This window comes from Fundulus heteroclitus, chromosome 13, assembly GCF_011125445.2.
Source record: "Fundulus heteroclitus isolate FHET01 chromosome 13, MU-UCD_Fhet_4.1, whole genome shotgun sequence".
Taxonomy (NCBI): Eukaryota; Metazoa; Chordata; class Actinopteri; order Cyprinodontiformes; family Fundulidae; genus Fundulus; species Fundulus heteroclitus.
This window is the reverse complement of record NC_046373.1, coordinates 13,209,537-13,326,311: the sequence shown is the minus strand read 5'-3', so window position 1 is coordinate 13,326,311 and position 116,775 is coordinate 13,209,537. Positions and strand designations below refer to the sequence as shown.

At 40.0% G+C, this 116,775-nt stretch overlaps 3 protein-coding genes across 7 annotated transcripts in view; 1 reads left to right on the top strand and 2 right to left on the bottom strand.

The window, feature by feature from the left end:
• The window catches only part of cfap300 (cilia and flagella associated protein 300), a 3,725-nt gene extending 3,639 nt beyond the window's left edge, over positions 1-86 (top strand). The window contains exon 7 of the mRNA XM_021319532.2: positions 1-86. This exon is cut by the window's left edge and continues 401 nt beyond it. The gene's annotated coding sequence lies outside the window, so the exon portion shown is untranslated.
• A 1,087-nt stretch (positions 87-1,173) lies between these two features.
• LOC105930440 (potassium voltage-gated channel subfamily KQT member 4) lies at positions 1,174-79,710 on the bottom strand. 2 transcript variants are annotated; one of them, XM_036145138.1, is made up of 15 exons: positions 78,456-79,710; positions 34,069-34,159; positions 29,905-30,031; positions 29,591-29,766; positions 28,954-29,079; positions 27,533-27,643; positions 27,331-27,426; positions 27,152-27,240; positions 23,648-23,773; positions 21,895-21,951; positions 18,298-18,527; positions 18,122-18,221; positions 7,323-7,454; positions 5,924-6,062; positions 1,174-5,793 (listed from the first exon to the last, which is right to left on the bottom strand). In XM_036145138.1, exons 1-15 carry the CDS (start codon positions 78,755-78,757, stop codon positions 5,590-5,592), a joined length of 2,106 nt encoding a protein of 701 aa, XP_036001031.1. In that variant the 5' UTR covers positions 78,758-79,710; the 3' UTR covers positions 1,174-5,589. The 2 variants fall into 2 exon arrangements, with proteins under 2 accessions (XP_036001031.1, XP_012724113.2); XM_012868659.3 differs by lacking the exon at positions 21,895-21,951 and having other exon boundaries at positions 78,456-79,707.
• A 14,975-nt stretch (positions 79,711-94,685) lies between these two features.
• nfyc (nuclear transcription factor Y, gamma) lies at positions 94,686-113,472 on the bottom strand. Of its 4 annotated transcripts, none has more exons than XM_036145134.1 (10): positions 113,326-113,472; positions 113,160-113,231; positions 110,685-110,798; positions 107,270-107,365; positions 104,139-104,315; positions 99,819-99,887; positions 99,347-99,505; positions 98,459-98,563; positions 96,496-96,555; positions 94,686-96,006 (listed from the first exon to the last, which is right to left on the bottom strand). In XM_036145134.1, the coding sequence occupies exons 1-10, from the start codon at positions 113,422-113,424 to the stop codon at positions 95,887-95,889; spliced, it is 1,071 nt and encodes a 356-aa protein (XP_036001027.1). In that variant the 5' UTR covers positions 113,425-113,472; the 3' UTR covers positions 94,686-95,886. The 4 variants fall into 4 exon arrangements, with proteins under 4 accessions (XP_036001027.1, XP_036001028.1, XP_036001029.1 ...); XM_036145135.1 differs by having other exon boundaries at positions 113,160-113,228; XM_036145136.1 differs by lacking the exon at positions 99,819-99,887.
• Between the last annotated feature and the right edge of the window lie 3,303 nt (positions 113,473-116,775).

Below are 116,775 nucleotides of genomic sequence, written 5' to 3'. Positions count from 1 at the left end.
GTATTAAGATTGTGTTGCACTATTTCTGGCAATGCTTATATATATGAATATCAGTTCACATACAAAAACAACTTCTGTAAAAAAAAAACAAAAAAAAAAAAAAAACATTACAACTTGTAACAGTACAACATGTGGGACATTTTGGAAGGTAGAGTAGCAACTGATGGTAAGGACAAAAGTAGTTTGTTCTTGCGAATTAAACCATAGTTTAATGTGGCATAATATAAAGAAGAGACCTAGGGCAACAAACAGTCCAAAGAGCTTTATTGAAACAAATAAATTAATAAGTTAGTTTTCTAAAAAAAAAAAAAAAAAAAAATTCTCAGCAGAAACACATTTTTGTACCTCTTTAAAAGATCAAATATAGGTTAGATTAGAAAACAAACCAACGTTGTATTTTATTCAGCCAACGGTCCCATCATTTGGACTTGGAAGACTTCGTGTCGAGTTAGCATTTCGCTTATTGCTTGTTTAGTTCGTGCTTTTTTTCTAACAGCCGCTCCAAAACGTACAGAAGGAAAGCAGCTAAAAGAGTAATGAGGTGGAATGTCAAATGGCAGCAAGTCAGTGAAAAGATGGACGGATGGTAGGACGTCACAAATAGATAAGAGAACGTGCAGATTGGTTCATGCATAGCATTCAGTCAGTTGGAGAAGCACTAACCGTTTCTCCTAATTGGTTTTCTAAACTAGCGCCGCCTAGTGGCCTCAGAGGTAGTTTTGTGGAAGCCAATCTTATCTGATGTGACATGCTTATGACAGCACACATGCCTGCAGAGATTCCTGTGTTGACACGAATGTCCGTGCCTCCAGCCTCCACATTTTAAGGGTGTTAAGATACCGTCTGGGTGTCTATGGAGGTATGATGATATGCTGACAATACAGTAATATTCTTGGAAAATGTCTCTGACAAAAATTACAGCAGTTGTAAAAGATTAAATCTTCACAACAACGTTTTTCTTTATAGGTTGTGCAAAAAAAAATGTTAACAAAGCATTCGTGTGTGTGTTATTTATACGAAACAAACCTCTCCAAAGCATTTCCAATGTTTTAAGTAGGAGATAGAAAGCCGCACCACACCATTTATAGAATAAAGGGAAAGAAGGCACAGGTTATTTGCTTTTATCTTCTTTTTAGAAGATATTATTATGTGTGTGTGTGTGTGTGTGTGTAGTTTTTTTTTTTCCTGATACCGGGCCACATAAGGAACAACATGCAATAAAGTGATATTTCATTAATCACTACGAAGCTCGACATTCTAGGTAGCAATGAAACAACATTGCTGCTTATGGTAACACTGGCTCTAACAAACAGGCATCTCTGCAGTAATTCAGTCCCTAGAAATAAATCTATCCAAGTATTTTCCCTTGAAATGGGCAGATAGCTTGGACGGGTCTCACAGCGAGCTCTAGCACGGAGAGCTATCAACACCGAGGAGCCGAAACAGATCTAAACAGGCTGAGCGATAAAGTACATTCACTGTTTAAAAAGTCTCACTTAAATGGAAAAGTGGAGCACCTGAGTCAGCTGGACCTGACTGGGGATAAAACAATTTCTCACTGGATAAAAACAGCAAGATGTAGGGTTGTTGTTGTTGTTGTTGTTGTTGTTTTAGCTGTTGCAGGCAGGAAATATGCACTAAACATTAAACACAACATCAATGTTCAGGACAGACGAGTGCAGGAACCAGATCAGCTGTGGGTCCTTATAGTTCTGTAAAAAAAAAACGCTGCATTTATGCCTAAGAAAAAATATCAACAAAATATCCTACACTTATACCACCCACAACAGAACTTAAAAAGAAAAGTTTCATAAAAAGCATGGGAATAATTACAGGAAGGAGATTAGCAAAGAAAGGCTAAATTGAGCAGAACAAAATGGTATTTAATTTATCAAATGCCTAAATAGATTAAGTTAAAGAATTGCTTTTGTTGTTCATATGTTTATCAGCATTTGTGTGTGTTTCCAGTCTCTCCAGTTGTCTATCAACATGGAGAATTTTACTGAGCAAACGTCGCCATAACGTCTTAACTAACGTCTTGACGGCTCACCCTTTGTTCTGAAGCATCTTAATGGCACGTGCATTAATGAGATTAACGATCTAGAATTCATGCATAAGACCTGGATTTCTTAAGCATCATTCATTGTTTAAAACTGCACCCAACTGGGCTTAAAGTTTCTGCAAGTGCATGTGACATCTGATGAAGGAAGGAGAATAAAAACTACCCTTTTTTTTTTTTTTGCAGACTTGAGGTCAGACGTAAGTCCCGAAAAGCAATGCAGAAAAGGTTTCTCTCTGTGTCCAAATTCCTATAGAGAATGTGAGTTTTGTTTAAAATGGATAGGTCAGGATCTTTCTACTTGAGGTTCTGTAACAAGGACTAAGGAGGGAATTACCTTACTTGTATCAATATATTATTTTCTTGTGTTTTCATTTAGTATAAACCGAGATTTATTGGACCCAGAGGCTGAAGCTAGAGGTATTTTGAAAGGAAAAAGAAAAGCAAAACTTCTACTGTCTTAAAACAACTCCATTCATGAAAGCATGAAAGTACTTTGGAGTTGGTTTCAGACTTGCAGTGCGCAAACGATTCTTCAGATTTGACCTCAGACCCATAAGAACTGTTTTTTTCCCAGGTCACTTCAAAATGTCCTTGCCGAAATTTAGATCTAGTAAAAATAATCCTTAAGAAATCCCAAAACACAAAACATAGGTAGAATGTGATCTCGCAGGTTGTTATGTCTAAAAAGTGAATACCAGCCAGAATCTGTCACGATTTCTTAAAAATGGTACTCAAAACAAAGATTTCATTAAAGTTGATTACTTAATTTAACAAATTTAGAAGCTTATAGTAAATTATATGTCATAACTTTAAATGTGGATTGTTGGCTGTGTTAAACTCCCAATATAAATGCTGTGTTTCATTCAATACGGTTAAACTTTTAAAATTGTTATTTGGAAACAGTCATAAGATTCTTTTTATAACTAGACTAAAAAGCAAATGCAATTTTATTATTGGCTGTCTAACTTGTCCTAAATCTGCTTCTGATGGATTGATCAGTTGCTTGGGACCTCTCCTCCTCTGGCTCCCTGACAAGCTGGGTAAGAGGAGGAAAGAACCAATACTCTTGCTCAACTAGGTTAGAAAGGACTGATCCAAATGACTGTTTCTGTTGCAAAAAGGTTTCTGTTTGCATTATTCTACGCTCCATTTGTCTATTTCTGTGTTAAGCTATACAAAATTCTTATTTTCCCACCAAAAACACTTGAGGAATGTGCCCAATGTCACTTAAAGTTCTGCCCACATTTATTTATACCCCAATCAGATTTATTTTAAAGAAATAATCTTAAATTTTACCAATATGTGTCTTCTGATTGGGAATAATATTAACGTTTTATAGTGGCCCAGCCAAATCCTGGTCTTGAATCTGATCGAGAATCTGTGGAGGGACCTCAACTCATCAGCAATTATGAGAAGGGTTTTGATCGATGTAGTGCCAATTAAGGTCTTAGCACTGATTTTTCAGAAGGGTGCAACTCATTTTCACATAAACCTTTTTTAAAATAAAAGGTAAATCTAGATTTTGGGCTTAACTGTAGTAAGTAGGGAACCTCTGAGCCATCCAACAAACTGTGCCAGAACTGACGGGCCTTCTGGTTGAAACAACAGCTGAGAGAACGGGGTGAGAACCGCACACCTGCAGAGGTCCAAACGCTCCCAGGAATGAAACAACAGCCTGGTTTAGAACCAAGTAATAGCTACAGTCATCACAGAATGGAAAACTATGTTCTCACCCCAAAGTTATTAGCAAATAATTCAAAGTTGATTTGAGTGCACAAGAAAACTTTTTGTAAGGAAGACATGATTTCTCCAGGTAAGGTACTCATATGTTTAGCATGGTGGTTCTAGTGCTGAAAGCTAACAGATAAGAGCTAGCTCTAAATCTGGATTTCATTCTTTCTGTTTTTTACTCTACTTTTTTCAGATTAAAGATAGGTTTACAACTCAGAATTTGCTCATTTAGGGGCAGCAGAGACAGATAAATCCTTAACGTTTAATTAGAATGATGTGTCTTATTTTGAACTTTCATTTCATTGGCTTAAATTTTCCCTGAGAATACAGATTATTTCACACTGTTTGTTTATTAGTCCTTATAACTGCAAGTTTTATTTCATTTTGTTAATCATTTCTCCATAGCTCTGATATTGTTTAAAAGTAAATGTAATTCCTTATTCAGCTGGTTAGTATCTCTTCATCTTTAATTCTGCCTTAATTTAAAAAAACAAACAAACAATGTATTCTGTTTTTGCTGTCAAACCACTTATAACTAAAGTAGAATTTATTTGAACATACAATCGATATGAATTTAGGCATTTAGTAGGAAAATTGGCTAAATTATAGATGCTTTACTTTAGCACCTGGGTCCAATCATCTAGATTTCTACCAAACAGATTTGTATACAGCAGATATATTAACATTTTATGACGTTTTAACAGGACTTCACTTCAAAAGGTCTGAACTATCCCTTTAAAGGCAAGTCCCAATGCATAAATATGGCAGGAGTGTGGGCTGCAAGACAGGGACGTTTAAAGTTTCTATTTAAAACAAACAGAAATTTAGGGCACCAAAATGCTCATAGTTTGCACAGCAGTGTGGAAAAACTGCAAAAGAGAGATTTGGGAATTATAATGAAACAATGTGGCTCTAATCCTATACAATCCTCACTACAATGCCAACTTTTTTTTGCCATTGGGCTTGTTGGAAACCAGACTTCTTAAAGAGGAGATAGAAGTGAAAAACACACAATTTACACTAAAGTATAGTCCAAATCCACAGTCAAGCCAGCATATTATTTTCGCTCCTTTGTCACGTGAAAAGTTTTGGGTGATTAACGTAGGTTTTTGGAAAACAGATTTTCCCGTGTTTGGGTGGGACCCTGTGCCGGTGCGGCTGATCCCGGCCAAACTGTGCACTTTCTTCAGGTGTGGGTGGCTCTTGTTCTCGTTTCCGCGGTTTCTCTCGCACTAGGAACAGCTACATTCAATCACAGCACGAAGAACTGTGTTGTCACCCTAATGTCGGAATGGCAACGTTGTTAACAAACGGCTTTTCAGTAGATTCAAGTGCCCAAGAGAGGGGGAAAAAAATAAAACAGGATAATAAAGAGGAAAAAGAAGATCCCTCCAAATGTTTGCTAAATCTTTTTTTTCCACAGTCCGTCTGCTGTTAAAGTTTAAAGTGGGTCTAGGTGTACAGCATGATGTGAGTGGGTGAGACTGCTTCAGTAGTCAAGTACTTTCCTCATCCAGTGAGTTGAGAGGCGTGTGCGGTGAGCAGCTTTGGCTGAGGCTCCTCGTCAGCTGGAGCCACCTGGTGGCCACTGTCTGCCCGGCTCAAGAAACGCTGACCCCAGGAGAAATGGCTGAGGGTTGAGATTTGGGGCGGCAGATGGGAGGGGGCAATCATAACAGACAAGATCTGAATTAAAAGGGGCCGACCTGCAAGTCAGGCTGTTCAGAAGGAGGACTCAGCCTAAAGAGGACGTTGTGTAAAGGGTTAGGGTCTGTGTCCTGACACTCGGCTAATTGTCATTCCAAGTTCCCGCTGTCAGACTGAGAGATGTTGAGTGTGTTGGCGGATGGGAAGAGGTCTCTTTGGTCCGTGGGGCTGTGGTAGTCGGATGTGAGGTCGGGGTCCAGGAGGGAGGACAGCGTGACGTGGGAGGAGCCTTTCTTCAAGCACTGGGAGTAGAAGTTGAGCATGAGGTCCAGCTTGTTCTCTATAGACTGTACCTAAACAAAGACACACCAACACAGGGAGGTGAGATAACATCAGCCGCGTTGTAACGTTTACGCCTTTTTATTTGCCCAACCCATTCACACAGCTTCACAGATTCTTCAAATATCATTCTTCCTCTGGCACCTGCTTCTCCACTTTGACCACGCGGCCCATCATGCTGAGCTCATCCAGCGGGTCCAGCTCTGGTGGCGTCTTCTCTCCTTTTTCAGGGCGCGATTTCTTATCAGGCTGGACAGCTCCTCGTCCGATTATCTGGTCCACCCTTTTACACACGGACAGAAGAGGGTTCAGGGGATACTAAAAAGAATAAACACTTCATATCATGCTTCTTTGACATTTACACAACTTTATCTTACCTGTTGTTTCCCACAAAAGCTACAACTTCTAAGGTCCAACCATAGGTGAGTTATTCCTTCCTATGTATGATGGTAGGTCTTGTGTGTCCAGTATTGTTGTGGTCAAGACCAAGACCAGAAAAGACCAAGACATTAAAAAATCTGGTCTAAACCTAAAGCTTATCTTGATTTTAACAAGACAACAAATCCTTTGTTTTCAAATGTATTTTTTAAGCTGTTTTAATGAAGTCTTTAACTGAAATTGCAGCTTTTTTTGTAAGGCATGGTTTTATTTATTTGTTTTTCTATATGGAGTTAGGGTGAATACAATGTGTTTCAGGCCCAAATTTCTCTCAAAGGCAACAAATAAAGATGCCATGACTTGACTTTGAGTAACATTTTCCAGTGTAAGAGCATTTTAACTTGCTGACAGTAATTTTTGCACTAATTAAAAATAAATATCTGCATTGGCATTATCCCCCTAATTGAACAGCAGTCAGGGGCCATTTCCAGGTGCTGGAAATGGCCACCAGGCTACATTTAATTTGGACTCTCCTGTTTTGGGCGATATGCAATGTCAGCACTCCCGCCAAAACACTGCCAAACGCGTTTTGAACAAAGACCAAGTAGTTATATTTGGGTCTGAATTAATCTGAGCACCTCCATGTTTGGTGTCCCCCCCCACACACACACACACACACACACACCTTAACCCAGAAAACTGCAAGCTGGACTTCCTGTGTCTTTTTATTTCCATGTCACATTTATTTGATGGTATCGGAGTAAAAAGGTCTGATTCCCTACGCAAATACCACTTTTTAGATTTTTAGTTGTGTTGGATTATAAGATCTTAATGAAATGTATTTAAATTTGTAATGTCACAAAATGGTAAAAAAGCTTAAGGGGCATAAATACTTTTGCAAGTTGCTGTAAGTAAGCATTTTGGCTTCCTTTTTGATACATACAAGATTTTAGTAGAATAATTGATTTGTTATATTTCATTCGGCTGTTGTTTTTACGTAATTTAGCACCTTGTAAAGAACAAATGATTAATGTCCAGGCATGTAAAACATAAGAAATCCAGTATGTATATTTTACAGAAAATGTAACATGAGATTAATTTTCTTATTTATTTCCTGCTCAGATGTAAAGAAGTAGACGTGTTTGTCGTATGTAGATTAATGTACCTCATCTGTAAGCTCTTGATGCGGCCCAGCATGTCCAGGTGTCCCGCTGAGTACTGCTCTATGACGTCCTTCACGTCATACGGACGCAGAGTCTCCTTAAACTTCCTCTTGGCCACAAGGAACTTCAGGATCCTGCACACACACACAAACACAACACCCCTCCTTTTTATTACCTTTCCGGATGGATTTGAAACCGCGCAGGAAAGCACACAGAAGCGCACAGAAGCACCGTAAACCTTTGGAAAAATGCATAAGCAGGAGGCTATCAAACAAAGCAGCCCACCCTGAGAATAACAAGATTAATTAAAGTCAGCATGACCTTATCATTCACAAACAGGCCCATAAAGAAAGCAGTCACAAACCTACTAAACCATGTGGATATATTGAGACGATCAGCACCTCTCCCGGAGACATTTTCTTATCGGGATTTGCTGTTTCAGCAATTAGCACAGTTCCGCCGATAGGATAACACACACACACCTCTATTCTACCCCCGGTTTCTGCTCTTTTGTCATTGTGACAGCTGTGTCGGAGCCACTGGTGGACCACAGCTGCTCCCGCTTCCCGGTGCACACAGCTCATAATCACCACCCAGACCCTAGTGTGGGGGAGTCACACCCAGGATTGTTAACCCTACACCACTGTACCAGGTGAACACATCGCCGACAACATCCTCTGGCAGCAGGGTTCTGCTAAAAGGTCATGCAGGAGGGAGTAAAGCCTATAAAAAAAGATAAAAACCGAGAAGAAGTGAAGAAAAGTTTAAGGATGCCTGCACCTGGCTACATGTAATGCCTAATACCTTATCTCCTTTTTATTCTCTTTGCCAGAAAGGCTGGCTGCCCAACACAACGTGCTAAAATAAGCATTAGACGTACGCCTGACACATACGAACACACTAAGCCGTGGTCTCTGCCGCCAGTGAATATTTTTTCTGTAAGTGATGGAGAGAGAATGAAGGCGGAAGAGCAGGAGAAAAGAAATCCGTTATTTTCAGTGGTCAGTAGGAACTACTGTCTTTTGGTTGCAACATCAAGCAATAAGAAAACAACAAAAAAATCATGGAATGCATGCAGTCGTACAACAGTGCTAGCAAATGTCTAAAACAAATACAAGCAGTACATTTCAAATTTTCACATTTTGTCCCAATACAGCCACAAACTGCAATTTACTTTACGGGGTGCATTATTTTACGGGGTGCATTATTTTTGCAGCTAAAGGAAAAATTGTTGCAAATCTAATTAGACCCGGCTGTCCACCTAAAGCGAGGGAGCAGTCAAGGTCCCCATGGAAACTCTAGAGGATCTGCAGTGATCAACAGCTCATGTGGGAAAATATGTTGACAGGACAGCTGTTTGCAGTGCACTCGACATATCTGACCTTTCCAGCAGCAAAGAAAAAGAAGAGAGCCCCATAAAAGAACATAAAGAGGAGTCCCGTTTACAGTTTGCCACAAACCATGTAAGAAACGTGTAGAAGGATGCACTCTGGTCTGCTGAGACCAAAATTAAATATACTGCCCTACATGCAAAAATGACATTTCCTTCCCTTTCAAAAACGATGTACTTCTTTGTGTTTGTCTATCATATTAAAAATTTATAAAACTACATTGAAGGTTGTGAATGTAACGCTCTTAAATGAGTTATGATTAAATACTTTCACAGCCTCGTGTATCCATCTTATTTTAAAATCCGGAAGTAACTATGGGCCCAACTTACGTTTCTTTGTGCGGCACTTCCGTTTCAGCGCTTCCCTCGGCCAAATAACATTAGCTTGACTGAAATGATAAACTGTCGCGGCAACATTTCCAAAAACTGCAGAGCGATCGAAGTGGCAGGTCAGTGCCAGAGCCACAACCCATGACTGAGAGGAAGACATGAAGAAGTGTCCATGTTTAACCATTTTGTGTCGTCACTTGGTGCGGACGGCCCTGCTATGCGACTTTACCGAGGTGAACCTCCACAGTGGAAAAGTCGGCTCGGTGTTAATAAATATCAACATTGATGACCTGGTATCTGTGGAGGCTGATGTCTGTTCAAGCCAAAGCAAGTCCGACATTCACTCTGCTGGATCCTGACTACATCAAATGGCTCTACTGAGACGGCCGGAGCGCTTTTGTGCTGCGACTCCAGGGGAAGTCCTTCTGTCATGCAGCGGCGATCTTATGGAAGGTAGGCTAATGAATCGTCTGATTCAAAAACATCCTGGCTGTTGCCTCGTTGTGATTAGATTGCTGGTCAGTTAATTTTACAAAGATAGCAGTGCTAAATGTTTGGGATTGAACTGATGTAAAAGGATATCAAAACGTTCTGCCTACTTCATGTTTAGGCTTGAAGGTTGACATTGTACCAATCTGATGCGTGGTCTCAAAACTCTTGATGCAAGCTTGTCACGTTAAAATGTAAGTTAGCTTTAGAAAGAAGCTGTAACTTTATTTCTAGTTTATTTTTTAGAGTATCAGGATTAAAGGAAGTAGGGCGCCTCATATCCACAGCTCTTGTACACGGTCGATGAATAAAACACTCCTGCTCCACATTAATCTTTCTTTTACACCCGATATTATGACAGCCTCTAACTGTACAAATGATCCAGGTCTTGCTCAAAGTCATAATGACGTGTAATTTGTTACAAAGTAGCTGCATGAATCCCTTTTTAGCCAGCTAAACAGTGACAGGAAGTGACCGACCGGAAGTCTCGCACAAAAAAACGTCAACTCGCTGTCTCCGTATTTCCGTTGAAAATAAGGTGGATAGATGCATTAAAAACATGAATCTTTAATCAAATGCCAATTCTGTTAAAGCAGAACCGTGTAACCTTTGGCCACTAGGAGGCGCTGCCATGCTAGACCTGCCACTTCCAGGTTTAGCGCCCCTGTGGCCTTCAGGGGCGCTATTTGTATTGTCCCAAAATAAACAGTCTCCCTTCGTGTTTTGAAATCTGATAGCAGACCATGTTGGACCAGCAGATTGAGAAGTTATGGCGTTACTTTTAAGTCAAGGAAACCAAAAATATGTCTAATCAGGTAAGTGTCATATCTGTTTTGCTTTGTTGTTACGGCAGTCTGAGCTCAGACAGCTGTAACCTAAAACAGGTCATGTGATCTACTGTATAGCGGGGATCTAGATCACATGACCCATTCAGCGACAGATCCGACCTTCTGCAGTTACATAGTTTTTGAGAGAGGCAGCCCGCACGCAGCATCCAAATACGGCAAGTGCTGTAATTTGACCTGACAAAGCATTTAATATATCTCATATTAAGCTAAAACTTACACGGTGCTGCTTTAAAATGGGTTGCGGTTGTAGGTTGTAACACAAAATCACAAATTATGAAAATGTTTTAAGTGTATGAATCATATTGCAAAGCTCTGTAGCTGATGGGAAAAAAATTGAGAGATAAGAGGAATTATTTTACCCCGACAAGTCTTTCTTGAGGCAGCACCAGGATGACCAGTAAAGGTTTGACTGAACCAGGAAAGTGAGAGGAAAAGAGCAGGCGCTGATGGTGACCTGGTGCCATTACGGTCCTCAGCGCAGTCCTCCTTTTCCTCACGCAGCACTTGGATTCTTGATGACTTATGCGCTTGGAGTATTTTTGCAAGCAGTCTTTTCTTAATTTGCAAGTGGGCACAGATTTCTTTCTTTCTTTTTTGCCAGGGCGGGTCTCAGGTGTGGGTTAAGGAAAAGGTTGAAAGGGAATCAGGGGTTTTGTATCCTCCGAGGGCTTCCTCAAAATGCTGACTCTCCTTCCCGATCACTAAAATGGCTTTAATAACACGGAGTCAGGTTTCAACGCCTCCACCCCTTTCCCAGACAATTTCCAGTCACCGTGCAGCACAGTTGGCACGGCCAACTAAAAGATATTATCGTTTCTCAGTGCTAGGAAGTTGAAATGTAAAAACACGGTGATGACTGGGGAATGAAGAAGCGTGAGGAAGTGCCCAAAATGCTTGCAAAGCCGCTGCAAACATTTCTGCAATTCAGCAAAGGTGATACCTAGATAGTCTCCACTGGCAGGTTTTATCTGGGAATTAAAAATGACTGTTTTGCTGACATGAACCCAAGGTGGGCCAAGACGGATGAGCCACTGCAGGAGCAGGTTTGAGTCTCACTAGATATAACTATGTGCCCGCTAAGTGACAAAACCAAGTCCACGAGCTGAAGTCCATGCATAACAGATTAATTTAAAACATAAAATATTATAGCTGAAAGCCACACACATAAAAAAAAATGACATCAGATCACTATAAATGGAAACCATGTCCAAATCATTTATCTATTAAAGCAGGCACTTCATCAAAGGCTGCAAGCTTGCAAGATTTTTGTTGTGCAGTATCACATTTTTGCACGTGGGGAGTTACAGCAGAGGCGCACGCAGGCTTTGTTTTCTTCTCTCCTTCTCTCTCCGTACATAAACACGGCACCATACGCATTTATTCAGGCAGCCCGGCACTGATAAACCACATGCATCTAAAGTGAAGTCTCAGCACTAAAGCCTTTCTGTGTTTCCCCGACATCAATCATGAGCCGTGCTGAGATGTTGCACACGTACCCGTGTGTTAACACGGTGAAAACACCTGCTGTTTACACACCTGCACTATCTATAGGAACTCCCTCCCTTCCATTGTCTGCAGCACAGAGCAGCTGAGGTCAGAGTTATCTGCTGAGTCAAGCACAAACCTGAGAAGATGGTACCATGCCCTACCAGTGGCATTAGACTGTCACACAGTAATACATGGGGGGGACACCTGTAATAGCAAACGGACGTCCAGCTTTGCTGGTAGTGGTACTCAATCCCAGTGTTTAGACTCTCATTTGAATCTGGTCTCAGTAAAGTCAAATCAGGCATGGTGTGAGCAATTCTTCCACATTTTGTCACATGACAACCAGAAATCTGAGTGATTGGGATTTTATGTGATGAACCAATACAACGTAGCGCATGTTCGTGAAGTGCCATGAAATAGATGCATTATGTCTCGCAGACAATGGGCGAGACGCAAGGTATACCCTTGACAGGTCAGCGGCCCATCAAGGGACAAGGCCGCGTAAAAAAACATATTTATTCATATGTTAATTTCCAGATTACATATATAGTAATATAATAAGAATCTGAACGGTGTGCTGTGTGTTTATATTGAGTCTCCAGCTCTTGAATCGGTTAAAGCTGCAAGTCTTTTGGGGTATGCCTTGACCGGTTTTGACCACCGGAAGACAATAAATAGCTTAGCCATTTCTTCTTTGCAAAACAGCTCAGGCTCAGTGAGATTGCACGGATAGCCTCTGCAATCCTCAGGTTTTTTTTTAACCCTTGCCAAAGATCCAAAAACTGATTTAGATCTTTACTTTGGACCAGACTAACATGTGGATGTTTGATGTGTTTCCCTCCACTGTAGCACTAGTTCATGAAGACATTTGTTCACTAATGTTATCTAACACACCTCTGGGGCCTTCACAGCTTTATACTGAGATAAAATTACACACGGGATGACTATATTAGCCAAGTATACGACTTCTGAAATGTTTAGCAAGTTGTTACTCTGGATTTTATTGACACTATTGGAATAAATGGGGCTAAATACACTGATACTGAACGCATGCCATACATTTGGAGAAAAAAAATTGGGAAAAAATGGATCTCTGTTTGTTAATGGACCATCAACCTGTCCAGAGCGTACCATGCTTCTTGAGCATAGACAGCAAGAGATGCAACATGTCTATTCCACTCCACATCACAAACATATTGGACCATTACATAAAATCCCAATAAAATACATTTACATTGATGGTTATAACATGACAAAATATGAAAACATGTAGATGTGTAAAAAAGTGTTTGCAAGGTGTTGTATGTATTGCTCAATTTGAAGCAAAGCGGTGCAAAACTGTTTTAAATGTGAAAAGCATTCTGGCACAATTTAAGAAACTACCTTACTAATAATGTTAATGCACAAGGTCATTTCTTCCAAGGGCATCATGTTGCAAATATAGAACTCCATAGACAGCATCATACTACCTTGAGAAATGCAATCAGGCTCCAGTGCTGACATCAGGGACCAGGAAACAGAGGTATTATAAACTGCTTTCATCAACCCCCCCAGGAGTATAGCCCAGTCCCAGCACCAGATGTTTGCTAGCAATTGTAGCTTTTCTGCCACCATCAGTGAAAAAACTTCATACAGGTAAGCTGAGTGAGTGTGTATGTGTGTGGGTGGAGGAATGGATGGTGCGCCCACAATCCTGCTTGTGATATTCTTGTAATTTTCTGTTTCACAGACAAATGTGAACTAAAAAACACTCATATCAGTCAAAAATTTGAAAAACATAAGGTTATGCATATTTTTCTGGAAAAACACGAGTCGTTTGGATTGGCAGATTAATAAAATGTAAAATTATATCAACTATGAGTGGGTGCAAACTTTCTTTTAAAGAACGTGTAAAAATCTGAGCAAGGCATTTAATAAAAAAAGGAAAAGAAAAAAAATCTAACCCATAATGTAAGATTGTTGACTGAAATACTCCACAATCAGAGAATATACGAGGGCAAAACATGATTCAGAAAGTTAAATTTCGAAACTACAGAGCTTAATCTGTTACACTTTATTAGAACAAGGCTATTTTTCTGTTAATATCAACAACATGATTATTGTTGGGAAGAAAAGGGCCCTACAGGTTAGCAGAGGAGAGTATGGAACTGCTCTTATGATCATTTACATCCATCATTCACATGTTGGTGCACATTCTGAGTTTCAGCTCTTTCTTATCAGCCAGACGACCCTTGAATTTTTGCAAAAAGTCAAAATCTGAATGCTGTCTCCACTGGCTTTCTATGCAGCCTCTTTGAAAACTTTTCCAAATATTTCACTGTCAGAAGTGGCTTAATTATAAACCTTAATTGAAGTTTAAACATCCATGAACAACAGCTAAAGCTAAAGAACATCAAAATATGAGCACATTCACAACAGAAATTACTGAAAAATTTAGATTTGCCCCCAAAATAGCTAAAATAAAAAGTTTTGTTCTGTAAATAAATAATCAATCCAGATAGGTTTAAAGGGCACAAATCATCATACAGTGTTGTGAGTCAACCATAGAGATTTCTTCTGTTTAGTTTTTACACATTTCCGGTAATTTTTTCATACCAAAGACAAACCTAGCATATACAAAACGTGATACAAAATGCATATAAAATGATGATTTCATTCAAAGAAAGAAAGCTATCTAAACTAATCTGGCCTTATGTTAAAAAAAAAAAAAGTGATCAACTCTTTTTCTGAATTTTGAACCAACTTTGATTCACTAAATGTTTTGGGAAACTGAGTACAATTTTAATAGCCACACCCTGACCTGATTACAACCAGACCTGTAAAAGTAAGAAATCCATTAAATATACCCTGTTTGACAAAATTATATAAAATAAGTTTCAAAAGAAATCCATGCCATGATCTAAATAAAGTTAAAAACAGATGAGAAACAAAGTCATTGACATACATTAATCTAGAAAGGATTCCAAAGTTATTTTCTCAGTTGTTATAATGAGAGTCATCATTAACAAATGGAGATAATATGACACAATTGTGGCCATTCTACCAAATTTACACCCAGAGCACATCAAAAACTCATGCAGAGGTTCGCTAAACACCAAAGATTAACATCTAAATCACTGCAGGCCCCACTTGTCTCAGCTAATGCCAGTGTTCATAACAACTAGACAAAACTAAGAAACTAGAAAAAAGTGGGATCTATGGGAGAGGCCAAGATCACCGCTTTTCAAAAATAACACAAACATCAGGCTCACAGTTGCCAAAAAAACATCTTGATGATTCCCAAAACTTTGGGGGGGAAATATGCGGACTGATAAGAAAAAGTTGGAGCTTTTTGGAAACTGAGGTTTCCGTTATATCTGGTGAAACTATCTTAGCCTTTCAGAAAAAAAGACGTAATTTCGGCAAACATTTTGGTGGTAGCTTGATAATGTGGGTCTGCTTCATTGCTTCAAGACCTGAAAGATTTGTTGTGATTGATGGAACCAGAATTTACACTTTCTGCCACAGAATCCTGGAGATTATCCAGAGAATGTTTGGCTATTGGTTGCACAACTTGGGCTGTGCAGTAGGACCAAACAAACCAGCAACTCCACCTCTGAATTACTAAAGAAAGCCCATATAAATAAATAACATTATAGACAGGTTAAAGGTCAAGATTAAATCCTGTTGAGATGCTGTGGCATGACTTTAAAGAAGTCCTTCAAGTTTAAAATCCTTCCAATGTGACTGAATAAACAAATTCAGCAAAGACGAGTGGGTCAAAATGCCTCCTCAGTGATACAAACGATCATTATCACAATTGTCACAAACGCTTGATCGCAGTTGTTGCTAAAAAGGGTGGCACAACCTGTCATAAAGTTTACTTTTACACATAATACCAGGTTGGTTTGGGTAACTTCCTTCACTATAGTCATCATTTATATCAGCATTCACTAATGATGTGTTTTTCTAGTTAATTTCATACTCAAGTTCATACGAATGGGAGGATAACTACTGTTTATTTATATTAATTTACTTTTTTGCACAGCTGTATAATGATGTACTGTCATGGAAAGCTTTGCTGTGAAATATGAATACATTTCAGCTTAGAGAGTTGTACATTTCCCATATAAGGTAGTTTTACATTTTGCTGGCTATGATGTCTAATTTGTTAAAAGAAATAAATATGCATTTCTCGATATAAGGCACATGTTATTTAAAGACATCCTCCAGTGAAAAAATATTCCTGCTGAACATTAAAGTTGGTCCAGTTGCACTATCATTACAGGAAGAGATAACACAATGTCAGAAACCGACTTAAATATCACAAAAGCCCGTAATCACATCTCATTACACTTGTCCTTGTCAGAACTGTACAAAAACCTTTGCCTGTTTGGTCGTATTGTATTGTGATCCATCTAGGAATTGTTTTTACCTGTGTCTCTGTGTGTTTATGTATATTTCCTGTAAGGCCACCCCATCACACCACCTCACACATGACCAGCCAAGCTAGCTGGGCTCGCTGAGTGACAAGGTCACATGGGGGAACTAACCGTGCCTGCAGTAAGGCTCAGTTACCTCCCCAAAGTGGATATTTCTGCTTGATCAGCTGAATCTGCAAGAAATAACGGCACAGGTACCTCGCCTTTTAATGTCGACTACAGCATGTACCGTGCTCTTCTGGCATGTATGCACATGCGCATGTTGTTTAATGTTAGTGGCCTTATTCTTTCCGGTGACAAAAAAACCACACTAACACTTGCTGTGGATGCAGCCAGCTCTCATTTTGGAAAGTGGTTCCACTCTGTTTTTTTCTCTGTGTAGTACCCTTAATTGCATCAACACCTCTTCCCCCAAACTTTCTATAATATACGCATTTCTCTTGATTTTAGAATACATGGTACAATGACCTGTGGAAGATAACATACTGCTTGTTATGGAGGAAAAACTGCATGGAGGCAGCCAGCTCACTGAGAATGGATGCAAGTAACAAGGTGTGCTCTGAGATGGAGGCTGGACAACACAAGCATGGTTTGGAGATCAGGTCAAGGCAAACAACAATAAAGATGTCTGCCAGGAAACAGCTACACCGTTGTTTTTTCCCCATTAAATGTTATCCACTGGAAAATACCATGGGTTATCTATAGTAGCGAGTAGGTGCGCCAGCATTTAGACCCATAATCGCACCTAAAAGACAACTGTGTTCTTGTTTTGACCGTTTCCATAATAATGTCTCTGAACCGGGTAGATCTACAATCAGGCTGTAAACTTACATCCTTGTTACTAGACTATAAAGTACTTGGTCTATGAACTTCTGATTTAAAACCTAAAGGCTGGTTTATACAGCAAGATTTTTAGCCCGATCTGCCCCTTAAGACAATCTTAAGAGATATGCCTGCCATGTGTGGTGTGTTAAGAGTGATCGGGTCCACTCGGTGGAACGTCCGGATCGCTCCAACCTCAAATCGGGGATATTCAATATGTTAGAATTCTCTTGCCCCAAGCATGTGTGGTGTCTTCTGAGAACAAACGAGCAGGCAGCCTGTTGAATGTGACATGTAGCCAATCAGAAAGCGAGGTAAGGGATTCCCCGAGACAGTAAAAAAAAAAAATAAAACTTGTCTCCAATTCATAGTGCAGCAAGCGTAGTGCCGGTCGCGTTGTCTCCGTTTCTTTAACTAACCCCATTTCTTTTTATGTTTTTTTCTCTGTTAAAATTAGTCCACAGACTATCGCTATTATTCTTCCTGGTCGTCTAGGTTTATTTACTCTGATTTCACGTTTGATCTTGAGAGGATTTGCGAGATTTCCCGTCTGACATCTGAATCCTCTTAAGCGAAATCTGTTCATGTGTGGTGTGTCAGGCTTGCCGTCGGACCGGACACCGCACACTGTTTTATCTAGGATTTTTTTTTATTTTAACATGTGGTGTCCCCCAGGCTGTCAAAATCGTCCAACTATTTTAAAATCCTGCAGTGTGAACCAGCCTTAATGTTTAAAGGTTGACTACCATGGAAACTGGACACAGGCCATTAAAGACCCACACTAACTATTTAGACACCTCTTTCTGCTGCATTGGTGTTAAGAAATATGACAGGTGCTGCTCCCCTCCTAGGTGCTTTTTATGACTTCAGAGGTCTTCCTCTATGTTTTTACCTCTGTGATATATATTGAGACTTGTCTAAACTACTCTAACTCTCACCCTGAACATGACCATTGGCGTACAGACGGCAGACTAATGGTGGCACAAGATCGTCCCACTGGTGAAAGGACCCACCTGACAGCTCGTATAAGCGTCTTCACTGCTGGAATCACCTCATCCATGGCCACGTCGCAATACGACTTGTCTTCCATGCTTTCCTCTCCAAGCCCCTCCACTAAAGTCCAAGAAGCGAAGAAGACCATTAGCAACGTTCTTGCAAGCGCTAAAGGAAATGTGTAATGTCTGCTTACCGTCAACAGGTGGGCGGGGCTTGAGGCGAAGCGAGGTGCGGAAACGTGTGCGGTCGTTAAAGCTCCAGCTCTTTTGGACCTTGCCAGGGCTGGTGGCTTCAGGGATGTTCTCCTGGCTGGGGGTGCGGCGAACACTGGAGCCAGGGGGCAGCGGAGAGGCCTTGTTCCGGATGGTTTGGGATGAACGGGAGTTGTTCATCCGGATCCGATCCCGGAAGCCCATTTTACTGCTGACAGTGAGGTTAAAATGGTTAAATATATGGAGACACACTAGCATTCTTGGAAAACTACAGGCATCGCATTTTTTTTTCTTTTTGGTTGTCCAGGACATGGTGGTTCTTAGTGCTTGAAAAGAAGACAACTGTTTTTTTTTTTTAAAGATGTTTTACTGCTCACCTTAAATGCTTCTACATTTCTGATTGTTGACAGGAAATGTCAAACCTATCAGTCACTGTTTGGACAATCTGAAAAGTTTGGATTGTTTATCCATGATGAGAACTAAAGAAACATTTGGATGAGAGGTGAAATGTCTTTAAGAAACAAGAAAGGCAGTTCAAATTCTCTTTTTGGTTGCATTGCCACAACATACCTTTGGATTTAGAGTAATATTATATCATGTTATAGGGAGGCATTCGGAAAACAGCAGAATGGCAACCTAATTTTGTTAGAATAGAGTCAGTTAGTAGAAGCGAGGTAACAGAAAAACTCGGGCTCCTGTTGTACCAGCCATCACATAAAGCAAAAGACAAAACAAGTACACACCAAAGATCTACAAGGAAGGACAGAGTAGCTGAAATACAGAGGAACTTTGTGCAGCATTAACTGATTCTGCCCTAAGAAGTGGCCTAATACGCCTGTCTTTGCACCTGAATCAGCAAAATAAGACTAAAGACTTGCTACAGTGCTGGAACAGCAAAAGACTGGCCCTGCAAAAAATAAAAAAAATAAAAAAATCACAGAAACCACCTTAATCCCTTCAGCAGACTGCATGGGCATCAAAACATTGGCTTCAAAGGGCAGCAATAGAAAAGGAATTTCACTGAGCTCTCGGTACCACTCACCACAAGCCAAGTCAGGCAGCTATGTGAGGTCAACTGTTTACAGGAGAAAAGCCATTTGGCAGGCAGGCTGTACAAAAGATTGAGTCCTAATGCTGCTGGTAGAGCATGCTCTTGTGGAGATCCCCCACTCTGCAGCCACTTAGAGGTTACATACTGTCACGGATCCATAGGCAGCGCAACTGTCATGCACCGCAGAGCAGGTCCAGCCAAGTCGTTCACATTCACATCTTTTCAGATGGTATACTCTTTGTCTTGTGTGTGATACACCCAAGCTAGCTATTTAAATGAATATTTAAATAGCTAGAGTATGCTTAGGAGTGATAGCAATTCATACAAGCGATATGAAAAGCTTTAGGTAGGAAATGGGGGGTGATGGAGTGAAAGACCTTTGCATGCTATAGTGAAAGGAAGTAAATGCTATGGGTGCATTCAGAACCATATACCGTATGCTCTTTCCAGAACATGGAGAGAACAGTGCATGCAAAAAGAAGCACTTTAAAGTCCGTAAAATACAACACAAACATGTTGATTTGGTGCAGAAATTTTGCTGGTTTGAAACAAAAGAGCAAGCACAAAGCTGTGAACCTTTTTATATAAAAAAAATAAATAAATAGAAAAAAAGAAAACAATGAATTAACAAAAAAAAGAAAGCTTGTTTTTTTCCAATGAATATTTTTCCATATTATCTAAACCTTTGATGTGAGGAAAATTCATGTTTTTACTGCAGCCGTGTAAACTGCTCAGCTACAGTGTAAATAATCCGACTTGTTGTTATATTACAACTGTAAACTTCAATGTATTTCATTTATATTTTTTTTCTTTTTTTTTTTATGATAGACCAAAAGTAGGTAGTGCATATTCGGACTGGAAGTTTGGAGTGCATTTTGAATTGCTGTATTTAAAGCATGGTGGGATTATAAAATATCCCAAACTCTAGATTTCTCAGAGAACTCTTTTTTGTGACATACTTCTTACATTTTATTCCAAAACCCAACAGCATCACTACAAGACTTGGCCTACCACCTAAACCTACAAACAGGGCATGGAGAGTCTTAATTGGGGCAACCCAGATGCCTATGGTAACCCTGGAAGACCTTCAGAGATCCACAGCTCAGGTGACCTGGTTCTGTTGACAGGACAGCTATTAGCCATGCACTCCACAAATCATGTCGTTTTGGAAAAGTGGCACTAAGAAAGACGCAGTAAAAAGAAAGACAAGAACTTCTGCTCGCAGTCTGGCCTAAGCCATATAGGGGGCACAAAACCACTGTGACATATGGAGGTGGCACCATCATGATGTGGAAATGTTTTTTCTTCTGCAGGGACAGAAAAGATTGTTGGCTTGACGGGAAGATGAAGGCAGCTAAATAAAATGCTGTTCTTTATAAAGAACTGTTAGAGGCTACATAAGGCACCTAACATTCAGAGCCATATTGATGTGTGTAAGGCGAGAATGTGAAAAGCTTTGAGCATTTAGATGTGCAAAGCTGGCAGAGACCCACCCCATAAAGACTTAAAGCTGAGAAACACCGCTTGGTCCAAACCTCCACACTCCACACAGGTTTTTTTTCCTGACATAGTGTCTGTGTAGAAGGTCCCTCTATGGACCACCAGACTCGCAGTATTGACTATTCACTCGAGGAAATGTACCAGACGTTCCGCCAGCACAAACAAGCCGGGCAGTAAACATTAAAGCCGCGGTTGCGGCTCGAACAAGCTCAAAGAACACCTTTTTATCCGTTTTCTGTACTTCTATGCTCCTACCATGTTTAAGTACACTGTTTATTGAAATGTGTTATGGACTTTTTATTGAGCTGTGTGTTTCCGGGATAAACCTCCATGGGAATGAACCTGACCAGACATGTGTACAGGTTTGTTTCAGAGATTATTTACATTATTCCTAAAGCGGATGTGTTTTACTTTGCCAACGAGTCTCTCTTCCTGTTTGACTCATGACTTTCTCGTCAAATTGTTGCACTGTTCTGACAATAATTATGCTGAATCCTAATGCACCATACACTTTGAGGATTTGTTTTTAAAAATGATTTAAAACTATACACTATTTTCCTTTCAGTTTAGTAACACACCACTTACATTTGGTCTATCATGTAAAATTCCAATACAATACATTGGGGTTTGTAGTTGTAATGCAACAAAGTCTGGAGGTCTTTTGACATGAATTTAGCAACCAAAATCAGTCCTAGTTTTTCAAGCATTTACAAAAAAGACAAACCTTAAAGGACTATTTGTGGACCAGAATACAGTGTCTGTTTAAGGCCATTAATTTGCAGCTATGGTTGCACACAAAAATATAATTGCACCTTATATGCAATATTAATGCAACATCTTTCTGGAACTCACATGCTGCGTTTACATTAATTGTAAGAAAACATTTAGAAAGCCACTGCACCCAGTCCACAAATCTTTGAGTGCCTCAGGCAAGTTATGCAGGATGTGTTGCTGAAGAAGTAAGAGCCGTGTTATCGATCTGCGACGTTTTAGCGTGCCCCGTGCACAGGATCGTTGCTGTGGGTACCTCTGCTTGCGGCCAACATGAATCCGGAAGAGACCTCGCTTTTTAGAAAGGAGCTGACTGGGGAGACACACAAGGCAGAGGGAGAGAGGGTGAGGGGGAGGAAAGGGAGTGGGGGAGGTGAGGGTGGATGCAACCTGGGTACGCAGTGAACCCATGGGGATAAGGTGTAGCGAAGAGAAAATATAGAGATAGGGATGGAGAGCGGAAGGTGTGAAGCTAGAGATGCACCGTGAAGTCAGATAGTGACCCGAATCAGCAGATATTTAGCTTCGTTAGTGCGTTAACTGATCGTAAAAAAAAATATTTTTTCAGTGTCCAATCAATGCACTAACAGCTATCATTTCAAAGATGACGCCATTTTCAGTATCGATGTGTAAATACGAAGTTGAAAAATTTTAAGAAGGCATTTAGAAGAAAACTGTTTTTCTTGACATGTTGGCATAGCTGCATATATTGACATGACAATGAGAGCTAGAGTTTTAGCAGATAACGGCAGGTTGAGCCAACGTCGAAGTCGATCTTTCCGATCCTTTCGGTCTTTCTACATTTGTCTATTATGCAACATGCTGGTTCTGGAAAACTTACAAACTTTTCATAAATTACGTTAAGATAAGGGTGTGCATTCTGTGAAAAATACACATGGAGACTGCTGTTTTAGTAATGCAAGGATTCCATCCATGCTAATCGTTAATATAAGACGCCAAAATATTCCATGATTTTAATTTGCTAAAAAAATTTTTGTTACTGGTCTATTAGACCCACAATATGATCTCAGATCTGCCCCAATAAAAATCATTATTGACTTCGCACTGATATGTACATAGTGAAGGTGGTCTTTATTCTCATCTCAAATTATAGTTCTTTTTTTTTTTTTTAAATGACCAAAATTCACATGGCAGGTTCTTTACAAAAACCACAGATTGAAAATCGGGCACTAAACTGTGATCAGTGCATGTCTAGGTGAAGTGTTACTTCTCAAAGGTCCAAACAGCCAAAAGTCATTTAACAGTACATTAAAGCAGATCCTACTATCCTGGAGGCAATTTTAGATTATTGAGATACACTCACTTAGAAAGGGGACGATTAGTGTTATTTTGTTTTACAAAGGTAGTGCCATTTAGCAGAGAATGGTTTCACCTCAGTATAACCATCATGATGTGACTCAAAATCAACAGAAATATTCCCGAAACGTTCATTATTCAAGTAACTTGCCGTGCTTCTTTCATCCAGTGCATGCATAAGGTCTGCAAATAACCAATTACAGTAAATAAACAACCCTTTGTTTGTACTCATTATTTCAGGTTTGCAATAAAATGATCCCAACCAATATGCTTCAACTAATACCACCCTAATAGGTTTCAAGCACAGGTCATGACGTGAAGAACAAACCTGCATGGAACGTCTGCCTTCCTGAGAACAGATGGAGGATGGATGCCATGAAAGGGACAGGATGGAGATAAAGGAAAGGACGAGAGGAAGAGGAAACTGATGAGTGAGGAGCGAGAGATGGCAGAGATGGCTGGGGCATGAGCTTTGCTGACAAAGATGGCAAGAAGCAGGAGGGGCCTGCAACACATGTGAGTGAGGTTAGTATAGGACGGTTAGAGGAACCACACCTCCATGCATTTGGCTTTGTGTCAGTCAGTCCTGATTCAACATGTGTCTAATGATCAGTGTGTGTGTGTGTGACGGATTTCCTTTGGCCACCTATTTGGATGAAGAGTAGGGCTGGAAGAGGTGGCGAGTTGCCTACCTGTCCCCCGACAGGTAAGGGGAGCTGTAGGGCCGGAGCCCAGACAGCAGCGTGTGGTAGGAGTTCTGCAGAACCTTCTTGGTGTTACGCTGTCGCTGGAGGTGACTGAACAGTAGCGTCAGTTCTCTGACACCCACGTGCACAAATGAACAAAACAAAAACAAAACACATGACAAATGAACAAAAACAAACAAACAAAAAAAACACCAAACAATGGAGAGCCACCAAAAGGCCAATTAAGTGGTCCAAACGCTTAAAAGAAGAGGGATACATGACAGGAATGATATGTATGCAGGGTCCAAAACCTAACATGGTTTGACTCATCAAAAAGGTAAACTTAAGACGGTTTACTGGGAAGTCGTTTCTTTTGTGACTGGACGCTTTTATTTTGTGAATGATCAACTTTCATTTGTGATGAATGATTTTCTTGTGTGAATCCACGTTTTAGTTTGTGGTTGGGCAACTTACATTTGCATTTGGATGGTTTCAATTTGTAGTTGGGTGACTTTCTTTAATGGTCCACCTGTTTGGTATTGCAGTTGGATGGCTTGTATTTGCTGTTTAAGACATTTTCCTGTGGTTGGACCTTCCTTAGGCTGCAGTGAGATGACTTGTTTTCGACTGGTCAACTTTCTTTTGCGGTTGAATGACTTTTGCTTGTGGTCAGATGTTTTGTTTGCAGCTTTTGCTTGCAGTTGGCTATCTTTCCTATGCGGTCTGCATGCTTTATCGCATGTTTTTACACTGTGTTGGCCAACTTTCATCTGTGCTTGTATGACTGCAAAAATAACCCATAAAATTGGACAGTCCAGAATTTCTTTTTCTAAAGTGACTGTCTCCAAACTGATAACTCATTTAAGAAGTGGTACTTTGAAAATAACTCACAGCTATCACATTATACTGCTACAATTATACAGCTATACGTTTCTTCAAGAAGTGGACAGGTACGGTTCAATTCCTTAAGACCATACTGTATAATACTGTCAGAGAAAAAAATGTCTTCAATAAATCAGGTGGTGTATTTAATTATCCATTAGCTTCCACACTAAAGTATCTATTTCTGTTGGGCCTGGCTTTTGAGGACATTTATTTTGAACCCTGAACACACGTGCTAGATTGAGGTTCTGTCAGGGGGAAATTCCCCTTAATGTGTTTGGATTTATGTTTCTCATGTTCCCCTCCTTTTAAGGAAATAAAAATTAGTCAAATTAATACATGAAAATGACTTTACATATAAATTTCAAAGGAGTATTAGGGTCACTTTGAAAACACACATTTTACTATTACTTAAAGAAAGAATAAAGTCAAAATCTTAAGAATAAACTTGAAAAATATATTTTTTATTAATTTTTTTTTATCAAACTTGGAGGTTGATTGGTGGGCTGCCGCCATCAGCAGAGCTAATTCAGTGATGTTCACCATTATGGACGGAAAGTGGAAACGCCAGACGGGAGCACATCGATTGTTTTTATTCCGCCATCAGAAACCGTTAAGGAGCAACAACTACTTTCTTGGGATCTTTCTGGATATACTCGACATCTGTCCAAACCTAGAAACAGTTTAAGTCTTTGACAGTTAGGAGCGCTGATGTCAAATGTCCTTGCTACCCTGAATTCACAGGGGGAACTCACATTGCCTACTAAATGTGTAATATATTTAGAAAGTTCTCTAGATGTATTTGGTAACTCTGAATGTGTGAATGGGAAAGGCCTGCACAATCTGCCATCAAAGTTATTCAAAGAAATTCAGGCCAGTGTCCTAAAGCTCATCTGCCAGAAGAAATGTGTTGGTAGAATTAAAAATATTTATTTCAGTTTCAATCAACCAGGAGTGTAAAATAGCCCTAAGTAATTTTCGAGTGGTGCTCCCCCTACAGGACCTTTTGAAAATAGCACTGATGTAAACGCAGAAGATATTTCTGATATTTTGTTTTAGCACTGCTTCCTGAAACTAAAGTACTTATAGATATTACTTCAGTTTCTGACTCAAAAAGGAAATAATTGTTTTGTTTCTAAAACCTATTCTGAAGTATTTCAATAATATTCTTAAGAGGTTGACATCCTCATTGACATTTATACTTTCTTTTCAAAGGCTATAAAAATAAAAATATTTAATCAAGCAACCCTAATACTCCATCGCAAATTTCACGCAGGCTTCCCACCAAAATTTTTTGACTTTATCAAAAAATAGGTTAAGTAAGAGTAATTCCCTCTCGGTTATTTAACTTTTGTGTTGCTTTATTGGACAAGGGTACCAAAAATGAATCAACATGCAGTCTAAAAAGTGGCTTTCCATGTGCGTATTTATTTAGTCGGCAAGTAATTTCTGTTACTAAATGGTAAACTTTCAGATTATTAACTTTACAACTGCCTGGCATTATGAGTGAGGAGAGTACAACTGGATCATTGTAGAACGACTGCCTCCAATAAATTTCATCAAATAGGTAGCACCCTCATCAGTATATTTTAAATGATCATAAACCATTCTGTGTTAGATCATTAACATTTATCCAAACAATACAAAATTACCACTATGTTTTTGTGCTGATATCTTCTTAGCTGCTACTTTTTAACTCATGCATTTTAAATCAAGCCCATTTTCATCAGTTAGTTTTGGTTACTGGAACTCCTCATATAAGACACTCTGAATATAAGGAACAAACTAAATAGTTACATTATTCACCTGTAGTGTCTCCTCTTATCTTCATTTTCTTCCTCCCTACATTTAGAAGACAACAGCTACTGGACATCAACAGCGGAGGATTTCGGTTCCCTGGGATTTACAGCGTTTAGCAGGAATGTTTTGTTGCTAGATGCTAATCACCTTCGAAACTCAATTTGAAATAACTGTTACATCTTATATTGTGGTACAGTACATCGCTCTGGATATATATATGTATATCAAAAGTGATCCAGATAAATTTAGGCAAACTGACCCATAAACATGTCTCTTTCTCAAAACTGATAAATATACATGTAGGGTCACATTTGTTGAACTTGTTCTGTAATTACGGAAAGAATCCAACTTAGATTACTACCTCATGCAATTGGCTTTAATGTAAAAATTTAGTTTACTAATAGCCTAACACAATATATATATAGTCCATTAAAAGAAAAGAAAAAATCAAAAACTTTAGGTGGGAATTTTATTAAAATTGCTACAATAAACATAGAGTACAAATGCAAAATCAAATAAAGAAAAATGTAAATGAAAATAATGTATAGAAATAGATAGTCCAGGTAGCTACATAACGGTGGTAAAAAAAAATTGCAACTAATTCTGCATTGTGTAACATTGATCCCATATTAGCTGAAGAGTGAGTGTGTCAAAATGCTGCTTTATAGCAGTGAAATTACTTAATAAAGATAATTAAAATTAAATACGACTTTTGTGGGTTTGTGAATCTCTTCATGTCCACATTTTAAATATGAAGTGCCACCACAGGTTTCTGGTTCTTGCTGCATCAGCTCAACGCAGACCAGGAGGAACGATGGCAACACCTACCTGAATGAAGGTAACATGCTGTCGTAGAAATACCATGTCGCTGTTAGATATGAGTGCTTCGCATCTGTAGAATAGAGACGCCATGCAGCCTAGAGGCAGGAAATAATCCCCAAGTTAACACTGCCTAGACAATTATGAATGTGTAAAAAGAGCATTTTATGTCAGCGTGTGTCTATTACCTGTATGAGATTTGCAGCAGGCATCCTCCTCTTTTCAAAGTGCTTCTGTCGGTGCTGCTCTTGAACTTTCAAGGCAAAGCCTGAACCTAAGATTCCCTAAAGATAGAAATTTCACAACAAAAATTAAGATGGCATTTTTTTGTCTTTTGGCAAAAAAAAGGTCACAGATTACGATAAATATAAATGAAAACAGAGAACTTACAGCAGGTAATGCAAAAAAGGAGACACCCAGAAGGGCAAAGCCAGCAGCCAGAAGTCGCCCCTGCCACGTACGGGGGGTCTTGTCACCGTAACCAATTGTGGTCAAAGTTATCTGAATGTGTGAAGAAATTCAGGTCTCAAACACAAGCTATGATCCCTACAACAGCATGTAAACAGCATGGAGCTGGACTACCCTGTGCACAGTGCATTTCCCCATGAAAACTCAGTGTTTGATATTATAGATACAAACTATTTTTTGTTTGTTTTTTGTTTTATTCAAATGGATATCTAAAAAGTGTGCATGCTTTTGTATTCAGCTTTGTTTACTCTCATACCCCTGAATAAAATCCCATATAACCTGTAGAAGACACCTAATTGGTAAATAGTCTATCTGTGTAATTTCATCTAAGTATGAATCCATCTGTTCTGTGAAGCCATCAGAGCTTTATTTGAGAACAACAGTGTGCTGCAAGATGAAGTCCAAGGAACACAGCAGACAGGTCAGGAACAAAGATGTGGATTTCATTGTGAGGATAAGCTATGAAGCTATATGTTAATAGCTTTGAACACATCACACCATATCCACTGTGAAACATGGTGGTTGCAGCATATTGCTGTTGGGATGCTGGTCAAGGTAGCCCTGAAAAAAAGGTTGATGCTTCATTAAATGTTCACCTGCCAACAGGGCAACAACCAGACCTAAACTTGACTCAGAATTCTGTGACTCCGAGATTTCAAAATTCCTGTTCATGGATTAACCTTATTTAACCTAAATGAGCTTGGACTTTTGCAAATCAATATCGGCAAAAATGCACAGTTGTGCAAAGATTGTAGAAACATCAACACCAAAATCCTGAAGCTTCTACTGAGTATTCACACAGAGGGGCAGAATACAAATGCAAGTCAAACCTTTCAGATGCATATTTGTGGAAAATTTTTTGCTACTTTTGTGTTGGTGTAATATGTAAAATGCCAATAAATAATAGTCAAATGTTTGTGGTTGGAACATGACAAACTGTGACCAAGTAAAAGGGATATTATTACTTTTGAAAAGCACTATACTCTAAAAAAAAAACATAAAAATGTGGATTTGAAAACAAAGCACAGCAACAAGAAATAATTCCATATCCTAAGTTCAGCTACATTGTATAAACAGTCAAAATGAAGCTATAACCCTTTTACACCTCAATGTGGTTTGAAATCAGTAGGATTTAATCACCTCTTTTAGAGTTTTTAAAGTTTTTATTTTACTTTTTCAAGTTTTACAGCTGAAAATTTTTTTTTTTTTTTTAAAGATTAGATTGTTCTCATCACGACCCCTTACATGCATCCCAGATATAAAAACATGCTGTTACCACCATTAGTCCAAAAGATAATGACAGGGAAAGAGCCTGTGAGGTTGGGGCATTGTGCAGTACTCACAGTTCCCCACCAGAGGGAATCTGCATAGGTGCCAAAATCTGAGTTGATGTCTTTCTCAGCCAAGTAGACAAGGAAGGAGGCAAAGATGAGCACCAGGAAACCTATGTACCAGGCTGTAATCAGCTCCTGTCAGACAGAAAATGGACATTGATCAAACTAGTCAGCAGCATCTTTAACATCCAAATCCGTGCTGTCATTACTATAAAACTACTGGCATTATTGGCCAGGTTCGCCTCGTAATTGCATTACGCTTGCACCTTTACTGGGTTTCCTTATTGCACTTAGAGAGCTTTTTACATCAATTCATCATCATGAACATCATCATTGTCATTCTAGCTTGCCACATAATGCTGACCGTAGGCAAAAAGAAGCACCACAAAGCAAGCAGCTCAATGTGAGATCTATGTTTCAAGGCAGGAAGCTTTCATTGCCAGCTGATCATCAATTAGTTTCAATGCATTTCCTTTCACGTCGCCGGTTAATAATCCATTCATCCGATTAGTAACCATCATGGACAATGGCCGTCATGCCGCCCAAGTATAAGCATGCTTAAAACACAACCATATATTCCTCAAATGTAAATGTAAAGGGTCAGGGTTTGTATAGCAGAACGAGTGTAGCAGTTTGTCATTTCCACCTTGCTGTGAGCATAAACCACGGAGCCAAGTAGTTTCCAGGTGCCTCCCCGTCGGTCCATACGAACCATACGCAGGATCTGCAGGAATCGCATGCTGCGCAGGGCTGACGTGGCGAAGATGTTGCCCTGCGTCCCCGCAGCGATCACCGCTAGCGACGCCACGAACACGATGAAGTCTGCGGCAAAAGAAGGTTTGAACAAGTGTTAGGGCAACAGTGAGGGAAAGGTCATGGTGAGATGATGTTTACAAATGTTGTCCACAGGAACACACAGAACTGTTCGGTTTGATTAACCGTTCACAGACGGAGTCTGACCTATGACACAGAAGGGCTTCCTGGCAAATCTCAGGCGTCCCTGCCATCCTCGGTATCTGCAACAACAGCCAGCTGCCCAGATCCTGATGAAGTACTCCAAGCCAAACACCACGATCATTACAAATTCCTGCAAACCACACACAAAAAATTATTTCCATCTTGATCCATGTGTCATAAACGTACTTCTTCTTCTTTTTTTTCTTTTAACATCTTCTAGGTTCTTGAATGCACCTTACAATATGTTACTAATTGACCTATTGACTCAGCTTTTTCTGTATTTGCATTCTCAACGCTTTTCGTTCTGACATCGCAGACGAGTCGATGTATTTATGGTAACTGAAGGCTCAGCAGTTTACGTAGTGGAGCCGGGGACTGGATTGCCATCCTTCCAACTGAAAGGGAGCTCAACCTTTTCCCATATCCGATAAATTAAAATTCCAGAAAAGATCGTCAGATTACAATAATGTGTAGGGATCCTGGCTGCTGCTGGTGAAGATGACCAATCAGAGCAAAATGGGCCTTTTAGAGAGAACGCTGACTCCTCATGATTTGTATAGTAACTTACAATTTTCAATAAAACAATTTGATTTCCAGAGCAGAAACAGTAAAGCATTGGTGCTGTAAAATTGTACAATGTTCAATGACTAACAGGAAGAGGACATCTGTGGTTCCATATAGTGGTTTTCCCTTATATAATGATCACTTGACCATATTGTGCAAAAGGCTCAGTGCTCGACACATAGTCTATGACTGCCCCGAAGCAGTCACATTATTAATAGCAGAAATAATTAAGAAATATATCAAACTCCAAGCATTCTGCATGCTGGGGTGAGTCAATCTTCATTAGTGCAGACAGAGTAAATGCATGTCATAGCATAATATTAAGCAATATTAATAAAAGCCAATGTATTGCATTTATGTAAATTACGCAGCAATGGCACCTATGTGCAATCAATATGGCGTCTTAAATTTGTCTCACTTGTGCTATGGAATTGTTCATGGAAAAGTCACATTGGAGCATAAGTGGTGATAGGCAAGGCTGTGAAACTTTACTCACTGCCAAAAAGTGTAGTGGAACTATCAGTGATCATCTTTCATTAAGTTACCTTTATCAGCAAAATCATGATCTATTTTCCATTATAGGATGACTGACAGTATCAATTAATGTAAATTAAACCGCAAAAAGGGTTCCCATAGAGCAGAGCTACCCGGCAAGCTGCTAAATAATTTGATTTTTTAAGTCCCAATCATGTGTATTATTTATAATGTATGTTAAAAAAAAGAAATTCACAAGCACACGAGCACAGACATTTTTGGGGGCCGGAGCTCAAACTAGAAAAAAACAAATGTAGTCAAAATACATTTTTTTAAACCATAATGAGATATATTTAATTTACATATCGACTTTTGATAACAAAATCAATGCCTGTCTAATCAAATAGGGCAGCTCAAATTATTTTATTGAATAAATAAATAAATGGCAGGCATAAAATCGTGTTTTATAACACCCTAACAATATGTCAAATAATCGTCAAACAATATTATAACATAAGACATATCTAAACTCAGCTCAGAATAAATGAAAAAAAAAATAGTGAAGGGAGCAGGATTGTTCAAGTAGCTACTTCACAGGAAGACCCTTCCTCTGTGCCATCCCTGACAAACATCAGTAAACAGCTGGACAGGCCTTAAAATTATGGATGTCATTAGTAACAAAAAGTGCAGGCTATGCGTTATGCATCGATGGTGTTTGTATGAAAATGTAAGTGTTTTCAGCAACTGTGAAGTTTAAATGCCTCCACACCCACCCTTTTTTATTTTTAGGAACCGCCAGAAACCACATAATGTTTTCAGTAGCGGTATAATTTGAAGTATTGTGATTAATTTGGCATCAGACAGCGTTGGGGATTCCACAAACACTGACATTACCTGTCTGTCTTGACGCTACGGGTCAGAAAAGTGTGGCTGCTGCTGCGGTTTGGCCTGGCGCTCAGCACTGCATGAAGGCTGGGTGTAGGAAGGAGGGGCAAGGCGGGGGCTTGTGCTGAATTCTCACAAATACTCAAATAAATTCCCGTCAAATATTTAAAAAACATTTGGGGAGAATTGATAGCACAAAGGGTAATTTCTATATTTAAGTAAAATGAACCCTTGCTATAACGTGGTACACCTTCCGTGGCTGCCCTGTTATGCAAATTTTTATGATTTTTTTTGTTTTACAGTGTATGAATGCATTGTGTTCTGTGTCCTGATTGGCTAAAGGACTGTAGACCAATGTCAATCAATCTCCTCCGTATCTGGTCTCTGTCCAGCACAGAATGAGTTTGGCTTGCCAAATTTACGTTTGCAAATTTTCTCCACGACAAAACTCACAATATCGACAAAACCTTCTGAAACACGTTGGTCTTAAAAATGTTTCTCTGCATGGATAGGTCGCCTCTAGAAATACTGCTGGAGCAGATGCATACGTGAACAACAAATTTAAAGCAATCATTGAGGTATAGGGGGATATAAGCCTGAAGAAGTTTCTAATATGGATGAGACAGGCTTGTTTTGGAAACGAATGCCCTCTCTCATCTCTATCATGCAGGAAGAAGCCAAAGCCCCAGGATTTAAGGCCAAAAAAAGACCGTTTGACACTGGTTATGTGTGGAAATGCTGTAACTGTAAATAATAAAGCTGACTACTTTGTGGAGTTCGCCTATCGCGGGTTCTTTTTGGAACGTAACCCCCGCAATAAGCAAGGGTTCACTGTATTGATGAATCAAGAACAACATTGAGCACCAGGAGAAGGGAAACTTTTTTCACTTAGGGCAAAAGGACAAGGTCTTGAGCACCACTAGGGGTCTATCTGCACGTGCCTGATGAGGAGTATAGCTCTTCCTCCCTCACCTGTCGCTGTGCACAGTGTGTCAGCTGGCTGAAACAAGAATCTCATAATTGCCTCATGTTTACAATATAGGTCAATGTGGCTGTTTGGAAATATTTCAAGTGAGTACATTCCTTCACACAACAGTTATCTAAAACTAAAGGTGGCATGATACAAGCAGCAAATCTGCTGAGCAGTGACTGTAGGCTGGCTACCCGTGGAGACAGCCTGACTTTTACCATACTAATATCTGTTTGAAATACTTCGGTCACTTTATAAAGAGCAGAAAAGTTATAATATTCTGCATGGTTTGAAAGCTTACTTGAATACTACTGCTAAATTTAGCGAGTGATCGCTCTAGATTTATGCAAAACTCAGCATAGAAATATCAAAATAATAGTCAAAAACTTTGATCTGCAACGGTCATTGTACTAATTCACTAGCAGAAGGAATAATAGGAGCTTTTCATCTCTAAATAAAATAAATTTAATCATTCTTTATACACTTTTCACCAATATTTTCTGTAAATGCCATCAATTGGGAAGTAAAGATATATTTTACTCAAGACAATGCTTTTTATGCTCATGCACTGTTATTCGGTTTTTTGCCTTTTGTCACTTGATGAATTCAAGACAGCCTATCAACAACTTGCAACACACAAACTTATAAACTCCTAAATGTTATAAAAAATTATTGAATTAAAGGGATGGAAAAAAAATAATTATTTATAATAGATGAGAACAAAATGTGAGCCATAGCTTTGTGTTTGTTTACATTTAATTTAGCAGACTTCTGGACTGCACAGAACCCAAATGTCATCCGAACAAATGATGTCGTAAGTGAAGTCCACTGATGGCCAATTGACTGCTAATGGCCAGGCGATTGATGGACAGAGTAAACTGACCGAATGTGAAAGTCAGGAACATTGCTGTTAAAATACACATAATGATGAGTAAGGAGGGAAAGGAGAAAGGGAGGAGGTGGATGAGTCAGGTTTGGAGGGAAAAGCGAGTATCCATTAGTTTTCACTAAAGCAGCCAAAGCACACAAGAAGAGAGGCGATTAAGGGATGGCTTTTAGGATTAGTGCATCATGTCTGTGATTTCCAGCAAAGTCAACATCACCTGAATCCTCTCAACTGCTTACACAAGTGCCTCTCTGATCAAGCCAAACAGCACACGTATACAAGCACATACATCTACAGAGGAGTAAGTGAGACTCCAAAACTGTGTGCTAACAAATGTCCCCTATATATGTCAGAAGAGATGAGGATGAGGAAGAGGAGGAGGTCTTACCAGGATGAAGAGGCCTTGGTTGGCCATCTTTTGGTGATCTGGGATGGTCGAGAACACAGACAACACCAAGCAGCTGAACACCAGCAGAAAACTGAAACACACATTTTTTTTCACTCATTAAGTTACTTCTGATTTTAGACTTCATGAATCACTTTGGTCAACTATTGCCACAGAAATAAAGCTTCACACATTCCCACATAATGATGCTCAAGCTCCACGGGCTGAATAAAACTCGTTAAAATGTACGGGCTTCACTCCCTGTGTGAGCAGCAGAAAAATACCGCATTGTAAATTAGTAGGAAATAAATTATTGATCCATAACGTTACACAAACACAGCGTAGTTAACAGTGACAAAGTACAAAAAAGCGTAAAAACACAGAAACAAAACATAATTCGTAGTTCGTATGATGATTTTACAGAGCAAAATGTTCCAAAACGCAAAAAGCATTTATCTAAAAAAGCATTTGGAGGCTTAACTAACAATGAGAACATCAACATTAAATAGATATGTCAGATTGTATAACCTTTGAAACATCAATCCATCCATTCACTGCTTTTATTTCCTTTTCGACAAGCGTTCCAATTCAAAATCAATTCTATGTCCTGTCTAGCCAAGATGGTGCATGTTTATCAATAATGCTGATTAATACATATGCCCTCTTTTCTAAGGATCAAGTTTTTCCACTATCTTGTGGTCAGAGAGTGAAACTCATCTGGGTCATGAACAGAGGTGGCTAATAACAAGTTACATTACTTGAGTAACTTTACTCAAGTAAAAACTTTAATTTAGGAGTACTTTTACTGCACTGTATTTTTACCTCAACTTGAGTAATATTATTTGGAAGCAACGCTACTCTTACTTGAGTGGGTACTCTACGCACATCAGTTCTTGAAAGTGGAGGTGCTTATTTGGCAGACAACATGAATTCCTGAAGATAAATTGAGTAAATTGTCTGAATCTGAGCAGCAAACCAAACGGCTTTTAAGATTATTTTAGTTAGTGCTCTGCAGAAGTATGACATGGTGATTTTGTATCTTAAAATAAACCAATAAAAATTTCTATCAATGTGAAACTGTCTTCTTTAAGAAGGTGACAACTTCAGCTTGAAATACAAAAAACACTGTTCCACTTCAGCTTCAGTGCTACAGTGAAGTAAAACAACATAAACTGTGAATAACTGGGCCTTGTGTTAAAGCTGCTCTCCAGCTGGTATAAACAGTTCATTTTTCCAGAGGCTTTCAGATGTAGGAAGTCACAGTTCGACAGATATTTCATTCAACAAAGCATGACTGCTGAGGAAAAAGTTAAGAATAAGTTATAAAAGACTTGTGAAAAGCAAAATATCTATTCTGATTTATTTTTTTTAAATGGCAAGACTGTGTTCAAATGAACAGGCGGAAAAGCTTTCCAGTTGCATTTTAGTGACAGTGTCTACAAATTTGGTTTAAAAAAGGTATAATATTATGAAAATATGAACAGAAAAGGCAAATTTCTCATTAAAATAAAAAAACTATATTTGTGTTGCACCGTTAACCTTTAATCTGAATATATTAATATTTAAAGAGAAAAAATCCCACTTTATAGTGTTACCCTGAAAAAATGTTTTCCTGCAGATAGACTGTGTAAACTGGGCGTAAGGGTGCTACTTTATTGTTACTGTACAATTTTTTTTTAAAATTTCAGGTGAGCTTGTTTAGTTCTGCAATCTTTGTCTTAAAACAATGTTAGTGGGTGCGCTTGTGGCGTAGTGGGTAGCGCGACCCATGTTTGGAGGCCATTAGTCCTCGACGTGGACTACCTGGGTTCGAATCCGACCTGCGGTCCTTTGCCGCATGTTTCTCCCCTTCTTCCACCCCTTTCCTGCCAGTCTACTGTCAATAAAAGCGAGCCGCAAAAATAACAAAAAAAATAAATCTTAGTGCTGCCCTCTTAGGGTTGAACAGTGGCTGTTGAAGTTTCCTATTGGTTAAAACGGTAAATGCTTTCGTCATCATAGCCCATTTCCAGATTTAAAAACATCTCAGTCAGACACGCCAGCCCCGCCCACAACAAGTCACACTCAGGAGTTGGAATCGAGCACTGATAGCGCTGATTGATAGTGTTTAGCATTGATTAATGCTTTGAATGTTAGTCCATCTTAGCAATAATGCTGCTAACATCACTTTACCATTTAGAAACTGAACCCATTCTGTCCTCCAGTGCCAAGCAGGGCCGGCTTCAGGCATCACTGAGTCAAAGCCTCAGGCCAGCGGTTAGAACTGAGTGCCGCTGGGCTCTCCTAGCCTCCGGTGACGAGGGCGGAGAAAAATCCTCCACCTCAAAAGACCGATCTGTGGTGAAACCAGCAGATGTCGCCCTTGTCACTCCATGTGCCGACATTTCATGTTCCACCGCTCATCCCCACACTTAGCCCTGTTTCTTGGAACCGCCCACTTGGGTGGCATTTTCTAAAATGTGTCTGTGGGCGGGGTTATGCTTTTATATCATGGTGAGTTACACTTTAAGAATTTTTTTTTTTTTTTTTTAGAATCCCTGTGCCACAATCATTGATTATAAAAATTATTTAGTGTGAGATTATATCGCTGGAGTGTCAACAATTGTAGCACCATTGATTTAGCAAAAAACAATTTCTTAAAGAAAGAATTTCTTCTCTTCAATAAATGTCTTCAAAGTAAAAATATGATTTTTCAGAAGTTTTCTGAGAGATCACGTTGGTACTTCTGTGGTGCCAATAAATGTAAAAGGAGCTGTATGTCATCCTTCCATCCATATTCATTATCTAACACTCTTATCCCAATTGGGTTGTGAGGGATGCTGGTGCCTACCTCCAGCTGTCAATGAGTGAGAGGCGGGGTTCACCCTAGACAGGTCGCCAGTCTTTCGCAGGACAACACAGAGACAAACAGGACAAACAACCATTCACACCTAAGGACTATTTATAGAGGCCAATTGACCTAACAGTCATGTTTTTGGACTGTGGGAGGAAGCCGGAGTACCCGGAGAGATCCCAGGCATGCACAGGGAGAACATGCAAACTCCATGCAGAAAGACCCAGGGCAAGGGTCGGACTCAAACCCAGGACCTTCTTGCTGCATGGCAACAGTGCTACCCACTGCAAGACAAAGAAATTTAAAATAAATATAAACAGCATTATTTTTATCAGCCATAAACAGGCAAGACAAATAAACTCAGAACACACACAAAAAAACACAATGCATCTGTAACATCTGTAATGTAAGAATAAATAGAAATCGGATGAGATAGACACAGCATTCTGTTTTTCTTTCATTTGAGAAAGAAAGTTGTAGCTTTTCAGTTATTTACTTTAAATTGGTCATTTTCGGCATATTTCGATGACTCTAAGAGTGAGTGAATATGGAGAATTTCAATGAATGTTAAAATGGAAACTAGTAAAAACTTTATTTTTCACATCCTCTACTAATCACCCCTTTGTCATCATAAACAGGGGGATGAGGACTTGGCACACAACTTCTCAGGCTGTTGGGCTGTCTGCATGGTCACAGTTTGCAGCTGATGAGAAGCCTGCGTCAAATAGAAAGACAAAGTGGACCCTCGACAGCTAGGAGGACATCGGACACCAGGCGTGAAAAAACAGACACCCCAAATTACCACAGTATATTTTCTCCGTCTGGCGAAGCATACACTGTGGAAAGTTTATCCTTCATAAATGCAATAATTAGTTTAAAACAAAAATAAAACTACTCCGAAGACTCTGTAAACAATGCATTTCGATCATTCATCAGCTGAGTAATGTGCTGACTAAACTGTCTGACTTTTTCCCCCTTCAATTAACTCAAAGCGCAACGTATGCACGTCCACGACGAGTAGATTAGGTGGTGTGTGTTGTGCAATCAGCCATGAAGGACTGCGAGTTGAAAGCCACATGAAACATGAGACTTTTACAGGGCATCAAAGAACTGCCCTTCACAGCTGGGGGGGCCCAATGTATAAAGCCTCCCAGGTTTATCTCTCTCTTTCACACGCTGTTCATCAACAGCTACACCAGGGAGACAGCCACCATGGTCCAAATAGGTTCGGACACTCACGAACATTTTCAGTGCGGGCCAGGCTAAGTAAAGTCTAAAGCCAGTAGGGTCGATGTATGGCGGCCTCGCCTCTGTCAGTCTGCCCCAGGGCAGCTGTGGCTACTGAAAAAGCTCCTCACCGTCAGGGTGTGAATGGGTGAATGACTGACTGTAGTGTGAAGCGCTTTGGGGTCGTCCGACTAGTTAAAGCGCTATAAGAGTACAAGCCATTTGCCATTTTACTATTCAGTGAAGCCAACATCGGAAATCAAACAGCCGACTGCCATGGAAACAGGCTTCTTGTAACATTTACTCAGCTTTTGCAGGAGAAAAGCTGATCTGAAAATCGTCCCTTCAAGCTGTGCAGAGAGCCTAAGAACACAGCCACGTCAGGAAGGCTGTTCCCGTGTCGTGGGATATTCAGGAAGGTCCCTTTTGATCCCAGGCTGGGATGCACAGACCAACCAGCCCAAACTGCTTTCATCCCGGCTGCCTTGTCGCTGTCGAAGGACCAGCTTAACTCTGCTTCAACTGCTCCCAACTGGATGCCCAAAGTCAACCGAACAGACAAAAAGGCTGAGGTTTGGCAGAGTTTGGCAGAGAACTTTTAAAATGGTTTACTTTTAATGTGTTTTACCAGGGTTTTTTTAAGGTTTGACCAAGGTAACAGACCTGGAGCTTATAGGCTAGCTCCCGCCAGCATTCTCCAAACCATACTTTGCTAATAAGGTATGAGTGTGTTTTTACGGTTATAACAAACGTTATATCCATAAAGGTTTGATACACCGATGGGACATTAATGTTTGTGTTGTCCGGTCCGCTCATTACGACCAAATAGAGCTTAAAAGATTTTAAATTAGCGCCAAATATCCGCTAGCATAACGCTAGTTAGCCTCTCTTAATAGCTTATGGCTACCATTGAGTAAACATATTTTCGGTTTGCTTTAAATAAAATGTTTGTCCCGCTTAGCTCCACCATTGTTCGATAGAACTACAAACATTATTACAGCATTAGTAGGGAACATTAATGTTGATTTAATGGTGTTTTGTATAACTTTAAAGGTAAACTCAAGCTAGTGTAAACAATGGCCACAGGAAGTGTCTCGACACATGTCATTTCCAGTCATCGTCTGTTTCACCCTCTAGCTTCCTAAGTTACCGAATTGAGTCTTAATTATTTCCTGGAGAAATAATCGCATTAATAAAAATCAAGTGTCCTAAAAGGTTATAGCTTTTTACTGAGCAAATCATTCTTTAAATGTTATTTACTCAAATAATGTTTGGTCTAACTCAGGATTTGCACTGTGAATGGGGTGAAACACATACCAAATGTTGTAAATTAGTTAAGCTAATTTGATTTCATTCCACATTATTTAAAATGAACTTTGGTTCTCTAATCTACAGTGAACCAGGATTCACTGAATCATTCTGATGATGGTTTTCAACTATTTTATTGGTCTTTTTGTTTCTTTTGTGTTGTCATAGTTCCTTAGCTTCTTTAATCTTAAGTTTGCTTAGTATTGTTATGGTGGTGGTAGTTATGTTTCACTAGCCTAGTAGAGAGGATTTGTTTATTGAAATATAGTGTTAATTCAGATAAACAGCATTCTATAGTGATGTTCTCTGGATGTTCATTTAATTTCTATTAATACATTCTTATTCTTGAAGAGACGTTGTCACTCATTTATTCTATATGTGTGCAGAGTTTGTTATTAAAAGAACGCTAGTGCTCGAATCATTCCTTTCAATTATTGTCCTAATATCAACTGTTAGGGCTGATATTCACTGGACAATACCTAACAGACTGAGAGTTATTTATTAAACATTAAATAACTTAAAACCGTGCGTAATGGCACAACATGTAGCATCTCAGATGTTTTATTTTACTAACTCCTTCTTTATGACAGGAACCGGGGTACAACATAGTTGGATCAATGACTTGGCTTTTATTAAACAAAATAGACAAAAGGTTCCCTGAGTTAAAAGTTATGAACAAATGTATTTTGCAAATAAATAAATAAATGCATGTGTTCATTTTTGCATTTTTTATATAAAGACTTTGAATCAGCAGTGCTTGCTTTCCTAAAAATCATTCATGTTACAAAATATTTTTTCTCATTTGAAGTTTCCAAGACATATACACATTTAAAAAGATTTAACATTTTGGTAACTTTGGTACCGTGAAAAGCTCTTCCTTAGCCAGTAAATGTTCTGCTGTTTCCATTAAACTCTGAGGGAACTCCTATTTAATATGTGAAAACTCACTGTTACTCTATTTAGAAGAATTTAAGTTAATAAAGCAATGGTAAAGGCTGCAATGACCAGGCAGGAGAAATATGAGATTTTGTAGAAAAGGCAGATTCATCTTTAGCAAGCCCTTAGGGTGTCTCTGAGGACCTATAAAAAAGACCTTGCCTTCTCGGGATGCTTTGCCTGCAGTAGCTGCTGGAACACTGCTGATGGATATGCTCTTGGATATTTCATCTTATATTAACACATTAAGATTTAAAAGATCTGATTTAGAGACTCCATTTTTGGACAAGTATGGTCTGCTGTCTTTGCACAGACAGGTCTGGTTTGTTCCTCTAGAAATGTATACAGCAGACTTCTGAGTAAAAGTAATCCATTTTGGCCATAGATATTAGATGGGAGTGCCTTAATCTTTATTTGAGCCACACAAGTCAATGTTCAGATAAACAGTAAAGAAAATCTTCCCCTCCTTTGCAGGCAAACATTAGTTGTACTGGTGCTACAGCTTCATTCTTGGGTATGTGTTTTAATTGTCAGAATCAATCAAAAGCAGCCTTCATCTTCTAAACCAATCCAATCCCAATTTATTTGTAGAGCACTTTAAAGGGGCCTAGTCACATATTTTGACCATCAAAAGAAACATATATTCATCTTCAAATAAAACAATGTACTCCAAGCATTCATCTTGATAATGATTACTTATTCTATTTGAGCCTGAACAGAACTGTGCACCGGGCGCAATCAGCAGTCATAAACATGGTGGTGCCATCTTGCAGAAGTACCAAGCAATTATCCAAAAACAAATGGCAGCAATTGATGCAGCTGCTGTAGGAGCCAGTAGACCATCCTCCAATGCCCCACAGTAAAGTGAGAACTCGGCATGGTCAAAGACCAACGCGATCTACAGAGTTAGGGTTACTTAATCTCACAACTGAGCAGGGCGTTGCTCACTCGATCGTTCTATCACAGACTTATATACGTGGACGCCTCGATGAGTGCTGAATCGCACGTTGACGGCGCCGCCATATTGGATGTGGCATAGTGGAGCAATTCGGAGTAGATGCCTCATTCATATGCTGCATGGAGTTATATGAACCGATTCACAGTACATACCAAATCCACTGGTTTTAACTTTTACAGGTAGTAATAAACATATACTTATGATCGTATTTATTCACTATAGCATTATTATAGCGTCGTATGTATGTCTGTGGGCTTGTTTACTCATTGCACGCATGTGTAATATTGTTAAATAAAAATAAACTAATATATAACAAACTATATATTAAACCAGGGTTTCCCCCAGCAAATTATATCAATTTTTTTTTTTTTGTCAGTTTAAAAGGTTTATTAAATAAAACGTGTTGCAGGATCGGAAAACAGGCTGGAGCACCCTCAGGAACCACTTCTCAGAAACCGGGAAACCAGGTTCCCGCCTGGGAGGAAAAACTCCCAGTGTAAATAAGCTAACACGCTAGGTGTTATTAGCTCAAGGCACTCTATGTTCACGGTGCACCCCTGCTTCGAGCTGCATGACGTAACTCACGGAAAGGCAACGTAAAGCTTGTAATGCGAACAGCATATCATTAGTGCCATTTGCTTCGAATCAAAGGGTGAAAACGAGCAGAAAGTAGGTGCAAAAATTGAGGTAAGGCTACAAGTAGGGCCGTGGTAATGAATGGGAGACTGAGGCCTCTGTGCAGAAATGTGTGGTCCTTTGAACCTAACACCAAAAATAAACCTTCATTATATAAGCAAATACAGTAAATTAATAAATATATAAACACAAAAAAATTGATGAGACATTAAATCCATGTGTGATGCATATGAAGAGGGAGTCATATTTCTGCTGAGGAAACATTTCCTATCCACAACCCAGTACCACCATCCACCATCAATCCCTCCCTTTCAAGGAAACGTCAATTAGGACCAAAGGATCCGTTCCACCAGATCAGCAGGAATGGTCTTCACTGCACATTAGAGGGAAATCTACTTGGCCTTGACAACATCTCGCTACGTTAAAAGATTCTTGAAAAGTAATGAGACTCATTTAAAATTTTCAAAACAGCTACTGTAAACATGAAAAACAATTAAATATATTTAAAAATAATTATTTACAAATATACTAATTTGTATGTATGCTGAACTGCAGTACAGCGTCCTTGGGTGTATTATTATAATTATTAACACATTACGAACGGGTTTAGCCGTAAAACATTCCACATTGATCAAGATCATTTTGCTCATGTTTTAGAATAAGATCTTATAAATTATATCTGTTTGTGTTGATATAAGACATAGCCATATAAGATGTTTGCGTTTAAAACAGCACTTTTAATTGTTTGTTTAGATGTCCAGTGTTATATCATTGAAGCTGGTTATAGCTGGACCCGCTGTTATTTATTAGGCTAAAATGTTTTTGGGGAATCAAGAGTTAACTTTACTGTTATCCTGGGAAAAGATTTAAATAATCTTGTTTTTAAAAAAGACATCACAAGATGGTGAAAGCAAGAAAATTAGTCTGAGATATTGTCTTTATTTTAGACCCAGTTGCATTGTTCAGGATCTTAAAGGGCTTGTTAAAAATGTAACTGTGGAATCATCTATTTAGACTACGATTTAAGCAGAATTGCTTTATTTGTGTTTTTACATGATTGTATTTTAACTTGTATGACATATTTTATTTAAATTTCATTTAATAAATTTTTTATCTTAGATTATTCTGCCATTATTAATTTTTCTCTTGAAAGAAGCGACATAATTAATATTTCCCAACTTACCTACATACTTACTATATTAGGGGAGGAAAGACAAATAATATCTGTTGTTTTTTTTCCCAATTGTTGAATTAATAATCAACAAAACTACTGACAGGTTTCCTTGTTGTATGACGATTAATGAAATCCTTATACAAGAGTAAACTACTTGGAAAAGTATCCATTTATTGTTTAGGACACTTTGTAAAATTGTGTGGACTTTCAGATCAAAACAGATAAAAAAATAAAACATTTTTGTTTCCCTTTCTTATTTATTTATATATATATATATATATATATATATATATATATATATATATATATATATATATATATATATATATATATATATATATATGTTCCTAACTTGCAGCCTTCAGTGAAAGCAGGGAGTTCTGCTTAGTTTTGCATTTGCTTTTTATAGTTGCATAGTGACATATAGTGCAAGTGTGGAACCAAAGCATGCAGTTGCATGCTTTGGTTCCACACTTACACATTACACACAGCAGGTGTGCAAGTTAGAATTAAAGGTTTATTAGTTTAATACACTAGTGTGCTGAACCAAAAGCCCTATATCAAAAATTCGATATAGGAATGTGTATACCAGTACAACCCCCGCTCCTACAGGTTTGTTATTACAAATTCTATACTTCTCCCGACTCAAATTTGTAGATTTTTCTCCTGTATTTCTTTTACATCATTATGCGTATTTAAGTACAAAGTTTTAAACTTGAACCCAACATAAAGAATACATGGGTTTAATTATCTGTAGATACCACAGTTAATGCATTTTCTTTGAACTACAGTTTGTAAACTTTGAAGCCTTTGCCATTCTAAAAAATAGCCGTTTTAACGCTTAGAGCCTCAAATAGACCAATTAGTGGTCCACATTCAATTCAAAGTCATCTCAAAACCAAATATGAATTATTTGTATTCTTTACAAATAAGTATAGATCAAGTTACTAAGTCAAAGCCCAAAATACTGATGGATAAAAAGCTAAAACTAATATTTGATTTGGCAAGATGAAGAGAAAGCATGTGAAATTAGGGAATACATTTTTAATACCACTGCATTTATTCAGTATTACTATTTTTTTCTTTCAGAAAGTGGAAGTGGTGGGGGGAAAAAATTCAGAAAAATGTAACATTTTTGCATACTCAATTTTCTCCACACTCCACGAAAGAGGATCTTCATGTGATTGTGTCTTATTTGCTAAAAGCAACATGGAAAGGAAAGCAGAGTGAAGATTTAATATAGAAAACTAAATTAAAAATCTTTGCCATGCAGACAAAATTTGCCGCAATGTCCTGGTTGAAATAACTAATAATACTGAGACACTGAGGTGGTTTCCTTTTTTTGTATATAAAAAAAGAGAATAATGCATGCAATAGCTGATTTTCTCCTAGATCTAGCCAAGAGTAATATATATATATATATATAGATAGATAGATAGATAGATAGATAGATAGATAGATAGATAGATAGATAGATAGATAGATAGATAGATAGATAGATAGATAGATAGATAGATAGATAGATAGATAGATAGATAGATAGATAGATAGATAGATAGATAGATAGATAGATAGATAGATAGATAGATAGATAGATAGATAGATAGATAGATAGAATCCAAAAAAATGCAAGTCCTGTGAAACAGGTAAGAGAGAGAACAATTATGAAAGAAATGTTTAAAAAACACAGCATTCCTGTCCGCTAGAACTTAAAACTGAATGCTGTTATGCGCTACAAGCCTCTGCACAAACATATATTTAAAGTGTTTGCGGTTTTAATTCAGGGCTGTATAACTCCTGGGGGACGTCGGACGGCTGCAGCAGCAGACAACAAATAAATGTTCAGCAGCCTACATGGCAACCAGACTGCTTTTAATGGATACAAGGCAAGGTGCTCTCACTGCTGTTTTCCTGTAACCATATACAAGCGAAGACTGAGATCTCAAGTTACTTTGACTGCCTCTGAGAATACTGACAAGGCAAAGCTCTAATAAACACACATGTCAGTGTGTGCTGCTAGTTTACACTGTGGCGTGTTTGTGTTTGTTAGCGCTTGCTGCTGCATACCAGCAGACCCGGCGGGTTGTGAGAAAATGCAGCCTTGATTCAATCACCTCGGTAAAACGGCTATCAGTTACGTACAAAAAAGCAGATGCAGGGAGAGGAAGGACGCTGAGGCAGACTGAGCGGGGTTATACAGGGGAAGAGGACAAACTGGAGGCAGTTAGACGTGAAGATGAAAGGATTAACATGTCGAAATAAAATAAGTAGAAAAAAACAAACAAGCCCAACTGGAAACACAAATAACCCTAAAGTCCTGTCATCGAACATGCATGTGCTGGAGAAATCTACTCAGATCTCATGTTTTTTATCAACCCACTCTATTGTAGCTCTGACTGTATGTTGACGGTCGTTGTAATGGTGGAAACTAAAGCTCTGCCCTTGTCCTATTTCTCATCATCTCTGACCAGCTTCCCTGTCCCTGCTGTAGAAAGCACTCTCCACAGCATGATGCTGCCACCTGCATGCTTCACCTTGGTCATGGTACCATGCAGTGTTCATTGTCCCACCACATATAGCATTTTGCATGTAGGCCAAAAGTTCAATCTGGGTCCCACCTAATGAGACCATCTTTTTCCACACATTTGCTTTCGATGCAAAAAAGACTTCTTACGACAGTGGCTTTGTGCTTGCTACCTTTTCATAAATACCAGATTTGTGGAGTGCACCACTAATATTTTTTCAATTGATTCTCCCACTTGAGTAGCAAACCTCTGCAGCTCATCCAGAGTTACAATTAGATTTTTTCAGATTTTTATTGTTTAAAAAAAGGGAAAGCCATTTACCTTTGTCCTTAAGCTTCACAAACACATGCTTTGTGTTTCTCTAACTCATAAAATCTCAACAAAGTACACTGAAGTTTGAATACATTTGCAAGACACTGTGCAGATCTAGATTACAACATGCACTTAAACTCCTCTAGGACAACATTTATATATGGGATCTGTGTCTCAGTTATGTTAGTACTAGTTACAATCCTGCACTTCAAGTACACAATTACATGCAGCTCTCCAAAATTTGACAGCTGGGTTAAGGAACAAGCAATAAGTAGCTGAACAACAATATTTTGCACCTGAAGGTGGGGGAAAGTGGAAGAGCAGTGAGTGAGAAAGAGGAGGGCAACTGTCGTCAGCAGGTGACGAGAAGTGGGGGGGCGGGGGGGAAGCAGAGAAAGGTGGAAACGGTAGAAAGATATTAATAGCATTTTAGTTCCTTTAAATAGTGACTGCAGACGAAATGTGCTCCGGTAGGCTGAAGAGTACAAGCGCAGCACAGCACCAGAATGGGCCAGGCTGCAGGCGTCAGAGCAAGCCCCTCCTCGTCCTCTTTCTGGGACAGCAAACTTTTCAAGGCAACAAAAAAAAAAAAGAAAACACGCACACACATGCGATAAAATAAGAGATGAAATGTGCATTTCCTGAAAGAAAGAAAAAAAAAAGCTGACTGAGCAATTCATCGGCTTTAGTGATGGTGCATGCTCCACTAAGAAGTGCCTGTGCGTGTGTGTCTGGCTACCTGACATGAAAGCGTTGCACACACAAAAAAAAAAAAAAAACAGAGACCTGTTTGTTTTCCTTTGAAGGCCACGACCTTCAGAATATAACATGATGAGATCAATTATTCACATCTTTGGAGGTCATGAGAGAAAACAGTGCCCTGAAAGCTGGGCCGCTGACATCAAGTGCGGCCCTCCCAGACACTTCAGCGTAGATTATTTGTTTTACATACAACGGCCTTCGCAAGCCGTGCGTCGTGGAACCAACCTGCTGCTCGGCTGGAGGATCAAAGATGATCTCAAACAGCCCCTGGCTGCTGCTGCTGTCACCTGGCCGCTCACAGATGACGCTTTTATAACGACGCCAATTAAATTGACAATTTTCTCCTGCTGTAGATCATCGCCCCTGGTTGCAGAACCCTGCAAAACGGTCCACAGAGCCACACAAAGAGCATCCACAGTCCCACTGAGACGAGATCTGTTTTATCCTAAATATTCCTCTAGATTTGTTGGTCGCTTAGTTTCTGACTCCGATACAGAGATCGTGACACTGCGCATGTAGAGCTTTGCTGAAATGTTCATAGCTCTCAAACTTTTTCACAATTTGTGACTGAACAACCACAAGCCCCAATGTTTTTTTTTTTAGAATATGAGATATACAAACACAAAGTGATTATTTTTTTGTGAAGTTAAAGGAAAGCGATACATGGTTTTAAAGCATGTCCAGCCCCTTTAATTTTATTTTATTTTTTACCTCTAAATAAAATCCAGTGAAGCCACATGCCTTCAGTAGACACCTAATTAATCATTGTAGCCCCCTCTGTGTTATTACTCTGTGACAGAGGTTATCGCCATTGAGCGAAGTTTAAAGCAGAGTTAAGTTGATCGATCCATCATCTATATGGCACAAATGCACGCCTAACAAGACATGGACGTCCATACACTGGGAGGCCAGGTAAAGCGCACATCAATCAGATAATCAGCCTAGAGGCTCTGGAGGAGCTGTAGAGATCCACAGTTCAAGTATTAAAATCCATTGACACGACAACTATTATTCGTGTACGCCCCAAATCAGGAAAAGTATCAAGATTGTTGAATTATCGAAAGAAAACAACAACAAGAGGCCTCATTTCTGTTTGTTTGACAAGCTATGAGACAACACAGAAAACATGTGGAAGAAGGTGCTTTTCTTAAATTTTTGAACTTTTTTTAGCATGCATGCAAAATGATATGTAGGGTAGAAACTAACAGTATACATCCCATAACCCACTATCCCTAATTTGAACCATTCATCATGCCAGAGAGATGATTATCTTCAGCGCAATTAGGAATGATGGTCAAGATGGTTTATGGGAAGACGGATGAAGTTTCATAAAGGGCTAGGTTGTAAGAAAACCTTTAAGAAGGTGCATGAGACTGGGGAGGAGGTCGGCCTATCACATTAGAATCTTGAAATGCACTAACGTTTGTAGTTGAAATGAGACAAAACAGTTCAAAAGGTGAGAATAATATTGCAAAGTACTATTAAGGTAAAGAGAAGATATATTTTAGTAGAAGAGATTACTCCAAACAGGGTTGCAAGGCTATATGTTATAAGCTCCCCCCTCCCCAGTTTTATGTGTTATCCACTAAAAGCAACATTATTGTCTGTGTTTGCTGAAGCATGAGGCTTAATTTAGTAGAAACAATCACAAAATTTCAAGTGACATTTTAGTGTTTTCGGCTGTTTCTTTTTCTAATTGTTTCCAGACCACATTCCCAAAGGCTATCACTGAAAAACAGACAGCTCTTACATTTACTTATTTAATCCATTCCTGTAGTTAATCATTACACTTTCCCAGCTATTCTCCAAATTCCTGAGTTTAAAAAAAACATAGTCACATAATGTATTTATTTAAAACAAAAGTGTTATACCTTAAAATCTATTTGGAAAAACACCTCCCCTCTGCACACTTGTTCCCATGCGCAGGCATGTGCATTTACACGGTACTACAGCAATCAATCCAAATAGTTTTACCTAAAAACTGCAGCTATCTGTTCAGTTATGGTTACAACTTCGCTGTCAGGGCCATTTCCAGGCTGCATGTGATAAAAAGGGAGGACGCACCTGGACACTCACAAACCTTGTAATGCTTTCCCAGAGACCTTTGTTTCTTCAAGGGGAAATTGTGACCTTGGCTCTGGTTCTCATGTGTCAAAACATGGCGGACAAGTATCGTTTCGAACTGGAATGCAAAAAATATCCTTAGAAGTGTATCAAAAAAAGCTGATGTGTTAGGCAAACCAGAGAAATAGTCTCTCACCAGCTCTGATAAAAGAAAACCAATGGGCACCAATCACAGCCAAAAATGTTCAGTTTGGAATCCAGCTTTATAACGTTGCACATTAAAGTGCTTCAACATTTAAGGTTTACACAAATGCATAAAATATTTCCAATTATGATTTAGTGCTGCATACCTGCAAAAAGAATTTTATCTGCCATAAGTGCAGCATTTCTGATTCAGATTTATGCATTTTGTGTTCATCGATTACAGAAATAAAGCAGAAATCTACATAAATACCTTGGCTACCTTGTGGACGTACGTGCCTCTTGAGATCAAATCTTTACACTTCAAGCTGATTGGACAGAGACAAATCAAACTGCCCAATCAAAATAGGAGCTGTAACACGTGGGCCGGGAAGTGCAAACCAACAATCCAAAATCTGAAACACTTTGACAAAGCTTGAAACAAATTAAAATTTCAGAAAACAATTTGACAACACACAAAACACTTTTAAAAGTTCCGTAACTAACATAATTTTTGAAAACAAATTTACATTTCAGAAAACAGATTTACAACATGCGAAACAATCGGAAATAAAGGGTCGGTACCCCACAGTGACAGTGAGGGTCTTGGGACTCACAGTGGTTCATGGTGACCCAAGATGGAGAGCAAGCGAGTGGCGATTTGCCCGTTTTGTAGCAAACACATGAGCAAATTGACGTTTTTTGTTTTTCTTTTTTCTCGTGTGTTCAGTTCTTGGAGTTTATAAATGGCATAGAACAGACGGACGGACCAGAAGCACAGGTGACATCTCAACAACCAGATAATGCTTGTGAATTTGTTTCGAGAATTGTAAAGGTGTTTCGTATGTTGTGAATTTGTTTTAAAAATTATGATTCTTACAGACCTTTCAAAAGTGTTTTGTACGTTGTTAAAATGTTTTCGGAAATCTGAATTTGTTTCAAGCTTTTGTAAAACTGTTTCAGATTTTGTATTGTTGCTTTGCACTTCCCGGCCACTGTACTGTAACACTATAGTAGTTTACCTTACAATCTCAGTCACGCGTCATTGTGTAATTTGATAATCTGAGCAAACAAAACAAACAAATTACAGGAGGGGTGCCGCAAGGCTCCATCCTTGGGCCTCTTTTTCAGCATCTATATTTTTCCCTTAGTTCAGAATATGTGGTATAACAACTTCTCCTACCACATAGTATGCCGAGCACACTATATTTCATATTTCTGTGTCACCACTTTACCAGTGGATTACAGGAACTAAGTAAGTGTGTCTATCATGTCAGTGAGTGAATGGGAAATAATTTATCTCAGCTTGATGGTTTGTAGACAGAATTTGTTTTTGATTCTGAAAATACAAGAAAATCCACAATTAACTAGATACAATGATGCCAGAAACCACAAAGCAAGAAACATTGGGTCATGATTACAGACCAGTTCCCCTAACATCATAAAATCCTTTGAGTGACTTGTTGTTGAAGCACCTGAAAGTCATCACAGACTCCCTGCTCTCCCATTCCCTCTACTATCTGTACACACCTGATGTATGTCAGCGGATAGGCCTGAGAAACTCCTGAAGCTTGCAATGACATCACTGTCATAGGTCTGATCCAGGATGGTTACAAGTCTGCATACAGACAGGAGGTCGATTGGCTGGTGGTCAGAACCTCCTGGAGCTAAACCCAGAGGTCCACTATCATCAGTGGACTTCCTGAGAACAACCCCACACTACCGTAGTTTGGGAAGGTCCAAACTACGACGAACAACTGGGTCTGCAGGTCTATTGTCTGACAAAGGGCAGCTAACATGTCTGCAGAGCCCACACATCCTGGACACAAACTGTTCAGACTCTTTATGTTCAGATCGGCGCTACAGAGCACTATTTGCCGTAGTCAGCCGCCACAGAGACATTTCTTCCCTCAGGCCGTCTCTCTGATGGACACAATGAACACCTTACAGCCAGGGTAGTCAGCTACTCTACTGTGAATCAAACTAAGCACATCGGCACCACAGCGTGCCTTCCTTTCTTTTCTTTTTCTTCATATACACAAATGGCTACACATACTGTTGCTTTTATCCCTTAATTCTCCTCCCCTAAAATATATATTATATATATTTCTTGCTTTATGCTGTGAACTTGTGAAACTGAAGTGAAATTAATTGTTTGTGTGAAGCTGATTCTTATTCTGATTCTACTGACAACTCAAAATGACAGTAAAGGGTAAAGTATTTCCTGTCAAAACTGAACATAAAAACAAGTGCATGTCTATACATTTAATAGGTTAGAATAATCTCTATTAAAAAAAAAAAATCGTGCAGCTAATGAACACCAAAATAACTGCTCATATTACACTAATGCCTGAGTTACTGCACTGCTTCCTTTGTATGTAAAGGAATTAAATTAAAAATCTCATTGATGGTCTATAAGGCCCATATGTTGCCGCTAAGGTATGAAACTTGTAGGCTCCTTAGGTTAAGAGAGATGTCTTCATCCACTGAAGAGACTCTAAATGCAACAAAACAGCACTTTCTTGTGTTTTGCACTATTGCAAGTGTGGTAAATTCTAACCAATTCCAACCATTCTGACTATTTTTTTTCTTTAGCATGGTTAAATTTTATAAACGTGAGAGCATGCACTTTTTTTGCATTTAAAACTGGTGGTATCTAATTGCTGTGGTGCACGGCTGGTGCACCATATTTGTGCACCAGCTGTGCACAAATATGTTGCACGGCTGGTTGGAGACTGAAGAAAAATGTGCAGAATGGCCACACATTTAACTAGGAAATGGGGTGAAATTAAAACGTAATTGCAGAGGGAGGATAAATTTGTGACGTGAGAACGGTTTCATTAGGACCTGCTTGCACAAGTTTGAGAGTTTGCTTCTGTGTCTTATCTAATGGGATGTTGATTAACAGTGTTTTCTTGGTAATTGGTGGCGCTTTGACCAGCAGGAAAATCAGATGAGTGTATATTTTACAACATAAGACAATTCAGTGTGAAATCGCTCTCCTAAATTTTTATAATTTATGTGGCTGTGGAAAAATAAGAGACTTTATCCACGTTATAAAAATCAGTTGCCCACAAAGGTGGAATAATGGGGACCATCATGAAATCTCAATGAGCTGATAATGAGGTGGGCTTGTGGATTTATCAGCACTCAAAACAGCCTCCAACGATAGCCCAACTCAGGGTGCCCATTGTATGTGATATCCTCGGCTTTAGTTCTGTATTCTGTAAAAAATACAATAGAGACTGGGAGATTCAGCTGTACTGTGATGGCTCTGACATTTAAAGTTACCTGTAGCCTGCCAATTAGTTTGTATACCTTTTTATTTGCACCACTGACAGCTTATGCACACAACTTCTAAAGACGCTTGTATGATGTTCCTTAATTGTAGTTCAAACTTCTCACAGATGATGTTGCCTTTAGTGAGTTCTAGGAAAGCAGCAGAGATTTCTAACAAGGAAATAAAAGAGGAGACACCAACAGAGCATCTGGATCATGTTCTGAGGGTTTTCGCTCAAGCTTTAAAATGATTTATGTGGGTGTAGGAAGAATAGTTGCATTCACTTCACCTTCTAAAATTATTCAAAGATCTTTATTGTCTTTTGGGTTTTCTTTTTTGTTTTGTTTGTTTTTGGCCAGACTTAAAAGAGAATATATCATAATTGTTCAAAAACGCAATTGAAAGCAGAAAAAACTGTATAGATTGGAAAAAAATGACCCAAAAAGAATAGAAAGATATCTTCACAGCACCTGGACAGAATACATTCAAATGTTCTGCATTCCTACAGACTCCAAGTGCACAATAAAATGCATTCAAGGACTATAAAAGTGGATTTTGCATGATACGTCCCCTTTAAAATGTTTCTGATCATCAATCAATCTTTTATATTAGACAAATATAACCATATAACCAATAATGATTTCATTCAAGGGGGAAAAGAGTAATTACCTTGTGAACTTTACAGCTGGTATTGCCACCCTCTGTGGCAACAGCTGCCTATAGATGTTTGCAAAGCCAAGTTCACTCAAAAAACCTTCGTTTTGGATGTTTTGAGGTGTTCAAAGGTGGACTGGCTGGTGTGCTTCAGATTGTCCCATTGCATACTTCAAGTGTGCCTGAGTTTAAGGTCCTGAACTGATGATTGGACATTCCCTTTGAGGATTCTCTGGTAGAGAGCAGAAGTCATTGTTCCACCAATTATGGCAAGTCACCCAAGTCCTCAAATAAAGCAGCCCCAGACAATCATACTACCACCACCATGTTTTACTGTAAGTATGACGCTCTTTTCCTGAAATGCTCTGTTACGATGCCAAATTTATTGCAGCGCACACCTTCAAAAGAGTTTCTCTTAATGACATCAGTTCACAGAATATTTTCTGAAAAGCCTTCGGGATCTCTTATTATTAAGAAGGAAAGACTGTGGTAGAAGGAAGAGCTTGCAATGTTTTAGACTTATAACTTGTAACCATGTAACTTCACAGAGGTTTAGGGGAAATTAACCCCACCCCATGACCCACAACATATGTACACCATACACTACGATTACCCCCCCTCCTACACACACCTTTCCTCTACTGAGGCTATGACTGGATTTCAAGCCAATCATCATTACTCTGTGACATGTCTAATCTTGTTCCGATGGCAGCAGGGATCTCCGTTGATGTATTACGCAGGGTCGCAGGCAGCTCTTACGGATTGAGAAGCAAAACAAAAGAAAGTGTTGACGTTAACATCTGAACTTACTAATGGGATTGGCCCACAATTGTGAGGTTATACAGGTGTGAGAAAGTAAGCAGAAGCCACCACCAACGTTGATGGTCAGCAGTTATAAAGGAGACACTGACAGGATGCCCAAAGAACAAAATTACTGCAAAAAAAGTGCTTTCACATTGTTTCACATCTTGCCATGTATGTTGGCATATCTAAAAATGGACCTTACATGGGATCTAAACATGAGGATTTTGTAGAACATCCCCATCCTCCGCATCTATGAATCATCTGCGATGCTTTTGACGATTGGGATGAAGGGTCAGATTTTCACAGTGTTCTACTAGGTCAGGACAACAGACTTTTTTCATGGCACCACCGGCAAGATATTAGAGTCTCACACTGCCTCCTAGTGGTCAATCAATTATTACCTAAATTAATCAGAAAGTCTACCTCAGATGAAGCCGCTCTGACTATTCAACATTCTAAGGTGAGGTGAATCTTCATCAGTGTAGACTGAGAATCTGCATAAATTAGGTAGTTACTGCTGGTTCATTGATGTGACATTTCAGTAGCACTTGCATTAATTATTGTACATGATGTATATGTAGAATAGAATAGAAAAATAACTTTACTGTCCCACAAAGGGGAAATTTAGGCATGACAGTGGCAAAAACAAGTAGACAAAAGACACCAGACTTTCAAGATTAATTAAGATGAAAAAAGCTAAATTAATGTGCATTATGCATGGAGTCTCAGAGTTATGACCCTTATCCCAATGATTTTTAAGGTGTAAATCTGTTGCAGCCTGGCTTAGCAAGTGATTAAATTTTGCATGGTACAAAGTCAAATACACAGAAGGCAATGCTGAATGGTTATTTACTTAGAGCAGCACATCCTTCCTATCCCGTTGACACACAACACAGACATGCAATAATGTGGTGGGGTATGAGATTCCACAGTTAACATAATCTGGTCTCAACTCACTCTGTGTTTTACACTGAACTATACAAAACTATTGGGCTTTGTGATCTGTAACCAGTTAAACCGGGTCTATAGGTATGTTCACACCATTGAGCTGTTGTACGGCTTTCCATATTAAATACAGCATCTTGACTCGCTTGGTAAAATTTATCTCTGCCATTGTGAGTTGAACAGACAAGATGAACTGGCAAGCAGATAGACGCTCCTCCAATTTGATGAGACAGTGAAGAGATCTGGGGCAAATTGGCTGAGTTGTCACAATGGATTGTTTGCGAGAGAGAGAGGCAAAATGTCAAGCGACCAACGGCATGCAATCTATGCAAAATATTCGCCTTTTCGTGTTTGGTGTGAACGTACCTTAATATTGGCAGCTGCTACCAAGAATTAGTAAAATTTTTCTACCTAAGACTTAATAGTCTGCATTTGTACTCAGATGCACTTAGATTTTATAGACTTTTTTTTTTTCATTTTTTGATAATTTCAGTGCCAAAACCCAGGAATTGAAACAGGGTGTTCCTTCTTTTCCCATGACTGTACATCCATCATTCCATGACTATAGCCGCTTATCTGTGCAGGGGACTGGTGCCTATCTCTAGCGGTGATTGTTTTAATTTTCTCTTGACCAAACCAGCCTGTTTTAACTCTATACTTTCTTTTAACTTGTGTATGATTTAGAGATGAGAGTGAGATAGAAAAGCGATAGAACTATGAAGAAGAATGGAAAACACAAGGCATTATTTGAGGAATTGATCCCTGGCTTAGAAATGGAATGCAATGATACATTTTTGTCGAAATCAATAAAGTAGACTGTGGATATTATGCTGTGGCTGTCAGTGAAATGACTCTGCGTTGCATTTAACTAACACCAAAACAAAATTTGTGTTATTTCTCCATAGGCAATAGAAACAAGCCTAGACCAAAAACTTGACCAATAATACTCCCATCCCGGAATTAAAGTCCTGAAATTAGTTTAAAATGAACGATAACCTAATCTTTTACGTATCTTGAGGAAGATATTAGCCTATAAAGTGAAAATTTAAATTAATGAGCCATTTACACAGACGTAATTAAGGGTCACCCTGTGAAAGAACCAGAAGTCTTTAGAGCAGAGGTGCCGAAACACAGTGCTATGGGCTAATGCCCCGCAACTTTTAGATGAATCCTTTCTGCAACCCACCTGATTTAAACGGCCAAATTCCCTCATCAACATGTCCGTCAGCCCTCCAAAGGCCTGGTAGCGAGTCATTAATTTGATTCAGTTGAAGTGGAGTAAGGAAGCATCTATAAGTTGCAGTATAGCACCTCTCAAGGACTTAGGGCATCCCTGCTTTAGAGGGGAAATGGATGAAACTATTATAGATCACAAAATTTGTGGTCCTTTGGAGACCATAGATGTCATGGCTGCTCAGATTATTCCAGTATATTACCTAAGCTGCCACAAACAATGTCAGAAGAAATATTTTTCTATGGAAATACCAAAAACAAATAGGGTGCCTAAGTAAAAAAAAAAGTATTGTTTATTTATGACAGGAAAAGTAAAACATTTATAGGAATTAAAAGTAATGGAAGCAACACATGATACAAGCCAGCCAGAAGGAGGACCCCCACTCTTCTGCTGTGTCTCATGACATAATTTATTCTAAAACAACCTTGCATGTTGGCTTTGGACGGCTGCGCAGAACACCAATCCACCAGTGCGTGTGACAAGGTGTGACAAGATCCACGGAGAAAACACGTGCAATCTAACTCTATCTGGGCTTTAATTAGGGTTCAGCACCATAAGCCAGGTCACACCACACGCAGAGGTAGTGCCGTGTTCCTCGTCGCTCCCAGTGTCAACACCGTTGGACCGAACGCCTCTTTGTCTGTCTCTTCCTGTCTCCATGTATCTGTCAGTGTCAGAGTGTGAGACACTTTCCAGAACTGGGTGAAAAAAGGCTTACATCACCTCCCGCCTCCTAGCGAAGACACTTTTCATGACAACATGCAACACATTTGTTGCCGCTCTGCCTGTTTTTTTTTAAACAACTACTTCTAGGGTTTAGCCTCTTACCCACAAGCATTTTGGGGGGGGGGGGGGGCATTTAATTTGTTGTCATTTTATTCACTTGTACCAAGACTAATAAACACAAACCAAAAGAACGTGTAAAAGAGCAGAGGCAGAGTCGGACGCTGTTTGGTGGGACAAGGAGCACTGCTCGTCACGTGCTTTTGTATCTACTTACAGTAAACACTAGTTCAATAAATATTTTTTCTGGCTGAAATCCATTGAAAACAAAAGGTCAGGAAACAATACTGCAAGCTGCAATGCTCTCCGAGCCCCGACCAAGCAGTTCTGTGCAGAAAGCATTACAATGTGCAGAAACGGCCCTCTGGTTCTCCTAATTTTGGGGTCGACAAAAATCACTTCCATTTAAGGCATAGTGTCATTTTTTCCCCTCTGACAAACATCCCCCTAAGGGCAAACCAAAAACATCAAGCCGGACGGGGAGATTTTATCAAGTTTACTCTCCTATTCCACAAGCCGAGTACCTACACCATCATTATTATTTTTATTATTGCTTCAGCAATAATAAAGTAGAATACACAGTGCCAAGAAAAAGTTTGCCTTTTATCATGCAAAAACTTAAGACTTCAAAGGATTCCATTTATGCTATAGACCAACACAAAGTAGTGCACATTTTAGAAGTATAGGGAAAATGTTTTACATGTTTTTACATTTTGTTAACGAGTAAAAATGGTAGTGTGTTACGTGGACTTGTATTCAGCAAACCATGCTCCACTGAAGTTACAACAAACAACTGGACTTAGACGGAGTTTAAATTACTGACTACATAATAATTAGGTGACCTCTATATTTTAGGGTAGCAGAGTAAGATCAGAAACTGTCAAAAAATGCATGCAACCTGTTTAGTGCAACAAAATCTTTAATAACACGTAATTTTGTCCTTCAGCTCCTCGTTTTCCCCTCTTCCATGTGCTCCTTGCTATAACTCACACATTGTACTCTTTTTAACTCACTTCAGCCAATTAGGTGATTGGCCAGGGAGAGGAAGGGCAGCTGAATTATTTATGCCATAACTAATGCTCCTCCTATAGTCCATTCCAAGTTAAGACCTCTGAGATCTTCCTCTTGTTTCCATTCTTTCCCTTACCGTGTCTTTACAAAGCCTCGGCAGATTTCTGTGTAGGACATCTGGGTCAGAGCCTAAAATTTTGTTGGATACCTGTTTACTAGTGAATATTAATCAGGAGAACTGAAACTGTCAAATTTTAAAGAATGATAATTTGACAAAATCTAAACCGTACTTCATCTTGAGCCTAAAACTGAGCATGGTCCAGGAGATGGAAATAATTCAAGAGAATATCAAGTCAATCTTGTCGCCTTTTGGTTCCACTTCGGTCTTAAACCTGAACCTCCTGAGAGCTAATCCAGTAAGAAGACCATTCATTGCTCTCCACCATCTGGCCTTCTAAATTCTGCCTTCCTGTAATTTATGCACGCAAACATCTCTAAAAGACAATAATTTTCACTTAGGTTGTGCACATAATTCATTTTATCATGACACGTGTATTACAGGAAACACTATATTTGCATTTCAGTCTTTTAAACCTAGAGCTAATAGAAATATTTTTCCCCATAATTCCATTATGTCCATTAGACTTGGTATTTAGATTTGTTTTAGCTGGCGTACCGGGTGCATGCACTCTGGTAGTGAAAATGCTATCCTGCACCTTGGCCAACCTCGCTGAGGATGGATGGATGGATGGATGGATGGATGGATGGATGGATGGATGGATGGATGGATGGATGGATGGATGGATGGATGGATGGATGGATGGATGGATGGATGGATGGATGGATGGGTTTGTTTTCCAGTGCTCTGTTTTTGTTTGACAGTACTGAAATGCCAGGTTAGGTGTGTACACAAAGTTATGAAAATCAACTCTAAATGTCTTTAAATCAGAGCTGAGATGGAAAAGGAAACAGGAAAAAAGGCAAAAAAATATATGAGCAATCGTTTCGAAAGTACACGACTCCCCTTCCCTTATAGTCCCAGACACGGCCTGGACATTACAGGTTCTAGCAGCTGGGGGCTAAAATGATTGATTGAGAGAAAGAGAGAGAGAGAGAGAGAGAGAGAGAGAGAGAGAGAGAGAGAGGGGGGGGGTAGAACATATATAGTACAGTAATATATATTCAGATAGGAACAGGCAGGGTGGGGGGCAGTGATGACCACAAAGAGTTAGTATCAGTCTGGGAGAGATAATGAGGAAAAAATAGTGGACAAGAGACAGAAAGAGGTGGTTGAATAATGGATTGGACAGACGACAGACAGCGGGACAAGGAGAGCCAGAATGGAAAAGAAAGAAGTATCGTCTGTGAGGTCTCATCACACACTCGCTGACATTGCTTTAATCTTGGGGCCAAGAGGAGCGCAGCGGGTCCACGCACGCACTCAGACACACGCGGTCACCGGGTGAACACGGCCGCCGGCATGTAGGGCCAGATTTACACCGTGTATTTCTGTATGTGTTTGTGCGGAGCAGCATCAGCAGCTGTTTTTTGTAAAGGGAGAGATGAAAACAGAATTAGGCAGAACCCCTGCATGAAATCATAACATCCAAAAATGAGGACAGTTTCATTTGGCAGGTTTATGTCCGTATTTTATGCTTCACAAATAGCACGTTTCTGCGCTTTCAATGTGAAAACATGTTTTGACGTTAAATGAAACTTTGCGTTCATTGACGACCATTCATTATATCCGGGCGGTGTTGTGAAACAGAGGTGTTTGTGCTGGATGCCTGAGTAGCAGAAGATGTGCAGAGTCTTGTGAAAGTGTTCACACCACTTGGACTTTTTCCCATTTTTTTTCACAAAGCAAACACAAGATTTAATGTTTTATGTGAAAGACCAAGCCAAAGCGTCGCAAATCAAAACAAAAGTTAGTCACGATTTTCAACATTCTTACAAATAATAATCTGAAAACTGCCACTTGCATTTATATTCACTGTATTTGCAGGGGCAGGCGTATGTCTTTACCGGCTCTGCGCATCTGGACGCTAAAAAAATAAATAAATCCACAATCATCTTTGCAAAATAGCTCAAGGTGACTAAGTTTGAACTGAGAGCCTCTGGGAACTTTTAAGTCTGGACTTTAACGGAGCCGTTCTAACACATAAATGTGCTGCATGTTTAGAGTCCTGCTGGAAGGTGAACTTCTCAGGTGTTTCTGCAACTCTAACGGCTCTTCCTCCAGCATGGACCTGTATTTAGCTCCACCCATCTTCCCCTGAACTCTGAACAGCGTCTTTCCCCATGCTAAAAAAAAAAAACAGCATCAACATAGCATCATGCTGCCACCACCATGTTTCACTAAGGAGAATTTGATTGGGAATTTGATTTCCTCAGACCAAAGTGCCTACTTTCACACGTTTGCTGCATCCTCTACACCTGTATGGTAGCAAACCCTACAGCACGATGCTGTCTTTTGTATGGAGATCAACAAGTTTGATTTTGGTCTCCTCTAACCCGAGTACCGCCCTCCACATGTTATTTCCACATGATGTGTCACCTAGGTGGCTTGTGACAGACTTTGCAACAATGGCTCTGTTTTTTTTTTTTTTCTCTTGCCACTTTTCCATTAGACCCAGTTTTGCGAACTGAAGTTGCCATGTCGCTGTGGATCTCTGCAGCTCCTCCAGATTTGACTTTCAGAGGAAGAGTGCAAACAGCTCAAAGCTTGGGATGCTGTTGACCTGTCGGCTGTGTTTAATGCTCTACAAGATGCTGTTTGTGCTCTAAGTTTCACTAACAAATCTCAGAGGCATCCATTAAGTTACTGGTTTTACCCAAAGATTACATTTATATTTGCTTGCAAGGTCTTTTACTATTTAAAGTACAAAAAAAAAAAAAAAAAAAAAAAAAAACCCATTCAAATATTCTGCTCCTCTAGCCTGGAACCACCTCTATCGCTGACTACATTTCTCAGAATTCTGTTTGCAAAACATTTTGAACACCATGCATCATTCTTCTTCCGTTTCACTACTATAGGCTACTTGTGTTGGTTTATCCCAATAAAATACATAGAGATTTGTGGCTGCGTTGTAACAAAAGTGTACGTAATGATGTGAATACTTTTGCAAGGTACTGAAAAAGCTGGAAGAGAGAGGCAGTGTGGCCTATGGAGAAAGAAAATCCTTAAAAAAAATATTTGACTGAAACAATAAGTGAGACGCAAACAAATGGGTTTGAAAGGAAAAAAGCTGAAGCGGTGTGATAAAAAAAAAGTTCAGCACAAGAACAGGAACTGAGAAAGCAACCGACACGGAAAAAGAAGAAACGATACTGCAAGCAAGCGAAGCATTTTGCAGCGGCGGGAGATGTAACGCAAGACGAAAAACAATCTCAGGAGACTGACAGGCAGCCTGCGTAATTAAGGCTTCCTCGTTAGCATTTGATTATTGTTTATGGTCTGCCTGCAAAGCCACAAGCAAGGCGTTTACACACACACACACACACAAATATGACCACTCAGTCCATTAATAACCATGTGCATGAATGCTCACTCATTTTGCAATTCTGCCCCCGCCAATCAAGACCGTTTCTGACAGCAAGCGCACTCAACCCCAAAAAGCAATGACACACACACACACTCAGATACATTAAGTATTAGTGCTCGCTGCGAAGCGCCCTCTGCATGCGAGGCAGACCTTTTAAACACTCGCCACGTTGTGATTTTGTTTGAGCTCCATCTCCATGGCGCTGCTTCCTCAAATGTTTATAGAGGCTGCCATTATAAATTAAGACGATCTTAACAACACTTAAGATGGGCCGTGCGTGCTGGTGTGGCCAGGCAGCGACAGCAGGAGAGACACACGGAGGCCTGCGATGTCCCGGGTGGTAGAGAAACACGAGGCAGAAGAACTGTTGAGGAAGACGGGGATAAAATAGGGCTTGTCCGTTGTAAAAAAAAATAAAAAATTTAAATAAAAGCCCTAAACAAAAGAAAAAGTTGCTGTCATGAAGCTGGTAACATCATTGCTGCTGCTATATTCTGTCTCCATCATTTAACTTTTATCTACCTAGATAAAGCAATAGAAAACCGATTGACTGACAGGGTCAGAGGATTAATCATGGTGTGAAAATCAGAAAAAGGATGTGGTTCATCTCCTTGTCAGTGTTTTTGTTTTTTTTTCTTGTTATGGTTCATTGGTGTCATTTTAAAAGTTTCGGTTCAAACGCATGAGCTTAAATGACACCCTTGCAGCTAAGAACAACTAATAAAGTGGCCTTGACTCCCGTAAGTGCTAACAACCGCTGTCATGCATTTGCAGTTGTAGTCTTTTTCAGTTCTGTGGAGGAATTTTGTCCCACTCTTTGCATAAGATTTTATTTCAACCACGTCGTTTTTTTCGAACATGCACGTATTGTCTGAGGTCAAAACCACAGTATCACAATCCAATTTAGTCCTTTTGACTGTGCCACTCCAAAACCTTCATTTAGTTTTTTTGAGCCACTTAGAGATGCACTTAACGGGGATGTTTTGGATCACTGCCCAGCTGCACACCCAAGCACACTTGAGCTTAAGGTCCCAATCTGATGTTTGAACACCCTGCGTCAGCAGAAGGCAGAATTCATGCTTCCACCAACGACAGCAAGTTGTCCAGATCCTGATGCTGCAAAGCAGCCCTAGACTATCAACCCACTAACACCATGTTTGACGGTCAGAACGACGTTCTTTTTCTGAAATGCTGTGTTTTATGCCAACATAATCTCGCCAGTCCACAGTATGTGTCCAAAAGGCAACCGTTTGGGTTATTTTTGGTGGGCATTAGTTTTTGCTTTGAAACTCTACCATGGATGCAATGTTTGCCCAGTCTCTTCTTTACTGACCTTAACTGAGGCCAAGTCAGGCCTGCAGGGCTTTAGATGTTGTCCTGTGTTCTTTCTCCATTTTTGGACACTGTCTCACACTGTAGTTCTGTGTCCAAACGTCTTAGAAAAGGCTCTGTAATCCAGATCAATAGATTCCTATGACTTTGTTTCTCATTTGGACCTAATTTTCATCAGACCAGTGCATGATCTGTTGGTTTTTTTAGATCTTTCAGCCTTCTTCATGTTGTTAAACAGGTTTAAGGGATTTCTTAATTGTGCAAGTCTGTTAGTAATAAGGCTGGGCGTGGCGAGGAAATATGGGGTCAATCACACATGTGTGTTTATTTGTTGTTGTTTTTTTACCCTTATAGCTGCTGACAAAAAAATGTATATCCAAAGACTATGAGGATGACAACGAAGATTTGTGTTTTCTGTCAAAGTGATCCAACATGAGGTTCAAAGCAAGTTATTCAGTCACTGGGCGCTACCCTGTGTTTAGCAGCGGCCAACAGGCAAATCTGTTAGTCACAAACTATTCTGCATTTCTGTGGAAGTTTGAATGATTTAAAAAAAAGAAGAGGAGAAACTGAGGTGATTAAAGATAACTTTAAAGAACAGAACACTGGTCAGCACCGGTGCTTCAAAGTCAAAAGTAAATTGCATGTTTGGCTAAACTATGGGTAGACCTGCAAGTCACTCTTCAGCAGAGAAAGTTTCATCAGCAGCATTGCACCAAAGCAAAAACAATAAAAATAAAGCCTCTAATTCTATTTCTTGATGTGAGTATAAAATAAAGTGAGGTCAGTGCTATTTTGGTGTTTTCCACTAAGTTGGACTACATGTGAGTGGCTCCAGTTTCCATAAATGAATGAAGAAGGCTTGGCTCAACACTTTCTGACGCTCAGAGCTGAAGCTGTTTTAAAATAGTTTGCTGCCTCCAGACTTTTTTTTTTATTAGAACCGGCAACGTTTTTTTTTTTTATCTATTCCTTGTTTGCACATTACTTCAGTAAAGCTTAAAATGTGGGTCAGAGTTTTACAAATGAAAGATACACGCAGAGCAAACTGTAGAGACCAGTTTCTACGGCTTTGCTTAATTCAGGAGATGGTTTTGTCAGAAAAGCTTTAACTTTAATGTTTGCGTAAATTACAAGTACAAGAAATGCGGTTTGTTTTCAGAATAAACAGATACCAACTGAACAGTAACATATACTTGATACAATGTAATCCTTTTTTTTCTTTCTTTTTTTTCTCGATGATGCGCCCCTGCTAAATCTTATGGCATATCTTTTTGAAACACCAGTTTGGAAAGACTGACTTCAAGAATCATTCCCACCAAGCTCATCAGCTGGAGCTGGCTGCCCATCATTCGACACCTGAGGGCCCAGTGGTGTAACCTGACTATGCCAGATGGATTTGTTCTGCATATCCATCTGGAAACCTTCCGTTGAAGAAATTTTAGCAAAATTACTGGTTAGCTGATTGGCCTATGTTGGTGATAGACGGGCCAAATAAACCAATCAGATCAACGAAGCATATGACATACTAACACGACAAGAGGAGCCAATTGATATATCAAACCCTTGCCGAAACCAGTCGGGAGAAGAGCAAAAACATCTTTTCCTCTGAGAAAAGCCTCCAGAGCAGTGTTTTGCTCTTCTTTCAGTGAAGAAATACTCTGTAATTCCGATAAAACTTGCTCGATATCCAGGCTAACGCTAGTTTCATCGGCTGAAGCCGCCATGTTCTTTAGACTGAACAGTCGCGCTTCTTGTTGCGTCACACCTCAACCCGCCTCAAAGCCAACGCTGATTGGACGTTCGTTTGGTGAACGGCTCCAAATTTTCTTTAACGGAAAGTAGCCAGACTGATCTGCGAGTGAAACCTTGAAAGCTCGCGAGATCAGGATGGTCTCACGAAGCTACCAGTGGTGTCCAAAGTCAGTCCTCAAGGGCCGGTCTCCTGCATGTTTTAACCGTTGTCCTGGTTCAATACAGCTGAACCGGACTGAAAAGGTAAATCCGTCATTTGAATCAGATCTAAAACAGACAGGAGACCGGCCCTAGAGGACAGGAGTTGGACTGGCCTGCAGCCATCCGGGATATTTCATGTGTTTGATCCACTAGTTGTTTTCCTGGCTTTACGCTATCCACGCTCTCTATTTTCCTTAGGTTACCTGCAGAGTTTCCCCCCCCCGGATCAGCTGCTCAGTGAAGCTTCCTCAAACCCCCTCGACCCACATCTTCCTTCTCCAACCAGCAACCTTCAGCTCCCACTCCTTGGAACCTCCGAGCCTTATCCTGTCCGACCCGGCTCACCACACGGACCAACGCCTCCCTGACTGGAGCCATCAACTCCCATCGTTAAGACACACTTCCAGATTCTCAGCTCTCCACATTCTCCCATCATTTCACCGCTGTCATCTCTCACAGTTTTCCTCGCGGTGAACCCCCTGCCCATGTTCAAGGAAGCCCCTGGAGCCGGACGTCACCCTTTACGTCGTAATGCAATAAATTGGTTAAATACGATCGCTGTCTCCTGAGTATTTCCCGCACGTGGGTCAGAGGCTTACCACAAAATGTTACAAGTTGTACATCTACGGATTTTTACTTTGGGAAAAAAAAACTGAATATTTTGGTTTGGAAGTTCTAAAACTATTTAGATCGGCTGTGTCGTTCAGCAGCGCCCCACGCTGCAGCAGAGGTTTTTCTGTGTGGAGACTCTGTGGTTTTCACCTTACACAACCAAATACATGCATGTTAAGTTCTTAGGCCGTTCTGTGTGAGCACGCCTGGCTGTTTGCATTCCCCTGTGAGCGTTTGGATGCCTCGCTGTCCCTCAAAGATGGAAAACATCTCTCTACACGGATATAATTTACTGATTAACAATAAAACAAGTGTCTGAGCAGCCTGTGGTTGGTTATGAGGGGCTGTCGCAAGTTTACAGCAGTGTACAGCAAAAAGGGAACTAAAATTAAGTGAATTTTTTTTTTAAATCAATGTATTTTTCCTTGATTAGAGCAGGTAAATAAGACTATTTGCCAATGGAATGAGATTTTTGCACTTAAAATAGAAACAATTCATCTCCATCATCTTATTTCAAGCGCAGGATATCTAATCATCTTATTTTAGGGGTAAAAATACTCATTCCATTGGCAAATAGTCTTATTTAGCTCCTCAAATCAAGGAAAAATATACTAATTTCAAGAAATTTTTACTTACGTTTAGTTCCCTTTTTACTTTGTAACTAGAAGATTCCTTCTAAATCTCTTTGGGTGAAATTGTCTACCGGATTAATTTAATGTACAAATTAACATGTTAAATTACTTTCAGCAGTTAGCTCCTGTACACCGTTTATCTCTACATTATCCAGCATGTGAAGATGATCTGTGTGCTAAGGTGCAGACACCAATTACGATAAGCCTGAAGTGGGCTGCAGAGAGATAATGGCTAAAACTATTGATTTATTTTCTAGTTGCTTTATGGTCTCAGCCGCTGCTGGCCACACACATGCCTTGGTTCCTAAGCCTGCTAAGCTTCCTGAACTATCAGACTCTCACACACCACCTGCAAATCATGAACACTTAAGGAAATCATCAAAACTTGGCGTCAGAATTCAGACGCTCAGCATCTGGACGTGGTTACTGTACTATGGGCCCGAACAGAGGACAGCGCTAAGTCTTTGTATGCAAACACAATATACAGTTTGCATTGTGAAAAAGAAAACAAATGTGCTACATTTACAGAAGATGATGCCACGGCAGCTTTGGCATGGCTACCGATACATTTCCAGTCCAACAAAAGCCACATGTTACAGGAAGGGCTGCAAGCTGACGGCTGCTCTGTTTCACTCACAGTTAAACTGCTGGGTTGCAACGTTTTGACTGTACGGGGTAATCCGAGAACCAAAACCCGGCGACAGGCAAAACAAACGTACCGAGAGGAGAGTGGGCAGAGAGGGTGGAGGTGAAATTTTGCAGTTTTACAGAAGGAAGCACAATTCAGTTTTCATTTTTCAAACATCCATCAAAGTCTAGTTTCGACCATGTGAACTGATTTGACCTTTGCAGCTCAGAAGCTCTTATAAATAATGTCTTCCAGAGACAATTATACCCCTAGAATACTTTTACGATTGTATGTGATAGCGCTTAAAGTAGAGCGTAACTCTAAAGGGAAGACAAATAACACATGTTTTTCAGCAGTTTGATGGACGAAAACCCAAAAATTTGACTTTTTCTTTTGATTAACCCGTTTTACTTTGATGCAATCTAATCTTAGGGGCCAGGAGAGGAGGGATAATTTCTGTCACGCAGCCAGAATGGTAAATGGTAAATGCCAGAAGGGTAACTGATGGGTTATGATAAATAAGAGGTCAAAAGTTTACAACATGGGGATTTGCACACAAATAGGTGAGCAAGTTTGTTGGGGGTGGTGATCAGTCACCTGCGAGATGCACAGCTGAATAAGGTAAGACATTGCTTATCTGGGAGAACCATTTGTTCTCCCCTGTGTGGGATTAGAACAATAGAACATTCTTGCAAGTCAGCTCTTGAAACTGAGTAAATGCCTGTAACTTAATGAAAATAAAATGATTACATTCACATTTCTCTAACAGTAACTCTGGAGGAGCTGCAGAGGTCCACAGCTCAGCCGGTAAAACCTTTCAAAAGGACAACTACTTTTCCACAGATATGGCGTTTATTGGAGAATGGCAGGAGGAAAACCATAGGGCCAGGGGAAATCCTGCTTACAGTTTACCTAAAGTCATCCAGACAGGCCGCCAATCCATCACAAGGCAACACAGAGAAATACAACCATGCACTCACACCTAAGGCCAATTTGGAAGAAACCAGAGAGCCAGAGAGAGCCCATGCAGGCACAGGGAGAACAAGCAAACTCCATGCCAAAAGGCCAGGATTCAAACCCCTTTGATGGCCTGAATGCAAAACTGTATTTGTGGTGGAAAACCAACATTGCACATCACCCTGAACTTCACAGTTAAACATGTGGGGGGCGGCATCAAGCTGTGGGGATGTTTTTCCTCAGGTAGGACAACCGGAACGGGTCACTGCTGATTGGAAAATGGAACGGATCTAAATATGGGTCAGAGGGTCACGTTCCAGCCGGTGCATATGAAGGCGTGTTCATGGTTTAGAGTGGTCTAGTCAAAGTTAAGGCCTAGATCCAATGAAGAATCTTTGACAAGAACTGAAATTTCCTGGTAAAACGTCTGTTCATATGTTACAGAGCTTAAGTTATTTGACATAGGAGAGGGAGGCAAAATACACAAAGCTGTAGGGGACTCAGATCTTTAATTGTAAAAAAAAAAAAAAAAATAAATAAATAAATAAATAAAAAATCTGTAAACGTTATATCCTGTTCCTTGCACCTATCTCACAGTTATGCGCTACTCTGTGTTGGTGTCCTGTATCATGTATTGCACAGAGAGCAAAGGGAGAAACTGTATTTCCCTGTCCTGTGAAAGCAGATCTGAAGTGTTTTGAGGGTCTTGACTATTTTAAATAATCTCCTGGCATCTCCTTTGGACTCCAGCTGCCAAACATCACACTATCCCTGGCCTGCTTCCACGACAATACCGTCACATAAACAACTGATTACAGCAAGTTATAGAATGTCAAGAGCGATCTCGCGGCCAGCCCGTCTGAAGACCACTTTCTGCCACCAGTGTCGCTGTTGTGTGCATGTGTGGATAAATTTCACCTTCAGCATTTTCCCCGTCTCCTGGACCGGGACGATAATTAACGACACGTCGTTTCCCTTCCCCCTGATGCTGCACGGTCGCATGGATATCTGTGTGAGCTTGTCCGGTTCCTGGGTGAATGTGACCACAAAAGTGAGGCCTGGATATCGGGGTGGGTAACCTGACTCCTCCCCGGTCAGCCATGCCGGGACAGACAGTCCTCTCCCAGGAGAGACCGCATTTTGCCTCGAAAGGAGAAATTAATACAGCAGCTAACCTCGACTCTCCGATCTCTCCGGCACACGCCCGTTCTCTATTTCCATCTCCTACTTCATAGATGGACTCATGTAACATCGCATTCTTGGCTTTGAAGGACGGTGAGAAAATGAAAAATGTTTCTCTCCTTTCACTTAAATCTCCTGTTTTTTTGGACCCACTCAGTGCCCCTTTAAAGACATTCGATTTCTGCAATTTCTTCTGATCTTGGCAAATTATTCATCAGGCCAGGGTCACTGTTTGGAAATATTTAATGTGTCCTTTAGAAACATTTTTCATCCCTGCAGCCGATGTTGTGTAGGACAAGGAGAATCTGATCAATAAAGTATTAAATAATCACGTTAACTAGCCGTTATTAGCAGCTGAAGTTGAGCTTTTTTTCGCCCTTCTTCTGATTTCCCTCTGTCACACTCCGGTGTTAGAGGGCATCAAGCCACTCGACAGAAAAATGAACCCTCGTGGCCGCCAGGGAAGATAAAAACAGTCGCTGCAGAATGTGACATCAAATAAGACAGAAGAACAAATGAGCCTAGACTTTAGCACCCATACATGCAGTAGTCTAGGGCAAAGGAAGCCGACTATCAGCGTGAGGAAAAAGGCAAAATAAAAAGAGCGTGCAGCTTGTGTTATCTGTGTAACTGAGCAAAATCTGGTGGACAGAAAAACTCAGCACACATTGTTAAATCCTATTTTTTGTAAACATTGTTTCAATGTGGAAGTAAGAGATGCTCTCCACATGAAAATAAAATTGATTAACATCTAAATGTGGTTTAAAAGCTGTTTAGGCTGATCTAGTGAGTAAACCAAGACTGAATTTAAATGTGCTTGCTTAGGCGAAATTTGGACACAGGACATGGCAGTTTTGAAATGTGAAATTTTTATTTTTATTTCAGGAATTAATGTGATTAAAAGCTTAGGGAAAGATAGATATGAAATCTGAATGCTTTTGCCACAATCCAGCTTGCTTGGACGCATCAAAACAGATCCACCTACACACAGATACTGCGTCCGACCCGTGACTCTTCAACTTCAGCTTCAAACCGTGATTCTGCCTTCGTCATACAACGCGTGACAAAAGTATTCGCACGTCTTCACATTTTGCCATGTTACAACCTTAAATTACAATGTTTTTTTTTGTTTGTTTTTTTTTCAGGATAGACCAACACAGTAAACAATTACTACCAATTCATCCCCAACATGAAACACGGTGGTTGCATCATCATGCTGTGGGGATTAGTTCAAGGTTGGTGTGAAAATGAAGAAAGCTAAACGAGGGTAAATCCAGGAAGAAATCCTGCTAGAGACTCGAGCAAAGGTTCACCTTTGAGCAGATCAACAACCCTAAACATACAGCCAGAGCTATAAGAAAGGCGCCTAAGGCGTAAAAAAAGAGATGATGAGTGAACGATGACAAAAAAGCAAATCAGACAGGGCTAAGCTAAAGAAAATGAGAGATGATGTTCTAGCTCTGGAGTACGGGGGGGGGGGGGATAAATAGAGGAAAAAGGCAGAAATAATATGAATAAAGCAGAAGTTGTACTATGTGCTGAGGTGACGAGATAAAGAACAGCAGCTGTGAATGAAAAACAAGCAGCTCTTGTGCCACCATGAGAAGCTTGGAAAACCCAAACAAAGTGCAGCGTAGCTTTCTCCTCGTGCAATTTTATGGTGCCACTTTCCGCTGTGCTCCACCTTTCTGTCTCCTTCTACTTAGTCATCAGTAAAAACACATTTGTGCGCTGACTAAAAGGCAAACAACAAAACAAAAAGCTATTTTCTGGCAGTACTCAAATTATTAATAATAAAAAAGAGGGACTAAGACCAAATGCGTCAGTAGTTTTTGGAGGAAGTCTAAGGGCCGCGACTGTGGAGGGTTTTAATGCGACGTGGTCAAAAACGCACACCAGACGGCTTCAGTGATCTCAGTAAAAAGCAGATTGTGTCTGAAACTTGGTTCAGGAAGGAAAACTGCACTAACATTCAACTGTCAACGCTAAATTCCTTTTGTTGATTTTAAAGATGAAAAGGCAATATACCTTTCAAAAAAAAACTGTTTCTGTGAAGGTTTTACGTTTACTGCACCGTTAACACAAAGGACGTATAAAGAATTACCAACATCAAGCCTTTGGAAATTGACTGTAGATTTATGTTGTGAGTTCCATCTTGCAATATTTAAAACCAAAGCAAAGCATTTTATTATAGGCACTTAGAGGTAATACAATCTAGAAAGAAGAGCAAGTTCATTCAGCCTTTTTTTTTTCCCAACACATGATTAACTCGAACAGCACTGAAATATGTTACGAGTCAAATTATCAATAAGTAATATCAACACAAAACAAAAATAAACATGCTGACGTTAGCCCGGAGCTTCGGCAAACCAGTCCAGAAGAAAATATTGTAAGCAGGAGCAAGAATTACGTTTATTGAAGTTGAGCAAAATGAATGAACAAATCCTAAAGTTATGTCTCTTCGAGATGATAGTTTGTTACATTATTGTGGCTATTTCAGCTTATTCAGCTTCATTTTTGAGCAGCATATTGAAGGTGAGCAGTATAGGTACAAAATCTGCCCCTGCGAAAATAAGAACAAAAACAAAAAGAAAAGAATGCTGTATTCTAAAATATCAATGTTGAGTGAGTTACATGGGGCTCAAGCACTATGCTAATATACTTATTGGATTTTGGATTAAATGGAGGGTGCTATATTAAAGTTTTCAAGCATATGCATGGTATTAATTTAAGTAACTTTAATAAAAACTAATATTGAATGACTCAGTATCAGTAAATAATGTTAAAGTGTTCAGTGTAACAATCTTGATTAGGACTTCCTGAAGACGTTACTGAACAAGATTGATTAAATCTGCTTGATGATAAAAACAGCACATCTAGAGGGTGAAACAGCAGTTTCCTGAAAATGTTTGACGAATGTGACTTTGACAAATTTTTCAAACAAGTGAGTATAATGTTACTTTTAACAATAAAACTCAAAAACGTCACATGCAATGGATAAATTCTTAACATATTTATATTTAGGTCAGTTATAACAACAGTTTCTCAAAAATAAAGACCGTTTTAGGCAAAACCTTAACACAAACCAAAAGTGCTTATCAAAAATGACTTTTTCAAATTGAATAAGAGGTGCAAAAACAACTCACGAACATTATTTTTAAAATTGTTTTAACAAATATTGTATTTGTTAGTATGGGACAGTTCAGAATATCTTTTGCCAAATTTCTCAGAAATGAGGGCAAACCATCAATTCGCATTCAGTTTCACGAATGCTGCATGCCGAGGTGAGTGAAACTTTTTCAGAACAGACAGAGCATTCATTTGCTTAGTGTTTCAAGAGAATAAGTACATTTTGTTATATACCTTTGAAACAACTGGGTAAATATGCAAAAATGTGTCGTTGGGATTAAGTTTATGCTAAAGACCAAAAGTATTAGAAACCCAAAAACCATGTGTAACCAATTCAAATATTATTATTGCCATGCTGCTATGTCCAGACTAAAAATATGAAAATAAGTTATCTCTATTAAATGTTGCTATCTTTTGAATAAATAGACATTTCTTTTAACGCCTTATCTAAACTGCTGCCAGGAAGTGTTTTCAGACAGTGAAAAAATATTCAAGAAAAAAAATAAGGTATGCTCTTTAGATTTTTTTTGTCATAAATTCCCTTGTGAAAAAACTACGATAAATTTATTTCTATTCCCTTATGCTGATAAACTTGCACAAAATCGTTCTAAAGCCTTCGCATTAAAATCTTCTACCATATCAGCGCTCCTCCTAAATGAGACATCAATAATAGATGGCCTGTAAATCTTCACCATCCTCCAAGCCAATCAATCTCTCTGGATGGCCAGTGCTCAGCCTTTAATCATTTTCCTGTCCACTCTTGTGTACTTTTCACTGTATTTTCAGGCTGAGCTCCAGTGGAATGTTGCACTCGGCCAGACGCTCCAGAGGTTTACCCAGCCAAGGCCAAGACCAAGACATGACATGTGTTCTTGAATTTCAGCGGGGCTGGATTTAGTTGGCTCCCTGCAGTGCTGCATGACCTGATCGCAGACCAGTAGCACGACTCTACACTGGAGACCCACGACCCTGGAAAACCCTCCACCGGGACGAATTAATGTGGCCAAAACAGATGGCATCATGTGAACATCTATATGTGGCACCGCCAATGGTGGAAAAGGGTGGAAGGTTAGAGGTGAGAGGAAACACTGTAACTGAGTCTGCTGAATGCTTTCAGCCCTCTGGCAGGCTCATTTGTCACGTTTACACCCTGTACAAGAATAAAAGTACATTTTTACTCGGTACTTACATAAAAACAGGTATTACTGAGCCAACAGAAGAGATGAATCAATCAAGCTATAAAAGGCCCTTTCCCATTTTAAGAAAATCTGTGGAAACAACAGTCTATAATTATTATTAGTAACTGAGCTTAAGACATGTCAAAACACTAAACAGATTACTATAAATTTGACCTCTGAGCTGTGGAGTTCCCTTTACTAAACTTGGTTAATCCATCTCTCCATCGTCTGTGGCTGTTTAGCCGTGCAGGATCTTAGTGGGAAATTTTTTTAACAAGATGTGAAATTGTAAACATTTTCTTGCAACACCGGATAAATAGGAATTTTGTTTAGTTTTAGTGGAATCAAATTTCCGATTATGAGGAGGGCTTTTTACATTGCACCCATGTCAGTAAATTATTTTGGTAATTGTGATTTTACATCAATCCAACAACAAGAATCATTCTCAGATTTTTATTGCAATAAATGTACTACTTCTGTGACTTTGCGGAGAAAATATTTTCATATTTTATTCTTCAATAAAAAGGATAGTTACCAATGAACATGCAAAATATGAAATTATATTATTTTTATTGTTGTTGTTATCCTAGTATTATTACATGACTCAATGTAAATATGAGATATACTGTATAATATGAGTATAATATGTATAATACTGTATAATATGAGATATATTGTATAATATATATGAAATTATATTATTTTTATTGTTGTTATTATCCTAGTATTATTACATGACTCGATGTAAATATGAGATATACTGTATAATTTAACATGTATGGGTGAATACATGGATATATGTACAGTATTTGGTAGAAATCTGGAAATTGAGTATGAGGTGTAATAGATTTATAGCCATTGTAAAAATGGACTGAACTTATATAGCACTTTTCCAGTCATACTGACCACTCAAAGCACTGTACACTAGAGTCAAATTCACCCAGTCGCTCTCACGAACGCAAACACATTCATACACGCAGCTCGGTAGGCAACTTGGGGTTAAGTGCCTTGCCCAGGGGCACATCGACATCTGACAAGGGGAAGCTAGAATCAAACCCGCAACCTTCCGATTGCAAGATGACCCATCAACCCACAGTCGCCCTCAAATTGTTACAATACTTATGTAAGCGGTAGCAAGTTGAAATATTATAGTGTAACATACATGCAGAAGGAGTTGAACAATATAAGTTTATACTTCCTGTCACACACACACACATACATACATACATACATACATACATACATACATACATACATACATACATATATATATATATATATATATATATATATATATATATATATATATATATATATATATATATATATATATATATATATATATATATATTGGTATATTGGTATCAATTAGGCTACTTAGCGTTCTACTGATCCAGAACGCTGCTGCCCGCATCCTCACTAAGACTAAGAAAGTAGAGCACATCACCCCAGTTCTAAAGTCCTTACACTGGCTCCCTGCATCTCAGAGAATATACTTTAAAATACTTGTTAGTCTATAAATCCCTGAATGCCTTAGCACCTAAATACATCACAGACTTGTTATCAGTGTATCAACCATCCAGACCACTCAGGTCTTCTGGTTCAAATCTACTTTGCATAATCAGAACCAAACAAGGAGAAGCAGCATTTAGTTCCTATGCTCCACTTATCTGGAACAAACTTCCAGAAAACTGTAAAAGTGCTGAAAGCCTAAGTTCCTTTAAATCAAGGTTAGAAAGCTATTTATTTAGAGTTGCCTTTGAATGTTAATGTTGAAGTTTGTAGTCTTATATCTTAACCTACTGCTACTATGCCACTGCAATGTGCTTTCCTTAGTCTTTGAATAGTCTTGTTACTGAAATGTACTTAACAAATAAACTTACTTGACTACGCTCTACTGCACTGTACATAATACTGTAACTGTACGACTAAACCGTACATACCATTTGCATTCAATTACTTTTTTTTTTAAAGAAAAAGGTAAAAGTAGTGAAATAAATGTTGAACATGTTATAATCCCAAGCATACAATCTGTTTCTAATACAAACATTCATTATGTGGACACCAATGCCGATCCGTAACCAAAACCATCCTTGCGGGATGCAAAAATGAAATTATTCTAAGCCTATATGTTTGCTGCTGATAGAGCAAATACATTTATAGAGTTATAATGAGTATTTCCTGTGAATGACAGAAAGGACCATAACAACACAATTGGGATTGTAACCGCACCACCTGAATCAAACGCCTGTCAGGTCGTCAAAACAACCAACCGGGTGTATACACTAGGGGATTCCTCGTACCTGGATATATTTTTTTTTAACTTTCTAGGAAGTCTAATGTGTTTTTTAAGCATGTTTCTGCCTTTTAACCCCTCCTTTTTTCTTGGTAAGGCAATATGAGTTCAGCAGAAGAGAGGGTGTGGGGGGGTAGAGGGTTGATGAGTAAAATATTTTGTGTCAGCTTTACATGAGCGTAAGGTAGATACCTAAGGAAAAATGTTTGAGCCTTTGCGTTTTATCCACATGGGAGAGCAAATATAAAGATATATCGCGTATTGTTTAGAGGGTAAGGTGCTAAAGTTATCCAAAGACATGGCACAGTGTGATCAGCTTGGTTAGAAGATAAGAAGAGAAGCTCCTCACCTACTTTCTTCCACACAAACTCCTACAAACCCCTGCAATGAGAGGCTCTTAGGAAGCAACACATCTGTTCCAGGGTCCCCTGTTACGATGTAGGACTAATTAAAGGATCAGCTGAAGTTGGCACAGCACCCCACACAGCAGTGTATGGTTCATTTTAATTACAACAGATCAACATACCTTTAATTGAACTTCACGGTACGCCGTATTTTCCCCGCTCACTGAAAGCATGCAATTAATCAAGAAAGAAATGCAGAGCGGCTCGGAGTGGTTCAGTATCATGGGAAGTGTGCTCTCAGGTAGACAGATGTGCACCAAACAAGAATTGGCGTCTCAGTCCAAGGATTTCTCGAAGACCCTGGTATGTTTCCGTCTCAGGGTGTGCGTCGGAGTTTGGTTGAGACAGCAACATGAAGCAGGCCGTCACGGGAGGACTTCACTCCCAAATGAGTCAAGGTTCATTTATGAGGCAGCGGCATCTGAAACAGGATACAGACACCTCCGCGAGCCGCCTCGCCGGAGGAATAACAAACATGGCAGGGCTGCCATCCAATCCAACATTCAAGTCGGAAAATGGCAAAGGCAAGCAGCCTGAAAAAAAAAAAGCACAGATCGAAATCTATAGATAAACCTGACAAAAGTCATTTTGGTGGGAAAGAAATATTCCGACAAGAAAGGAACAGATACAGTGTCCTGTATTTTACAATTAGTTCCACACTACAACTACAAACTTTATTGCATTTTAGTGGGATTGTACGTGGAAAAACGCAAAGTAGCGCTTCATAGAGAAGAAATTAAAGGACACGTTGTTTTCTATTGTTTTTTTGTTTTTTTTGGTTTTCAAAGAAAACTTTGAAAAATCAGGCGTGCATTTGTTTTTCCCCCCCCTGACAACAACACCTTCTAAATCAGCTCGTAGTCTTTTGGGGTTTGTCTCTGTCAGCTTTAGACATTAAGTTTTTGTCCATTGTTTCCTAAATAGCTCAGGCTGCGTGTAGAAAATCCTGAGAACAATTTTTAAGTCTTTCCTTTGCAAGTCGTCTCATTTGGAATCAGGTTTGGACTTTGACACGAATATGCTTTCATCTTGGCTTTCGGCTCTGGCTGTCATTGTCCTGCTAGAAGGTGACCCATACGGACTAATTTGCCGCCTCTACCAGACCTCCCACCCAGATTTTCTTGTTTTTAGCTCAATCCAGCCTCCTATGAACTCTGAGCTGTCGCAGTGCCCCGGCTAAAATAAAGCATCCGCGCAGCATAACGCGGCCACCACCCATGTCTCTCCACGGTGGTGGTGTTTTCAGCGTGATGTGGGGTGTTAGTGTTCTGCCACGCATGGCATTTTGGTCTTATGCAACCCGAGCGCCTTCTTTCACGTGTTTGCCTCCGTCCCTTACATTTGTTACAGCCAACTGTAAGAGAAATGTAACTTTGATTTGCATAAAAGGCCAGCTTTGTCGGGTAATAGCGGTCCTGTCAACGGATTCTAAATGCTGACCTGTGGGTCTCCTTGCCTGGTCTGTTAGTTTACGTGGACAAACGTGTTTTAGGAAATCTGTTCTGTTCTGGTCTTTCCAATGCCAGATGGGAGATTAAAAAGTTTTATCCAAGACGTCCACAGGTGCAATATTGTTTTCTAACCTAACCCTCCCTCAGACTTCCCCTCACACTTTATCCTTGGGAACAAGTACATCTCAAAGTAGGTGTCATTTTTCTTTCCCTTCACAATTATGCATCACTTTGTGTGACCATAAAATCTCTCCCAAAATAGACCGAAAGTCCAAGGGCAAGCAATACCCTTCTGAAAAAAACGATCTCACAACAAGTTAAAAGAGGTTTTCTGCTCTCACAAATGCATCGGCAGTAGACGGTGAGAACACATGCAGGAGTCACAGCCCTGCAGCGGGATTTCCCTCCGCAACAAACACATGATGGCATTGGCAGGCCGACAGCTGTACTTGTATAAACAATGACACGGAAAGCACGACCCGGTCCAAGGAGCTCCCACACATAACGCTCTGTCCACCGTGTGCCAGATGCAGAAACAGCTGGATGACAGCTGCTTGCAGCCAAAAACAGTGCAAGGCTTCACTTGAGAAGACACTGAAATATATTGAGACACTTCCACAATGTGCACCGAGTGAACTTTTAACGTAGGCTGACGTCCCAATAACTCACACAACAATATCTGTTTCGTTATTAATAAAGTTACAAGTGAAATCTGGCAGAAATTCAGCGTCTGGATTGAAAAAGTGACTAATAATTCACAGACTAATCTTAAAATGCAGGGGAGGAGAACAGGCCCTCCGAGCCGTGGGCTCACACTTTTCCACAGTTTACAAGTTGTATAAATTATAGCGTATTTGGCAGGAGGGTACTTTAGAATCCGGACTGTATACTCCCTGAAGTGGAGGAGTTGCTTAAGTTTGAGATGTGTTTTGTGAACGTGTGTGCTTGTTCCGCCTTTGTTTCCCTTCCTGTAATAAATCCACATGAATTTCAGAAACAATTTCTTAAATGTCTGGGGGAAAAAAATACGTGTTTATCCCTTACAAGCCTCCCGCATCTGATATTTTCTACTTTCATCAAAATGTTTCCAGCACATCATTCACACCAGAAGACCAGTCAAGCCTGTCAACATGAAAAAAGAAAGAGCAAGTGGGTTTTGACAGAAAAAACGTGCGCCTCCTGACGGTTTGGACAAATTAAATTAAATATACAAAGTTGTTCTGGTGATTTAATAAGACAGAGACAAGGGGGAAATTGAACAGTGGACCCCATGTTGTGATGATGTATGGGTGCATGATCCAGCTAATTACAGCAAAGGCAACTCGGGAGACTTAATTGGAAAATTCATCAAAAAGTTGCTCTGTATCAAAAACCTGGATTGGGAAGTCCATTAAAAAAAAAAACGGAAAACTTCCATCAAGTTTCCTGTAGCTTTGAGTGTAACCATATAAATAATACTTACATGAATGCGTGATAGATGAACGCCCATCCTCTCGGTCTCTCCAGCACGTTGTAAAGGCAGTTCTGCAACTTTCTGAAGCGCTTACTGGAAGCGGACGCGTTGGCTCGGGGTCCGGGCGGCCCGGGCAGCGGGGTCCCCAGGAGCCCCGTGCGGTGAGACGGGTGTCCGCGCTCCGGCGTGGACGGCTCGCTGCGCTCCGTCTGGACGGCGGTGAGCGCCACGAACTCCACCCGCCTGTCGTCGTTCGGGGCCGGGGGCGCAAGCATTCTGAGGCCGCCGTTGTTGGATGGGCTTCCGAGCATTTTATTATTGTTCTTATTATTAATATTATCAGTTCCTTCTGTCGCCTCTCACTGGATCATACTCTGTTATGGCTTGAAGTGGACTCTAAAACTTGTGAACCTCGCCGTGCAGGCTGAAACCATGCCTTCTGGGTTGTTGGGGATTTTTTTTTGTTGTTGTTGTTGTTGTTTTGGTCAAGCTTTAAAAGTTATCTGCGGTCGCAAAAAACCAGAAAGCTCAATGGTTGGATCTGTGCGTGATCCTTCGCTGACCATTGCTGGATTGAGTCAGGTGGAGGAGGTTGATCGGCGGGGCGCAGAGAGGCAATCACGCACGCGTTAACTCCAAGAACCCCGCGAGGCGAGCTGACATCACTTTGAAATCAGAGCGCAAAGCAGCCGAGCCGGGCACACCTCAAACTATTACTGGACAAAACAAGTGAGGGTTGGCAGCAGTGCGGTTGTTTCACGTTGTCTAAAGTCATTCCCGTCAATAAACGCTGTCCCGGCTGAGTTTTAGTCTTAGCTGTTTCTGCAGTTGCCGACGCGCCACATCAGCTCTCCTCCTTGTGCGCCTCTCCGGTCCAGCGCTCCTCCGCTCCGGCAGGCGGGGTGGAGCGCGCAGGAGTCAGGCACATGGTGATGACAAGAAATAGCATCTGTGAAAGAAAAGGTGGGGAGAAGAAAAAGGAAAAAAACTCCACAGAGAGGTTGGAAAAAGCGCAGAGAAAAGGTGTCCGAAGCCGGTTTGGGGAGCGATGAAGCTGGTCTCTGTCGTCGGGTGAGTGGATGTGTGCGTAGGGGGGGAAAACGCTGGAGAGGCGGAGAAGTGGGCGCACCGGGAAGGAGATCTGCACAGCGGCGGGACGAATGAGACGGCAGTAGCAGCTTTCAGGAAGATTTCCAGGAAGACAAACTAACCCCTGACCGAGTCCTAAAAGTTAGACAACAAGGCACTCAATGCATTAATACAGCAAAACTGGGTTGAGTCTATCCCAATGAAATAGAATATGATCGAGAAAAAAAAATGGAAATGCAAATAGTATTTCCATCTCCATTATTACAGCTAATAAAACAAATATTTGAATATTAAATAACACCGATGGAAACAATAACATAGGAATATAGAACTTGTATGCTGTGTTATGGCATATGCAATTATAGGGATGACTTGACAGTGTTGACACTTGTCCAAGAGTGTGGGTAACACCCTCCACAGAGAAGGTAAACAACAGAAGGTCATTGCTGCCATTGCCTTACAGAAACTGTCTGTTCGCTGGTCATATATGGGAAGTTGAGTAGAAGGAAAACCTAAAATCCAGTTACTTAGAATATTGCATAAGATAAATGAATATCCATCCATTTTCTAACAAGCCTATCCCTATTGGGGTCACGAGGGGTGCTGGTGCCTATCTCCAGCTGTCAATGGGCGAGAGGCGGGGTACACCCTGGACAGGTCATATATATATATATATATATATATATATATATATATATATATATATATATATATATATATATATATTTAAATACAAATGCCAACCTAGTGAAAAGTATGTCCTGTGTGATGTTTGGGTCAATTACAGTGAAACTATGGTCATTAAAGCAGGTATTTGCTCTTCTGACAGTGTTGGCAATTGCTGGAAAAATAAGGGAGGATCTTCGAAAAGGTTGTCGGCAGAAGGAAGTGTGAGGGGCTGTAAAAAGTCATGGTAGATGGCTGCGGTGACTTTGGACATGGTAAAGCCGGGTGGACCAACACCATCCAATGACATGGCTTCCCAAATAATCGCTGACTGTGGGAAGTTTATGCTGGACATCAAGCAACTTAGATTATGTGACTCATCACTGTTCCTCCTGACATTGGAACTTTGATTTCCACATGAAATGCAAACATTGTTTCCATCTGAAAAGAGGGCTTTGGACCACTAGGCGACAGTCCTGTTCTTTTTCCCCTTAGCAGACACTTCCAGCCCGTGTGCGGGATTAATCTGTGTGTGGTGACTCTTGAAGGACTGACTCCAGCTTTAATTAGATCTGCTTCACAATCCTTTCAAGGCTATTGTTATTCCTGTTGCTTGAGCATTGTTTTTCCTTCCACTAAACTTTTAAGACATCAGTTTCTTTAGCAATTACCTTTTGTGGCTTCCCTCCTTGTGGAGGATTGTATGCGGGACAACTGTCAGCGGCCGTCCCCGTGACTGTGTAGGTAGTAAAATAACATTTTGGCATTGGATATCCTTTTGTAATATGCCGATTGTTGTATTCTAATTGTCAAAGGAACTGAATTGTTTTCATTAGTTGTAAGCCATAATCATCAAAACTGAATAGAAATAGACAGAGTTTCACTTTCTGAATTGAATAAAATAACTTTTCCTGATTCAATATTTCAATATTTCTTTATTTGTGTCCCTTGGCAGAATCAATTTCTGGATCATTGAAAACTGCTACAACAAGTAATCTACAACAAAAAAAAAGTTAAAGTGTGCAGTATCATAATTGATTTAGAGGGGGAAAAAAACTAGCTAGCCTGTGGAAATTCATAAAACATTCGTCACAACATAAGCACCCGATCATCTTCATACACGTTCCACTGAGTCACGACCATTCGTATTCAGTGACATCTTAATTTACCGAGATGCACCTAAATACTTTTTAATGGCCATGTGTTTAAGCTGTCATCACATGGTAGGTTTGTTTTCCCCCGAAATGTAAATGTCACTTGTGTTTATTGTTAGAAGGGGGGCTGGATCCATGGCTACAGCCCTTTGAAACAGTAGGGACAGGTGCTGAGGGACATAGCGACACGGACGGTCTCCACCTCTGCCTCAACACACACCGCTTTTCTAAATCTATGACTGTGACACACACAGGGACTTGTGGTTATGACACAAACGTGATGGCATATGGAGCTCGGTGCCCTGCAGCAGGATCACCTGTCTCAGGGCCTCTGAAGAATGCATGGAGAGGTGCACCATGTCAGGCGGTCAGCAAAAAGGGCGTAGAGATCACTCACAGTGGTCTGTTTTCTTTAGTTCGCCCACGGTGCCTGACATGGTTTCAAATGATCGCACAACCAGAAATCTGAAATGTTTGGATGTTTGTTTAATCCTTTGCACGGATTAAACAAACAAAAAATCCAGAGTCCACCAGCGCGTAAATCCGAGATAAATCCAGCTGGACTGTTAAGGCCTCAGAGGTTTATTGAGAGAGCATCAGTGAACAAACAGCATCATTAAGACCAAAGAACACAGCAGACCGGGCATGTCAGGGATAAAGTTCTGTAGAAGTTCAAGGCAGCTTAAAGTTATAGAAACATATCCTATGATTTAAAATTCAGAACACAATCCATCATGTGAAAGTGGAAACAGTTTGGTGCGAGCATCACAGCAGGGCGGTCCACCTGAACTGACAGGCTGGGCGAGGGCAACAAGTAGCTTGGAGATAACGCAGGAGCTGCAATGCAAAAAGGGAACTAAAAGTTTTCTTGAAATTAATATATTTGTTCTTGATTTGAGCAGGTAAATAAGATTATCTGCCAATGGAATGCGTAATTTGATCCCTAAACTAAGATAATTAGATATACTGCACTTTAAAAAGGATAAAGATGAGCTGTTTCTATTTTAAGTGCAACAGTTGTAATGAATAATGCTGGTGAACCTGATATTCAGCCGGACACAGAGTTACGTTTTTTTTAAAGGTTTATTGTGACGATGATTAGTGGCTGCTGAGGCAGGCAAGCAGAACCAAGCAGGTATATGTAGGCAGGTGAACAGGTGAGCCGAGTTGACCATAAGTAGTGGCAACAGGTGGAGCTGATCTAGAGCAGAGTGGTGGCTGGAGGGAGCTGATTGGACGATGGCTTAGAGGTGAAGGCTGATCCAAGAAAAGTCAAAATTAAACAAAAAACCTATATCATGACAAAAAATTGCAGATTATTTAAATGTGCCTGCTCAAATCAAGGACAAATACACTCATTCGAAGAAAATTTTACTTACTATTAATTCCACAGCTCAGGTGGAAGAAACCGTTCACGGGACAATTGTCAGTTGCACCATCCAAAACCTTGGCCATTAATAAAAAGTGTGATTAATAAAGATATTGGCTAAAGAAAGCCAAAACTGAGTCCCACTTTCAGCAGGCAACCAGCCATGTAAGGGACACAGCAAAGATGTGGAGGACGGTCATCCAGTCAGATGAGACCTAAACTGGACTTTTCATCCAGTCTGACTGACAACAGCTCCAGCAAAATTAGGTTCTGCAAAGTACTGACACAAGGAAGCACTTCTGCTATATTGTGATCAAATTTTAAACTGAAATTATCTTTGCTCTTTACAATGATATGCGGCTTTGTGTTAATCTATTAGATAAAATCCCTATAAATCTAATTTAAGTTTGTTGTATTGCGGCAAAATAGTTCTAATATCTTCACAAAACAGTTAAGAGAAATTTAACAAATGTGCTCCTTTTTCTTCAACAAATTATCACTTACATTTCATAAACGCTCACAAATTATGAGAAATTCTCCTAATATCCTTACTGTCTTGCCTGCGTTTAGCAGAGAGACTGCCCTTCTACCTGCAACATGCATTCCCATGATTCTAACATCACCAGCAGAGGCAGGTGGGTCACGCGAAACGCGTGTGATCCTGTCAATTGTTGTGCAGCAGTTTTTGGAACACGGAGTCCCCTGGAAAGACGTGTGGGAATGCAGCTGGAGTTTTTCACGAGTGAGAAGTCGAGACATCATTCCCAGGACCCTCTCGCCTGATCGCCCTTACATAACACATCACTAATCTCATGCTTGCTTCAGAATGGACTGCTGGAGTCGTCGTCGACTTGGAAACTGAATCTGCCACCGACAGCTTCACAGCGGCGCGTTAATGCAGACGCTGGAGAGTATAAAAAATGATTATGGGGCTTCAAATGGCTTTAACAGAATTCAAGATGGAAGCCCATGTAACTTTTACATTTTAAATTTCTTTTAATGGCAATCTATTTCCAATTAGCAGCTAAAACATCAGTACTATGGTTAAAAATTTATATGTCAAATTAGTTCTGTCTCTTACTTTTATTTTGTCCAACATTAGTGCCAATGATGTGTAAATAACATTAATATAATTTATTATTTTACGGCAGTACGCATAACTTCGCCAGAACATTTAGGAAACTCAAACCCTTGTTTTTGAACATTTATTTAAAGAAAGCTATTATACAATATAAATAAATTGTTTGTTTTTTTATCATTGGTGTCGCAATCAACAGCAAAGCTGATGATACTTTAGGACTTGATTGTTTTTCATCCTCAAATTAAATTTAGAAGTGAGATTAGATAAAACACAAAGTGTTTGTCCTTTATTAATCATGTTTTTTTATTTTAGATTTAAACTAAAAACAAACCACCAACCGCCATATCCATGCTATTTTAACCTAAGAAGACAGAAAAAAAAACAAAGTGCTGCATAAAAAGTAAAATATGTGACAGGAATAAAACACAAAAAACCTTAAATGCTAACACAGCAGGATAAAATCAGACTAAAAGGAACAAACAGTTTCAGACTCACTAGGTGTTAAAAGCCAAAGAGTAAAAGTGGGTTTTGATGTAAGATTTAAACACGTCCACTGAGGCAGAGGCAGGTCATCCCAGAGCTTTGGGGTCACGACAGAAAACACTCAATAATCTCTCAATTTCCTGTGTGATTTAGGAACCACCTGCAGCATCTGGTTGGTAGACCTGATGGAATGAGATGCGGCGTAGGGCTGCAGCAGGTTGAACAAATATGCTGGAGGGACATAAAATACAAACAAAAGAACTTTAACGTTAACCATAACCATGAAATACATGAGCAGTCAGTGCAAGCAGGCTAACACCGGAGTGGTGTGTTCTCGTTTCTTTGTATCTGTTTAAAAAATGCGCTGCCACATTTGGGACTAATTAAAGGTATAATAGAATGCCCTAGCTAATTCCTGTTAAAAGAGAATTACAATAATCCAACTAGGAGGCTATAAAAGACTAGACTAATTATACCCAATTCTGCCTAGACATGAGAGGTTTAATCTTAGAGAGATGCTTAAGATAAAAAAATCTAGAATTTTACTACAGAATTATTATCAGATCTACAGGCTGTCAGGATGCAGTTCTCCTGCTGCACCATGGACAGTTCCGGAGCCTTCCACTACCCTCTCTCCCCTGCTTCACTCCATGCTGGATCAGTTTCACCTGCTGCAATAATCAAGTCTGGACTCATTCCACCTGTTCAACCTCCTACATAAACTCCTCTCATTTCTGCTTTCACTGCTGGTTTGTCAACGTCCTTCCCACGTCTGCTCATGCCTCACATCTCCCAGCGTCCTTCGTCCCACATCGTGTGCTCCCATCTCCAGCCAGCCTCGTCTCTGCCTTCCTGCCTGCGTTCCCTCAAGTCCCCCGGCTTCGGCTCCACTACGTTCTCCTGCTCCAGCCACGGTCAACATCACTCTGCTGCCATCTGGTACAGTCTACTGGTTACCTTTCCACCACTCATCTCCTTCAATAAAACTCTTAAAACGAAGCTCTGTGTGTGGCTGAATTCAGGCTCAGTAATCAGTACCTGACACAGGCAGCTTCTACAGTATTTTAATGCCTAGGTTTGTGACCAAAAAGAGGGGTTAGGGTGAAGAAATCCACGCAGAGGGAGCTGGTGGAACATTTACGATTAAATATAATCACATCTGTTTTACTTTTAATTTTAAAAAAAAGTATGATATTATGTCACTAATTAAATAAGTAGATTTGACAGTCGTCATCATATATATGGGAAGAAATCCTATAGTTCCATAAAATATTTCTCAGTGGCAAAAGGCTCAGAAAAAAGAAGTGGCTCAAGAATAGAGCCTTGTGGTACCTCCAATGGCAGGTCTTTACTCAGTAGAATTAGGTGCATCCGTTCACTAAGTTTAGCTAAATGCAGCAAATGTTTCAGTGGAAAGAGTAATTTTCTTGTTGCTGAGACCAGAATAAACAGTTTTTCTAAACCAAGGTATAAAAAACAGTCAACCGTAAAAAGATGAAGGCATGGTATGCCTTTCATCCAACAGGTCAAAGGTGTGAAATCCTTTTTTTATGTTTTGGATCCAAAACAGCTTACAGTTTGTTTTTCGTTTATTTATTTATTACAAAAATCTGACTATCTGGTTTGTTTCATCTAAAATTGTGTGTTTAGTTTATTGGTGAGGAGGTAAGAAACTCAAACAACAAACTAAATCTTTTTGCATTTAAACAAAACAAAAAGATTGAGTGTTTGTGGCTAACCAGTACTTGATCGTTTTGGGCTGCAAGGTAAGAGGTTTGGAATCCACCTTTTTTTTTTTACTTTTTTAATCATTGCTATTAGAGCAGATATTGTCAGGTTTATTGGAGAGCCCCCATTTCCAGACTGCAAAAAGAAAATATAAAAACACAAATCTACCTTACTTCATCATAATGTTTTCTTCTGTTTCCCATTTTGAAGAGTAGCTAACATAAACAAGACTTTGTTTCAGGTCATATTTATATAATTAACAATCAAGTATATAATAAAATATGCTTCAGTTCAATTTTTTATTTTCAGGGTTTAGGGTGGGTAATAATTAAAGCAGCAGTGACTTTGTTTGAATAGTTATACTGGTAGTATAATAGTTCAATCGGATAAATTTTTCATTATTGAATAAATGTACTAAAAGGTACGATTTTTCTATTTTTTCTGTATGAGACATTGCGGTTAATATAAAACATGATTTTTTTTTATTTTATTTTATGTATCATAAGCTTTTTATACATCTTTATTAGGGATGCCAGTTTGAGTTTGTAGTCCCTTTCATCTGACATTCTTGGTACTTTACATAAATTAGTGGTGCTTCAGCAGTGGAGTTACAATAAAGATCCCAAAATAATTTAAGTAGGTCCTCTGGACTCGTTCTTCTTTGTTGAAACATTTCATCTCTAAGAGACTTCTTCAGTCTGAGGAGTTAAAAGTAAACTCAGCCTTATAAGCAGTAACTTTGCATAGTGGATCAACAAGTTTAATGGTGCCAATCTTGTCATCCATATGCAAAAGAGGACCATCAGCCTGACAACCGAGCATTCTGCCCTGATGGTCGCTTATTGCTCCCTGAGGGTTCAGTCATGCTTGCAATAAACGGATTTTGTGGTACACGTCAGTTTCTGACTGTCCTCCATCCGAGACTGAGACATCACAGTCCAGGAAAGCCAACCTGCCATTTTTTACATGCTCTTGTGTGAAGTTTATATATTTATCCACAGAGTTGATGTGTTCAGCAAAATGTTGGACTTCCTGACATTTAATTTTAACCCCAGTTGTCATCAACATTTACCTGAACCAATGACTTGGTGGTTTCCCGGAAAAGGACGCTATAGCTATCTTTCTATCTCCTCCATGTACTCCTGTAGTAGGAGAAACTGTGGATCCCAGAGCACACTCATGTTTCTCGGAGAAGAGACGAAACGTTTCTTCAATTCATTTTTATTTATATAGCACCGATTCACAACACATGCCATCTCAAGGCACTTCACAAAGTCAAATTCAATCAAATCATGAATGTTTCCTCTCTAAGGAAACCCAGCAGATTGCACCAAGTCTTGACAAGCAGCATTCACTCCTGAAAGGCGTAGAGCCACAGGGAGAGTCGTCTGCATTGTCCATGGCTTTGCAGCAATCCCTCATACTGTGCATGCATGAAGCGACAGTGGAGAGAAAAACTCCCCTTTAACAAGAAGAAACCTCCAGCAGAACCAGGCTCAGTGTGAACGGTCATCTGCCTCGACCCACAGGGGATTAGAGAAGACACAAAAGCAGAGAAGCTTTTAATGATCCAGGAATCCTGTCTATGTTATATGGTAATGGCAGAAGTAAACTCAATGGCAGAAATAGGTCCAGAGGACCTACTCGACTTTTCCTTTTGTTTCCATCTGGATTATCTGGTTTCTACCTGGATTATTGAGCTGCATCAAGACATTTTGGACTGCGGTAAAAATATTTCAGGGAATTAATTATGAACCAATACTGTATTATTCCTAAAATACCAGGCTGAGGAAATAACATATTAAATGCTTTTTTAAAGGCTAATCTCTTTATTATAAAGTGCAAAAAGGTCATTGGCCTTTTTTGGCTGCCCTACTGGGTTCATTAGCGTTTTAAATAAAAATGCTCATCTAAGCTTAACTGGAGCAGCATCCATGGTTGGAATGATCCATCCAAATCCTTCCCCTCTCTCGCTCTGACTCTCAGTGCTCTAAATAAGGCCAGACCCTAACCAAAGAGAAAGGTGGTGATGGACTGGCTGGCTCCAGGATTATTAATCATAGTTTGAGCATAATAAAGTCCTGCACACTCTAACAGCACCCTGCTTCTGTTCTACTTCATCCAGTAATAAATTATCAGATCTGGGAGGAGCATGCAGCGAGGCTTTTGGTTCTCTGCACAACCACGTGACAACACACAATATCTGAAAATGAGCAGCCCATAAAAAAAAAAAAAAGAAACTGGAAGATGACGGTGAAAATGTACAAAAGGAAAATCATCACGAAGGGCTTCCATAGTCTATAAACCTGACATATCATGCAAAATAATATTTTTTAGCCCTTAAATGCACTTTGTTGTGTGCTTGAAGTCTCTTAACCTGACCCTAGCCATATGGATTTCGCTCCGCCTAGCTTCACTCACATCCATCTGGGACCTCTTCCATAGAGAGTGATTTCTCCAACCAATTTTATTGTCTAGCCAATCAGGACGCAGGGCTGGAGTTTCATAGATGTGACGTAGTGGAGAAGCGACCGTGACGTGAGACTGTTTTGATAGCAATGGCGGCTCGTTGAGGAAGCAAGCGTTAACATTGATGCTGCTATTTCTTCCGTGTTGTCCAATCTACCTAATATTTTTTCATTAAAAGAACATCAGAGAACGCCTCTGAAGGCTTTTGTTGGTGGAAACGATGTTTTCGCCCTTCTCCCGACCGGATTTGTCAAGTTTTGTTTTCCGGGGCGCGTCCACGGCAGACATCTTGTCGGTTAGCGGTTAGCACAAACCATGTTAGGAGGCCTTTAGTCCTTAACGCGGTCGGCCCGGGATCGACTCCGACCCACGGCGCTTTGCCGCCTGTCTTCCCCCCTCTTCCTGTCAGCTCACTGTCAATAAAACTGTTTTTTTTCCCTGCGTCGCTGTCACAGCGTCACGGGTTAGCTTTGGTGTGAGTGGTTGAAATAGCACGTCAATAAACATGACAGACAAGTGGCTTATCCAATCATATGCAAGGATTTTTGATAAGGCCCAGTCTTCAAAAAAGACAATTCCTATGGAGACGTCCTAGATTTATGTGAGTGAAGCTAGGCAGAGCGACATACATCTGGCGAGAGTCAGGTTAGGAGTCTCTAGGAGTGCAGCAAATTTGAATGTAGTCTCTCTGGGTGCTGCATATTTATCTTTCTATTCATTTTTGGTCATATTTTATATATTTTATTTGGTCATATTAAATTTTTTTTTAACAATTATGTCACAGTATTCGCTGTTGAGCAGCTAAACAAGGTCACGCACTTCCAGCTCACCAGTCTCACAAATCCAACATCGAGTGCCTTTGTATTCCAAGCTGAATGATGCCGAAGCAACAAGTGGATAAGTCATTACAGCGTCTCGCAATTTACAACAAAAATGGCTGAACGAGGTGAAGTGGAACCCTCTGTGAGGAGTTCAAACCAAAGCATTGCAGTACCACTTTATTTAGACCATCACTGTGTGATTTTAATGTTCAAAGGAAGAACAGAAAACCATTAGAGGTTCCCTTTAGGCGTTGGTGGTATAGTCGTTAGCATAGCTGCCTTCCATGCAGTTGACCCGGGTTCAATTCCTGGCCAATGCATTGTTTGGAGGAGTGCTTGCCTAGTGGTTAGAGCAATGCGCTTGTGCTCTGAGAAGGATGCGAGTACCTGGTTTGATCCCCAGCGCCTGCACTCTGGGTCCCTGAGCAAGACCCTTAAGCCCAGATAGCTTTAGCTCCCTGGGCGCTGCACATGGCAGCCCACTGCTCCCCAAGGGTGATGGGTTAAAAGCAGAGAACAAATTTTGTTGTAATGTATGTTTCAATGACAATAAAGATGATATTACTATTACTTTAACCGAAACAAAACTCATCAACAGTTCAGAATCAGAGGCAACAGGAGCCCGGTGTGAGGAGGAGGTCCCTGAACGCTCACTATTAAAGCATTCACTCAGTCATGGAATCGACTGTATGAGAAATACTCAGATCAGCTTTACGTCGCACACTCCGCACAACACAAACTCACCCCAACCGTCACCCCGTTCACTTCCGTTGCGCACTCGGACGTTTACTTACGCCAGATAATGGCTTTCCCAGACCGCAGTTCTTGTTTGTCTTTGTTTAATCTCTTCTCTCCTTCTGCCTTTCATGTTTCAGCCGTCTTTAACACGGAAACCTTCGCTTAACGAGGAAACCGCAGCGGCACAGGGAAGAGGAGTATGGGACGGGGGCAGATGAATTGTTGATATAGCGTCTGTGATCCAGTGTGGATGTTGTGATAAAGTCTGTTTGAAGTCTTTTGGATCAAAAAAATGACGTTGTCAAACCGTGCTGTTTGGGGACAGAAACCCGGGGTGAGCTGGTCACTCTGAACATCACGTAGTAGCCTACAGTCTGCAGACAACTAGAGCGGTTTTACTGTTCAATCCAACAGACTGCCAGTCAGACATGTGAATATGTAAGTGTGAACAACAACAACCGTGGAGTGAGACAGGAAATGACAGCTTGTTTTGCCCCGAAGACCCGCTCACTAGCCCATTCATAACCAGTCAAAAGCACCTTTGTACCAAATTTAGGAACTTTTGGTTTAGCCTCCAAAGTGCCTCACAGGATTTTTTTATTTATTTTTTTTACTGGCAAACATTTTTTATTGTCCAGGGTATTGTATAGCAACACCCACCCGCCACTTCCATCTGCGAAAATAAAGAAGAGAAAAACCAAAAGCTATAAATAGGCAGCAAAAACAAAAACAGGAAGTAAAAATAAGCGTTGGATAACTGTACTGATTCTGATCATAATGACATATTAACCCTTTAAAGCCTGATCCAGGTAATTTAGAGGAAACTTCATATATATATATATATTTTTTTTGTCGGTTGCTTTAAAATGTCAGGCTTTTAGATTTTCTTTGTATTGTAATTAATAAGTTAGACCAAAAACTATGTTTTCCTCATGTTTTATGTATTTTTATATAGGGTGTATAAAAATACATTCATTTGTATGTTGTAAATTGTATGTCCAGAAAAATACTGGTATGGGTTTCCGAAATGTTTTTTTTATCAAAAATGATACATTTGGAAATATAGGGTTAACCTACCTGCTGTGCAACAGTGTTAATTGATCATTACACTTGTTATCACGCTGCATCTACAAGCTTTACTGCATTCTGTTGGGATATTATGCAATAGACCAAGAGAAATTAGAGCATGTTTGTGAGTTGGGAGAAAGTGATACATGGTTTTCAGATGTTAAATCTAGATTTGTATTTAAACCCCTTTCACACCGACCACCCAAATAAAATCCAGCGCAAACCATTCTCTTCAGAAGTCACCTTGTTAGTGAACAGGGTCTATTCATGTTTTGTGAAGGCCTCCCAATTTTCAAGAAATTTGTGTATTTGTCCTTGATTTGAGCAGGCAAGTTTAAATGATCTGCCAATGAAATAAGATTTTTGGACTTAAAATAGGAACAACTCATCTCCATCATTTTATTTCAAGTGCCGTATATCTAATTATCTTAGTTTAGGGGGAAATACTCATTCCATTGGCAGATAATCTTATTTACCTACTCAAATTAAGAGCAAATACACTAATTGAGAAAATTTCAATTTACTTACCTTTTTGCAGGTTTAGATTATAAAACAATATTCATAGTTTTGAAAATCTCACACTTCAAACCACCCTTGCTCCTTTACCTGAACTGAACAGGCCGGGCAAGCAGAGCATTTTCTCAGAGGAGTCCATGGTTGCTCAGGAGGAGCTGCAGAGATAAACACTGCAAAAAGGAACTAAAATTAAGTAAAAGTTTTGTACCAGTCAAAGTCCAAACTTAAATCCATTTAAGTCTGTTGTAAGACTTGAAAACAGCTGTTCACAGAGGATGTCCATCCAATCTGACTCTGAACTATTTGTCAATGAGGAATGGGCAAATGTTTCAGTCCCTGGATGTTAAAAGCTGGTGGCTACAACTCAAAAGGCTCACAGCTGGAATTGCAACCAAGTGGTAGGTCCAAATGTTCACTCAGAAGGGCCGACTGCAAATGATGGTGAAATGCCATGTATCATTTTACATCCGCTCCACAATTAGGCACAACTATGTGATGCTCTGTCACCTGAACAAAATACTTTGACGTTTGAGGTTGTAACCGAGCAGAGCATTACCAATTTAAGTAAGGCAAATTTATTTATAAAGCACAATTCAGTACAAAGACAATGCAAAGTGCTTTACATGATTAAAATATAGCAAAATAAAACAGAATAAAAGCAAGTATTAATAAAATGTAGATAGAAAAAAGAACAAAAAAGTGGGGATTCAGTTACCTAGAACAGTTGAAGGTAATCCTAAACAAATGAGTTTTTAATCTTAATTTAAAGGAACTCAGGCTTTCCGCAACTTTACAACTAAGTAACTAAGATATGTGAAAAAGCTTCAAGTTTAGGATGTGTATTCTGTATTCCTGTAAGGCAAAATAAGTTGCCGGAAACAGAAAAGACAGCCCGGGTTTTGAAGTTTCCTTTGAGGCCTCGTTCATTTCTCAGTTGTTTTCAGTCAGAGAAAAGGTGCATTAAAAAGGGCATTACAAGCAAATTTAACCATCATGTTCAGCTGCCTGTAAGCAGTTATTGTTGATGGTGTTTGGGGGAAAAAAAACACTCTATGAAAGCTGTATTTTCTGACTTTTTTTTGTAGGTTCTCCTGCACAGAATAGGTCAGCTGCATGACTCTGGCAACTCCTTTAAAGGAGCAAAAGCTTAGTTCCTCTAAATGTCATGTTCAAACTGTCCCTTTTATTTTGTAAGACTTGGTATCTGGTAAAAGTTTACACTCTGATGATGATTGACAGCAAATCTCCTGATGCTTCAGAGGAACAAAAAGAAAGCGCACCTGAGGAAAAGTCCTCCCCTGTTATGGGTTTGTTTGGCAGCTCGGGGAGCGACCAGCGGCTCTGAAGGCCCAATCACAAGGTCTAAACCACAGCCAGGGCATTCAGCAACTGGGTCATATGGCCAAAGCTGCCTTGATCCGACCAGGTGGGCGAGCCAAGAAAAATACCACCAGACAATCCCTTTCACGCTTGACTTAAGCACAAATGTTCTCACAATCGCCGTTCTTCTTACTATACAGAGCCGAACATGAGTCTGCACTCATTAATGCTGTTATTGTTCAGCGGTTTAAGTCGATTAGGGAAAGGGCCACCCAGTTTGAGAAACGCCTACCTGCGGGGGTTAAACTGCAGTTATTTAACCAATATGCTGCTTAAAAATGCATCTAAACAGAGAAACAAAAGGAGTACTAGGATGTGACGCAGGTCATTTTTAAACCTTTGGTTCCCAGTGCTGACAATGACGCGTGTTTAATTAGCAAAGCAGAACATTATGAACCTCCTTCATCCCTGCCTGCCAAACTTCCTGTCAAATTATAATTACCTTCTTCCTTTTAAGATTCGGGTCGAATAAAGAATGCAGTCTGATCTCTGAAACACTAAGCAGCCCGCAGCATAATAACCCGTGACTCTTATTGTGCCTACTCCAGTAATAATCAGATTAGTGCCGTTCATATATAGGCTGGCCTGGTTTAGGGTGCAGAGAAAGTAACGCAGCTTCAACATTGTGCCCAAATGGAAATAAATGCTGTGTTTAGGGAAAAATTAAGCAATTATGCTCTAAACGTCGAGGCATACAGTAGCTGCAGGTTGTTGGATCAGTGCTGCCCTCCGTTGGCCACTTGGGAACATAAACATCTTAATGCAATTCAGTAATGTTTAATTTACTTTAGTGTTTTTTTTTTGCACCGTCCTATAACCATACAAGAAATAATCACACGTTAATTTCTGGTAGCTATAGCTTACAGATAATCAAAACCCTTTATTATAAAAAGTGAATATTGCGTAAATACCAATGCATTTTATACTCTGTAGCACAGTTGTACAGCAAACTATAAGGACATGCTACATCTGCTTCTTTTAAGCCAAACCTGAACCACAGAAAACATCTTACCTGGACTAAGGACAAAAAAAAAAAAAAAGACTGGACTGTGGCTCAATGGTCCTAAGACTACTTTAGATGCAGAAACGCATGTCTGTGTACAGCAGATTATTCACATCCAGTATTTGACGCTTTTGCATGAGCGACCATCAGTCCTGCAGGGTTGTGATGGAGACGATGAGCCATGTCCATGCTCCACAATCCTTTCAAGGTTGCAGGTTCTATTTTTCCTTCCACTCAACTTTCCAATTACATCCACAAAGCCAATTTTCTCTACCATGACCTTTTTTTTTTCAATAGCTGCTGGACCACTGTCAAGTCTTCCCCGTTGTTGCATCAGGCATAATATAATGCTTCTGCTGCTATTGGCCTTTAGGTTTTCCTGTTTTCATTTGCAGCAAGCTATAAACATAAATTTCCCTTTAATCAAATAATTGAAATAAATTTACATTCCAAATATATTCTAATTTACTGAGATGCACCTCTATAGTCTAGGATGTGGTGGTGCAATGAGTCTACAGTCACCTGGATGCCTGGTTTGGTTTTAGTCCGTTCCTGATGAGCTGCTAAAAAAAAAGTCTCCCTGTCTACCGTCGCCGCGCTAGCAACCTGCTTAACTCACCTAAAATACAGAAGTGAAGATGAAAGGTTATGAATCAAACTTGCAAGAACAAGAGTTTTACACAAGTTACGCCTTTTAATTGTTTGTTTTTTTTTCACAGAATTGTTTTACAAAAATGAAAAATAAAATTGTACCTAGCTATTGCATTTCATGCTGGCAATTTAGACTACATGCAAAACAACAAGAACATTGATAATTATACTGTACAAAAAGATAACGGGAGAGTTACGAGGGCCAAAATCAAAGTTTTATTTGCTCCCGACTCGCGAGACATTAACCAGGGAAAACCTCCCGAGAGGAGCGGGCTGTGAGAAAGTGGATAAAGAAGGCGGAGTGACGGTTCTCTGCTCTACAGACCAGAGGAGGAACGGTGTGGAAGCGTAACGTCGCGTGCGGACGCCCAAAACACAATCAAATACACTCACCTGGGCATAAATACACTGCTAGTCTATACGGTGTGAAGCCCTTACAAAAGGAAAGCCGTGCTTCAACAATGTGAGAGATAACACAACAGAGAAATGAAATCATTAAACCTTATCTGAGAAATATGGCTTCAAGTAATGCAACCAAACACGGAGGGAAAACGAGGCTACAGCTAACCAAAAAATGTCACAAACACAGAGATTTTTCCCACTTCACTTCAACATGAAGAGGGGGGGAATCAGAAAAGCTTTCCTGTTCCTTTAAAGTTGGGATCCGTTACGGTAGAAAGAATGAAAAATTAGGCTGCTGTGTGGTTTCCATGGGGACAAACAGTCTGGGATCTGGTCGACATGCATGCATTTTTGTTTACACTACCTGTCCCTCCTAAGTCACACCTGGCAGATTCATGGTGCACATTAGCCTCAGGAGGACCATCGTGGACCGATGCAGGTGACCAAATTTATAAATCAATCAATTCTTGCAGCCAAGAAGAAACAGAAACCAGGCAGACGCCCTCAGTCTTTATATTTACACGTATGTTGTTGTTTTTTTTTTTATGTGATGTCAGAGACAAGAGTACAAAAAGGAAACGTGAGAGAGAGGTTGGAATAAAATGTCATTTTTGATTGGAGTCTAACAGCGTCCCTTTGGTTTTCAATCCAGTGGTATAAATTTATTAGAAAACACGAGTTTCGTTGCAACTTCTCAGGTCCCTCGTTTCAAATCTGCGGTGCTTTCAAATCAAGATGTCGGAGAATCCCTCGGTGGAGTCGATGTCTGTCGGCGTCAGCCGGGCCGGCGAGCGCGTTGCTGTGAACGGTTCCGGGTCGGGCTCAGTCGGTGCTGACCTGCGTGACCTGCGCATCGGTCGTCTGGTTGGCGGACTGGATGAACATGGGCTGGGTCAGTTCCTGTCCCGCTGGCATCGTCACCTGCTGAATCTGATACAGCTGCTGTGGAAGGGAACGAGGCGGGAAGACATCAGGACCGCAACTTAATCTCGTCTTATTCTTCATTTCAAGCAGTTTCTGGTCCAAATATGCCACCAGGATTCCAACAATTTGTCTTTTTTCCCCCCCCAAACTAAATTAAAAAAATGTCCACACCTATCCAGACTTTTATAAGCTTCAAAACAAATAATCTATTAGACTTTAAGAGCATCTACTGTATCCAGAATATATAACCTTACAGATTTGTGTGTACATTTAGCCCCTAGGGGCGCTAGACCTACAACTTCCAGGTTTAGTGCCCCTGAAGGCCACAGGTAACACTGCACTGTCGCAAAATTACGCCGTATATTGACCTGGAAAATCCTTTAATACATCTCAAATTAAGCTAACACTTGGGTCAAAACTTACACGGAGCTACTTTAAACTTCACCAGCTCTAGGTTGAGAGGCGATAAAAAACTTAAGAGCTCAGGTGATTTAATAGCGTTGTTACCTGTCCGTCGGTAAACTGGTTGAATTGCTGCTGTCCTTGCTGCACCTCGGTCTGTGTGATCTGAAAACACGAGAGAATATCAATAAATGTGCCGTTAGCTTCACTTTAGACTTAGACTTAGACAACTTTGTCATTTTGTATGCACAGAGTGCGCACAGAACGAAATTTCGTTGCATACAGCTTGTAAATTACAGTAAATTAAATTACAGTATAAGGTGCAGCAGTGATTTAAAAGTAAACAATTTAAATGTAGACAATGCAGGAGAAGTCACAGTGTACAGGTGAGTATTTTTTAAAACTATTTGTATGTGCAGAATTGATTGTTCAAAAGGCATTTGTGCAAGAATGCATTTAGAAACTAAGAGTTCGGCACATTTTTAATGCTAGATAGAGATGCAGTGATGCAAATGTGCAAATGTGTGTTTTAATCTCACAGCCTTGTTGTGTACAGTTCAAGTAAGACAGCTTACATGCACGCGTACTCGGCACCGGATGTCTCGTTGAGTTTTGGCTTTTATTGAGGCAGCTGAACCATTCATGTGGATATACAGACAGTTTCAAGAACTTTAGAAAAGGAACCTTGATGCAAAGGTTTCTAATTTTTGTGTTTTTTTTTTAAATCAAATTTCTAATGCGGTCAAAAATCTAAATAGTCTCAAATACAGGCTTGCACATTATATTAATGTTTGGTTAAATGTTCTTTGGCAAACCACTTGTTTTTTAAGCCATCAACAAATTTCTGGCATTTTTCTTCTGACGTATGAATTTGTCACAAATTGTTCTTCATTTATTAGATTCAGCTGATCACGGAGCTCTAAGATTCATAACTGGATAGTTTGTCATCGCTGTCTCTGCACGGTTTTGTATTGGTCTGTTCTGGTTTTCTTTTCCTCTGCATTCGTTCTCTTACATGTCACCTAAAACACACCAGTTATCAGCCTACGACTCCAGCACATCCATAGTGAGGAAAAACGGCCTCTGGGAGGATTTTATTTATTACTTGCAGCAACATCAAACTTCTTGCTGCTGTTCTTATAGATTTATTTCTTACTTTATTATTTTAAACATTGTGACGCTGTATTTTAGTAATTCTTGTATTGTTGTTCTGTGTGAGCTTTTAAATATGTGCCAATTGGTCTCTAATGTGAACACGTGTCTCAATGAGACTACTTGTTAAAATAAAAAGGTATGATAATAATAAAAAGGAGAACTGGTGGAGATAAAATAGTTGGTTTCCTGGCATGCACCTGGTTTTTGAGCATAGTCTACACATTTTCCCCCGGGCTGAGGTTGTAGCAGCTGCTGAACCTTAATGTTAGGCTGCTTTATCTAGACTAAAACTGCTTTCAAACTATATTTGGGATGATTGTCCTTCTAGAATATCCACTAAGTTTTAAGCATCTAGCAAAAAATTAAGAGACAGCCTTCTGTTTACATTACTTCACCCTCTTAGTACTGCTGGGAGCTAATTTGTCTCCCCCCATGATTCTGCCTCCACCGTGCTTCACAGTTGCTACAATGTAAAAAGTTTATGTGACTTGCCTACAAGGCAAAACAACCAATTTAAATAAGCTAAATCAATACCACTAAGAGTGGTCAAATGTGCGGCCACAATTGAACAAGGATCTTGTATTTGTCAACAAAAAGTCTGTTGCTTTTCTGCAAATTGCTATGGGGCGTTTTGTTTATTCAGTGGTGAGGGTGCATGTATAAATTTGAATCTTTATGCATAATATTTTACACAGTTTGGATTTAAGAAAATCGAAGTTAATTCAAAATTGTGCATCTATTTGTTGTTTATATCATTAATAAAAGTTAATTGTTGCATCATCATGCCCTACCAGAAAAAAAGAGTTCAAATGTATTTGAAGTGCACAAAGTTACTAAGACATTGATGTCAATAATGAGTGGATGTAGCCTATTGAAGAGCGCCGTACATGAGGCCATTATGGTTGACTTTTACCTGCTGCGTGTTTGCCAGAGTCTGAATCTGTCCCTGGACCACCTGCGCTCCAGAGACTGGCTGGGCTAGCCGGATGTACTGTAGCTGGCCGGTGTTTAGCTGCACCTACAGCGAACGGCCACCAGAGGGAGACAGACTTTGGTTTAGAACAGAGGTCATTCACACAGGAAGGGCACAGCCATTTTCCTATTCTGGACTCCAGTGTATTATATAGCTCAGTGGTTTTAACAGCTGGAGTGCTAATCGCCCGCTGTTAAAACGAGTCGCTTTGAAGCCACCGGCCGCCATATTGGTACTCCCTATTTTCCCCCAGTAACTAGGGAATATGTGCGCTACAGCATCGAATAACGAGGATTTTCTCATGTTCAGGGGGGGCTTAAAACTTTTAAAATGTCAAATGCCATATACTTTTATGTTATGTTCTAAAACCTTTAAATACTGAGAAAGTCATGTGCTGAAATATTTTGCTTTTTATTCATTTAAATATACATATATAACATTTATAAATATATAAATAACAATATACAAAAACATATATTTACATATATGTATACATATATACATGTACAAATATTTATATATACATATACTTAATATGAATAACATGTCAAATATTTCAGCACCTAATATCCTAGTAGTTGATAGTGTTAGTACATCCACTGACTGTAGAATTACCTATGAAACGTTTTCCCACAGCCAGAAAACTGCTTGTTGTTGCAACCAAATCCTGTGGGATTCTGTGAGAGTAGGGAGTAGCAAGATGGCGGCCAGTGGCTTGAGTTTTTTGGCTAAATCAGCACTCCAGTGTATATATAGCTCAGTAATTAAAACCCAAACCACCTTCTATCAGCTCCCCTTGTCCTTATCGGGTCGCTAGCGGCCTCTTACCGGGATTTGCTGAATCTCTCCTGTGTTGGTGATGATCTGCTGCATGACCTGCATGGTCTGGCCTTGTGCCTGAGCGGTCTGAGCCTGACCCTGGGCTGCGGCGGCTTGAACGATCTGCACCTGCTGGCCCTCGCCCACCTGCATGGCGACGGGCGCGCTCTAGTGGAGAGAAGGGGAGCGAGCAGAGAGAGAAGCAAAGACAAAACGCATGCATTACCACTAAATATCCAGAAATCTTCAAAAATCGACAAATCTAAATAAGCAAAAGGAGTGGGGGGGATTAGGTGACATGGCAGGTTTAAAGTGCTATCTTTCTCCTGTGTCTGTCACAGGATCCTGCAGAGGCCATCTGATCTCGTCAGGCACTGAGCCCTGGAGGCTTCGGCCAGCTACGGGGGATGCAGCGTGCAGCGGCTTCAAGCGGTCAGCAAACGTTGTGATAATTGCACATATAAAAGCGGCGTGTGTTTACCGTGATGGGTGTGCCTTGTGATTGCACCTGCACCTGCTGTAACTGCTGCATGGTGGCACCTTGCAACATCTGATGGCCGACAGAACAGGATGAGAAGATGAGAGAAAGACACACAGTGAGCGGGGCAGCGACTGCAGCAACACACACACACACACAACGTAAGCATGGGTATGCATAGAAAGCCTCGAGATTTAGAATGAGAAATAAAAGCTGCAGGGCAATAAAAGAAAAAATAACCAACATTTAAGGCAGGTTTAGGATATATTTTAGATACATGAAAGTAAGACAGTGAAAGGGGATCAAACGGAAAGCGATAAAGAAGCTCAAATGATTTGAAATTAGAATAAAGGTCAGCGGAGCTTGAGCAAGATTAAAAGTTGGAAATACAGACGCCTCTATCATATTGTGTAATTTCAGGCGTTTTACAAAACTAGCGGAAAACAAAGAATTTCTTTCACGTCTGCTAAAAACACCAACAGTGCTGAAGATCACTGGATACTTAGTGCAAATCAAATTCAGCTAAAAAAAATCTGCCGCGTCTCTTTTTGTGCGACTCGTCGCTGCCTCAGGGCTGATGGCGATCCAGAGAATAAACAAGTCTGGGAAGAAGAGACTCAGATTAATTAATGATCAGGTTTCTGAAACCGGCACCTTCCGTGCATTTCCAGGAACGTTAAAGAGAAGCTGGAGGAAAGACGGCAGGAGAGCCAGCAGGTGACGGGACAGCTGCTCAGAACTCTTTGTCACCGTTATTTTAGCGATATTGGTGTGCACCAGAAATCTGGTCTTCCTGACGTTCAGAAAGTTGTTCCTGAACTCAGAACTCATAGATTATAATCTGTGAAGGCATTTTGGGCGAGCTGCCGTTCAGATCTTCACTCCTACGTTCAGTCTTCCTCCTGAGGATGTCCTCGTGCCGTGAAGTCCACGCTGAGTTTGTTCTGACTTGGAAGGAGAGAAAATCTGGCTGTAATTGTTTTTTTTGGTCTCATTTAAATAAAAGATTTAAAAAAAACACGGGTTTTGGTTGTTTCTACGCGTGCCGCCGTAATCTGTAGAGGAGTCTCTGTTTCACAGGACTCTCCTGAAGGAGAGACTTTCAATCTCAGTGAGTTTTGGCGAATCCTCTGAATTACACAATGATTTCGAAGTTAGGTTTGTTGCCGTCTGCATAACATCTCCTTTTGCCAGATCTGTTGGTCGTAAGTCACGACGGGTGAAGATGAAACTCATTTCATTCCAGTCAACAGCAAAGCGACGTGAACATAATCTTGTTAGTAATTTTTCAACAAGACGTGCGGCAGCAATAACAATGAATCGAGATATTTCCTCAACCAGCACAAAATTCTTTTTCACTTTCTACCTTTACAGTACATCCAAAGATGATACGCTCTGGAATAAGAAGGGATCCAACCCGTTTTCCCTTTTAAACCTCCTTCTAGGGTGTGGAAGCTCTTACTGAGGGAGGAAGACTCATAATTAGCCATTTTCTGTATTGGTGAGGTGTGTCTGATGGGGCAGAGATGTAGGAAGCTGTCAGTGGTTCATTCAGGCAGAGAGCCAGCGGAAAACAGAACGGCTGAACGGAGAGCGAAAAAGTTATGGTTTTATTCTTTCTGAGCTTTTAACCCTTGCTCGCTATGAAGAGGCTGGATCCGGATATGTTCTTTAGGAAATCTCAGGATCAAAAAAGGATCAGTATTTGTAAACAACGAAATGCTGGTCAAGATTCTCAGTCATCCAGGTCATGGTCATTCCAAAAAAAGGTCTTATCTAAGCCATTACAAGGCCTTTGTTTGGGCAGTAGTATAAAGCTTGATGCTCTACATTACTCCAGACATTTTGAATTGAGAAAGCTTCCTGGAGAGGAAGCGAAACGTCTTCAACTACGGAAAACAAGTCCAGTTGCTTTGTTTTTTTACTTTTTTTCGAGTAAACAACGAAAATAACGGAAATCCCATTACTTGCTAATGTAAGATGCAAAAGTTTAAATGTTGGTATTATATTCTCTTAGATGATGCTTCTAGAAGAGAACAGATAAGCAGCTAAAAAAAAATTGTATCCTCAAGTCAAAAGTTTAGAAAAAGCTGGACTACAAAACTCTGATTGGTGCATCTCTAAACACAACCTTCACCTTCAAAAAGGAACGAACGCCGACGAAAACACTCGTGCACAGATGCCTCACAGATTACGTCCTCCTGTTCAAAGACCCCCCCCCCCATCAAAGCCCCGCCCACTAAACGTCCGTGGACTGAGTCTCCATCGAGTGTCGAAGTGTGACCGGCGACTGCAGCGGCAGCAGGACTGAGAATCACACGAGGCCTAAACTAGTAGGACAGCGCAGCTGAAGGCAGTCTGCTGAAGCAGCGTGGAGCAGCACAGCTTCATCACACGCAGAGACCAAAGCAGAGAGAAAAGGGGGGCGAGAGCAGAAAAACAGGCAGGGAATGAATATTTAGGCAGAGAAACAACTGGATGACTGATAAATTATCTCGCCGGGTGGCGAGGCCACGGTGAGCCTGAGGAAGAATGTATCCTTGCCAATAGCCTTTGAGATACTGAATGCAGATTTTTTTTAAGCTTTGCGACAAGAACACTGACTTTTAAAGTCTCTGAGCTCATTTTGCCACATTGCCTTAGTAGAAAAAAAACACTTATTAACATGAGGCGCATGGTAAGAACTGAGGAGAATCATTTCCAGCCTAATGTGACTCCAGGCTCTGGTTTATTATTCACCAACTGTGTCGTCCTTTAGGTAAAGTAAGGATTCTCTTCCACACAAATCAGTATTTCTGCTGTTAAACGTTCTTTTTGGGAGAGAGGTCAGCGTGAATAACTAAAATAAAAACCATCAGATCACTGAGAAATGTACCGTGCCAGGATGTGCAAGAGCCTTTGAACTTTCACACATTTCGTTAAGTTGCAACTACTGTTTTTTTTTTTTTATTAGGATTTTATGCAATGGACCAAACCAAAGTGGAGAAAACTGTAGAGGGAAACTAAAACATGGTTTTAAGAGATTTCTTTACAGACAAAAAAATAAATCAGAAAAATTAGCATTTATGTTCAGCCCCCTTTAGTCTGACACCTCGAAATAAAAGCCGATACGAACATCTATTAGTTGTGAATGCGGCCGTTAAGGGAAAGTGGCAGAAATTAAATTTAGCCAACGAGGAACCAAAATATAGAAATTCCCTTTAACATAAAATATCACCGAATTAAAAAGCCATAAGTCTCTTTTTGAGTTTGAAACAAGCCATGCAGGGGACACGGCGAGCAAGTGGATGGTCAGATGAGACCAAACTGAACTATTTTCTGGCGTTTGCCAGAAAACTAACAATGCACTGGACCCTGAACAAAACCACTGTGAAGCATGGTGGTGGCAGTATCATGCTTTGATGGCCCTTTTCCTCAGATAGATGGAGCCAAGTAAGTAAGGAAAACCTGCCTGAGGCCTTCTAACAGGATGCAGACCGTAGACATACAGCCAGACCTACAATCAACTGGTTTGGATCAAAGCAAAATCTCGTGTTGAAGTGGCCTAGTCAAAGTCTGGAGCTAATACCAAACGAGAATCTATGGGGAGATTCTGACTGAGCTTCAGCTGTTTAGCAAAGAAAAACAGGGAAATACTTCAGTCTCTAATCTTGTAGAGCTTGTAGAGACGCGCGTGATAAAACTTGCAGCGGTAAAGCAAAAGCAAAAGGTGGTTATTAAAAGTGTTTAATCAGGGGGGGCTGAATATAAATGCATGCCACATTTTCTCTGATTTTTTGTCGTTGTTGTTGCACAAATCATTCCTCTCGTTTTGCTTTTTGCTTTTACAAATAAAAAAAAGAAAAAAGAAAAGAAATCCCAATAAATGACACTGCAAAAAGGGAACTAAAAGTAAGTAAAACCTTCTTGAAATGAGTGCATATTTCTTTGATTTGAGCAGGAAAATAAGATTATTTGCCAGTGGAATTAGTTTTTTCTACCCCTAAAATAAGACAATTAGACATCCTGCACTTGAAATAAGATGACGGAGATGAATTGTTCCCATTTTAAGTGCAAAAATCTTATTTCATTGGCAAATAATCTTAATTACCTGCTCAAATCAAAGAAAAATACACTAATTTCAAGAACATTTTACTCACTTTTAGTTCCTTATTTGCAGTTTATTAACATTTGTGGCTGTAACATGAAGCTCAAGTTATGAATACTTGAACTGAGAGACACTAAAATCAACTCATGATGCTGGATGATTGTCTTTCACGTGGAGGAGGAGTGCGTGACAAACCCTGCAGAAAAAGCTGGTGGGACGGTGAGCTTTGAGTGTACCTGTCCTTGCTGCGGCTGCGTGATGATGATCTGTCCGGGCTGGATGGTCGTAGCCGTCTGCGCTCCCGCCTGCTGACCCTGCTGCGTGCCTTGCACCTGCACAGCTCCAGGCTGCTGGGCCAAGGTGAAGTAGTACTGCACCGGCTCTGCGGGAGCTACCGACTGACGCATCTCCTCCTGCGGATGTCACACACACACACACCACTGAATCAGTCCACTACATCTCCATGAATTATTTTTGCAAGTGTAATGTTAGAGTGGAGCAGGGCTGATGAATAACTAATGGGAGGTAGCTGAGGAAGGGTAACGTAATCTAGAGGTCAGAGCCGGTGCAGGCATCAAACAAAGTAATATAATTTAGGTGTTTGGAAACCAACCTGATGGAAAAAACATGCATATAATTCACTTTGTTACCATCCTTATTGAACCATTAATAATCCAATTACTGTATAATGTCAGGAACAGTCCACCCTCTCTGCCGTCCCTCTTGTTAAGGCCGGTTTTCAGCACTGAAAACCGTCATTACATTTATCGATGATTAATAAAAACCCACTGACCCCGTTTTATAAGAGAGTGATGAGCAGGGCTTCGTCAGGATGCCGTTCCTCCGCCCCCAGGAGTGTAAACATCCCTCTCCCAGCTCCATGACAACACAGCTGAGAGTGTAGGATGTTTACATGCCTGGAGACGGTCCACTTGACAACAAATTTAAATATCTCACTTTTCCATCTGGCACACTGGAGCCCATCATTTGCTTGATCCAACCCTTGTGCGTCTTTAGATCCTGTTACATGCCCCGAAACGAACAGAATGCGCGACACTCACTAGTATTAATTAGTTTTATTTCTGGGGTCGGGGTCGGCAGTTTGTGGCAGTAAGAAGCTGCAAACATCCGACTGAAAGCCCTCGCTGTCAAAACCGCAGCTTCCAGTCAAGGATGTTTACAGCACCGCGGTGCCGACGCAGGAGCGACTGGCTCCTCTAGACGAGGGAACCTGCACTGCAAAAATGGAGCTAAAAATAAGTAAAATGTTCTTAAAATTAGCGTATTTTTCCTTGATTTGAGCAGGTAAAGAAGATGATCTGCCAATAGAATAAGATTTTTGCACTTAAAATAGGAACGATTCATCTCCCTCATCTTATTTCAAGTGCAGTATATCTAACTATGTTATTTTAGGGATCAAAATACTCATTCCATTGGCAGATAAAATTAGTTTTTTTGTCATAGATTTGAGCAGGTAAATAAGATTAAGAACATTTTACTTATTTTTAGATCCGTTTTTGCAGTGATGGATGTGTAATGAGTAGGAGGATCCAGTCTATGGTTGACGGCGTAGTTAAACATAGCTGAGATCTTACCTGGATCACTGTCAGCTAGAAGAAAACTAAGACATCTGACATTTTCCCGCCTGTTTATGAAGCCGATAATCTTTTGCACTGCTACAGATACTGTTACTACCGTTTGTTATAATTATGAGCGTTTTAACGTCGGCCAGTGACTGGACTCTGGCGATTTCAGATTTACTGCGCTTCACCTGTGACTAGCTGGTATGAAACTCAACAATCGGATCCGTTTCCACTCTCAGTGAACGCGCCACAGTTGAGAGCTACCAGGTCTCGGTAAGAATCAACACTCTTCAGTGTGGAAGTAGTTTCAGATTCAGAGCTAAAAGCCCCAAATTCATCCTAAAGTAATCTTTTAATTATGCCAACCTTTACCTTCTGAGTGGTGACAGTAATGTTTTGGATTAATTGTTCAGCCCTAGTAGCAGTGATGGCCAGGAGGCCTTCCAGCCTCAACAACTTGGAGTTCAAAGGTAAAAATCACAAAATAGCAACAGAAATGTTGCCAAAAGCCAGTCCACTCATTATTTAGAAGGGTATACATAAACCTAGACGTGCTATTTTTCATAAAAATATTAGTAAAAACTTATTTGTTTTCCTAATTTATAGCTTTAAAGTGTTTTCTTATCTTTTGAGAGCTGCCTCTCATTTCCTATCAGAAACCAAGTTTTTAGTTAAATGGAAATAATTTCAATCTAAATGCGCCAGGGGTGTGAATAATTATCGTCCAAACGATCGCTAGTTTCACCGTCGTCTTTAAAATAAAGTCAGAGACACTTATTAAATCAAACGTGCATGTTTCATGTCATGTTGAGAAAAGTCTGCTGTTCATTGAGGCCACGAGAGACAGTCAGACCTTCTGTAGACTGATGCTGGATTTCAGAATATCAGCAGTACGGCTGCATATTGTATCAAGATATCAATTTTCTAAAGAACTGCTTTGAATTCAGCAATTGTGGGCAAATATTTCCCAAGTGCTCAGCCTGCATGGCACCGTAACATTCAGCCTGTTGGATGGAGCCTCCCTGCAGAAGATGCCTGCCTGACAAAAGTTTACAGAGAGAGCTGAAACCACCGATAACAGGCAGAAGAGACAGTGCAGTCCAGATATTGCTGTTGCAATATTCATTTATTGCCACCGCCTAATTATCCGATATTGTGAGCCTTGATTGGTAAAACCTCAGGGTTGAGCTAAGGATGTAATTTCTCTGGAGAAAACACTGACTTGGTTAAGCCAAGCTTCAATCACCAAACAAGAAAACTTTAAAATTTCATCAGTTTTGCAATCAGTTTGTCTTTGTTTCAAGAGACTGTGATGTCACCCATGTGTAGAAACATTGGCTACTTTATGGCAAAAACAAATACTATATCCTCCAATATTTTAGTTCTTAAAGATAAAAATCGGAAATGGTTCAAATCTCTATTGGCAGGAAAATCCAGATAACGGAGCTCAGATAGGTTTTTGTTTTCATGCGGTGTACATTAATGTCACGTTTTATTATCGTTTCTACTTTTAATATGTTCCTTTTTCTTAATGTATTTACCCTTAGATTTAGTAGAGGATATATTGGCATATACGCTCTATAAGGTAAAGGGGTCACAGAAATCTTGGATGCAAACTGATTTCCAACAAAAAAGACTTAGAAGTTGACATTTTCTCAATCTTTCTCTATTTGTTTATAGATTAATAATAAGAAAAAACATTAAAAGACGCATTGCTGAGTTGAATTATGTGTGCCAACAGTCTTCTGAACAACCCTGTGTTTCCTCTCTGAGCGCCTTCCTACCTGCCGTTTAGGGGGCTTCAGGTCGTCCCGCGGCACGATGTCAATCAGGAAGTCGAACTGGTCGAACTTTGTTATCGCCATTGCGATGTCGTTCCTCTGTTGAAAACAAGAGACACAGAAGGCCGAGCTTAATTACCCTAAATCTATATATGCACAACTCCTATATATAAACATGCCTCATGGTCCGAGCTCATCTCTCCCAAAATAAAACGGCGCCGTTATCAGCAGCGGTGAAACGGTGCCGTTTGCTGGAATAGCTGATGTAAAGGTGCAAGTGTAAATACTAAGTATTTAAACAGGGTTCCTAAAGCATAAGGCAAGTTAAATTCAAGACTTTTTAAGACCTTTTAATGCCACTTGAAATAAAAAGTTAAGACCAACTTCACGATAAACAAGATAAACCTGGTTGAGACAACTTCACCCAAATGATTATTTTAACATAAACCATTACTTTCTGGCTCAAGTAGACATGTTAAAGATTTTGAAAAACAATCCATATAGGAAGAAAGCTAAAAAACACACAAATTACAGATATATTTTTAACAACTACTGAACTGAATTCACAAACTTTGTTTTGTTCCCTACTAAAATAAACTATAAATCAGTGCCAATTCTTTTTCGCAGCTATGGTCCGGCCGCAACAATTTTTATTGGTTCCGCTATCGGGACGGAACCAATAATGGTTACATTGAGCCGTTCGGTAAATTTAAAAAATATATATAATTGTATCAATTATTTTACTGTTTGGTAAGGATTACAAAAATAAAATCCTATTTATGACCTGGTAACAATTTTAAGACCTAAGAAAGACTGATTTAAAGACATTTTAATGCCAATTAAGGCCTTAGTTTTATATTACAGAATTCAATGCCTTTTAAGACTTTTTAAGGATCCGCAGGAACCCAGTTAAATTCATATTACGTTTTTTTTTATTAATTAGTCAATATGGAAGAAAAACTAAATTGTTAAAGCTTCAATTAGCAAATGTTGGTTGCATTTTTTTTTTGTTGCACACTGCAACAGCAAAAAGGAATGCAGTTTGGTTTGTAAATGTTTTACCAGCATTATTTAAATATTACATCACACAGTCAAAGTCTTTTCCCCCCTCAAACACTAGCCTTTGATACTGATAAAAAAAAGAAAAAAATCTGTGAGAACAAATACGACAAAAACAAATAAATAACGACGGTTAGCGTGGATTGAAATTAGCATTTAGTGAATGAAAGCCAACGGGTGACTAGAGCGCCGCTGCCAGAAATGCGTCTGATAAGGAGGAAAGAACAGGGATGACATTTTCCTCCCGGCCACACGCTCTGCCTCCATACCCTTTTCCCTTCCTACATCCACGGCGGTGTGTTATCTCGGTGGAATTTTCCACAGGATATTGGCTGTCAGGACCCCCCCCATTGTGGCCTTCCTTGTAATACAGCCTATTTATAGCACCTTGATTAATATCTGGTAACATCGGGTCACATCTACACTTGCTCTATTGATGGGTGTTGTTATGGTGACCCAGTTGGCGTGGCCTCTCTCTGCACACCAGGAACCGGCGTATGCGTGAGTAAATGGAGGGCAGTGCTTTTTCCACCCAGTTGAGCCACAGAAAAATGACTGAGTGACATGGCGCTAATGTCTGGTGTTCATGAGAAAATTAACATGTAAACTATGACAGATAAGACTTTTGGAGGTGGATTTCAACTGGAAGTAGACTGTGTGGAGGGAAAATTAAATAACGCACCACTTTCAAAGTTAGTTTAAAAAGTTGCATTTCTATTCACTCCGTCTGAATCAGTGTTTTACCACCTTCAGACTGAAATGTTTGCCGCTTTCTTCACTAAATAGAGCTCGCCTGCGAGCATAATTTGTCCTCTTGGATCTAGGTTTGGACTTTGACTGGGCCAGTCTAACAACTGAATACGCTTAAAGCCATCTAGAACCGTCCCGTCGTGTCTCTGCACTGCAAAAACGGAACTAGAAATAAGTAAAATATTCTTTAAATGAGTGTATTTGTCCTTGATTTGAGCAGGTAAATAAGATGCTTTGCCAATGGAATAAGATTTTTGCACTTAAAATACGAACAATTCATCTCCATCTGCTTATTTTAAGAGCAGGATGTCTAATTATCTTATTTTAGGGGACAAAATACTCACTCCGTTGGCAGATAATCTTATTTACCTGCTCAAATCAAGGATTAAAACACTAACTTTAAGAACATTTTACTTATTTTTAGATCCGTTTTTGCAGTGTGGTTGGATGTTTAATGCTCTGCTGGAAGCAGGCTCAGGTATTCTGCAGCTTTTCTTGCAGGACTATCTTGTATTGATCTGAATCTTCCCATCTAGTCAGACCAGCTTTCCTGTTCCCGTTGAAGAATAAGCCTCCCACCAGGGCGATGCTACCATGTTTCACGGTGAGGTTGACGCTTTCAATGTGACGTCAGGTGTTGGTTTTCTACCACATCAGGTTTTTGTTGTAGGCCTTTTGTCTGATCTGACTAAAACTCATTAGTCTGGCAGCGCCATATCTTGTTGTTTGCGTTTCTATTTCCACTAATGTTCTCTAACAAACATCTGAAGCCTTCACTGAGTGTCTGTACATTGGGAATGGGAATAAAATACACACAGTTGAACTCAGTTCAACCTAATTAGGTGACTTTTTAGTTGCCCTGGAGTTTATTGAAGGCATCAGGTTAAAGAAGGCTGAACATAAATTCATACCACATTCTCCAGATCTTTACGTTTCACATGTCACTTCACAATTAGTGAAGACTGTGTGTCGCTCCAACACAATTACATTAAAGTTTGGGGCCGTAACCAGACAAGACACAGAAAAGAACAGGAAGCAATACTTTTAAAAAGTGCTATAAATAAATAAAAAATACTTTAAGAGCAACTAAAGTGCCAGAAATTGCATTTTCTTTAGTTTATCCTTCTTCTGCTTTTAATTTCCTAGAAATACGTCCACTGGCTAATCCATCAGACGGAAATAAATACATATATTAGAGGTCAGAGCTTCCAAATCCTGTACAAGTTTCCCCTCTTGGCATTCAGGCGAGAAGCTCTCCTTTCTTAATTCTCTTGTTTTTATGTTAGAAAGTTTTCATAGAGCAGAGCAGGAAGAATGAGTTACCATCTTTGCGCTTTTAGTATCAATGGAGGAACTAAAGAGAGACATTGTCCTTAAGGGGGAATCGTTAAGGAGCTTATTCCAGGGACAAAGACAAAGGCACTTAGTGAACAGAAGGCGACAAACAAAAGATCTTAAAGCGATGAAAAGGTTTTAAAAAGGTAAGAAAAGTTAGAGAAGTCAAAAAGTTAGTTGGTTAGGACTAAAACTTTTAAGGCTCTGGTTATCAAACGTCACAGAGGGGAAAAAAGTGAAAGCGGGAGAGACGCCGCTGAGCTGTGCCTCCGACCTGTAGCGTCCGCCTCTTGTTGTCCTCGGTGTGGATCCACGCTCTCAGGGTGAGCTCCGTGATGAAGATCTGAGCGGCTTTGGCAAACAGGACCGGAGCCTCGGCGCTGATCATCTGCAGAGAGGACAGCGTCATACCTGATTAAAACAAGCCTGCACAAGGCGCCGTCAACGACTCCAAACCGAGGCAGAAAATCCATCATACTCACAGATAATTAAAACGGTGGCAGGTCTTTTATATTAATATACGATTCTCTCCAAGTCCATAATGCTTTGTAAACACAAGTGTCAATAATAACGTGAAGTTTGTCTCATTAAAGCTGCGAGATCCGTTCTAACGGATTGCTACTTATTCAAATTTGAGCGAGCCAGTAAAACCAAACCAATTGACATCAGCATAAAGCTTTAATGTGCATTACAGGCTATAAGAAACACACTCCCTGCATAAACGCAGTGAAAGCTGCTGAGCCAGAGCAGACAGAAGGGTCTCTCCCAGATATGTTAGCGATCTGCTGATCTCTTTACCGCTTTAAGCTCCTGCTTTACTAAGCGCATAGGACGGCAGCCTTGACACGGCACATTTAGAGCACACGCAGGTTTCCTAAGCTTTCTGCAGGACACCAAACCTGCTGTTATGGGAGCAAAATCCTCCTCCCACCATGAGGCACGGCTGAGAGGAGTAGAGTCTCTCTGAGGGGACGTGCACGGCTTTAAGCCGGCCCTAACCAGGGCAGATCTGAGAATCGGGTAAATGTTTCTAGAGTAGTAGACTGTAGGAACTGTTTTAGATCTCTTGTAGCCACTGAAGGAAGTTTGGGCTTTTTTTAAAGACTTTAATTCACCCGTTCAACCATTTCCTATTGCCGCTTAATCCTAGCAGGGTCGTGGGATGCTGCGTCTACCTCCAGCTGTCGATGTGTGAGACGCAGGGTACATTCAGGACAGGTCGTCACTTAAGGGCTGCTCCGTATTAATAAAAGCCGCTGATACCGATGCTAAAAAATTTTACTGAGGGTTTTGAACATGATTAGCCACATTTGGGCCCCTTTTCTTTCTTTACCATAATGTCGTCCCCTTGCTATTCTCTGTGAGCTTCAGTATCTCAGCCTTTTTAAATTATACATCAGCCGTGGTCGATTAAGAGCAGTGAGGGTCCATTTCCTGTAGTTAGCCAAAAATATGATCGATGTGCAGAGACTGAGTCCGTGACACTTGGGATATAATATCCTACAGAATATTGAGCCTAAGCAGACATGTGCAGCCGCACAGACTGATACTGCAATGGAGAGCGGGATCTGATTATATTATGCAGATCTTTTTTTTTTTTTTTTTAAGAGTGCACAATGAGAGCGCCGCAGCGTGGCCGGTCTGTTTAACACCTCTTACACCCACTGGACCAGTCATAGTCGAGTCCACAGAGACAACACACATCCCAGGACTGCGTTATGCCAGGAGTTGGTGGCTATAAGTGTGAGTTTTCATGCAGGACAAACCAAAAACAAGGACTCTGTCTGTGTTATATTTATTTTGGCTGCTTCAGATGACTTAATGAAGCCCTAAATTCCCTGAATGCACAACAACAACAAAAAAAACCTACCCATGACTACCTATACAGGAGAAAAGCAGAATGCAGCTCAGCGTTTAATGGGTCTGTATTGCAGATGCAGTGATCAAACTCTGCCAGGCCAAAACGGACCTGCTGGGTCTGATTTTTTTCTTTTAGCATAAAAAAAAGGGGAAACATCAGAATCAGATGTGTGCTTTGCTCACAGCCTGCAGACATAAATATATAAAATATATAAAAACAGCAGTAAGTGCATGTTTATGCGTTTGCTTTTTTTTTGGGTTGCACGATCCTTGACAGACAACGTAGTTTTTAATCCATCAGAAGACGAAAACAATTAGAAGATTACTGCTGTTCATGTCTCAAATGGTGTGTCCCAAACCTTTTATCTTAATTTTAGTAAACTTAAAAAAAAAAAAAAAAAGGGTGCGTCAAAGTTTATGAATTGAAAATATTAGGAGTTCCTAGTATTATTACTATTAGTATTTAATTAATGAGGGAAGAAGATCTAATTCTTGAGTATCTGATCAACAATCAGATACTCAAGTAGTTGATTAAGGAAAAATTAGGCATTTCAGATCTCTGGCTGACTGATGCATTTAATTTCATTCAAAACCCGAAAACATTGCTACGATTAAAATATTGTTTTTATTATCCTATATTATTTAGTTTAAGCAGGACCTGTGATAATGATAAAAAAGTGTGTAGGTTGGATGGGGACGATGAGCCGAGATTAGGATACAGGTAAGCCTAACTTGTAAACAATAATAATAATAAAATAATTCTCAAAAGGGGATATAACAGCAGTTATAGGACACCTCTTTACCAAATATATAATAATAATTTGGAAGTCCAGTAAATTATAGTTATTTCCTAAAAACAACTATATCATCGTTTAGCTTCTCCTGTTACCTTGACGTCTTCATCCAGCTTCATGATTTTCTTGATTCGAGCCAAGGGCAGCTCCTGCACGCGGAAATCCTTCTGAAAGGCAGCGATAATCTTGGTTATATTACGCATCTTAGAACGGGCCGACCGCATAAAAAAAGGGCTGGAGTCGTGAGCGGTTTTAACCTACTATGGTCAGGTTCCTGATCTCCTCCATCACCCGGGGCCAAAAGGACTGCAGGGTCTGCTGGGCATCGCAGGGTCCAGCTCCAAACCCGTCTCCCGACATCTTCTACTTGGCTGCGTAGAGGGATGACGAGACGAGTGTGAGCAAATAATCATTGAGGAACACAAAACATATGCAAAGAATATGGAAAAAAAAAGATTAATTAAAGAACCGGTGACAACAGGCCAGAAACACAAGACGTGTCGGCCCAAGCTGCCAAGAGCTGCCCGGCTATATCGGCACATCTCATCGCCACCGCTAATCAAAATTTCAGGGTATCGTGAAGACGTCTATGATAAAAACGACGAGGAACCCGCAACCAGAGCAGCCTCATCAAAGCAGGCGATGCCTCTTTGAACTTTAGCACTCAACCGAAGCGCCTGAGCAAGCACGCACACTTCCTGTGCAATTACACGCAGCTTGTGACCTCAGCGGCAGGGATGACGCTAAACCTCTGATGTAAGAGTGTTTGGGGGGGGGGGGGAGAAAAAAAAGAAAAAAAAGACCAGTTTAAAGAAATCCAGATAAGAGAGAACGTCTTGATTCAGGCTCTCGCTTGAAGAAAGTCTTGATGAGGAGTGAGTTAGTTTGGGAGAGGATCCAGCAGGTTACTATGGAATGCCAGGAATCTGGTTTGGGAATGCTGGGCCCGCCTGTCTGAGCTTGTAGAGCCGAGAGAGTGTTGATCAGAGACACTCTCCCTTTTTCTCTTTAACCTCATGAAAAAAAAAAAAAAAAGACTGCTGAAGAGACGACTGAGGAGGTATTTAAGAGAGACAAGGGGTGTTTTAGAGGTTATAAAGGAGGGAAAGCGCCTTCAGTTCAGTAGTAATCCAGCTTTAAAAGACAAAGTGCCAGCAGCTTCAGACTATGGGAGACAGAGAGGGACACGGATGAAATGGAAATGCTGCCCAAGCAGGCGTTGTAGGACGGACGAGACAGAAAGGGGGGGACGGAGCGAAAGAGACAGAGGGACGTGACGCAACAGCGGACAGCCTGGGCGAGGGGTGACATAAGGATATTAGATCGCCGAGGATTAAAACATATCAACAATCCGCCAAAAGCAGAGAGATCATGATATTTTCTACGAGGCACAATCTGTTCGTCACTGGAGCAACTCAAGTGTTTCCCCTCTTTTAGCTGTGGGAATTAAGGTTTATGCGGTAAAAAAACGGGTTACTGGGCACGTCTGACGCTTTGCAGGAGGCAGTTCTGCAGAAAGAAACCCGGCTCGCCCAGCGGCTAACCGTGGGGTTTTTTACAAGCTGCGGCATGTGAAAGTCAAGAGCTTTATTTTGTTGGATTTAAGACAAATTACAAAAAAATAAATAAAAAATAACTCAACAGCTTCAAATTTTTATTTATGATCTGAATGTAACTGAAAAGTTAATGTTTTCTACCCCGGCATGAGAGGCCAGTCCTTTAGCGATACACGGGTTTCTAAGATAAGATAAGATAAGCTAGGCTTTATTGATCTCACAGTGGAGAAATTCACTTGTCAGACATCGGCTTAATAAACAAAAGAAGGTGCCAAAAGGAGGAAAAGGTGCATATATATATACAGTGTATCAAATTCTTTTTAAAAAGTTTATTATAGGTACTGATATCGCAGGTTTTAGCCAACTATGGAGGTTCCAGTTTTCAAATCAAAGCCTGTTTAATGTAAACTTTCACACAGACAGGTGGGGGATTACGCAACAAGCGCTTGACTAAACATACAGTTAATCACTGTGAACGGAAAAATTATTTATTTCATTAAAAAAAAAAAAAAAATTAAAAAGCAATGAACGCCTGAATTTACAAATCTGAGGCGGCTCATAACGAAAAGTAACAGCGTGGCATGTCTATTTGGATGCACTCGAGAGCGTGAAGACGTCGCTTTTATTGAATTTAGAAGACTTTGAGACATTGCAGGGATTTTCGAAAGGCAGAGTTAACATTTAGCTGGACGTCTGCGTCGACCGTCTTCACTTGTTACCAGCTTGGACAGGCCGCTTTTTAGCCACCAAAAGACGTACAAAACAGAAATAAAAAAGGTTATTCGGCTAAAGAAGTTAGGCGAGCATCTATTAAAAGAGATACGAAATCCTTCCAAACTAGGGTTTGGCGATATGGATTAAAAAATAAATCTCCGATTTTATCATACCAAATCCGATTAATCGATTTTTTCCTCCTTTTTGTTTCATAAAAAGAAATTAAAGAAATTATTTTAAAACCTTGCTTTTATGTAAAGCATTTCGTCAGGGAGTTGACCTGGATTCAAAGTGCAACTAAAAACAAGCTGTGAAACATGCGAAACAAGATGGCAGCCGTGCCATTATAAACAATGAAAATATAACACATTGAGCTAAGAACAGGCTTCACTGCACTTGTGAACTTCAAACTAAGTTAAAAAAAAAAGTAAATAAGTAAATTAAGTACCTCATATTATGGTAAAAAAAAGTTTCCACTTAACAATATTTTGACAATAATTTTGCCTAAACATATATTCAGCATCACATGCTGTTCTCTTCATGGAAACCCAATGAGTGTATTGGCAAAATAAAAATCCAGATTTTCCAAAAATGAAATCTTAAAGAATTGTAAATTCAAATTAATCGATTAAATCGATTTATCGCCCAGCCCTATTCCAAACAGGAGCAGCTCTATTCTGGGTCCAGCAAACAGCTCAACCTTCCTGACCCTCGGTATCCTCCTCCCAACTAAGACCCGCAGCAGCTTTGAAGCGGATCGTCTCTGCGTCGGCGTCGTTCTTCACTCTTACCTAAGCGTGGCCGGAAATAATATTTATACACTTATACATCACTGATTGAAAACGCGGGGCCCTTCGGCGGGTTGATGTCTGACAGGGAAGATGAGGCTCTCTGGCAGTCGTACAAGTTACTGAATAATAGAGAAAGCATTGCAGCATCCTCGTGGCAGCAATGCTTTCAGTTTTTGAACAGACAGTAGCCTAAATCAATAAGACAGAACGGCGGGTGAAGGGGGGGGAGGGGGGGGGGGGGGTTATATAAATCAATCGGGCCGCTTGAAGCTATGCATGCCAGGCTAGTGATTGACCTTGACAGTGTCTCCCCTTCCCTCTCTGACGCTCTAGTGTCCAGTTGCATTTCAAGGTTGATTGAAGACCTGCAGTCTACAGAACAATCCCAGCATTCCACGGGACAAGGATGACTAATGGGAATTGTAGTTTTTTGGTCATCCTCACAGCAAATGAACTTCCAAAAGGTTCTGTCACACGTTCTCAGTGCTCGTCTTTCTGCGCACGCCGGCCTGCGTTGCAGTCTTCCAGCTGATAGCCTGACAAGTAAGCCATTTGTTTAACGTTGAAGACGACCACCAGGCGGCCAACGACGACAACACACCGTGCCGCTAGACACGCGTCTTCTTTATTGGCCCTTTATTCCGCGTATG

Excerpts from the sequence above, each read along its gene's own strand:
- LOC105930440 (XM_036145138.1), bottom strand. The coding sequence starts at position 78,757 with ATGCTCGGAAGCCCATCCAACAACGGCGGCCTCAGAATGCTTGCGCCC. Across the intron at positions 29,080-29,590 it reads TGGTTTATGCTCACAGCAAG|GAGCTGATTACAGCCTGGTA; the intron begins GTGGAAATGACA and ends TCTGTCTGACAG. Across the intron at positions 23,774-27,151 it reads AGCATGTTACCTTCATTCAG|AGAACTGACGCTACTGTTCA; the intron begins GTAGGTGTTGCC and ends CGTGGGTGTCAG.
- nfyc (XM_036145134.1), bottom strand. The coding sequence starts at position 113,424 with ATGTCGGGAGACGGGTTTGGAGCTGGACCCTGCGATGCCCAGCAGACC. Across the intron at positions 98,564-99,346 it reads GAGAGATTCAGCAAATCCCG|GTGCAGCTAAACACCGGCCA; the intron begins GTAAGAGGCCGC and ends CGTTCGCTGTAG. Across the intron at positions 96,007-96,495 it reads ACCAGTTTACCGACGGACAG|CAGCTGTATCAGATTCAGCA; the intron begins GTAACAACGCTA and ends TCCCTTCCACAG.